The sequence below is a fragment of the Silene latifolia genome, chromosome 7 (assembly GCF_048544455.1).
Source record: "Silene latifolia isolate original U9 population chromosome 7, ASM4854445v1, whole genome shotgun sequence".
Taxonomy (NCBI): Eukaryota; Viridiplantae; Streptophyta; class Magnoliopsida; order Caryophyllales; family Caryophyllaceae; genus Silene; species Silene latifolia.
Genome location: NC_133532.1, coordinates 77,768,240 through 77,912,418, shown reverse-complemented (window position 1 = coordinate 77,912,418; position 144,179 = coordinate 77,768,240). Strand labels below are relative to the sequence as shown.

Sequence of the window (144,179 nt, the reverse complement as noted above, 5' to 3'; positions counted from 1 at the left end):
CGTAGATGACAATTAAGAGGTAGACACAAGAGTTTGAGCGATCACTTGACGATAAACTTAAGAACTGTTCACAAATCATTCCGCGTACTAAACATGCGGCCCAATCATCACCGGGTGGTTTGCGGGGGGTGCAGAAATGAGGTATCTACATGAGTCTCACATGAGTGGACCCATGATGGCAAAGAAAATCACACGTCTAGGGTATTATTGGACCACGATGGAATCTGATTGCATCAAATATGTGAGACATTGCCATAATTGCCAAATCTTTGGGAATGTGCAACATGTTCCTCCTTCATTGCTCTACACTATGACATATCCCTGGCCATTTTCTGCTTGGGGAATTGACATCATCGGCAAGATCACTCTAGCCGGAACAGGAGGTCACTGTTTCATCCTAGTAGCAATCGATTATTTCACCAAATGGGTAGAAACGGCTTCCTACACCAGTCTTACGGCCAAGAACGTGGCAAAGTTCATAACAACCAATATTATCTGTCGATATGGTTGCCCACATGTGTGGACGATGGGCCCACGGGGGCGCTTGGGAGAACAAACGTTTGCATTTGTGAAGTCGCCACCAATTTATTGTGGAAAATTGGAAATCGTTTGAATACCTCGTACCATGTCAAGACACAAGTAGTGACATGAACACCAAGAACTCGTTACCCTTAGCATTCTATGTCTAGAATGACTCTCGTGGATGCCAATGAACACGGATGTTCACAGAGATCTGGAGTAAGGGGTGAGGGTACGTATTAGGAAGCTCTTTTGATCGAACACCTAATCCCGCCCGCCAGCGGCCTCTACTAATGATTAGGGAAATTGTCTATACTCGATATATTGTCGATTATATGCATGCAATGCAACATCCAACGTTTTACTCCTAGCATGTGAGAATTAGACTAAGTCAGTGAACACGTAATTTATCATACAATTGGGTCGAATTGGGATTTAAATTGATTACATGTGAAGCCATACAAGTGATACAATAGAAGGAATACAATAATAATACAATTATGAAAATTACAATAAGTACATAGGGTTAATTGATTTATGTCGAAAATACTCCTAAAACGGATAATTTGAGAAAGAAATAATAAACAAATTAACGAACGGGAATTAAGGGTGATAATACGATTAGTAGTTAATTAGTACGTAATTAATAAACTAGGTCAAAGAAAGAACGGAAGTTCAGAGGCAGAAATCAACCAGAACAAAGCAGCAGTTCGCCGCTTCTTCTGAAGAGGCGCAGCGATTCTTTGCGTCTATTCCTTGGCTCGATTAAGCTGTGAAGCCGGAATTGCAAATCATTAATGTTAATTGGTGATTTTAAGGATTGATTATGCTATTTGACTCGGGTGAAAGTGATTAGCAGGTTATTTATATGTGATTAATGGTCATGAAAGCAATAAACATGGATGAAAACTGATTAATACGAATTAATTACATGATTGAAAAAGGGTTAATTAGTGAATTGAACAAACTAATTAGGTTAAATATGACGAATTAATGATGGACGCGATGATAAACAGGTAAGAATATATCAAAGGTCGAATTCCAGAAACTCAATATGAATGAATCGAATTTCTACAACCTGGTTTGACTTTAATGACGAAAACCCGCAAATATCGGTTATTTGGGATTTGAGTCGGGATTTAATGATAAATTATATGTTAATGATGAAGAACAATATGTTAAATGAAATAAGAACAAACAAAGACGAAAGAAAACAAAAGGACGAAACCAACAGAAGACGAAGGAAGAAGAAGAGAAGCAAGAACGGCGGCAACCTCAGGAAGAGGCGCAGCAAGTGTTGCGTCCTTTCCAAGAGGCGCTGCAGTTGCTGCGTCCCTTATCGACGTCTGTCTCCTGTTAAATCGTAAAAAGGGTTTAAACAAAGGGTTTTAGAAATCGGTTTTAATTGTATTTTCGACATAAATCTTACAATATGATTACAACAATAAAGAACAATAAATAAAAGAGAGATTTACACCCTCAGACTTACATGTTTGACGAAACGAGATGAACTAAGTTTACGATTAGTGATGCTCGACTCGAATGTAGACGAAAGTGCCCTCGTAAGAGGGAAAAGACTAAGATTGATTAAGTTGATTATTGTGGAGTTGGTCAAATTGGTCGGTCATGCAAAACGAGGTTGGTACTCAGAAAGATCTGAGCTTACGTGGTCGAATGTTCAAGCACGTAGACGCCAAAAACTAAGAACGTGGTCTAGAATGCAAAGGGAGAAGAGAAGGGCAGACACTCGCGTGAGAAATATGAGAGACCGAAGGTCTCGATTTATACTAATCACGTGGAGGAAGTAGGGTTTTCGGAGAAATTTTGGAAGTGAATCTCGAAAAGATATGAAAAGATATGAAAAGATACGAAAAATACGCAGAAAGGGACTTGGGAAGAGGCGCAGCAGACACTGCGTCTCTTGGAAGAGGCACAACACTTGCTGCGTCCTTTCCCATGTGGTTTCCCCCTGCGGAAGAAATATTTCCGTGTTTAGTTTATGGAATAACGGAATAATTTGGTTTTCCTTAATATTTTGTGTGAATATTACGGGAAATTGTTTGCCAAAGATTAAAAGATTTATAAAATATAGAATAGAAATATCCGGAACATTCCAGAACATTCCAGAACATTATGACTCGGTAATTTTAACGGTTATCAGAAAATTAAGACAGTTTTAGGCCCGGACTCCAAATGTACTCTAATTACTGCCAAAAACGACCGTATCGGCACGTAGATGACAATTAAGAGGTAGACATAAATGTTTGAGCGATCACTTGACGATAAACTTACGAACTGTCAAAAATCGTTCCGCGTACCAAACATGCGGCCCAATCATCACCGGGTGGTTGGCGGGAGGTGCAGAAATGAGGTATCTACAGAGCCCCCACTTTGACTGAGGCTTGGACAAGGCAAAAGTCAAAGTATAGCCATCAGGTCAATCGAAGATTACAACCTGACGACTATGGCGACGCGAGGCGGCTCAAGGGGTCTGAGCCAAGGACCTGTCGTCGGGAACATTTTAGAGTCTATCGACTATCGGTTAGGGTCGTTTAAATTCCATTAGACTACGTGAGGAGGCTCGCCAACCATAAGAAGAGACCATACCCGAAATTCCTTGAAACTCGAGAGGAAAACAAAACGCGATATTGGGAGAAGACAGCAGGACACAGTCTGGAACTGCTGGGAGAAATCTGCTTGTGTTCAGCTTCAAACAAACTTCGGAAGGATTTGGGGTCGATGTTGATCTCCATGTCTCGAGAGAGAATGACTGTCGGTCGTGAACTCTCGCCGGGGGAACATAATCGGGAACTGATCTCTATGTCTCGAGAGGGAATGTATATCCGTATACTCTCGCTGGGGGAACATAATCGGGAACTGATCTCCATGTCTCGAGAGGGAATGTCTATCCATGTACTCTCGCTGGGGGAACATAATCGGGAACTGATCTCCATGTCTCGAGAGGGAATGTCTATCCATGTACTCTCGCTGGGGGAACATAATCGGGAACTGATCTCCATGTCTCGAGAGGGAATGTCTATCCGTGTACTCTCGCTGGGGGAACATAATAAAGGCGTGTCGAAACACCTGTCAAAGAAGGAATGCTCGTTGTGATAAGCTAGGTCTTGGATAAAAATAAGGCGATAATTTGATGTTGGCTTGGAAAAGGTGGATCCTGGCGAAGAATATACGTCAAACGGACCAAATATGCGATGTAGCATCAAGGAAGAGGCGCACCAAAGATGGGCCCACAAAATAACGAACTCATAACGAATTTTTGAAAATTCGTATGAAGGGAAGCTGAGGCGTAGCAAGAGTTGCGTCCCCTGGAAGAGGCGCAGCACCTGCTGCGTCTATTGCTGGATGTGGCAATTCTGCGTAAAAACCCGATGAAACAGAGGGTTCATTTCATTTGCTCGAAACATAATTCCTCAATTTCTCTCTAGAATTCGAACCATTTCCCTCAGAATTTGATCCAAAATTTTGCATTTGCCATGACTAATCGAGGTATGTGTATCAATCTTGCATTTATCTTCCGTATTTGATCAAATGGGATCGACAAAACTAGGGTTTTCGACCCTAATTAGTCGAAAATTTGGGGCATTTCCCCCAAACGACTTTGCCTTGAGAAATTGACTTTTTAAATGGCCAATTGGTAGTATAAGGATCATAACCATGTATTTGTTTCGAATTTTCGTTAAGTTTTGAGCATTTGAGTGAAATTGAGACGGTTTCACAGCTAAACCGTAAATCGGTTCAAAAATAGCCTTAGGATTGCCCATTTACGACGAAACTTGATATTTGGAATCCTTGTGTTATGGGTAAAATTTCTACCATATCGGAATTTTGGTTGGTGACGGCTTTTTCAAGACACTTTCTAGGGCATAATCGTCGTTATAACAAAATGCTGCCGAAATTCCAACTCGAACCAATGACTAGGCTTCAAATTAGGCTTGACTTGACCTAAATTACCACAGGAGTGGACGGGTTTGTGGGAAAATTGCCAAAGATGGCGAGAAAAGAGCGATTTCAGGGCTCCGAAAACTCGAAAATCCCCTAATCAAGGCTTGTCGTCACTTGACGCGGCCTAAATTTACCTTAATTTTGCAGGTGATAAAGCTTCTACATCTGGGAGAGCTGCCATGGACGTGGACACTTTTGTCGACCCTTCTCAAGTGTTTGAGGAGGCGTTGGAGGAGGCTTTCACTGCTACGGTGATGGCTGCTGAGGACGAGGTCCGGGAGGAGGAGGCTGCTGAGGAAGAGGAGGTCCCGAGACGGGCCAACGTTACACGGGGTGGTTGCCAGCTGAGGGGAGCACCTGCGTGGGCTGAGACCTGGGACAGTAGGCACCTACTTTGGGCTGCGGAGGGTTACTTGTCCTACAGGACGGTGAAGAGCTTGGTAAACAGGATTCATAACTCTTCATTCATCTTCTTTCATTTCTGTTTGTCATTCCTTATCTTCTTCATTTGAGCTAAAGATACTTTTTATTTCAAATCAACATAGAAGGTTGGGAACATCAGGTCGTTCTCGGGCTACACGACGGCGATGAGGTGCTACGAGAGGCTGTCGGCTGAGGAGCGAGCCATGATCGAGCGGGGAGCATTCGGCGCCTTGGTGCAGGCTTGGAGGGATATTGCGAGGAGGAAGCTTCGGGCTAACCTCAGTCTCGTCCGAGCTTTCTTGGACCGGTTCTGGGACACGACCTCGACGTTTCACATGCCTTTTGGTGAGGTGGGGGTCACGTTGGAGGACTACGACATGATTTCTGGTCTGTCGTGTGGGACTGAGATGGTGAGTGGCCGGAGACAGGCATGAGGGTTGACTCGGCGGAGGCTAGGAGGCTGATCGGCTGGAACTTGGCGCCGAAGGCGGCTGCGGTACCAGGCTTGGTGCCTATTTCTTACGTGCGAGACTACTTAGCGGGGAAGACCCCGGCGTCGGTGGAGATCGAGGGGAGGGAGACGGCTCCTCCTCTCTGCACTGCGGAGCAGAGAGTCCGCATGTGGCTCTGGTGGTTCTTGTCACCGATTTACCTCGGAGACAAGGGGGAGAGGCTTTCGACAAAGCTTCTTCCCTTTCTTTCTGACCTGAGCGACCTAGGCCGTTGGGACTAGGTCACTGCTGGTTTTGCGGTCCTCATCCGCTTCATGAGGGCCATGGTTCATCCGGAGTTGATGGAGAAGGGGACTTCTCCTGCTGCTGTCGGTCTTGGACTGCTGTTGGAGGTATGAACCTTCACTTCTTCTCATGAAAGATCATTTCCTTTTCTTATCGAATCACGAAAGATCGTTATTGATTATCTTGTTTACAGGCGTGGGTGTATTCCTACTTTGCAGGCCTCGCGCCCAAGAGGACGGAGCCGGTGGAGAGGGCATATCCCGTTGTGAGGGATTGGGTGATGTGCCGCATGAGGAGTCGGCGTTCCTTCCACGACGTTTGTCGGCGGGAGGTGAACGCTCTTCAGCTGGACGGCGTGAGTATTTCACCTTACATTCGTCTGTTTCCCTTTCTTTACTTTTAGAACTGATCATAAGAATGACCCTTCATTATTTCTTCTAGTGGGTGCCCAGGCCGTGGGAGGAGTACGCTGGCGCTCCTCCTTTCATGGCTGAGGTCCTTCGGCCTAGGAGCTCGAGCCGGCTACTGCTGAGGACGTCGATGGGTCCTGTGTGGTACTTGGGTGAGCGCTTGGCTCGTCAGTGCTCTCGGGACGTCTTGACGGTTCCCATCGATCCTCCTCGGACGATGTTTAGGGAGCCTTCTGAGGTCGAGAGGGAGACTGACTTGGCTGGCGTCGGTGGCGACGCCCTCCTTCTTCCTGGTGAGGACTACTCGGCGTTCCTCTACGGGAGGTTGGCGTACTGGCCGGTTGTGGTAAGTGCCTTATCCTCTATCATTTTTTATTGTTTGAGAATGTGATGAAAGATCATCGGTTAACGGAAGTCATTTGACCTTGCAGGAGGTCGAGGCGGCGGGCATCGAGCCCCCAGAGTACCCCGAGACCCTTGAGTACACCGACACGACGGGGATGACGACGATCTCCGAGCTGCGTGACTTTGACGTGGCGGTGAGAGATGCTGGCCTGGACGAGTGGCAGCATCTCATTCGGAGGGTGAGTCTTCTAACTCGTGTAGTTTGGCGTAAGAATGCATTTGCTCAAGTTTGTCCAATCGCTAAGAATCTTTCTTTTGAAATGTAGGTTGCGCCATCCCGGTTCGTGGCTTTGTGGAGGGTAGCCAACCGGCTACGGGCTACTGCCGTCGAGGCACTTGCTGGTGGCCGAGGACGTCAGGTATGAACCTTCCGTTTACTTCATTTTTGAATTTTCTAATCTTCCTTTATGTTTGGAGTGTTTGACATGAGCCAGTTTTGTTGTTTGCAGAGGGAGCGTGAGCTGGAGCAAGAGCTTGCCCAGTCCCGGGAGGAGACGGCTCGCCTGCTGAGGGAGCTCTGTTGGAGCTTGTGTCCTCCACAAATTAGTGTGATAACATTTGTAAATCTCTTACAGGTTCACAAGGGTATACTTCGTATATTTAATCAGTTGATTAACGTTTACCTAATAACGGTTGGCTTGCTAGAAAGTTTGACGTTATTATCATACAGATGGCGGTGATCAACTGGTCCCTAAAGGTCACATCTATAGGATGTGTTTGAGAGATGTGGTTATAGAAATATGATCGCATTGATGCCTAATATGACTAAACAGTTAGTCAATGTGTTGATGAGACAATTATTTAATGAAGATTAAATAATATTAGTTGAGACGACTTAACTGTCAATTCGTAAATTGAATATAATAAGTTATATTTAATTAAATGTATGTAATGTTAGCTTGGACGAATTAATCTGTTAATTCGTAATTAAATATAATCGGTTATATTTAATATCAACAAGATGAATGTGTCATAGTGGTAATAGTGAGGGTACACAAACCAAGAGGTCATGGGTTCGATCCTCACTAGATGACAATTTAACACATTTTATACATTTTTGGAATAACCAAAATAAGGAAATAATACTCCTTATTTCGGTTATATGGGCCGAAAATAAGGAAGAAAATATCTACCCTATTACTAACCTAATTCACGGTTTAAGTAGGTTAGAGGGAGATTATTTTTAGACCTAATTTTTCTACTCATTCTCTTGCCTCTTCTCATCAGTAAAAACACACAAAAACCTAAATTTTTACAGAAAATTTTAGATCGATTCTAGCATAATCAATAGGGCATATCTCATATCGTCTTGGGTGCAACTGATAGGCGAATATCTATTTTGATATTGTTCTTAGGCCGTATTTGCTAGGACCGAAGGTTATTTCTTAATTCTTTAATTTTGTTTATGTATTTTTATTTTATGACTAGTATCGTCTTCATTAAATTCGTTATAATCCTTAATAATAAGGGAAGTATACAGATTATTTCCCAGAAGTGGTATCAGAGCCAAGGCCACGAATTTTAATTTTGATGATTTTCATAAAATTGTTTGTAAACAATAATTAGGGTTTGCGAAAAAAAATGTAATCGGGGTGGATTGTTTTTTGAGCCGTGGAATTTTTTTTTCGTTTATTCTTGTTCACGAATGAACAGAATTAATTAAAAAAAAAATTCTGTTTTTTTTTTTCCATTCGGTTTTTTTGAAAAACCGAAAACCGAAAAGATTACTGGGCAATCGCTTTTTGTTTCTTTTCGCTTTCTAGAAAAGATAAAAAAAAAAATTTCTGTTTTGTTACTTTCACGACAATTTGTATAAAAAAAAAGTTCTGTTTTTTTTTGGGTTTTGCCGAGACAATAAAAAAAGAAGTCTTGTTTTTGTTTTGTTTTGGCAAATTAATTATTGTGAAGCGGTTCATAATTATAAGATACCTAATTATTTTAAAGCAGTTTAAAATTTTGACGGATTGAATTCATATTACAAGTTTAATGTGAATTAAGATTAAATTTATAGTGATTATTGAGGAATTGTCACTTAATTTGATCAATTAAATAGGTGGTTTGGATAAATTAATCAACATAATTAAGGAATTGTGTCATGTATGTTTAGTTTATTTTTAGTTGATGCATTTTAATTTTGTTGAATGAATCGAATGAATGAATTTTATTTACGTATTTATTTTTGCAATCGGTTGTAAATTGTAATACTTAGTGTGGCCTTAGTCAAATTATGTATTCGTAATGAAGGAAACATGATTTTTTTTTATGTAATTATGAGATCTCGAATCTCCTTTATTTTTAGTTTTTGGTTTTGAAATTAGATTGTAATAAATAGGTTTATTATGTGATCTTAATTATTGTAATTTCAAAGAAGACTAAAGATGGAGATTGGAGCTTACTCCCGCTACATGGATCAAGATGGAACATCAAGACAAGCTTCTCGGGTCCAAGGATGGATTCCAAACTTGTATTTAATATTCATTTTGATAGGATAGGCCACACTAGGACTTTTATTGTTTTTACGTTTTTCATTCTATTGTTTTTCATTCACATGTTAGTTTATGCATCATATTCCGCCTAAAACCAAACCACCTACTACTAAAATGCATGAAAATTGACTCATATAGGTTGTATGTTAGTTTTCATGGACATACAGATGTCACACACTTGTTAAGCCATCACCTTAGTTTATTCATTCTCGCATGCTAGATATTAGTTCACTTAAAATGAATTAAAATATAGTTGATGGGATCTTCCTCTAAAATGGAAATTGAGATTAGTCTTTATAAGAGCAAACAACTATGAATCCCTTCTTCGTCGGTAAGCATAATATGACCCCTTCTACGTTGGGTAAGTAGTTGTGTTGACTTAGTTTACCTCAACATCATAGTCCGAAGAGTTTCTCGTGATTATGATGGACTAAAGATAGAATTTACAGAAATTTATCGACCAAGAATTCTAACGGTAGAATTAGCTAAAAGGTTAGCTTATCAATTTACAGAGAATTGAGTCTTGGGATCATTTATATAATTCTTGAGGGAGGTCAATTGTATAAATGTTTTGAGTCTTCGCGTTATGATATTAATTCATAAGACTTAAAATCAAAACGATGCACATGCTTATTATTTTTATTCTTCTTTCGCAGTGTAGAACACGATTATTTTTGATAATACTGTTACAACAAATGGCTGGAAATAACGCAATCCCAATGCCTAGTGCCATACTTGATCGCGCGTCCTAGCTGAAAATATTCATGGACCAGATGAATCAGTTCACACGTCTGAAAAAAGACGGGTCCAACTTTGCGGACTGGGAGGCGGCACTACGGAATGCTGCCATTGCTGACGGTAAGCTCAAGTACTTGACTGAGCCAATACCGATCAACCCAGGCCCCAATGCAGGAGTCAACGAGTCACTCGCTTATAGTGATTTCGTTATGGAAGCGGGTGCGATAAAGAACGTACTCATCTTTGCAATGGAAACCAATTTGCAGAGACGCTTCATTGCCCAAAGTACAAACAAGATTTTCACTATGCTCACTAACGAGTTCTCAAAAGCACCGAGAATCATTACATATGAGCATACATGTCGCTTCTTTGATGCGAAACTCCAGAAGGGCCAACCGGTTAGCCCACACATTCTTCACATGATTGAGAATGTCGAGAAGCTGGAGGCACTGAATTGTAAAATCAGTGAGAGCATTGTCATTGACCGAATGCTTCATTCTCTTCACGATGGTTTTGCCCTTTTCAGGGCGAACTATTACATGAATGACTTGAAAAAGAGTCCTCATGAGCTACACTCCCTTCTCGTACAGACCGAGAAGGATATGAAATTGAGTGGGAGCATGAAGCAGGATGTTCTCACGATTTACAACAAGGGTAAAGGTAAGGGCAAGGCTCATGGCGACCTAGCTGTAGGTAAGCCAAAGTTTAAGAAGCCAGGAAACGGTAAGAGTGGGCCTGGTGAGACTAGTGGCTCACAGGGCAAGGCAAAGAGCAAGGGAGGTGACATAGAGTGCCACCATTGTCACAAGACTGGACATTGGAGGAGGAATTGTCCCGTCTACCGTGAGGACATCAAAGCAGGCCGCGTCGTTCCTATTGGTATGTCATATTATATTCATATGATTGAGATTAACCATGCAAGTTTCGGAACTTGGGTACTAGATACTGGTTGTGGTTCTCATCTGTGTAATCATTTGCAGGGCCTAAAGAACATCATACCTCTCGAAAAAGGTGATGTGGACCTGCGTGTCGGGAATGGAGCACGAGTTGCTGCTGTCTCGAAGGGAACATATGTAATCCAACTCCCTAGTGGTTTTGAGTTATTTTTAAATAATCACACTATGTACCCAGTTTGTCTAAGAACATTATTTCTGTTTCCGTACTTGCTAAAGACGGTTTTGCATTTTCAATAATGGATAATAGCTGTATTTTCTCTTTCAATGAAATGATTTATGGCAAAGCAGTTTCCATGAATGGAATTTATATCTTAGACCAAACCACAGAAGTATTACACGTGAATAATAAGAAAATAAAGGTTGGTGACAAAGATCAAACCTATCTATGGCATTGTCGAATGGGACACATAAATGAGAAACGCGTGAAGAAACTCGTCGATAATGGGACTATTCCCGCATTCGATTTTTCTACATATGGCACGTGTGAATCATGTCTTATTGGCAAGATGACTCGAATCTCCTTCAAAGGTGTTGGAATGCGCGCTAGTGACCTATTAGGACTCATACATACTGATGTTTGTGGACCTATGTCAATTACCGCTAGAGATGGCTATAGATATTTTATCACTTTCACGGACGATTTGAGTAGATACGGATATGTCTACTAATGAAGCATAAAAGTGAGTCCTTTGAGAAATTCAAGGAATACCAGAACAGGGTACAGAACCAACTGGGTAGAAAGGTTAAAGCACTCCATTTAGATCGGGGTGGCGAATATCTTTCAAATGAGTTTGATCAACACCTGAAAGACTGTGGAATCGTTTTGCAGTTAAATCCACCTGGAACACCTCAATTGAATGGTGTGTCCAAACGGAGAAATCGAACCTTACTTGATATGGTTCGATCCATGATGAGTCACACGGTAGTGCCTGATTCATTATGAGGTTTTGCTCTTTTGTCAGCTGCTCTTATACTTAACCGAATTCCGTCTAAAGCTGTTGACAAGACTCCATATGAAATGTGGAAGGGAACGGTGCCTAACTTGTCCTTTATTCGGGTTTGGGGCTGCGAGGCTTATGTCAAGTGGAGACACGAGGATAAGCTCGGCCCGCGATCGGTCAAGACATACTTTATAGGTTATCCAAAAGGAACATTTGGTCATTACTTCTATTCGCCTACCGAACATCGAGTTTTTGTTACGGCTAGTGCGACGTTCATAGAGAAAGAATTTCTCGAGAACAAGACGTGTAATAGAACCTTCGAGCTGTCGGAGATTCCAGAACCAACAACCGAGGAACGGATGGAGGAAGTTGTTCCTCCAACTGATGATACGGTTAATATTCCTGAGGAACCTAGAGAGTAATGAACCCGTCACCTATAAAGGTGCTATGACCTGTTCCGACTCAAAGCTATGGCTCGAAGCCATGCAATCCGAGATGGACTCCATGTATGAGAATAACGTATGGGATCTAGTTGATTTACCTAATAAGGTAAAACCTCTACAGTGCAAATGGCTTTATAAGATAAAGCGTTCTGTAGACGCGCAACCAGATACCTATAAGGCACGACTTGTGGCAAAAGGTTTCACTCAAGTGCACGGACTGTATTATGATGAGATTTTTGCACCTGTAGTCATGCTATGTTCCATTCAGATAATCTTAGCGATTGCCGCATTTCATGATTATGAAATTTGGCAAATGGATGTGAAAACCGCCTTCTTAAACGGTTATTTGGAGGAAGAGTTGTACATGGTGCAACCCGAAGGTTTCATAGATCCTAAACATCCTAAGAAAGTATGCAAGCTTAAGCGTTCTATTTATGGACTTAAGCAAGCTTCTCGGAGTTGGAATCATCGTTTCGACCAGGTGATAAAAGAGTATGGTTTCACTCGATCGGTCGAGGAACCATGCTTATATATCAAGTCGAGTGGGAGCAAGATTGTTTTCTTGATATTATATGTCGATGACATACTCTTGATTGGGAATGACATTCCTCTCCTATCTTCAGTTAAAGAATGGTTGAAGAACCATTTCCAGATGAAAGATCTGGGTGAGGCACAGCGCATTTTGGGAATCCGTATCTACCGAGATAGATCACGGCGGACGTTATCACTTAGTCAAGAGTCTTATTTGGATAAGATTCTTGAGAAGTTCAGCATGACCAACTCCAAGAAGGGAAACCTTCCAATGACGACTGGGATGCAGTTGAGCAAGTCTCAGTCACCCACGACGCCTGAAGGGATTGAGCGCATGAGTCGTGTTCCTTATGCATCTGCAATAGGATCGATCATGTATGCCATGATATGCACACGTCCAGACGTGGCATATGCATTGAGTATGACGAGTCGGTACCAAAAAACTCCATGTGAAACATACTGGATAGCTGTCAAAAACATCCTCAAGTACCTACGGAGGACTAAGGATTGGGTATTGACTTATGGAGGCGATACTAAGCTATGCGCAATCGGTTACGCAGATGCTAGCTTCCAAACGGATCGAGATGACTCAAAATCTCAGTCCGGGTTCATTTTCACTCTTAATGGTGCTGCGGTCAGCTGGAAGAGTTCCAAACAGAGTGTTGTAGCAGATTCTACTATTGAATCCGAGTACTATGCCGCTTCGGAGGCAGAAAAGGAAGCGATATGGATGCGTCAATTCTTACAAGGACTTACAGTAGTTCCTAGTTTGAATGACCCGATCACCATCTATTGTGACAATAGAGGTGCCATCTTCCAGGCTAAGGAGCCAAAGTCTAGCAACAAATCTAGACATGTACATCGGAAAGCTCACCTGATCCGTGATTACATGGAGCAAGAGGAGATAGTGATAGACAAGATTGCGACGGATGATAACATCGCGGATCCTCTCACTAAACCGTTGAATTTATATAAGCATGTAGGGCACGTTAATTCCATGGGAATTAAACGCGTTCCTGAGTTGTAGTACTTGATTATGGATTTGATACATTATCTTTTTCATATACTATTTATAACTTCATCGTTTTATTATAATATTTTGTTTTTCATGTGGATTGTACTGACAATATTGAACGCCACAAAGTGAACTAAATTACATTATATTTGTTTTGGTCCGTAATCGCCAATGTGAGCTGATAACTCCGGCTATTATATTGTGCAGTCGATTGATGGTGGGTTCAACGAGCCATAAGTCAAACGGTTGACTGATCGATCACAGATGCGAGATTATAACGATACCTCGTAGGACAACTTTTTGTGACAACGTAATGGAGTCCTAAATGTTTAAAAACATTCGGTGCCAGGTCGTGGATAGGACATCCATTGTGTTCCTAGAGTCGATTCTTTTGACTATCGACTGTCTCTTGAGATTAAGGCGCTTTTGGGTGACTTTGGTTTCTTTCTCACGGTCTGTAATCGAGAGCTAAGTAGATTTTTTTGGGTCATTTCATACTGTGCTTACATCTGCAGGATTCGAGTTGAGGAAAATATCCAACCCTTATCAGGTATAGTTATTTCTCAGGGCCACTCGAGGAGTTGTAATTGAAATGCATGGCCATGCTCGAATGTTGATTCGTTTATCAGTTAAGTTACTCTCTAGTCGGGGAAACCACTCTTGATATTGATCGCTTGTAAAATACGACCTTTGTGAATACGGATTTGCAAATTGTTTTACATTGAGTGGGAGAAATTTTAGGATATGATAATCGGTTATCGCACATACACTTGTGAGGACAAGTTGGAGTTTGTTGGAGCTTGTGTCCTCCACAAATTAGTGTGATAACATTTGTAAATCTCTTACAGGTTCACAAGGGTATACTTCGTATATTTAATCAGTTGATTAACGTTTACCTAATAACGGTTGGCTTGCTAGAAAGTTTGACGTTATTATCATACAGATGGCGGTGATCAACTGGTCCCTAAAGGTCACACCTATAGGATGTGTTTGAGAGATGTGGTTATAGAAATATGATCACATTGATGCCTAATATGACTAAACCGTTAGTCAATGTGTTGATGAGATAATTATTTAATGAAGATTAAATAATATTAGTTGAGACGAATTAACTGTCAATTCGTAAATTGAATATAATAAGTTATATTTAATTAAATGTATGTAATGTTAGCTTGGACGAATTAATCTGTTAATTCGTAATTAAATGTAATCGGTTATATTTAATATCAACAAGATGAATGTGTCATAGTGGTAATAGTGAGGGTACACAAACAAAGAGGTCATGGGTTCGATCCTCACTAGATGACAATTTAACACATTTTATACATTTTTGGAATAACCAAAATAAGGAAATAATACTCCTTATTTCGGTTATATGGGCCGAAAATAAGGAAGAAAATATCTACCCTATTACTAACCTAATTCACGGTTTAAGTAGGTTAGAGGGAGATTATTTTTAGACCTAATTTTTCTACTCATTCTCTTGCCTCTTCTCATCAGTAAAAACACAAAAAAACCTAAATTTTTACAGAAAATTTTAGATCGATTCTAGCATAATCAATAGGGCATATCTCATATCGTCTTGGGTGCAACTGATAGGCGAATATCTATTTTGATATTGTTCTTAGGCCGTATTTGCTAGGACCGAAGGTTATTTCTGAATCCTTTAATTTTGTTTATGTATTTTTATTTTATGACTAGTATCGTCTTCATTAAATTCGTTATAATCCTTAATAATAAGGGAAGTATACAAATTATTTCCCACAAGCTCAAGGTCCGTGACGCCGAGGTTGCTGCTCTCGAGGCGAGAGTCGCTGAGCTAGACGGCGACCAGCAGTAGCTTCCGTGTTCCATGTTGTTTTTTGGTTTTATTTATGTACATTTATACATTTAGGACCCACTTTTGGACATTTGGATCTTGTTTTGGGGCTCGAGCCCCCAGTTTGGTGTACATATTCCTTTTTTATCGTATATATGATGGCCTGAGTGCCTTTGCTGCTAGGTTGCCTTGTTTGTACCTGCAGGTTAGCTTTGGACAGATTTGGTAGATAACGGTTTACGCCGTCATGCTGCCGAAATTTACACAGAAATCACATAGAACATATATTTGTACATATGGCCTAAATTAGCGCCAAACAATGACTCGAAAAAGCAAAAAAAAACATCAGAAATGAAAATGCAAAAGTTTGGTCGGAAATGACCGGACGGTAGGGATGGTTACCCCCTAAAAAAGAAAAAAATAAAGACATATAAGTTTGAAATGGAGAGTGAAATGATTCCCCAAAAAGAAAAAGTAAAAAAGAAATGTATAAGTTGGAAAAAATGATATAATTGAATTAACTACAAAAAATGTATGGATTTAAAAAAAGAATAAATTAGATTAAATTGGGGAAATGATTCCCCAAAAAAGAAAATTAAAAGAAATGTACAAGTGTGCTAAAATGACGAAAATGTCGATATCGTCTCGAGATGCGCATCCGCGAAATTAGGAAACACGAAATATGGCAACCTGACGCCTTTACCAAAATAATAACCCGTATGAATAGGAAATTATTCGTTGAGGAATTTAGGAAATATCCAACGCGGAAAATCACAGAAAGGGTGCTGAGGAAGAGGCGCAGCAAGAGCTGCGTCCCTTCGAAGAGGCGCATCACCTGTTGCGCCTGTTCCCCAGTGCGTCCGTTCTGACGGATATTAGGAAACAACTTTTAGTATAAATAGAGACGTCAAGGGAGGTTTTATTCACATAATTCTTCCGTCTTTCTTCGTCTTATTACACAAATTTCCCAAAATAAGCATACATCATGAATACTCTTGAGATTCATCTAAAAGAATGGACAAATAAGTTCTCCAACGTGGAGAAACACGACATGAGTGCTTATAATTTTAGAGCACTTTTGAGCTTGAAATTGATCAAGGTAGTCAAACCGTTCCTAGATGCTTGTCTTGACTATTGGGACCCGAATTATCATGTATTTGCCTTTCCTGGAGGCGACATTTGCCCATTTCCCGAGGAGATTGCTGCGATTGGTGGATGGGATCCGGAACATTTGCCTGCTATTCCCTCCACTTCTCAGGGGTATAAGAATAAGTTTAGAGACTTGCTTGGATTGGCCAGAGTTGATGTTGACCGTCTTGTGACTTCTAAAGGAGTGCGAAAGTTGGATTTCATCGATCGCTTTATCAATAGGGCTGATCCCACTGTCTCTTATGTTGCGAGGCGAAGGGCATTCGGGTTTTGCCTATTACATGTGTATGTCCTTCAAGGGCATGTTGATGAGGATATGAGAGGTGACCCTCGTCTCTTGAGCTTGATCGAGCAAATGGAGCTGCGCAGGAGCCCAGCTTGTCTGTGTTTAGGAGAGATCCTATTGGGCTTGGATAACAGGAAAGCTAATCACGACCTACCTTATCTGGGAAGTCCCATTATTTTGCAGGTAAAAAGAACTCTCTTTTTTTTTTCTTTTTCGTTCGTTTTTTTTCGTTTTTTTCTTGTTTTTTTTTTTTCGTTTTTTTTTCGTAATACCTGCTTTTGGTAGGTCTGGCTTATGGAACGTCTTCGATTGATCGAGCCCCTAGTTCATGGTCCTGCTTATCATGCTCGCTCAATTGCAATGAGGACCAGGTTTTACATGGTGGACTTCACTCGAGTTTGCAATTACTGTTAGAATAAACTGAAGAGCGAAGATGGCCCCTTAATCAGATGGATCGTACCATGGTGGCATCTTAAATCTATCACTGGAGTATCTTCCCTGGATCCTACCCGATCTGTTCACATTCCCGGCTTGGAGTTTGTGGTATGCATTTTCCTGGAGAGGCTGATGAGGCAGTTTGGATTGAAGCAGATGATTCCGAAGCTAGACACTGTCCCGCAGACTGCCATGGCGCTTACTACTGAGAGTCGAAGAGAATGGGCCATCAAATGGGCTCAGGGGAACATTTGGTTCTTGAATTCTTCTGTCAGTGCTCTATGGGTGTCAGATTCCCATCTGCGGTGGAGGAAAGCTGCTACTCCGTAGGAGCGCGAGAGATTGAGGAAGCATGAACCTGTCGACTACAAGGTTCGCAAGGTGGAAAAGGAGAAGGAGAAGCATCGGAATGAAGGAGAGGAAGAAGCCGGGTTTCGAGTTGTTCATCCTTCGAAGAAACCGAAGACTTCTCGTACCGTCGAGATGGTGGTCGACAAGAATGACAAAGCGAGACCACGAGAGAGACCATTGGTGATTAGGTCTGAAGTGACGCAAGAGCGTCCGGCTCGAGGTCGCGACAAGAAGTATGATAAAAATGACAAAGGCAAAGGGAAAATGGAAGAGTAGCCTAAGTCTTTATTATTATTATTATTGCAATAAGAAGGTGGGGTTTTTAGAATCCTAGCCTATTTATTTTTATTATGATTTTATTATGTAGCGTACTATTATTATTAATGAAATAAAAAAGGTTAAATGGTTATGAAACCGTTGCGATTTTCTTTTCATTATTCTTGTCGAATTTCAAGTGCATTTGCAAATGTCCTTCTATTTACATTTAAAATGATGAAATGGGTTGTATCCCGTGAAGGATTGCCTACGTATTCATTTAAAAAAAATGAAATCAAACCATTGCGCGTAGTTCGAGTAAATGTAAAAGAATAATTGTTCTAAGCAAGAGCTTGTAATGAAATTTAGAAAATAAGCATGAGCTTTACTTACTCCTAAAATGCAATTTAGTTTATTTGATGATATGAGAATGAAAAATTGTCAAAGTGCAAGAGCAGGATGACATTAGCTTGATTCAGCTTGGCAAGGGGCCGTTTATTTCGTGCCACAAGAGCGACACATGAGGTCACGCGAGGCGCGTTTTTGCTCCTATTCTAGGCGTAGTAACGTTTTAGTTGGTCAAGGTTTGTTGGTTTGGCAAATTCATTCCCGTCTAGGTCTCTGATCCTAACCGCACCCCCTGGAAGTATGGACTTGACTAGGAAAGGCCCAGCCCAATTGGGTTTGAATTTTCCTCGTGGATCGACAGGTAAAAGAGCCCTAATGGATTTGAGGACCAAGTCTCCTTCCTTGATGTTCCTTGGCTTAACCCTTTTGTTGAAGGCCCGTTTAATACGCGCCTGGTATGTTTGCACATTATGTAATGCGCGTAACCTTCGTTCATCTAGGAGGATGAGTTCTTCATATATATCCCTCTTCCACTCGGCTTCTGGGATTTGACTTTCGAGTAGAATATGCAAGGATGGTATTTCTAGCTCGACTGGTTGTATGGCTTCCATGCCGTAGGTCAAATAGAAAGGAGTAGCCCCAATGGGCGTCCTAACGGATGTACGGTATCCCCATAAAGCAAAGGGTATCTTGCTTGGCCAATCTCTAGAGTTGTCAATCATTTTCTTGAGAATTGTGACAACATTTTTGTTTGTTGCTTCTACCGCGCTATTGGTTTGTGGTCTATATGGCGATCAGTGGTGATGCTCAATTTTGTACTTGGCTAGCAATTGTTCAGTCTCAGCTTGGAAATGTGATCCATTGTCACTGATGATCTCGTGTGGGCAACCATACCGATAGATGATATTGGTTTGTATGTGTTGGGGCTGGTGTCCTCTACAGTTAGTGCAATAACATTTAAATCTCTAAAAGGATCAAAGGGTATACTTTTGTATTATTATCAGTTGGTCCACGTTTATCAATAACGGTTGGCTTGCTAGATAAGTTTGACGTTATTGTCATACAGATGGCGGTGATCAACTGGTCCCTAAAAGTCACACCTATAGGATACGTTTGAGAGATGTGACGGTATGAAAATACAGTCATGTTGATGCCAAAGTTGACTAAGCAGTTAGTCGGAGTCATTGACTAATAATTAGTCAAACGCGATGTTGAGATGTTTTATTTAATACGGATTAAATAATAATGGCTAAGGCGAATTAAGCAGTTAATTCGTAAATTAAATATAAACGATTATATTTAATTGATGTATATTGAATTAATTATACAATATTGTCTTTGTCGGACATGTATTAATATTTCAACTAATCCGTGTTATTAGTTGATGTTTTAATAACCGATAACCGATGACGATTTATAATAAAATCGCGTCATATACATTTAGCATTTTCGAGCCGGACCACGAGTTAAAATTAAGAGGAAGTGGAAGCCCACTTCCCCATGAGGGCTCACGGTTGGCCGAGCAAACAAAAGAGAGGCTCTCTCTCTTTTGTAACCTAATCATTCATTTGAAAAAAAAAATTAGGGTTTTGAGGAGCATTTTTCTCTGAAAACTTAGATCTCACATCTAGCAAAACTCACAACAATTCTCTCAATATTGCAAAGCAATTAGAGAATACATTCTAGCACAAGGGCATAGTCTCAGACGGTCTTGGGTACAACGATTAGGAGGAAATCTACTTTAATTTCTGTTCTTAGGCCGCATCTTAAAGGACCCGAGGTTAATTCTTATGCTTTATCATTTTCTCTTGTAATTTTGTTTTATGACGATAATCACATGTTAAATTTTGCGTTATAGTCCTAAAATTTAAGGGTTTTATACGGATATTACCCTACAGTATGAACTTTGCCACGTTCTTGGCCGTAAGACTGGTATAGGAAGCCGCTTCTACCCATTTGGTGAAATAATCGAGTGCTACTAGGATGAAACATTGACCTCCTGTTCCGGCTGGAGTGATTTTACCGATGATGTCAATTCCCCAAGCAGAAAATGGCCAGGGAGATGTCATGGTGTAAAGCAATGAAGGAGGAACATGTTGCACGTTCCCAAAGATTTGGCAATTATGGCAATGTCTCACATACTTGATGCAATCGAATTCCATCGTGGTCCAATAATATCCTAAACGTGTGATTTTCTTTGCCATCATGGGTCCACTCATGCGAAGGCCATATTCTCCATCATGGACTTCTTCCATCACTTTCCGTGCCTGTGAATGATCAAGACAACGTAGGATTACACCAAGGTTCTTTTGTATAACTCTCCTTGCATGAGGACGTATTGGGAAGCTAGCAAGCGGATGGCGCGTTGTCCCCTTTTGTCCATTTCTGGTGGATAGGTGCCATGGATTTTGAAGTTTAGGATTGCTTGGAACCAAGGCTCCTCTGTAATTTCCTCTTCATCGGTGATTTGGTGCACATAAGCTGGTTCTGACCGTCGTTTGATGCATAGAGGCATTTCTACCATGCTATCCGGCATACTAATCAAAGATGCGAGTTTTGCAAGAGCATCCGCAAATTGATTTTCTTCTCGAGGTAGATGTAAGTAGGTTACTTGATCGAAGAATTGGGCGACTTGGTCTATTCTGGCTTGATAAGGTGCCAGGCTTTCGCTTCGTATTTTCCAAGATTCCGTGATTTGATTGATGATCAAAGAGGAATCCCCATGTACTCGAAGATTCTTGATGCCTAAACTTACTGCCGCTTGCAATCCAATGAGACAAAGCCAGATTCTCGCAATGCGTTATTTGTCACCTCGAAGTCGAGTTTGACAGAGATTGGTGTATGCTCGCCTTCGGGAGAAATGAGCAACACTCCTATTCCAAATCCTCTTAAGTTCGACGCCCCATAAAAATAGAGGTCCCAGGATTCTACATCCGTTTGGAGTATATCCTCATCCGAAAACGACCAGGTGTCTATCGTTTGTGTATCATTGATGGGATTTTCTGCGAAGAATTCGGCAACGGCGCGCCCTTTTATGACTTTCAAAGGTACATACTTGAGATCTAACTCTGAGAGCATCAAGGTCCATCTCGCTAGACGTTCATTGAGAACGGGTTTTTCTCGAAGAGGTATTTGACATGATCTATTTTGGAGAATATTTTGACGGATTAGCTAAGCTTGTAATGGCATAGCTTCTTTGTTGCCCACACAAGAGCGAGGCATGTCTTTTCAAGTGGCGTGTATTTGCACTCGTACTCCAAGAACTTCTTACTAAGGTAGTAGATGGCTCTTTCTTCTTTTCCTACAGTTGGAGCTAGCATGGCGCCCATTGCCGTTTCAGTTACCGTGAGATATAAACCAAGAGGTTGATCTTGTTGGGGTGGCATGAGCACTGGTGGTTTGGCTAGTATTTCCTTGATTCGGTGGAAAGCCTTCTGACAGTCATCATCCCACACGGTATGATCTGTTTTCTTTAACTTCTTGAATATGGGTTCGCAGATCATGGTGAGCTTCGATATGAATCGGCTTATGTATTGTACCTTGCATAGAAATCCCCTAACTTCTTTCTCCGTTTGAGGTTGCGGCATTTCGATTAGAGCTTTGATCTTTGAAGGGTCTATTTCTATACCTCGTTGGCTAACTACGTATCCCAGGAGTTTGCCAGATGTTACTCCGAATGCGCATTTCTGAGGGTTGAGCCTCATGTTGTACTTCCGTAGCCTTGAGAAGAATTTGCGAAGGTTCGCAATATATCCCTCTCTTTCCTTGGACTTGACAATCATGTCGTCTACGTATACCTTAACTTATTTATGCATCATGTCATGTAAGAGTGTAGTTGCGGTGCGTTGGTATGTAGCTCCGGCGTTGATTAACCCAAACGGCATGACCGTGTAGCAATAGGTTCCCCATTGAGTAACGAAGGAAGTCTTATGCATGTCTTCTAAGGCCATATTGATCTGGTTATATCTCGTGTATCCTTCCATGAAGGATAGCAATGCGTGGTCTGCCGTATTGTCTACTAATATGTCGATATGTGGTAGAGGAAAGTCATCTTTAGAACTTGCTTTGTTTAAGTCTCTAAAATCAACACAAACACGGATTCTCCCATCCTTTTTGGGTACGGGTACTATGATAGCTACCCAGTCTGAGTACTCGGAAACTTTGATGAACCCGGCTTTGAATTGTTTATCGACCTCTTCTTTGATCTTGATAGCCCATTATGTCCTCATTCGACGAAGCTTCTGTTTCACGGGTTTAAAACCTGGTTTTATTGGGATTCTATGCTCTGTAATGTCCCTGTCGATCCCTGGCATATCTTTGTAGGACCAAGCAAAAACGTCTTTGAACTCGTGTAGAAGGTCAATGAAATTGGCCCTTTCGGTGGGGCTCAAGGTTGTCCCTATCCTAAGTTCTTGGGGTTCTAGCTCAGTTTCTACGTTGATGGGTTCAGTATTCTCTATCACTGGTCCCCCTTCCCCCTCTTGTAGTATTTCTTTAGCTATGTATGGAGGTATTTCGATTGAGTCAGGGTCTGGGTCATTCTCATTATCATCGTAAACAGAATTGCATTCAAGATAACACGAAGAGTAAGCAGAACCTTATTTATTCATACTAAGATTTGAGAAAAGTTGAAACAAAGAATCCATCTGATCTGTGGTCAGTGGCGGTAAAGGGACAGCGGTTGGGACATTTCCCGAACTATTGTTGCTATTAGACACTAGGCTAGGAGAAACGAGGGGAGTGGGAATGACGACAGGAGGAGACTCTCTAGGAACTTCTCTAGACTCCGACTCTGACTCCAACTCTGACTCTTATTCGAATTCATCGTCTTCTGGTTCTCCTTTGAACATCTCTCCTTCTTCAATAGTGAGCTTGAAGAGTATTCCTTGATTGTTTGTCCACTTGATCGATTTTCTCCATCCTTTATGCTGATTGGTGTTGGTTTCTGTGATTAACGCGGTAGGGTTGAAGTTATCGTCTTGAAGTATCATGGTAATGATCTCATCCTGCGCGGCTCTAACAAATCGATCTTCTCCAAAGAGTAGACTCACGGCTTGTTCGTCTAGGCAAGGTGATTGACGAGTCTTGACGGTAGGAACCGTTTCTGGAGGAATGAAGTAGCAATCGTGAAAGATCTCGATTCCGGCTAGCTTCCTTTCGAGATAGTGCCAAGGCTCGGGAAATCCGTGAAATGGTTCTTGACTTCCTTCCCTAACGAAATATCCATTTAAGGTAGGGAGATAAGGTCGCATTTGGATTCCCACATTCTTGCGGTTTTGAAATTGAGTGAGCATTTCGAGGACTTCCTCTTTGGTGGGTTTGTATCCTAGTCCAAGGGGTATTCTTTGTGAATTGCCCTCTTTGTTGGGTGCAATGGTGTTCCTTTGGATAGGATTCAAAGGCATTCCCGGGAAGTATCCCTGGGTTTTGAGTGTGTGGTTGACCACTAAGTTAGAGTAGTGATTGAAGTATAACGGTGCCAACTCACTCTCTATGTCATTTATGATATGGAAGCCCCCAAGTTCATGTACTGGATCTGTAAGGACTTGATTGCTTGACTTCTTTTCGATTATTGCCTTGATGGGTGACGAAGTGATCGTCACCACCTTACCATTTAGTAGGATTTTGATTTTCTAGTGGAGTGTGGATGTTACCTCTTTGGAAGCGTGAATCCAGGGTCTTCCCAGAAGTATGTTAAAGGATGCCTCAATGTCCACTATTTTAAAGTTGACCTTTCACTCAATCGGCCCTGTGGCTATGGTTTGGTTAACAAGTCCTACCACCTTTCGACGTGTACCATGATATGCGCGAACACCTTGGTTGGTAGGGGTCCAATCTGATTCTTTCATGCCCAACTTGTATGCCATTTTCAAGGGTATGACATTGACTACGGAGCAAATGACAGTGATATAAAGAGCTAAGTTATGACTAGCACCGAAAGGTGGCAAATCCTCATCCGAGAAAGTAATAGGATTACTTAGCTTTGGTGATTCTTGGAAGACCAAGTTGACCACGTCGTCGGGTGTGGAGTTATGTGCCACATTTAGTTTGGCCAAAGCTTGCAGTAAAGCTTGGCGATGTGGGAATGAGCTTGACACTAGTTGCCAGACTGAAAGATCAGCCTTTGTCTTCTGTAATTGCTTTAGAAAATGGTCGGTAGAACTTTCTTCGTTATCATTTGGTACGACTACATTGGTTGGACCGTTTGCTATGGGACCATTTTGAGAGGTGCTTTGGTATGGGCGCCCTGGACGAGTGAGGTGATCTACATCTTGATCTTCACAATTTTGGACTGTCTCCTAACTGACTTTGACTAAGTAGTGTTCAGTAAGATACTCGTCCTCATCATCATCGGCCCATATTCTATTGACAGTAGCAAGCTCTCTCATTCTCATGATTTCAGCCTCTAAATGGATAATTTGGTCGACTAGTTCATCAACCATGGCTATTCTTCTTGCATTGTAGTGTTTTGAGAGAATACTAGTGGTGCACGTTCTTTAGGTGTGGCGTTGGGGCCACGTAAGGTTTTCACTGCACTCTCTAGTTCCATGACTTGCCTATCCACACTCTTTGCCCATGTAATGAAATCAGTGATGGTTGGAGAAATGGTAGATTAGTTCCCTTCACTTTCTATTGTATGAATTTCATCTTTGACTGGAGAAATGAGGTGTGAACAATCTATGGTAGATTCTTCACTTGTGATCATCAGAACTCCAAGAGGATTCTGAGTGTTGTTAGGCTTACCTCCAGGTGGTATTGGTAGGCGACCGTCTTTAATCATATCTTGAAGTACATTTTTCAGTTTGTAACATTTCTCTGTATCATGTCCCTTACCTCTATGGTATTCGCAGTGCGAATTATCATCCCAGAATTTGGATTTCTTTTCTGGTTCGAGTGTAGGGCCTATGGGTTGAAGTTTGCCCAGCTTCATCAACCTTTTCCGAGAGTTGGAATATGTGTCCCCTAGATTTGTGAATTTCCTTGGAGGGGTAAACTTCTTAGATGGCTCAAGGAGGTTAACTTCATCAATTTTGCTAGTAGAGTCGTAAGAACGACTTGTTGAGCCTTAATATCCATGACCTATCGTTTTGGACAAGAGCCCTTTACGAATGTCATCTTCGATCCTTGTTCCTATTACGGTCAAGTCTTTGAAAGTTTTGATGTTTTGATACCTCAAATGATTTGCATAGATGGGCTTTAGGTTGTCCACGAATTTCTCCACGAGGGTGGCTTCATCCGGGCGTTCAACAAGTTGAGTACTAGTCTTCCTCCACTGACTTAGAAAATCGGTGAAACCTTCTTTGTCATTTTGTGTAAGAACCTCTAAAGTGCGCACGTTGACTTGGATTTCAGCATTATCCGCATATTGTTTAGCAAACTCGATTGCGGCATCGTCCCAAGTAGCGATTTTCTTGTGTTCTAGCGAATAGAACCATTGTTTTGGAATGGTGTCAAGAGATGAAGGAAAGATCCTTAAGAACATCTCGGGTTTAATGCCTTCGATAGACATGTAATCCTTAAAGGCTCGGATATGGTTCAAAGGGTTTTCGTGCCCCTTGAATTTCGGGATATCCGTCATGTTGAAATTGGTTGGCAATTTGGAACTCACAGCCTCATATTTGTGATTGTTCTCCCTGTAAATGTCATCCCCTTTGAGATACATCAATTGTTCCTCCAAGTATTGGAGTCGTTTCTCAGCTGTAGTCATACCTATGGGAGGGTTTTCGTCACCGAAGTTGTTCACCAAGTCATCGGCTATTTCACTTTCTCGAGGAGGCATCCTCGTTTCTACGGCATATATTTGGCCCTCAATGGTGTCAAGGCGATCATACACTTGGTCTTGAGTAACTTGGATACGAGCTAGCGCGGCTAGGATTTGATCATTACCATTCTGGAGTTAGTTGAAGTTCACGTCGCTTGTTTCAGGCATCTTGGAAACTGAATAAGAGATCGACGACGAATCAAAACACGATCGACCACTCTAGCACACTTACTTGAAAAGAAATGTTTTGACTTGTGAATTGGTAGTGTGCCACTTGTGTCAGTGAGTTTTGAGGAAATGACAAAGTTTGAAAAATGTTGGTCCTGGTCAACTTTAGTGTAGTTGCAGGAGTGGACTCGAAGTGAGGTTTTGAAATGGGTTTTGAGGCCCGAATTTTGACTTGACAATTGGACAGCGTTTCGGCTTGTTTTGCGGTAATGTTAGGCCCAATTTCGAAATTTTGTATTTTAAAGAAGAATTTCGTTTTTTACAAAAATCGTCATGGTTTCGTTTTGAAAATGGTGATCACAAATGGTACAAACAATATACAAGCATTATAAGGGATGCTGAGTGCATTTAGAAGGGTTTTGGTTTAAATGGTGGGTTGCCATACCGAACAATCAAACCCGAAGTCTGTGGAGAGGCTCGTACCAAACAAGAGTAAGGCCGATTCCTAGTCCATTTCCTCAAGTACTGAAAGTCCTTGATACAAACAAGAGTAAGTACCATGGTATGGATGTCAATCGCTATCCATCCTTAGGCCCAAATAAGAATTAGGACCGTTTAGACGGGACGATTGGTCAAATGGGTTGGGTTGGGCCTAGGAAGGCTGAATGAAACAATCTAGGAAGACCGAGTTATGAAAACTGACAATTGTCTTGTAAAAACTATTCCCTAACCTTGTTCAAGTTTCACCCTTTTGGCTACACGTAAGTGTATTATCCCCAGCGGAGTCGCCAAACTGTGGACAATGGGCCCATGGGGGCGCTTGGGAGAACAAGCGTTTGCATTTGTGGAGTCGCCACCAATTTATTGTGGAAAATTGGAAACCGTTCGAATACCTCGTGCCATGTCAAGACACAAAGTAGTGACATGAACACCAAGAACTCGTTACCCTTAGCATTCTATGTCTAGAATGACTCTCGTGGATGCCAATGAACACAGATGTTCACAGAGATCTGGAGTAAGGGGTGAGGGTACGTATTAGGAAGCTCTTTTGATCGAACACCTAATCCCGCCGCCTCGATAACGGCCTCTACTAATGATTAAGGAAATTGTCTATACTCGATATATTGTCGATTATATGCATGCAATGCAACATCCAACGTTTTAATCCTAGCATGTGAGAATTTGACTAAGTCGGTGAACACGTAATTTATCATACAATTGGGTCGAATTGGGATTTAAATTGATTACATGTGAAGGCATACAAGTGATACAATAGAAGGAATACAATAATAATACAATAATGAAAATTACAATAATTACATAGGGTTAATTGATTTATGTCGAAAATACTCCTAAAACGGATAATTTGAGAAAGAAAGAATAAACAAATTAACGAACAGGAATTAAGGGTGATAATACGATTAGTAGTTAATTAGTACATAATTAATAAAATAGGTCAAAGCAAGAACGGAAGTTTAGAGGTAGGAATCAACCCGGAACAGGCGCAGCAGAGCTGCGCCCTCTGGAAGAGGCGCAGCAGTTGCTGCGTCTGTTCCTTGGCTCAGTTCTGGCTATGAAGCCGGAATTGCAAATCGTTAATGTTAATTGGTGATTTTAAGGCTTGATTATGCTATTTGACTCGGGTGAAAGTGATTAGAAGGTTATTTACATGTGATTAATGGTCATGAAAGCAATAAACATGGATGAAAACTGATTAATACGAATTAATTACATGATTGAAAAAGGGTTATTTAGTGAATTGAACAAACTAATTAGGTTAAATATGACAAATTAATGATGGACGCGATGATAAACAGGTAAGAATATATCAAAGGTCGAATTCCATAAACTCAATATGAATGAATCGAATTTCTACAACCCGGTTTGACTTTAATGACGAAAACCCGCAAATATCGGTTATTTGGGATTTGAGTCGGGATTTAATGGTAAATTATATGTTAATGATGATGAAACATATGTTAAATGAAATAAGAACAAACAAAAACGAAAGAAAAAAAAAAGGACGAAACCAACAGAAGACGAAGGAAGAAGAAGAGAAGCAAGAACGACGGCAACCTCAGGAAGAGGCGCAGCAAGTGCTGCGTCCTTTCCAAGAGGCGCAGTAGTTGTTGTGTCCCTTCTCGACGTCTGTCTCCTGTTAATCCGTAAAAAGGGTTTAAACAAAGGGTTTTAGAAATCGGTTTTAATTGTATTTTCGACAAAAATCTTACAATATGATTACAACAATAAAGAACAATAAATAAAAGAGAGATTTACACCCTCAGACTTACATGTTTGACGAAACGAGATGAACTAAGTTTACGATTAGTGATGCTCGACTCGAATGTAGACGAAAGTGCCCTAGTAAGAGAAAAAAGACTAAGATTGATTAAGTTGATTATTGTGGAGTTGGTCAAATTGGTCGGTCATGCAAAACGAGGTTGGTACTCAGAAAGATCCGAGCTTACGTGGTCGAATGTTCAAGCACGTAGACGCCAAAAAGTAAGAACGTGGTCTAGAATGCAAAGGGAGAAGAGAAGGGCAGACACTCGCGTGAGAAATATGAGAGACCGAAGGTCTCTATTAATACTAATCATGTAACACCCCCTCATACCAAGGTACCTTACCAGGACCACCCAAGTATGAAAGACTGTTACCATCTCGGTTGCCCGAGGTTAGTACATATCAAAAGCGTCTGAACTGAGCACATTTATTAAAGTAATGTAAAATGCAAAGTTTACAATATCCAAAACCAAATACTGTCTAAAGAAATACAACTTCAAAGTCTTAATAATAAAAGAAAACTCGCTAAGACTCGATGGTGATGCTATGACTCGTGGTGGCAATTCTCCCAATGAAATCCCCAAGCTCTCACTAGCAAAACTCGTCAAGCCCGCTCACCATCCCCCGAATGGATCACCGCAGATTACACAAACAACAACGGGGTCAGTGTTATGCAACAACAAGACAAACAAATGCAATACTCGTCCGATCATCGTCAACTCCCAATCACCCCCGTCTCACATAGTAACCGACTACACACTAAAGTGTGTAGCCCCTCGCGGATTACCCATCGCAACAGTAATCCTCGCCGCCGATGGGTGACCGCACCGATCCCACCTAGTCCAGCTCCTCAACGAGCGACAATAATCCCTGTCCCTTAATGTGCACATCCCCTCCCGTGGCGGGTTCCACGGAGGGCGAACTAGGGTGTGAAGCCACTCCCGCAAGTGACTCCACCACAATCACAATCACATGACGTTACTGTCATCTCAATCCCCTCACACCAACATTGTCACAACAATCTCCATATTACGATGATCAATAGACAACGATAAATACAATAATATGTCATGTAAAGCACAAAGAATCGAGTAGGGAAACCCTACCTTAGCAATCACAAAGAATAAGCAACACGGACAATCAAAAAGGCTCCTCTACGAAGTCTTCTCCTATGCAAAGATCATACAACACAATTACACTTTGAACAATTCCCAACATCCCCTTCCACATAAATGTATAGCAACCCGAAACGATGCAATAATTACAAAGATGTACTTACCAACAGTGCACCAAGAACCTTGACGCAAGAATCACCGCAAATTATCGACACAAAGATGCTACGAAATGCTCAAAGGGATGATTAGGGAATGATTTGGGTAGGATTAGGGTACGTAGCAATGTTAACGCTGTGAAAAGTGATATTAGAAACTGACGCGGAATTATAAAATACCCTAATCATTCCTTAATCAAACCGTCGAAATATAACTTCGCCAAACCGGACACTCGGTCGAGTGCAAAGAACACTCGGCCGAAGTGTCCAATACTCGGTCGAGTATTCGCTATACTCGGCCGAGTGTTCCTCGGCAGAACCGAAATAACACGCACTAAGAGCACTACTCGGCCGAGTAGGCTCTACTCGGTCGAGTAGGCTCCAAAGAAGATCCGTATTGTTACAATCTTTCCCCCTAAAAAGAACTTCGTCCCGAAGTTCACACTCTGCTATACACAAGCACAACACCACGACACAAGACTCACAATACCACGACACAAGACTCTAACACTCACATGAGACAACTCCAAGGAACTACACAAAACGCACCTCCCGACACGAATCAAACAAAGCAAAGAAAACACAAAACACTATCGCGACCATCTCCTACCCCCCTAAAAGACAACGGTTACGTCCCCGTAACCAAACATACCTGATCAAAAAGGTTAGGAAAGCGGTCTCGCATAGCTTCCTCGGGTTCCCATGTTGCTTCCTCCACATTATGATTAGACCAAAGGACCTTGAGTAAGACCGTCTCACCATTCCGGGTCTTACGAACCTTGCGATCAAGAATCTCCTTAGGGATCTCGGCGTAGGACAAGGATTCATCAAGTTCGATGTTCTCCATCTCGAGGATGTGCGACGGGTCACTCACATATTTCCGGAGTTGAGACACATGAAAAACATTGTGAACTCTATCCAAAGCTGGTGGTAAAGCTAACCCGTAGGCTACCTCGCCAACACGGTCCAGAATTTCATAAGGACCTATAAACTTTTGGCTTAGCTTACCCTTTTTCCCAAACCTCATAACACCTCGCATAGGTGACACTTTCAAAAGCACCTTGTCACCTACCGCGAACTCAATGTCCCTGCGGTGTAAGTCGGCGTAGCTCTTTTGACGATCTTGAGCTGCTCTCATCTTTTGGCGAATCAACTGGATTTGCTCAACCATATCCTGAACCAATTGTGGCCCTAAAACCACTGTCTCGGAACTATCATCCCAACAAACTGGACTTCGGCATTTCCGGCCATACAAAGCTTCAAATGGTGCCATCCCAATACTTGTATGATAACTATTATTGTATGAAAACTCGATCAAATCAAGTCTGTCTTCCCAACTGCCTCCAAAGTCCATAACACATGCCCTTAGCATGTCTTCTAAGGTCTTGATGGTCCGTTCTGTCTGACCATCGGTTGCCGGATGAAAAGTTGTACTCATCTTCAGCGTTGTGCCCATCAACTCTTGCAGTTCTTGCCAAAACTTTGAGATGAACCTCGCATCACGATCGGAAACAATATCTTTCGGAATACCATGTAACCGAACCACATGCTTTCTGTAACCCAAAGCCAGCTGCATCTTAGACCAAGTATCTTTCATTGGAACAAAATGGGCTGACTTGGTTAGCCGATCAACAATCACCCAAATCATGTTGTTACCTTGTTGTGACCTAGGTAACCCCACAATAAAGTCCATAGAGATCGACTCCCATTTCCACTCGGGCACTGTCAGGGACTGAATCTTACCTTGAGGTCTCCTTTGTTCACCTTTGACCCTTTGGCAAGTCAAACATCTAGCCACAAACTCAGCTACCTCCCTCTTCATGTTCGGCCACCAAAAAGTCTTCTTAAGGTCTCTGTAAAGCTTGTCACCACCCGGGTGAACTGAATAAGGAGTGCAATGAGCCTCAGACAAGATCATTCTCCTTAACTCTGCATCGTCAGGAACACACCATCTCCCATCAAAACGAACACTCCCATCTGGATGTATAGAGAACCTAGATGCTGCTCCGCTCTCTACCGTTGACTTCCACTCCTGGATTTTAGGATCAAGTTCTTGCTTACCTTTGATGTTTTCATACAACTCTGGCTCGATCGTCAAATCCCCGATGGTATTCCCCTCTCGAATCATAAAGATCCCCAATCTAGACATCTCATCTCTCAACTTCAGCAAGGACATAGCTGTACATAGCGAATGAACGCTCTTCCTACTCAAAGCATCTGCGACAACATTAGCTTTACCCTCGTGATAGATGATCTCCATATCATAATCTCCAATCAGCTCCATCCACCGCCTCTGTCGCATGTTAAGCTCCTTTTGAGTGTAGATATACTTTAGACTCTTATGATCAGAGAACACCTTAAAAGTTGCGCCGTAAAGGTAGTGCCTCCAAATCTTAAGTGCGAACACAACTGCACCCAGCTCCAAATCATGAGTAGGGTAGTTCTCCTCATATTGCTTCAGCTGCCTCGAAGCATAGGCTATCACTCTTCCTCCCTGCATCAAGACACAACCCAAACCGTTCTTTGAAGCGTCGGTATAGACCTCAAAGTTCTCACAACCCTCCGCAAGGCTAGGATAGGAGCCGTGGGTCAAGCGTTCTTTTAAGGTCTGAAACGCCGTTTCACAACTCTCATCCCAAACAAATCTGACTTCTTTCCTCATCAAGGATGTCATAGGCCGTGCTATGGTAGAGAAATCCTTCACAAATCTCCTAGAGTAGCCGGCAAGGCCTAAGAAACTCCGAATCTCAGCAACATTCTTCGGCGATTCCCACTTGGTAACGGCCTCAATCTTACTAGGATCCACAGATACCCCCTTCTTGGATATTACATGGCCTAGAAAAGCCACTTCCTCTAACCAGAACTCACACTTGGATAACTTGGCATAGAGCTGATTTGCTCTCAAGGTCTGCAAAACTATCCTCAAGTGCTCTTCGTGCTCTTCTTTAGTCTTGGAATAAACCAGGATATCGTCGATGAAAACAACCACAAACTTATCCAAAAACGGTGTGAAGATCCGGTTCATCAAATCCATAAAAGCTGCTGGCGCATTGGTCAACCCAAAAGGCATCACTACATACTCGTAGTGACCATAGCGAGATCGGAATGCTGTTTTAGGAATATCCTCGTCTGCTATCCTCAGCTGATGATACCCCGACCTCAGATCAATCTTAGAGAACACACCAGCTCCACTTAGCTGATCGAACAAATCATCAATCCTCGGCAACGGATACTTGTTCTTCACTGTAACCCGATTGAGCTCTCTGTAGTCAATGCACAATCTCATACTCCCATCTTTCTTCTTTACAAAAAGAACTGGAGCTCCCCACGGTGACACGCTAGGCCTGATATAACCCTTGTCTAACAACTCATGTAACTGCTTCTTCAACTCAGCCAACTCTTTAGGTGCCATACGATAAGGTGCTTTAGATATAGGACCCGTTCCCGGTTTAAGCTCCACGCTGAAATCGACATCCCTCTTGGGAGGCAAACTTGGTATCTCCTCAGGAAATACATCTTCAAATTCTTTCACCACAGAAATCTCAGAAGTTGTCGGCGGCTCTACTCGGTGATCTCTCACATGACAAAGGATTAAGGGACACTTTTTCCTTAAACATGACTTTAAAGTCATAACCGCTATGAACCTACACTTAGGCTTTACCACAAACCCTCTATAGGACACCTTAACACCCTTGGGGCTCTTTAAAGACACTCTCTTCTGTCTACAATCTATCCTGGCATCATACCTACCTAGCCAATCCATCCCAACGATCACCTCAAACCCATCCTTAGGGAATTCTAACAAGTTTACTGGTAAATCTACCCCTCCAATCACCATGGATATACCCTTATATAACTTGAGACACGACACAGACTCCCCCGAAGGTATGAACACATCATCTTTTACAACCTCAAACTTACCCAAACCCATAGACACAAAGATGACTTTTAGACACAAAAGAATGTGTAGCCCCAATCAAACAAAACAAAGGACGGTACATTATTAACAAGAAAGGTACCCTAACTACATGAGCATCATCCTGTGCTTCCCGCTTATCCATCATGAAGAGCTTTCCACTATTCTTCCGTCCTCCACCCCGAATCAAGCATTGGAGGTACTAGGCTTAGCCGCCGAATCCGGGTGACACTTTATTCCGACGCCGATAAGATCCACCACCACCGCGGTTGTAACCGCCCGCTACCCCCGTCCACCTCTGTTGCCCCACGAACCTCCCGGTCGGCTACTAGCAAAACTCTGAGTCGGCCCCTGAGAGAAATTTCCTGATCGAGCTCCTGAACCATTGCCGCGCTTGTAGCTCGTGCATTCCCGCCTTTTGTGGCCTATACCACCACAGTTGAAGCACGTAAGGTTGGTGTTGTCACTTACAGCCCGACCTCCATTCTTTCCCCAGCCACAAGAACCTCCAGAGAAACCAGCTCCACTAGAGAAAGCTTTAGCATGGTTGAAATTCCCTTTCTTGTTGGTTGGCTGATTGTTGTTCCCACTATCAGCCTTCCTCTTTTCGGTAGCAGTCCTCTCCTCAATCTCCCTTGAGAGATCCACCATTCTCTCGGCTTGACCCGCTCTCGATACACTTCCTTGAGGTCGTAGCAACCCCAGCAAGATACGACTCACGATCTTAGCAGACAAACCCCTCTCAAATCGGAGAGCCAAACCTCTTTGTCCAAGTCCGCAAATCTTCCACATAACGAGAAAGCTCCATAAACCGATGATAGTAATCAGTGACCGTCATCTCCTCGGACATAGTGAAAGATTCAAAGTCGAGATCTCATCTTGTGTCGGATATGCTCCGCACAAACTGTTCCCTCATAGCACTCTTCAACCTGCACTACGGATAGCCCCTTCCTCCCGGTAGTAAGCTCTAGCATCATCCTTGACGTTCGCCACCAAACTCAGCTTCCCCTCTTAGGTAGTATACAACCCGCTCAACAATCATATCCTCGGGGCACTTAACCATTTCCATGAGAGCTTCAATCTCACGGTGCCACTTCTCGAGCGACTTTGGTTCGCCTACCCCGTCATATGTGGGAGGGTGGAAACGAGCGATGTTGATGCTAAGTCGGGTTGCATCCACATTTCTCTCGTTTCCTTTTCCCACATTTTTGAGAGCTTCAAGGAGAGCCTCTTGTTGCTCAATCATGCGAGAAACCTCATCAACCGTACATCTCCGAAGCTTGGATCTGCGCGGGAGTTCTTTTGGGCGGCATTTTGAGCTGGTAAGAATGAAAGAAACGTAAACATATGCTCAAAATATAACATCCCTCCGCCATAAGAACACTCGGCCGAGTATAAATAACACTCGGTCGAGTAAAGATCACTCGGTCGAGTATCCTCTCAGATACTCGATCGAGTATCGACTCCAGAGACAAACATCAAAGCACAAAAAGAAGCACTCGGTCGAGTATAACAACACTCGGCCGAGTGGACTATACTCGGTCGAGTGTACCCCCATGCTCGGTCGAGTTACCATAAACAGTAGCGATTGCTACTTTCCTTCACATAACACTCGGTCGAGTTCCCTTATACTCGGCCGAGTACTCAATACTCGGTCGAGTGCCTATCATGCTCGGCCGAGTAACACTATTTACAGGTTAACACTTTACGATCCCTCTATCATACTCAGTATTCTCTTAACAATACGTAAGAAAGCAAAAGCCATGTTATAAACATATCAACATGCAATGCATATATCAAAATTTTAATGCCACATTGTAAACATATCAGCATACTATTCATGCTTATTCGATTTCTAACATAACAATTATTTACAATCCATTTCTTCTATCATTTCTCCCTTCATCACCTTCACCACTTTAACACATATATACATTCAACTATCAACTTTTACTAGTCTTCATCATCACATACATGTACATACAAAACCTACTCTCACCACTTTTCCCCATGTTACCGGTTTGAGTTAGTGAGGGCCAAGTTGCGACTCCGGACGTCTCCCGAGTCTTTGCGGTAGCTCCGGACAACTCTCCCGGGTTCATTTTATTTAGACTCCCTAGGTTCATTAATTCATTTTGTTTAGGTGCCGGAATCTTCGGCTCGATACCACTTTGTAACACCCCCTCATACCAAGGTACCTTACCAGACCACCCAAGTATGAAAGATCATACCATCTCGGTTGCCCGAGGTTAGTACATATCAAAAGCGTCCCGAACCGAGCACATTTATTAAAGTAATGTAAAATGCAAAGTTTACAATATCCAAAACCAAATACTGTCTAAAGAAATACAACTTCAAAGTCTTAATAATAAAAGAAAACTCGCTAAGACTCGACAAAAGATGCTATGACTCGTGGTGGCAATTCTCCCAATGAAATCCCCAAGCTCTCACTAGCAAAACTCGTCAAGCCCGCTCACCATCCCCGAATGGATCACCGCAGATTACACAAACAACAACGGGCCGGTGTTATGCAACAACAAGACAAACAAATGCAATACTCGTCCGATCATCGTCAACTCCCAATCACCCTGTCTCACATAGTAACCGACTACACACTAAAGTGTGTAGCCCTGCCGGATTACCCATCGCAACAGGTAATCCTCGCCGCCAGTGGGTGACCGCAGCCGATCCCACCTAGTCCAGCTCCTCAACGAGCGACAATAATCCCTGTCCCTTAATGTGCACATCCCCTCCCGTGGCGGGTTCCACGGAGGGCGAACTAGGGTGTGAAGCCACTCCCGCAAGTGACTCCACCACAATCACAATCACATGACGTTACTGTCATCTCAATCCCCTCACACCAACATTGTCACAACAATCTCCATATTACGATGATCAATAGACAACGATAAATACAATAATATGTCATGTAAAGCACAGCAACTGAGTAGGGAAACCCTACCTTAGCAATCACAGCAGTAAGCAACACGGACAATCAAAAAGGCTCCTCTACGAAGTCTTCTCCTATGCAAAGATCATACAACACAATTACACTTTGAACAATTCCCAACATCCCCTTCCACATAAATGTATAGCAACCCGAAACGATGCAATAATTACAAAGATGTACTTACCAACAGTGCACCAAGAACCTTGACGCAAGAATCACCGCAAATTATCGACACAAAGATGCTACGAAATGCTCAAAGGGATGATTAGGGAATGATTTGGGTAGGATTAGGGTACGTAGCAATGTTAACGCTTGTGAAAAGTGATATTAGAAACTCGACGCGAATTATAAAATACCCTAATCATTCCTTAATCAAACCGTCGAAATATAACTTCGCCAAACCGGACACTCGGTCGAGTGCAGCAACACTCGGCCGAGTGTCCAATACTCGGTCGAGTATTCGCTATACTCGGCCGAGTGTTCCTCGGCAGAACCGAAATAACACGCACTAAGAGCACTACTCGGCCGAGTAGGCTCTACTCGGTCGAGTAGGCTCCAAAGAAGATCCGTATTGTTACAAATCACGTGGAGGAAGTAAGGTTTTCGGAGAAACTTTGGAAGTAAATCTCGAAAAGATATAAAAAGATACGAAAAATACGCAGAAAGGGACTTGGGAAGAGGCGCAGCAGACACTGCGTCTCTTGGAAGAGGCGCAGCACTTGCTCCGTCCTTTCCCAAGTGGTTTCCCCCTGCGGAAGAAAGATTTCCGTGTTTAGTTTATGGAATAACGGAATAATTTGGTTTTCCTTAATATTTTGTGTGAATATTACGGGAAATTATTTGCCAAAGATTAAAAGATTTATAAAATATGGAATAGAAATATCCGGAACATTCCAGAACATTCTGACTCGGTATTATAACGGTTATCAGAAAATGAAGACGGTTTTAGGCCCGGACTCCAAATGTACTCTAATTACTGCCAAAACGACCGTATCGGCACGTAGATGACAATTAAGAGGTAGACATAAATGTTTGAGCGATCACTTGATGATAAACTTATGAACTGTCACAAATCGTTCCGCGTACCAAACATGCGGCCCAATCATCACCGGGTGGTTGACGGGAGGTGCAGAAATGAGGTATCTACAACATGAGATCATCAGTGACAATGGATCACATTTCCAAGCTGAGACTGAACAATTGCTAGCCAAGTACAAAATCAAGCATCACCACTCCTCGCCATATAGACCACAAACCAATGGCACGGTAGAGGCAGCAAACAAAAACGTTGTCACGATTCTCAAGAAAATGATTGACAACTATAGAGATTGGCCAAACAAGATACCCTTTGATTTATGGGGATACCGTACGTCTGTTAGGACGCCCACTGGGGCTACTCCTTTCTATTTGATATACGGCATGGAAGCCGTACAACCTGTCGAGCTAGAAATACCATCCTTGCGTATTTTGCTCGAAAGTCAAATCCCAGAAGCCGAGTGGAAGAGGGATAGATATGAAGAACTCATCCTCCTGGATGAACGAAGGTTACGTGCATTACATAATGTGCAAACATACCAGGCGCGTATCAAACGAGCCTTCAACAAAAGGGTTAAGCCAAGGAACATTAAGGAAGGAGACTTGGTCCTCAAATCAATTAGGGCTTTTTTACCTGTCGATCCACGAGGAAAATTCAAACCCAATTGGGCCGGGCCATTCCTAGTTAAGTCCATACTTCCAGGGGGTGCGGTTAGTATCTCAGACCTAGATGAGAACGAATTTGCCAACCTAACAAACCTTGACCAACTGAAACGTTACTATGCCTAGAATAGGAGCAAAAAAATGTGCCTCGCGTAACCTCACGTGTCTCTCTTGTGGCACGAAATAAACGGCCCCTGGCCAAGCTGAATCAAGCTAATGTCATCTTGCTCTTGCACTTTGACAATTTGTCATTCTCATATCATCAAATAAACTAAATTGCATTTTCGGAGTAAGTAAAAGCTCATGCTTATTTTCTAAAGTTCATTACAAGCTCTTGCTTAGAACAATTATTCTTTTACATTTACTCGAACTACGCGCAAAGGTTTGATTTTTATTTTTTTAAATGAATACGTAGGCAATCCTTCACGGGATACAACCCATTTAATTATTCTAACTGTAAATAGAAGGACATTTGCGAATGCATTTGAAACTCGACAAGAATAATGAAAAGAAAATCATAACGGTTTCATAACCAATTAACCTTTTTATTTCATTTCTAATAATATTACGTTACATAATAAAATAATAAATAAAAATAAATAGGCTAGGATTCTAAAAATCCCACCTTCTTATTACAATAATAATAATAGTAAATAATAATAAAGACTTAGGCTACTCTTCCATTTTCCCTTTGCCTTTGTCATTTCTATCATACTTCTTGTCCCGACCTCGAGCCGGACGCTCTTGCGCCACTTCCGACCTAATCACCAAGGGTCTCTCTCGTGGTCTTGCTTTGCCATTCTTGTCAACAACCATCTCGACGGCAGGAGAGGTCTTCGGTTTCTTCGAAGGATGAACAACTCGAAACCCGGCTTCTTCCTCTCCCTCGGTCAGATGCTTCTCCTTCTCCTTTTCCACCTCACGAACCTTGTAGTCAACAGGTTCGCGCTTCCTTAATCTCTCACGATCCTCCGGAGTAGCAGCTTTCCTCCACTGCAGATAGGAATCTGACACCCATAGAGCACAGACAGAAGAATTCAAGAACCAAATGTTCCTCTGAGCCCATTTGATGGCCCATTCTCTTCGACTCTCAGTAGTAAGCGCCACGGCAGTCTGCGGGATAGTGTCAAGCTTCGGGATCATCTGCTTCAATCCAACCTGCCTCATCAACCTCTCCGGGAAAATGCATATCATAAACTCCAAGCCGGGAATGCGAATAGATCGGGTAGGATCCAAAGAAGATACTCCAGTGACAGATTTGAGATGCCACCATGGTACGATCCATCTAATTAAGGGGCCATCTTCACTCTTCAATTTATTTTCCCAGTAATTGCAAACTCGAGTGAAGTCCACTATGTAGAGTCTAGTCCTCTTTGCAATTGAGCGAGCATAATAAGCAGGAACATTAACTGGGGGCTCGATCAATCGAAGACGCTCCATAAGCCAGACCTACCCAAAGCGGGTATTAAAAAAACGAAAAAAAAAACTACAAAAAAAGAAAAGAAAAGAAAAAAGAGAAAAAGAGTTCTTTTACCTGCAAAATAATGGGACTTTCCAAGTAAGGAAGGTCGCAATTGGCTTTCCTGTTATTTAACCCCAATAGGATCTCTCCTAAACACAAGCAAGCTGGGCTCCTGCGCAGCTCCATTTGCTCAATCAAGCTCAAGAGACGAGGGTCGCCCCTCATATCCTCATCAACATGCCCTTGAAGGACATATATATGTAATAGGAAAAATCCGAATGCCCTTCACCTCGCAACATAATAGATAGTGGGATTAGCCCTATTGATGAATCGATCGATGAAATCCAACATTCGCACTCCTTTAGAAGTCACAAGACGGTCAACATCAACTCTTGACAATCCAAGCAAGTCTCTAAACTTATTCTTATACCCTTGAGAAGTAAAGGGAATAGCAGGCAAATGTTCCGGGTCCCAACCACCAATCGCAGCAATCTCCTCGGGAAATGGGCAAATGTAACCTCCAGGGAAGGCAAATACGTGATAATTCGGGTCCCAATAGTCAAGACAAGCATCTAGAAATGGTTTGACTACCTTGATCAACATCAAGCTCAAAAGTGATCCAAAGTTATAAACACCCATGTCGTGTTTCTCCACATTAGAGAACTCATTTGTCCATTCTTTTAGACGAATTTCAAGAGTATTCATGAGGTATGCTTATTTTGGGAACTTTGTGTAATAAGACGAAGAAAGACGGAAGAATTATGTTGCCATATTTCGTGTTTCCTAATTTCACGGACACGCATTTCGAGACGATATCAACATATTCGTCATTTTAGCACACTTCTACATTTCTTTTAAATTTTCTTTTTTGGGGAATCATTTCACCAATTTAATTTAATTTATTTATTTTTCAAATCTATACATTCTTTTACTTTTATTACTTTTTTAATTTAATTTAATCATTTTCCAACTTACACATTTCTTTTTAATTTTATTTTTGGGGAATCATTTCACTCTCCTTCTACATTACATTTCAAACTTATATGTTTTTATTTTTTCTTTTTTGAGGGGGTAACCCTCCCTACCGTCCGGTCATTTCTGGTCAAATTTTTGCATTTTCGAGTCTTTGTTTTGCGCTAATTTAGGCCATGTGTACAAATATATGTTCTATGTGATTTCTGCGTAAATTTCGGCAGCATGACGGCGTAAACCGTCATCTACCAAACCTGTTCAAAGCTAACCTACAGGTACAAACAAAACAACCCAACAGCAAAGGCACTCGGGCCATCATATATACAACCAAGAAAGTACATGTACACCAAACTGGGGGCTCGAGCCCCAAAACAAGATCCAAATGTCCAAAATGTGGGTCCTAAAATGTACAAATGTACAAAAATACAGCCAAAAAAACAAGAAGCAACACAAAAGCTACTGCTGATCGCCGTCTAGCTCAGCAACTCTCTCCTCGAGAGCAGCAACCTCGGCGTCGCAGACCTCGAACTCCCTCAGCAGGCGAGCTGTCTCCTCCCGGGACTGGGCAAGCTCTCGCTCCAGCTCGCGCTCCCTCTACAAATAACAAGAACTGGCTCATGTCAATCATTTCAAACATAAAGGAAGATTAGAAAATTCGAAAATGAAGTAAACGGAAGGTTCATACCTGACGTCCTCGGCCGCCAGCAAGTGCCTCGACGGCAGTAGCCCGCAGCCGGTTGGCTACCCTTCACAAAGCCACAAACCGGGGTGGCGCAACCTGCATTTCAAAAAGAAAATTCTTAGCGATTGGACAAATTCGAGCAAATGTGTTCTTACACAAAATTATACAAGTTAGGAAACTCACCCTCCGAATCAGATGCTGCCACTCGTCCAAGCCAGCATCTCTCACCGCCACGTCAAAGTCACGTAGCTCGGAGATCGTCGTCAGACTTACATGTTTGACGAAAATAAAGAACAATAATATAAGAAGGATTATACACCCTCAGACTTACATGTTTGACGAAACGAGATGAACTAAGTTAACGTTTAGTGATGCTCGACTCGAATGTAGACGAAAGTGCCCTCGTAAGAGGAAAACGAACAAGATTGATTAAATTGATTATGGTGGAGTTGGTCAAATTGGTCGGTCATGCAAAACGAGGCTGGTACTCAGAAGGATCCGAGCATACGTGGTAGAAAGTTCAAGGAGGTAGACGCCAAAAATTAAGAACGTGGTCTAGAATGCAAAGGGAGAAGAGAAGGGCGGACACTCGCGCGAGAAATATGAGAGACCGAAGGTCTCTATTTATACTAATCACGTGGAGGAAGTAGGGTTTTTCGGAGAAACTTTGGAAGTGAATCTCGAAAAGATATGAAAAGATACGAAAAATACGCAGAAAAGGACTTGGGAAGAAGCGCAAAGAGCACTCGTGTCTCTTGGAAGAGGCGCAAAGACTGCCGCGTCCTTTCCCAAGTGGTTTCCTCCTGCGGAAGAAAGATTTTCGTGTTTTGGTTATGGAATAACGGATTAATCTTGTTTTCCTTAATATTTTGTGTGAATATTACGGGAAATTATTTGCCAAAGATTAAAAGATTAAGAAATATGGAATAGAAATATCCGGAACATTCCAGAACATTCTGACTCAGTTTTAGAAAATGAAGACGGTTTTTTTACCCGGACTCCAAATGTACTCTAATTACTGCCAAAACGACCGTATTGGCACGTAGATGACAATTAAGAGGTAGACACAAGTGTTTGAGCGATCACTTGACGATAAACTTACGAACTGTCACAAATCGTTCCGCGTACCAAACATGCGGCCCAATCATCACCGGGTGGTTTGCGGGAGGTGCAGAAATGAGGTATCTACATTGAGTGAGGTTGCTTACCGGTTAGCGTTGCCAGTGGATTTGGATAGAGTACATAATCTATTTCATGTGTCCCAGTTACGGAAGTATGTGAGCGATCCTTCACATGTGTTAGAAGTGGAGAACATAGAGTTGGATGAGTCCTTTTCTTATCTCGAGGTGCCAAAACAGATTCTTGATCGCAAGGTTCGGAAAAATAGACATGGGGAAACGGTGTTGCTTAAGGTTATATGGTCTAACCATGAGGTTGAGGAGGCTACTTGGGAGGCGGAGGAGGCTATGAGGGAACGGTATCCGTCTCTTTTTGATCAGGTATGTGTGGTTACGGGGACGTAGCCATGTTTCTTTTAGGGGGGTAGGAGATGGTCGCATAAGGTTTTTGTATGGTTTATGTTGGTTTTAGTACAATTAGCAGTTGCTTTGAGTCGGTTTGAGTGTTGGTTGGGAGTTTTGCTTTGAGTTTTGTTTTGAGTTTTGGTTACGTTGTGGTGTCGGGGTTGTGATAGGATGTTTTGTTTTTGTGTATGGGTCAAACTTCGGGGACGAAGTTCTTTTTAAGGAGGGAAGACTGTAATACTACGGGTTTCTATGTCTATGGGTACTCTATCGAGTGGGGCTTACTCTGTCGAGTAAGAATCTTTTTACGCAAAACAGTAGCTGCCCTGATAGGTACTCGATCGAGTACGTGTGACACTCGATCGAGTAAGGGGCACTCCATCGAGTAAGTCACTTACTCGATCGAGTAAGTGTGTCTTACGGGTTGTTTTAGCGGGTTTTGTTAATAATGCGAGATTAATATAAAAGGCTTCCGTCGTTGTTCTTAATCACTTTTTAACCTTTCTAAAACCTTTGAAAGAAAAAGAGGAGTTACGTAGTTCGCATTCATCGCATTATTAGCAAATCCCAAGGCTAGGATCGTCGGATTATCTTGTTCTTTATGTCGTTGTGATCGTCGTGTCGAGGGTAAGCTTCTTGTATAATTTTTATAATGTTTTGATAAGTTTGTTTAAAAACCTAATTGGGTAGATTTGGGGGATTTGGGTGTGTTATGATGATTAGGTGGTAATTGTATGTATATGTGTTATAGGAGGAGGATTCGTAGAGGAACGGTACTGATTAGCTGCTGTGACGGTCATGTGATTGCTATTCCAGGTAGGGTTTCCCTACTTAGTATTGTTTACATGGCATTGTTGATAATTGATTGTTGTATATCGTAACGGTATTGGATTTGGAATTGGTGATTGTTGATAGTATAATGTGGTTGTTGTATATCTGTCTGTGGTTTGCGAGGTGCGTCCTCGGCTGAGTGGAGTCACTTGCGGGAGTGGTTTCACGCCCTTGATTCGCCTTCTGTGGAACCCGCCACAGAAGGGATGTGCACATTTAGGAACTTGGGTTTATCGCTCGAATGAGATGAGCGGGGCTTAGGTGGGAACGGCTGCGGTCCCCCACTGGTGGTGTGGAATACTTGTTGCGATGAGTATTCTGGCAGGACTACACACTTTAGTGTGTAGTCAGGTGTGTGGAGTTGTGATAGGAAATGGTGGATTGGGTTGGATTGTATATTGTTGCAGTTATGTTGTTTTGTGTAATCAGTACTGACCCCGTTTAATTGTTTTAAAAACTGTGGTGATCCATTCGCGGATGGTGAGCAGTTATTGAGTAGGTATGAGATGGCTTGCGCGAGGGATAGCTGGGATAGAGTCATCACATGAGTCACTAGAGTCTTCCGCTGTGTCATGAACTTAGTTTATTTCAATTGGTTTGACAGTTTTGAGAATCATTTGTATTTGTTTTATCAGTTTGGGATTTGGACTTGTATCACTTTAAACTTATTTATTTAAGTACGTTTCTTTATTGTCTATTTGATATACATTGCCTCGGGTAATCGAGATGGTAGCACTTCCATGCTTTAAGTGGTCCTGGTAAGGCACTTGGTGTATGGGGGTGTTACACATAAGCTACCGCAACCTTACCTTAGAAGTTTTGAGCTCCTTCCTCTACAATCCAATAGACCACACCGTAAGCTTCCGACTCAAGAACACCTACTTTCACCTATCTAATGATGTCTTTGCGGAACGGTTAGGTGTAGGAAAAAGGATCACCCTTACCCTTGACAAGGTGGGGAAGGAAATGAAAGCCACAAAATACATCGACCTTTACACGGGTAACCGAAATACCGACGTTAGTGCCATGAAAATAAACGATGTGGAACACCCCGTTTTGAAAATTTTCCTTCGCCTAATGACCAACCTAATTTACGGGAGAAAGGACCCTAGTAAACTCAATTCCTCGGAAGTACTATTTCTAAGCTCCTACCTCAATCCATACTATGCGAGGCATTTTTATTTTCGTCTCGTATCTATGGTATGCTTAGCATTCGAAAGGATGATCAAGTCCGACAAGTGCTCCTTTGATTGTGGCGCCCTAGTGACTAGACTAGCCAAGAACCTCTTGGGTTATGAACCGGGGGCTATTGATAGACCCATGAGTACGGAGGTGCAATACTTCGACATTGCCTACATGAAAGGCATGTTTTGGGTTGTGGATGGGAAAGACAAAAAGGGGTACTCATGGAGGGTGAATAAGAACTTACACATAAAGATTCCCACAAATGGGAGATTGCCTGAAATCTCTCATCTACCCTAACTAGCCCCACCTCACCCTCCGGCCCGATCCTACCTCATTCCCGAAAACCTTACTTACACTCTTAATGGTGAAGCGGTGCAAGAAGAACCAACCCCGCAACTCCTTTTCGACCCTCCTAGGACTTCTCCGCATGCCCCATCGGCCTCTTATGTGCCCATGTCCTCGCCACCCTTTGATCGCCCTAGACACTCCACTTACGCCCCGTCCTGTTCTTTCATGCACGAACCTTCACCACACCATGACCCTCCCCGACACTCCATGCACATGCCGTCTTTCACCGGAGGATATAACCAACCACCATCGGCTTATGGCCACCAATATCCCATGTCGGACCTAATTGAGAGAGTGAACAACTCATTGGTCCTACAGGACATGCACAAGTTCACATATAACCAAGGAGTAAGGCCGACCGAATGCCCTAGCTTTTGGTCTAGGGATGGGAACACTTCGGGTATTCAAGGCTTATGGTATTCATCCCTCGGATTGGGTTCATAGGATTCCTCATGGTGACGGACACTTGCGTGGCCCTTGGGCGGGACCGTATTATACCATCGGGAGCTTCTTTAATGACGCGCATCAGGGTGAAGGCTTCCAAGAGAATGTGGGTAATGATTACTAAGGTAATATGGATAGTTCGTACCGAGATGAGGTGGGAGGTGTCTCTCACGAGGGTGGGGCTAATGTTTTCTATGGAAGCGGTTGTGGAGGAGGAGCATCTAGTTGGGCACCGGGACTTATCGAACATCATGGCCGCTATGTCAACGCAATTGTAGAAGATGCGGCGATGGACACCTCGGGCGATATGAGAAGTGAAGATATTAGCACGCGAAGGGAGGAGTCACCGATAACCAACCAAGGAGCCTTGGTTCGGTGGGTGAAGAGGCTTGGCAAGAGGAGGAAGTCATCTTCTTAGTTTTGTTTACTCATATGAAAACTTGTGTGACCTTGTGTCGGTTGGACCTCGAACAATTTGTTTTCTTGTGTTGTAAACTCGGCCATAAGGCCAAAATCTAGTAGATGTTATGTGGTAGGATGGTGCTATGATCACAATTGAGATCCTTTTGCGAGAATACTCGACCATAGGTAAGCTTAAAGACCATAATTGGCCAGATTTTAGAATATCAGGTGACACTCGGCCGAGTGTCGTTATAACTCGCCTGAGTGGTGGACCACTCGACCGAGTGCCCCATCTCACTCGATCGAGTGAGCCGAAAACAGACCCTGGGAACTTTCTGTAAAAAACTCGCACTCGACCGAGTGACATCCCCACTTGATCGAATAAGTCTGCACTCGACCGAGTGGACCGTTTTGATCTTGTTTTGATGGTTTTGAACCAACATGGATTGAGTACTTTCGTTTTATGAGCCTACCAGCCTCCTAATAGTTGTGTAAGCGTAGAAATCATTAATGAATAAATTGAAATAATTTGTTTACGTTAGCATGTGTTGTTTTGTGTGTTGTGATACAAATATGTTTAGTTGATGGATGAAATCTGACGTGTTTAGTAAGATCAATAATGATGCAGTAATTGGTGAATGTATGGAAGGATTCTATGAGTCTTATGTATGATCGAGTCTTGTGGCGACTAGAGTGGGATGATATGATATGAAGATAGATAAGAACACGTGTGTGATCACGTGGTTTATGCACAACATGAGTTAGTCGGGAGTAAGGAATATGGAAGAAAGTGAATCACAGTAGACGAGGTACCCGACCGTGTCATGATTGTTATGTACGGAATCAGGAATTATACATGTATACCTAAAGTCACAAACTATGCATGATACGACTAGACCTTAGCCATGATAATGGGAATAAATGTTGAGCTTGACTGGTACTTGGATCTATGAGCCCAGATCGAGGGAATAAGAGAACCCTTCTGGCGAGAGATCGAGTCGTGAACTTTGGGACGAAGTTCTCTTTTAGGGGGAGTGAATGTAACACTTAGGAATAATAAAGGACATGAGAACACAAAAGAGCGCGTAAGGTAAAACACTAGTGAGAGAGACGAGTGAATGCGTGAGGAAGAGATTTGGGAGTTAGATATGACACAAATGAGACGTAAGAAAGTGTTAAGGAAAAGTGAGGGTGAGACGAACTTCGAGGACGAAGTTCATTTTAAGGAGGGAAAATTGTAATACCCGGCCTTTGTGGGACCCGTACTTAGACCTAAGGACGCGTGAGACGACCTTTAGACCGATAAGAGAGTACTCGGAAGGGAAGGATAGCTCTACACTAGACCTGGATTAGACCGTGTGGTCTTGTAGGGGATCGAGTGGGTCCACTCGGTCGAGTGAAGAGTCCACTCAACCGAGTGGAGTGCTACTCGGCCGAGTGAGTCCACACGACCGAGTGGACTCGGCACTCGGTTGAGTGACGTTGTTTTCATAAACACGGGATTAAACCCCCTTTCTCTCCTAACCCTAAAATCATTTCCACCTTCCTCTTTATCTCTCCAAACTCTCTCCCTTCTCTCTAAACCCTCACAAACACCTCCTACTTGGGATTTAAGCTTGGATTAGAAGATCTACCACCTTCATCTTCATATCCTTCATCTAGTAAGTAAAGGTCTACCCTTTTCTAGTCTCTTAAACCGTAACTTTTTGGGGGAATTCGTTATGAGTAATTAATTAGTGATTAGTATGTATAATAGGGGTAATTAAGGGGTAATAATAAGAGGCTTTGTAGTGTATATTATTATAGGATGTATTGTGATAGTTATTATGTGATTTATATAGGATGAGACGGTTCCTTGAGACGGTTCCGGTCCGGATTCGAGTGGCTTGAGGAGATTCCAAAAAGGTAGGTTAATCCTACTCGGTTTCAATAATGTGATGTTGTTTATATTGATGTAGTAGTTAGTCTTACATAATTAGGGCATTTGCATTATAACATGTTTAGTGGTAATCACATCATTGAGAGGATGATTATAATATGTTGAGTGTGGTTCATGTATTGGTTAGTATTATATATGTTGGAGGATTTTTTGTTGTTGTTGTTGTTTTAGAGACGCAAGATGGTTGGGATACCATCTTACGCTTAAGTCGCCTCTTGGAGCTTCCTACTCCAAGAGGGATGTGCACATTAATAGCTTGAGTTACGGAGGGACTCGTTTGGTTGAGACACGACGTCTGGCAGGGGATTCGGTTGGCTTCTAGACTTGGTACGTCTGGGCGTGTCCTGGTACCTGTTTGTGGTTATCTCTATGTCTAGGCGTGTCCCGGTACCATTGTTGTTGTCGGTATGCCGGGGTGTGTCCCGGTACCGTGGTGGTGGTCATTTCATGTTATGTCATTCATACTAGTTGTCATGTTGCATGTTCACACTTGAGTCATGTCATCCTTTATTTGTTTATTGAAACTGACGTTTGTTGTGTCTGTGTAATTGTCACCTATCTATTTTAGGGTGGCCTGTGTTGATCCATATGATATCTTTTGATCATATGGGGAGCAGGTTAAGTACAGGTTGTTTGGGTAGCACGTGGGAGTTGGGACGAACTTGATGAGTCACGAGATGAGTATATTTAGTTAGATGAGTATTGTGGTCATGAGTTGTATTTTATTCACTAGTTAATGGTTTGGAATCGCTAAACTTATTTATTGTATCTCCGATTCACCGCCTCGGGAAATCGAGAAGGTAACATCTCCCAATTACCTTGGCCGGGTAAGTAGGGGGTGTTACAAATGCAGACCACTCGGTCGAGTGTAGGAAGCCACTCGGCCGAGTAAGCGGCCACTCGGTCGAGTGCATGGTGCACTCAATCGTGTGTCACCTGGGCAGAATGTTTTCATTCTCGACTCGGTTCCAAACTTCCTTATTTCATCACACAATGCTAATAAACTCCGATGATGACTAATACACCATCAAATAACCAAGTTTAAACAAACTCTTGGCCATATAGGCCTTATTACAACCTAACTAAAACAAAACATGTTACAACATGACATTTCCAAATTTATTTCATAAGCATTGCATTCCCCCTATACCCAGTGACGATATCAAGCTACCGTAACCGACAAACGCACAGTAGTGTGAAACACCATAATTGCATCAACACTTATCACATCAATGAAATCTCATGGACATGGTACCAATATCATCTACGACACTAAAAACATTTCAACTCAACGGGTACTATAACAAGCTAACGATGTATACCAAAGGACGATTTCTTGACGATTGGGAGGCAACTTTACCACAACATCTATACTACCACTCACATAAGGGTCGGATTTCCACACAACCACTTTCACACTTATACACACCAACTCAAATTAAATGGTTATACTCTATAACATGAATGATCAACTACCTCAACAATATGATTGAATCCTCAAGCATTATATGCCACACTCCTATTTTCATGACCGCGAAAACCAAACTTGGTATTACTAAATTCACCATCATATATCTAAATTATTAAAACTCAAACTTATCCCTCGTATGTCACGGCTGACAACACGACCTCCTCACACGGGTTCACCCGAAACCTATAGCAAATTCCTCATTGAATGTCGGGTTACAAACTTGTAAAATCTCTAACTCATCTCTCGTTCTGGTGTTCTCTCTCATTTTCCGATTTCATAAACCTTTGTCACCATTTATTCAATTCATATCATTCCTCAAGGCAAATCTCACACCCTCCAAAAACTTTTTATCAACTCATGTCATCACTCTCTTTTACTCTTGGTACCAAATTATTCGCTCATCATTCCATAAATCCCAACTCAAACATATGTTATCCCAAAATACTCGAGTTATACTCAATAAGGTCACTCTCACTTGTCCTTTAAATTCCGTTTGCTAACTATAAGTCCGAATAATCGTTAAATATCCAACCTCGGTCCCACTCCACTCCTTATTTATTGGTTGTCTCTCATGATCGACTCACTCAACTCAAAAATTTGCATAGGCTAGCATACCTTCCTAGGTTTCCCAAATTCTTAAACTCGATGACTATGTCCAATTTCACACATCTAGTCGAAGACATATGCCTAAGGATTAGGGTGAGAAAATCATTATATTAGGCTCACACAAAAACTCTATGCCCCGAGATCCCGGGAGCTTAATCACCGAAGGTACCACCGGCTCTTGACGAACTTCCCTTACATGGTTTCTCCTTGCATTCCTTGATGGCTTCAGCACGCCGCAGAACCATTTCACATGTCAAATTCCTGATAGGAGTGACGAGAATTTAAACAATCCAGAATGGATACGGAGGAGGTAGGAAATCAAATAACTTGGAAGGGATAGAAAATTTTCCCAAAGCTCGAATCAATGACCGACACTTTAAAAATAAACCTTTTACACGAGCTTGTCATTGAGATGAAGTTTACTTAACCCAAACAATGGAATTACAGAAATTACGGCATGTCTTCCTTTGTGTTTAACCAAACCAAAACTTGTCTTAATAGCACACTTGAAATATGATGAACTTTGTAAAATAATGCAACTTTAAAGCTCAACTCTAGCAACTTTAGCAACTTTGTAAAATGCTCTTCCTTATAATGCAAATTTTACTCAAATTTGACTCAAATGTGAATTGTTATATTAAACTTTAACATAACGATCATTTGTCTCGAATTTCTTGAAAATTTTATGATGGAAAATTCCAACATAAGAGGAAACATGCTATTACAAACCAAGTTACATTATTAAGAAGCAATTAAGACGAGATTTGACTTGACAAAATTAAAAATCCGATAAGTATAATAGTCATTTCCAACACTTTAAGGTCTTTAAGACAGAAAAAGTTTCGATGTAAAGCTTCCCCAAGTATCATGGTTTGAGATTCAAGGTAATCATGAGTAAGTGAAACATGTATGGAGCATAAAAATCAAAATTTTGACATGGTCAGTACCAAATTTTTGAAAATTGGTCACATTTTTAAGACGAAAATTTCTTAGTTTACCTCATAGTATAACAATAACCATCAAATTCTTATCTTAACAACATACTTAAACCATTTATAAGACATAAAGTAAAATTTGTCAATGGTATATAGGGATTTCGAAAATTTTACCACGTTTTAAGACGAAATTCGTTTCGTTTTAAGGCAATATACCACATTACTAACAAAGAGGGTAGTCTTATATATAAGGCAATAAACCAAGTTTTACTCATGAAAAATCAAAATTTGGGCATGACTTACCTATATTTCGAAAATTTAAGACGAAATTTTCACATACTAAACAAGATCCATCAATAACAACAAAGGCTAAGCCTTTGTTGTTCAATTAAGCTCAACAACAAGCACCAAAAATCCACATACAAGCTCGCTCTACTAAGCATTTTCATGTTCTTCGCTTTAGGTGGAAAAAAATTGACACAAAATTTTGATATTTAGCAACAATAATGGTGTAGAAAGCTATTTATTACTATAAATTAAGTAAAAACATGAAATTAATTGATAAAACTTGAGCACATTAGTGTAGATCTAACTAATTAAGATGGAGAAAACAAGAGGAAGGATGGTCTCCTTACATTGTTAATTAGGAGAGATTTGAGACGGAAAATTCGAGTAGAAAGCTTAATCCAAGTAACAAATTACAACAATGGAGTTTTGGAATGATTTTTGTAGGAATTTTGGTGGTGAATAAATGAGGTGAAAGTAAGGCATGAAGAAGATAAGAAATGAAATAAAGGAAATTAAACCCGTGTAAATCCCAGCCCAGCTCCACTCGGTAGAGTGGCGAGTTCACTCGGTCGAGTGAATTTTTCCACTCGGTCGAGTGGCCTAGTTCACTCGGTCGAGTGCCCTATTTTCCAGAATATTTCCAGCTTCTGGAAAATGGTCCACTCGATCGAGTGTCAGGGTCCACTCGCTCGAGTGCACTGTACTCGGCCGAGTGTAAACTCGTACTCGGTAGAGTGGTTGCTTATGGTTGAGATTTTCGAGTCGAATTAGAATGATGAAGTCCTTGCAACACAAAGAGAAGGTTCGGGAGTCCACCGACTATCGGTGACTCACCCAAGTTAGTTCATACATCATCCTACTTACCGTCTTTGATACACAACCGTAGGACTAGTAAATACTCTACCAACATGTTTCACCAATCGTACACTATAGAAACACTAACATGCACTTAATTAACACACAATGCAAAATTTAAAAAGTAATATCATTATTCGTATACCAACACATATTAACCGTTTCTAAACATACTACTCATATTAATCTAGCATTCAACTTCCACACACATTCACACATCATGGACAATAACTAATATCATACAAGAACTTAACGCAATTCACATATTCATGCAACCAAACAACTTTCCACATAGCGTTCACCCATACTCTTAACCACCCACGTAGTGACCAACCGAGACAATGGACACTAGTTTTGATATGAGGGCGCCTACTCATCCAAAACCGATATCCCATTAAACTCAAGTCGGGTTCAATTTATTAGACACACCTAGGTTCATTTTGATTCATTGGTTTAGGTTCCAAAATCGTCGCTATGATACCACTACGTAACACCCCCTTCTTACCCGGCCAAGGTAATTGGGAGACGTTACCATCTCCGTTTCCCGAGGTGGTGAAATCAGAGTTGCAATTAAGAAATAATTAATATAAATAAAGTACTTAGTGGATTACATAACCATAAATGAAATAAATAATACCACTCTTGACTACTATACTCTTCTAATAAAATGACACTCGGCTCCAAGTCTAAGGCTCGTCCTGTCTCCCACGTGACACCAACTTAACTTGTACTCAAACTGCTCCCCATATGATCGGAAATATCATATGGATCGATACAGGCCACCCCGAAAATAGGTGACAATTACACAGACACACAACACGCCAGTTTCAATAAATAAATATCAGACACAATATGACGATTGACTGTGCAATATGCCAATGATGTGAATGAGTGATGTGGAGTGTGATGTCGTCGGGTCACATCCAATCAAACACATTTATAATACTCAACATACAACTAGTTAGCGGTAAGTCGAGGTCGATCCATGGGACGGTGTGCTTTGGGTTCTAAGTCTATCTATCTCAATTTATGCTAGTGTCACGATTGATTTGGGTTTGTAGTTGTGTTCTAGACTAATAAAAGCAATAAAGTAAAACAAGCAATAAAAGGAAAGATGTAAACAAATGATAAAAAGTGCTAGGATATCATGGGGTCATAGGGGATTCAAGGTGTTGATCATACAAACATGTTTACAAGGTTGCAAGCAATTAATGTTGTGGAGGAACCGAGTTGGTTTATGTCTTACGGTTCATAGGAAGGGTTGGGTCCCGGAGCCGAATCGATTAGATTGTACAACACCTACAAGTCGACTTACTTTCCTCCTATTCAACTTCTATGCATGATCTAACAAGACTCGAGTTGGTTTATATCTTACAAGTCAAGTTGAATAGATAAGAGATGGTAAAAATACAAGGATTCATAGGCTTAGCATTTCATCAAACATAACATGTGCATAAAGTTGACATCACAACAAGCAAGCAATTTAATCATGAAAACATATTAGATTAAGCATGAATCAATCCCATGTTGACTTCCCTTAATTACCCACTAATCCTAGCTAAGTAACTACTCACTCATCATCATGGGAAACATGTCATTAATGGTGTCAATCATCACAACAAGTATAAACATGATAATAGAATGAAGAAATGAACAATAAAGATTAAAGAGTAAAGGAATTATACCAACTTAAGATGATCCAAACAATAAAGCAAGAATAATAGAAGAAACTTGATTGATTGATGGAAGGTTGTCAATCTCCCAATAATAACCCAATAATCTTCAATTACCCAATAATAAACTTGAATAATAAACTTGAACAATAATTAAGCAGAGATTAATGTGTAATTTGTGGAAAGATTAAAGAGTAATCTATTCTAATCTACTCCTAATCTAATCTAAAGAAGGATTTTCTACTCTAAAAACTTGTGTAATAAAACTTCATCATTTGATTATTACAAATGGGGTATTTATAGTGGAAATTAGGTGGATGCATTAGGGTTAACTAAGGCTAAAATAGTAATTACACTTTTTAGATTGAGCAAGGAGGAGCCGGTATTTTTCGAAGGAAGGGCTTCTTTCTTTGTAGCTTGGAGAAGACGAAATTGTGCTGTGGAGGAATCCGTGCGGATTGGTGTCGGGACGGGCGGATTCAGGTAGGGGAATCCGGGCGGATTGTAGGGAATCCGGGCGGATTGTGGCAGGGGAATCCGGGCGGATTGTAGGGAATCCGGGCGGATTCTCTTCCAGCGAAATTTCTTGTTTTTCCCAGCCAGAAGACGGGCGGATTGTAGCAAGGGAATCCGAGCGGATTTGGAGCAAGACGCTCGGATTGTAGCAAGGGAGGAATCCGAGCGGATTTGGAGCAATCCGAGCGGATTTGGGACAATCCGAGCGTCTTCAGCGCGGGACGCGCGGATTCCTGTACAGCTTCTTTGTTTGAGCTCGGATTGTAAAACGGACGTCATTTTCTCATCCGGACTCCTATTGGAGTGATTCAAAAGCCTAGATCGCTTGGCTTTTCGACGCCGTTCCATCTAGCATATTTTCAGAGCCAAAGGAGCAACCCTTGGTTCGGTTTTCGAGCGATTTCTTCTTGTAATGCCTTCCCTCTCGTCATTCTTACTTTTAACCCTTTGATCCTTCTACATACACTTTATTCCTACATCTTTGGTCATCATTCTTGCCTCCTCTTCATACTAGTCCATCTAATATCATCAATAAGCTTCCAAATATGCACGAAAGACGGGAATTTCCGCTTTATTATCTCCTTTTCTACAAAACATATGAAATGCGATAGAAAAGCAAATAGGAAGGTTTTGACGGATAAAATGGCCATAGAATGTTATAATAGTATGCAAAATAGGCTCAATTAGGGGACTAAATGTGCGCAAATAATGGTCACATCAAATATCCCCAAACCGAACCTTTACTCGTCCCGAGTAAAGAGGTGACTAAAACTAGACCTTTATTTAAACTAACCTAATAACATAGCCGATATGAGACAATTAGCGGGTCTCACTCCACCCCTTCAACTCACAACAAGACAACCATGAGGTAGGATGCCTTCTTGCAAGGCAAGGTGGGTCTTGCCAAAATGGCGACACATCCAATCATTAAGCACACAAAATCAAGTAATGGATGCATCTACAAAAGAATAGCCACTTTCCTCATCTAAGTGGCGGAAATTACCTACAAGGGAAGCAATTCAAGGGTACACAATCCTTCATAGATGCAATTTGTTCAAACTACTAAGCCTAGAAGGATACCAATAAATCACCTCCAAAATGTGTCAAGCTAGGGTACCTTTGTCCTCAATCGTTAAATGCTTTCGTCAAGAATAGACTCCCTATGGTGTTAGAAACACTGGAGGATCGCGGAATTCCCCCTCTTGCCTAGACAAGAAGAAGGGTCGTCCCCTCTCTACCATGCACAAAAATGGATACGGTGGATAAAGGGATCAATAGATATTTGAGTTTAATTTTGGGAGTTTGCTTTCATTGTTGTTTTTCCCCCCAATTTCATGTGGCATTTGACATTTGAGAACACTTTCTTGCCATTTCTTTTTTATTTTTGGCATTTCAAAACTTGACAACTTTTTGCATTTCTTTTGAACATTTTCAAAGTCACCCCAATTAGTAACGAGGGTGCCTTGTATTTGAAGCTTTTGGAGTCTATTTTTGCTCCTCTTTTCATTTGATGCATTTTTGCAAACTTTCTTTTCTTTTCTTTTCATTGAACTCAAATTGATTTCTTTTTGTGCCCATTCCCTTTTGATGACAAAAAATGTGGTAGAACATGGATGATGGATAGATGGATGCATGGTTTCAAGGGTCACCTTGGAATAAACGGTAGCCAAGGAGTTATCACACCACAAGGTACTCTTGACTAGGCCTTAAACCATGGGTCAAAGGATACTAGCATGACAAATCCTAGGGTGTTTTACAAGTATTCTAACAAGCAAAGTCTTAAGAACAAAAAGCATCTACTAGGGCCTATATACATTTGTCAAGTTTCCCAAGTAGACGGTTTCGCAAAATTTTCTATCATGCAAACTACATGCCATGATGCAACTAACATATAAACATCCTAATGCATATGATTCTACCAACTAATATGCCATATAAACTAAATGCAAGTCCTGAATTCACATTGTTATACCGCATCAATCAAAATAAAGCCACATAGTCATTAACATAAAGAGGAAAAAGGAGATTGGAAAGATCATACCATGCGGTCTTCAATATCCTCATGTCTCGGATGTGGCGTAGTCAATCAATGTGAAAAAGGATGAACAAACACAATATATACAAAACAATATATACAAGTCTACAGTACAAAGGAAATGAACTTGTTTTTGGATTTTTCAATTTTTCAAATTTTTATGGTTTTTGTTAAAAGAACATATTTTTGGGATTTTTCGAAATTTTTCAATTTTTATGCATTTTTGGAATATAAATTCCCATCCCCCACTTTATTTTGGACATTGTCCTCAATGTACATGTAGGAGTAGGAATAAAAAGAAAAACATGTTTTTGGATTTTTGATTGATTTTTTTTTTTTTTTTTTTTTGAAATAAAGTACAAATGCAATGATATGGTATGAATGAATGCATGCTCTAACTAAATGCAATTCTATATGACATATAGAACAAGTGAATGCAATCTAAACTATACTATGTGATGCATGATTTAAACTATGGTCACTTATGATCAAACCTCCCCAAACCGATTTAAACACTATTTCTAATGTAGAAATGAATAGGTTTGGCCATTAGTGACTATGCATGAATTCTAATCTATATGCAACTATCTACATGAATCATGTGAGATATATTACAATGCAACTATACTATATGAACTAGCTAATGCAAATGAAATATGATATATAATACAAATGCAAGCTAAATGTATATGTATATAACTAAATGTAAGTGTAAATATAACGCAAAGTCAAGGGAAAGGATATCTTACAAATTGTGGTTTGAGGGAGTACTCCACCAAACTCATTCAAATTCAATTATCCATGGAGCTCAATGCTCTCAATAGTTGATCAAAGGTTTGTGAATGGTCCTCGAGTAAGCATGAATAAGTCTTGAACCATTGAAAAATAGAGTAGGGCCAATCCATGAGGGACCTCCCTTTGAACTCCTTCCCCTTCTTCTTTGCTTTGTGATGATGGCCTTCCCGGCTCTTGAAACTAGCAAGCTTGAGATTGTTGTCATAGGGGGTTTTCCGATTGCTCCCATTTCTTCCATGGTTAATGACGAAAATACTTGGACTAGGCGATCTTCCAAGAATAGAAGGTGAAATTTCTTGGCCTTGATGATGGGGTGTCTTTGGAGTTGGGATTGTGGGTGCCAAACTTCCACATATAGACTCCTTAACCTTTTCTTTGAGCTTCTCCACTAGGTAATTCTTGTATGACGATTTGACTTTCGTGAGAAGGTCCATAATGTCATCTCCAACTATCATGGGCTCTATAGTGGGTGCAAAAAGGTTCTCATGAAGGCATTCCTCCTCTTCATCGAAGCAATCTTCAAACTTCTCAAGGATGGGTTCCTCAAGAAAGCTAATCCCATAACTCCATTCATCATTTGAGTGCATATTTCCCTCATCATCTTCTTCCATAGATGCATCATCATCGCTTTCTCCATATGAATCATAAATAGGGGCTTCACTCTTCTTCACCAACTCATTCTCCAACACCTCAACATCTACATCAAATGATACACCCTCATACTCACAAAGGCTAATAGTATTTGGCTTACTCAACCTCATATCTTTATCATCAAATACCACACTTTCATACTCACAAGAGCTCAAGGAGATTGGCTCTTCCCACTTCATATCTTCTTCATCAAAGCTCATTGCCTCAAATTCACATTCATGGTCAATGTCCAAGGAGTGGTGGGGGTGGTTTCTTGGGATTCTCTCATTTGGGCAATTTGAATCTCCAACTCCTCACTTTGGGCAACAATGCCTTGAAGAACATTATCTTCTTTTTGGCTCTCTTCTAGCATTTGTTTGAAGAAGTTTTGTTGATCTCCCATCATTTGGAGAATCATGTTTTGAATGGGCTCATCTCTTTGTTGTGGGTAGGTGTGAAAGTGGTTGTATTGCGGCAATTGAAGTTCATTGTGAAATGGGTATTGGGTGGGTGGTTGTTGTTGATATTGGGTGTGGTGATTTTGGTGGGAAAAATTGGGGTAGTGGTTAGGATTTTCGTTGTACAAATAATAAGGTAGGTTTGTGTTGACTTGCTTCTCAAACTCCCCATACCCATAGTCATACTCAAAAGATCCACCACATACTCCATAACACATGTCTTGAGTCATCATAACTAAGTCAAGGAGGCAACTACAAACACGGAAACTACACGAAAATGGTAAGAACAATCCTTGAAGAACAAGTTCCTCAAGGTGAAAGCACAATCAAAATAGACAAACAAGTAAGAACTTAATCACATAGCACCATCCCCGGCAACGGCGCCATTTTTGATGTGGAGTGTGATGTCGTCGGATCACATCCAATCAAACACATTTATAATACTCAACATACAACTAGTTAGCGGTAAGTCGAGGTCGATCCATGGGACGGTGTGCTTTGGGTTCTAAGTCTATCTATCTCAATTTATGCTAGTGTCACGATTGATTTGGGTTTGTAGTTGTGTTCTAAACTAATAAAAGCAATAAAGTAAAATAAGCAATAAAAGGAAAGATGTAAACAAATGATAAAAAGTGCTAGGATATCATGGGGTCATAGGGGATTCATGGTGTTGATCATACAAACATGTTTACAAGGTTGCAAGCAATTAATGTTGTGGAGGAACCGAGTTGGTTTATGTCTTACGGTTCATAGGAAGGGTTGGGTCCCGGAGCCGAATCGATTAGATTGTACAACACCTACAAGTCGACTTACTTTCCTCCTATTCAACTTCTATGCATGATCTAACAAGACTCGAGTTGGTTTATATCTTACAAGTCAAGTTGAGTAGATAAGAGATGGTAAAAATGCAAGGATTCATAGGCTTAGCATTTCATCAAACATAACATGTGCATAAAGTTGACATCACAACAAGCAAGCAATTTAATCATGAAAACATATTAGATTAAGCATGAATCAATCCCATGTTGACTTCCCTTAATTACCCACTAATCCTAGCTAAGTAACTACTCACTCATCATCATGGGAAACATGTCATTAATGGTGTCAATCATCACAACAAGTATAAACATGATAATAGAATGAAGAAATGAACAATAAAGATTAAAGAGTAAAGGAATTATACCAACTTAAGATGATCCAAACAATAAAGCAAGAATAATAGAAGAAACTTGATTGATTGATGGAAGGTTGTCAATCTCCCAATAATAACCCAATAATCTTCAATTACCCAATAATAAACTTGAATAATAAACTTGAACAATAATTAAGCAGAGATTAATGTGTAATTTGTGGAAAGATTAAAGAGTAATCTATTCTAATCTACTCCTAATCTAATCTAAAGAAGGATTTTCTACTCTAAAAACTTGTGTAATAAAACTTCATCATTTGATTATTACAAATGGGGTATTTATAGTGGAAATTAGGTGGATGCATTAGGGTTAACTAAGGCTAAAATAGTAATTACACTTTTTAGATTGAGCAAGGAGGAGCCGGTATTTTTCGAAGGAAGGGCTTCTTTCTTTGTAGCTTGGAGAAGACGAAATTGTCTTTGTGGAGGAATCCGTGCGGATTTGTGTCGGGACGGGCGGATTCAGGTAGGGGAATCCGGGCGGATTGTAGGGAATCCGGGCGGATTGTGGCAGGGAATCCGGGCGGATTGTAGGGAATCCGGCGGATTCTCTTCCAGCGAAATTTCTTGTTTTTCCCAGCCAGAAGACGGGCGGATTGTAGCAAGGGAATCCGAGCGGATTTGGAGCAAGACGCTCGGATTGTAGCAAGGGAGGAATCCGAGCGGATTTGGAGCAATCCGAGCGGATTTGGGACAATCCGAGCGTCTTCAGCGCGGGACGCGCGGATTCTGTCAGCTTCTTTGTTTGAGCTCGGATTGTAAAACGGACGTCATTTTCTCATCCGGACTCCTATTGGAGTGATTCAAAAGCCTAGATCGCTTGTTTTTTCGACGCCGTTCCATCTAGCATATTTTCAGAGCCAAAGGAGCAACCCTTGGTTCGGTTTTCGAGCGATTTCTTCTTGTAATGCCTTCCCTCTCGTCATTCTTACTTTTAACCCTTTGATCCTTCTACATACACTTTATTCCTACATCTTTGGTCATCATTCTTGCCTCCTCTTCATACTAGTCCATCTAATATCATCAATAAGCTTCCAAATATGCACGAAAGACGGGAATTTCCGCCTTATTATCTCCTTTTCTACAAAACATATGAAATGCGATAGAAAAGCAAATAGGAAGGTTTTGACGGATAAAATGGCCATAGAATGTTATAATAGTATGCAAAATAGGCTCAATTAGGGGACTAAATGTGCGCAAATAATGGTCACATCAATGAGATACTATCAAACAACCCTACCATTGTACTGGGTCACGCCCAGACATACTGACAACCACACTGGTACCGGGACACGCCCAGACATACCAACAACCACAAATAGTTACCGAGACACGACGAGACATACCGGGTTTGGAAGCCGACCGGATCCCCTGCCAAACATCATGTCTCAACTCTCAACCACACGAGTCCCTCTGTGACTCAAGCCATTAATGTGCACATGCCTCTTGAAGTGGGAAGTTCCAAGAGGCGATTCAAGCATAAGACGGTCTCCCAACCGTCTTACGTCTCCTCATTAACAATCCATCCTCCGCATACACAATAATAACAATTACATGAAATACAACTCAGCATATCATAATCACCTTCTTAATGATATGATTAACCACTAAACATGTTATAATGCAAATGCCCTAATTATGTGAAACTAATTGCAACATCAACCTAAACAATATCACATCATTGAAACCGAGTTGGATTAACCTACCTTTTAGCTTTCTTCATGAGTTACCCGAATCTCATACGATTCCGTCTCGCAAGACCGTCTTAATTCTATAAAAATTATGTAATACCATCACAAATACTTCCTATTCTATTATATAATATAAAACCCCTTATTATTATCCACTTATTATCCATATTACATATACTAATTGCTAATTAATTACCTAACCCAAAACCCCCAAAATTTAGGGTTTAAACTAATTAAAGAAGGGTAGATCTAAGGGCTATTTCCACTTTGGGTGCCCAAGGTTTCGTAAAATTCCAGTTTAGGTACCTCACATTTACAAAATTCAACTTTGGGTGCCCAAGTTTATAACCAAATGTATTTTAGGTGCCCAAAATTTGAGTAACCCAGTTTTAGGTGCCAAATTATCCTGCTTGTGTGATTTTGCTAAGCTAACATGCCCAATTAATTACACTAATAATATAGAGCAAAATTAGGAGCCAATAAATAACAGTACTACACTAATAATAGAAATGCAGTTACAAAATGGAATTCGTCTGTTTGCCCCAAAGTCAAAGGAAATGTGTGAGCGGGCGTGGGACGACGGATACTATTGCATGTTAGCTATATATTTATTGGCTCCTAATTTTGCTATATATTATTAGTGTAATTAGTTAATTTGGCATAATAGCTTAGCAAAATCAAATAAGCAGGATAATAAGGCACCTAAAATAGAGTTACTCAAATTTTGGGTACCTAAAATACATTTGCTTATAAACTTGGGCACCCAAAGCGGAATTTTATAAATGTGAGGTACCCAAACTAGAATTTTGTGAAACATTGGGCACCCAAAGTGAAAATAACCCTAGATCTTAACTTACAAAGATTGAGGAAGGTAGTAAAAGGATGAACAATCCATGAAAGTAAGCTTGAATTCCATGTAAAAGTGTTTGTGGAGGTTTTAGAGAGAAGGGAGAGCATTTGGAGTGAGAAGGAAGAACATACAATGAATGAGGATAAAGGGATAAGATTTCCTTATCCTGTGTTCTTATTCAGCGCCACTCGGATAAGTGGCGAGCCCACTCGGTCGAGTTTCAGTCACTCGATCGAGTGCCGAGTCCACTCGGTCGAGTGAACCTCACTCGGTCGAGTGCGACGCAGTTCTCAATAATGACCAGTTTTCTTAAAACAGTCATATCTCACTCGTTTCTTGGTCATTTTGGGCGTGTGACCTACCGTTGGAATCGTAAGAGGACAATATATCACCTCCAGTTGTAATGACATAAATATATATTCTAGTCTAAGGTCCTCTCACGCATCCCAAGGTTCCTTTTCGTGTCCCACAATATCCGGGTATTACAAGGATAAGGGTTTGGATAAGATGAAATCCCGAAATATCATTTCTCGGGTACAACATAGTGTCACTTGACCGAGTAACCGATTCACTCGACCGAGTGGCACTCACTCAATCGAGTATACTCCTTACTCGACTGAGTGCCAGTCACTTGGTCCGCGAGGGATTCTACTCGGTCCACTGAAAGTCTACTAGGTCTAGTTTAGCTCTTACTTGGTCTAGTGGAAGGGTTATCCTTTATTTTCGAGTATGCGTGGGTCCCCTCACGTGTCCCTAGGTCCTTTTTTAGTCCCAAATTTTCCAGGTATTACAGTGTCCCTATTCATGTCCCTTCCAGAACCGGCCTTGTTCTTGTGTGCGAGTGTGCGAGTGAAGGTCCAAAAGTAAACCAACCCCTTGGACTACTGCAAAAAACCGAGGCTTCGAGAAAACTTGTGTTCTCTGAATTATATCAAGCCAGTAGCTGCATGAATCAAAGCGGATACTGGAGTGGGTGTAATACTACGGTTTTATGAGCCTCTGGGTACTCTATTGAGTGGGCCTTACTCTGTCGAGTAAGGGTTTTTTGCATTTTAAAATAGTTTCTGACCTGTAGGGTACTCGATCGAGTAGCCTTGGTACTCGATCGAGTAGGCGGCACTCGATCGAGTATGTCAGTTACTCGATCGAGTAGCCCGATTTACGGGTAATATTTTGTCGGGTTTTGTTAATAATGCGAATTAGTATTTAAACCTTTATGTCACTTTCTTAAAACGCTTTTACAAACCTAATTACATTGAAAAGAGATTGCAACCTACGTACTTCGCATCCTTCGCATTATTGACAAATCCCGGAGCTTGGGAGGTCGGAATTCATCATTCTTTACATCTTTGTGATCCTTGCTTAGAGGATAAGATCTACGTACTAATTTTATGATATTTCGTTAAGGTTGTTTAAACCCTAATTTGGGGGTTTGGGAGTTTTGTTGTCTTTTATGATTGTTAGTAATTGTATGATTATATGTTAGGAGGAGGATTCGTAGAGGAGGCCTTTTGATAACAGCTGTTGAGACCGTCTGATTGTATTACATTCTAGGTAGGGTTTCCCTACTCAGTATTAGTCACATGATGTGTTGGTTGTGTTTTGTGATTGTTGAATATTATCATACGAGTATTGTGACGGTTGTTGGTTTTGATTGTTGATAGTAGTTGTGGTTGATTGTATCTGTCTGTGTTCTTCGGGGTGCGTCCCTGGCTGAGTGGAGTCACTTGTAGGAGTGGTTACACGCCCATTATTCGCCTTCTGTGGAGCCCGCCACAGAAGGGATGTGCACATTAATGGATTTGGGTTTATCGCTCGACGGAGATGAACGGGGCTTAGGTGGGAACGGTTGCGGTCCCCCACTGGCGGCGAGGAGTAACCTGTTGCGATGGGTACTCTGGCAGGGCTACACACATTAGTGTGTAGTCAGTATTGTGGAGTTGATGATGGAGTTCGGAGTATGTCTGTGATGATTGAGCTGTGTTGTTTGTCATATTGTTGAGTTATATAAATTGTGTGATTAGTACTGACCCCGTTTATTGTTTTAAAAACTGTGGTGATCCATTCAGGGATGGTGAGCAGTTGTTGAGCAGGTATGAGTCGAGATACATGGGATAGCTGGGATGTGTCACCTTCATATGATAGAGTCTTCCGCTGTAGCTTGAGTAGTTTACCAGACATTTCTTTTAGTTGATTAGACAGTTGTTTTGAGAACATGTAACCCGTATTTTGGGCATTTGGTTTTGGATTGTATTCGTTCACTAAACTCATACTATTTAAATGATGTTTCGTTATTGTCTTATGATTATCATTGCCTCGGGAAACTGAGATGGTGACATCTTTATACCTGAGTGGTCCTGGTAAGGCACTTGGAGTATGGGGGTGTTACAAAGTGGTATCAGAGCGACGATCCTGAAACCTGTAACTAATGAATATAATTAACATAGGGAGTCAATTAAAATGAACCCGAGGTAAAGGTTGTAGGAGCTAATTTAAAGGCTTGGGAGACGTCCTAAAGTCGCGAACTCGCCCTACAATTTTGAACCGATCACATGGGGAGATATATGTCAAGATCGTATGTGGTGTCTGTCAGTTTATATGTGAAAGTAACGGTATATGTTGTGAGTTTTTGGATGTTGGGAGTGGAGGATTGAAATTGTGATTGAAGAGTTGGAAGTTGGTGGGGTGTGTCTATATGTTGGTTTTCATAAAGAAGCATGATGGTTGTTTATTATGTGGCATTTAATAACATGAAGTAGATTCTTTTGTTGATGGTATGAGGAATTGTGTATAATTGCATGCGTAGTTATATTATAATGTCGAGATTATGAAGTTGCATATTATGTTGGGTATGTGAGATAACATGCGGGTAGTATGTACGAGTCAGCATGACTCGATCGAGTGGGGGGCACTCGATCGAGTAGGTGAGGTACTCGATCGAGTGGGTCTAACTCGATCGAGTGGGTATTTTGATTTTTCATGATCAGAACCGTGTTTTTGGGTACTCGATCGAGTACATAGAGGCACTCGATCGAGTGGGGGGTCACTCGATCGAGTGGCTAGTCTTCTCGGTCGAGTATGTTAGAGATCAGAAGGTCTGTTTTGGGTCTGGAGTCGGGGCACTCGATCGAGTACGTTGGGCACTCGATTGAGTAGCCTCTACTCGATCGAGTAGGTTTAGGCACTCGATCGAGTGAGTTCTGGGCAGGTTGTTTTCGTGTGTTGGGTTATGGTATGTATGTTTATATCTACCTTTTCTTATATAGTTTCAAGATGCCGCCAAAGAAAACCGCTTTGTATGCGAGAGCCGAGAGCATGAACATTGACGATATAGTTAAGATGTTGGAGCATCAAGATGCTCTTACGGAGGCCCTAAAGAGAGTGGAAAAGGATAAGGAGGTTGATCACTCTAAGATTAGTCTTTATATAGCGAGGTTCAACCCAAAAGAGTATAAGGAGACCGGGGAGCCAATTCTTCTAGACAATTGGCATCGTGAGATAGAGAACATTATGGATCTGGTACATTGTCCTGATGAGATGAAAGTAGAACAAGCTGCGTTCTACTTGAGGGAAGCGGCTGGTGAGTGGTGGGACAAGGTGAAAGCGAGTGCTAGAGAGATGTATACGAAGCAGGGCCTGCCTGCTATACCTTGGGAAGAGTTCCGGAGGGCTATGAGGAGAGAGTTTGTACCTGAGCATGTGAGGAGTAAGCTGAGGGAGGAGTTTGATGGGTTTAGGATGACATCTGATATGTCGGTAGAAATGAGTACTACAAGCGCTTTAATGAGAGGTTTAGATATGCTGAGGACATGGATTTGAGTGAGGAGAACCTAGCGCTGAGATTTGAGAGGGGGTTGACCCCCAGGATTATGGACAAGTTACCCGTGGGAGTCCTTACTGATGTTAAGGAAGCTTATGAGAGGGCTGGGAGAGCTGAGAGGTTGGTGGAGATGGCCCGGGAGAGAGGAGGTGAGAAAAGAAAGGCGGAGAGTGAGGGTGGTGGCCAATCTAACTACAAGAAAGGCAGCCACAATTAGGCTAGAACGTTTTCTTCTGGCTCGGGGTTCCGTGCTGGGCCTTCCTTTAGGCATGGCCGTGGGAGCGGTAATGGTAGTTGGGGGATGACCTGCTTTGGTTGTGGCGGTGTAGGCCACAAGAGACATAAGTGCACGAGTGTGCAGGGAGCTTTTCAAAGATCGGCTCAGGGGAGCTATTCTCAGAGGCCGGCATAGAGTTATGCGAGCAACAGACCGGCTGGGCCATGGTCTAACCGGGGAGGTCAGGGCAACCAGGGTGGAGGTAACCGTAATGGCGGTAATTCTTATCAGAAACCAGCTACGAACAACAACAACAATCAGGGGTCGGGTGCTAAGCCGACCACTTCAGCCAGTACTGTCCAGGGAGGTGGACAGAAGACCAGTGGAAAGTTGTATATGATGGACAAGAAAGCATCTGAGGACGACGCACGTGTTATCACTGGTACCTTTCTTGTTAATGGTATCCATACCTTTGTTTTGTTTGATTCGGGGGCGTCTCAGTCGTTTGTATCTTCGAGTCATGTTAAGCGGTTGGGTCTGATGGTATATGAGTCTGTAAGTGAGAAAGTTTTTATACCTTCGGGTGAGTCTGTAATATGTGGGAGGTTGTATAGGGATGTATCTATGATAGTTGGGCAAGTTGATCTACCTGTGGACTTGCTAGAGTTTCCTTTAGACGATTTTGAGATGATAGTCGGGATGAATTGGTTGGGAAAGTATAAAGCTAAGATAGACTGTCATCAAAAGAAAGTGTCTTTGAGAGGTCCTAAGGGCGTTAGTGTGTCTTATCGTGGGTTTGTGGTCAAACCCAAAGTTAAGTTGATTGCAGTTGTGACCTTGAAGTCCTATCTGAGGAAGGGATGTCCTTTGATCTTGTGCCATGTGAGAGATGACCGGATAGAGTGTCCGAAAGTTGATCAGATACCAGTGGTGGATGCATTTGCAGATAACTTTCCAGAGGAGATTCTGGGGTTGCCCCTGAAGAGGGAGATAGATTTCATGGTTGAGTTGAAACCGGGGACGGGGCCAATCTCTAAGGCACCGTACCGGATGGGTCCTAAAGAGTTGGAGGAGCTCAGGAAGCAGTTAGATGATCTGATAGAGAAGGGATACATTAGACCTAGTGTATCACCGTGGGGAGCACCAGTTCTTTTTGTGAAGAAGAAAGATGGGAGCTTGAGGTTGTGTATAGATTACAGGGAGCTGAACCGAGTGACATTGAAGAACAAGTATCCTTTGCCAAGGATAGACGACCTGTTTGATCAGTTGAGTGGTGCATCAGTCTTTTCCAAGATTTATTTGAGGTCGGGGTACCATCAGGTGAAGATTAGAGTGGTGGACATACCGAAGACAGCTTTCACGTCAAGGTATGGCCATTATGAGTATGTGGTAATGCCTTTTGGGTTATCTAATGCACCGGCTGTATTTATGGATTTGATGAACAGAATATTTAGTCGGTTTTTGGATAAGTTTGTGGTGGTGTTTATCGATGACATCTTGGTCTATTCCAAGACTTAGGAGGAGCATCTGAGGATTGTGTTGCAGACCTTGAGGGAGCATGAGTTATATGCTAAGCTGTCCAAGTTTGAGTTCTGGTTAGAGAGAGTTGTTTTTCTGGGGCATGTGATCTCTAAGGATGGGGTAGTTGTGGATCCGACAAAGATTGAGGCAGTGACCAAGTGGGAAGCACCAAAGAATGTTGCTGAGATCAGGAGTTTCTTGGGTTTATCTGGATATTACAGACGGTTCGTGAAGGATTTCTCCAAAATTGCTAGACCTATGACAGCTTTGATGAGGAAAGAGAACAGGTTTCGTTGGGAAGAGAGTTGTGAGACGGCGTTCCAAACATTAAAGGAGCGTTTGACCACAGCTCCTATCTTAGCATTGCCTGAAGGGAGTGAGAACTTTGAGGTTTATACAGATGCCTCAAAGAATGGGTTGGGATGTGTGTTGATGCAGAACGGTAAAGTGATTGCCTATGCTTCTAGGCAATTGAAGCCTTATGAGGAGAATTACCCAACACACGATCTAGAGTTAGGTGCAGTGGTGTTTGCTCTTAAGATTTGGAGACATTACCTTTATGGGGCGACCTTTAAGGTATTTTCTGATCACAAGAGTCTCAAGTACATCTTCACTCAAAAGGAGTTGAACATGAGACAGAGGAGGTGGATGGAGTTGATTGGCGATTATGACATGGATATTATCTACCATGAAGGGAAAGCCAATGTTGTTGCAGATGCTTTGAGCAGGAAGAGTGTACATTCTTTGTGTACAGCTTTATCTTTGATGAGGTTGAGAGATGAAGTGGGGAAGTTTGGGATACATATGATGCAGAGAGGGGATGTCATGGGAGATTTGACAGTAAAGCCTGATCTTTATGATGATATTCGAGGTAAACAGGCGTTGGATCCTAAGATGGTAGAATGGAGAGCTGGAGTAGAGAAATGGACAGTGTCTAGATTCTCTATTCATTCAGATGGTAGTTTGAGGTTCGATGGGAGGTGGTGTGTCCCTAATGATGAGGAGATGAAAAAGACAATCATGACAGAGGCACATTGTACACCATATTCAGTACATCCAGGTAGTGACAAGCTATACAAGGATTTAAAGAACACGTTCTGGTGGCCTGGGATGAAGAAAGAGACAGCTGAGTTTGTGGCCCGTTGTTTGACATGCCAGAGAGTTAAAGGGGAACAGCGACGACCACAAGTTAAGATTCAGTCTTTAGAGGTACCTGAGTGGAAGTGGGAATCCATTTCTATGGATTTTATCGTAGGTTTTCCGAAGAGTCAACAGGGTAACAACATGATATAGGTAATAGTGGATCGACTGACCAAGTCAGCTCATTTTGTGCCAATGAAAGATATATGGACTAAGGTACAATTAGCTATGGCTTATCGGAAGAATGTGCTAAAGTTGCATGGGGTCCCTAAGGACATAGTATCTGACAGAGATGCGAGATTTATCTCAAGGTTTTGGAAAGAGTTGCAGGAATATTTGGGAACAACTTTGAAGATGAGTACAGCATTTCATCCTGCGACAGATGGTCAGACAGAGAGAACAATCAAGACTCTTGAGGATATGTTACGAGCTTGTGTGATGGACTTTGGTGGTAGCTGGGAACAGAGGTTGGACTTGATAGAGTTTTCTTACAACAACGGCTATCACACTAGTATTGGCATGGCACCGTTTGAGACCTTATATGGGAGAAGATGTAGGAGTCCGATTTGTTGGGACGATAGTGCTGAGGCAGTGGTTCTAGGACCAGAGATGGTACATGAGATGGTTGAGCAGATTAAGATGATCAGGGAAAGGATGAGAGCGGCTCAGGATAGGCAAAAGAGTTATGCAAATCTACATCGCCGGGATATAGAGTTTCAGGTTGGGGACAAGGTTCTTCTGAAAGTGTCTCCTATGCGTGGGGTTATGAGATTTGGGAAGAAAGGCAAGTTAAGTCAGAAGTTCATAAGACCTTATGAGATCCTAGATCGGGTTGGAGAGGTTGCTTATCGTTTAGCTTTACCAGCTGCGTTGGAGAGAGTGCATAATGTGTTTCATGTATCTCAGTTGCGCAAGTATGTGAGCGATCCGTCACATGTGTTAGAGGAAGAGAGCATAGAGTTAGATGAGTCCTTGTCCTATCTTGAGGTGCCTAAACAGATTCTTGACCGGAAGGTTAGGAAGGCTAGGAGTGGTGAGACAGTTTTGCTTAAGATCCTTTGGTCTAATCATGAGGTCGAGGAAGCTACGTGGGAGGCAGAGGAGGCCATGAGAGAGCGTTACCCTTTCCTTTTTTATCAGGTATGTATGGTTACGGGGACGTAACCTTGTTTCTTTAAGGGGGGTAGGAGATGATCGCAAAGAGTTTTTAAGAGATTTTACACCCTTTTTGTGCTGTGTCGGTATGTTTTGTTGTGGTTGAGTCGGGTTGAGTTTGGTTAATAGCATGCTTTTATGTTGAGTTTTGTTTTGGTTGTTGTGTCGGGAGAGTAGTAGTATGTCTTTGTTTTGTTGTGGTTTGAACTTCGGGGACGAAGTTCTTTTTAAGGAGGGAAGACTGTAATACTATGGTTTTATGAGCCTCTGGGTACTCTATCGAGTGGGCCTTACTCTGTCGAGTAAGGGTATTTTGTATTTTAAAATAGTTTCTGGCCTGTAGGGTACTCGATCGAGTAGCCTTGGTACTCGATCGAGTAGGCGGCACTCGATCGAGTACGTCAGTTACTCGATCGAGTAGCCCGGTTTACAGATAATGTTTTGTCGGGTTTTGTTAATAATGCGAATTAGTATTTAAACCTTTTCGTCACTTTCATAAAACGCTTTTACAAACCTAATTACATTGAAAAGAGATTGCAACCTACGTACTTCGCATCCTTCGCATTATTGACAAATCCCAGAGCTTGGGAGGTCGGAATTCATCATTCTTTACATCCTTGTGATCCTTGCGTCGAGGGTAAGATCTACGTACTGATTTTATGATATTTCGTTAAGGTTGTTTAAACTCTAATTTGGGGTTTTGGGGGTTTTGTTGTCTTTTATGATTGTTAGTAATTGTATGATTATATGTTAGGAGGAGGATTCGTAGAGGAGGCCTTTTGATAACAGTTGTTGAGACCGTCTGATTGTATTGCATTTCAGGTAGGGTTTCCCTACTCAGTATTAGTCACATGATGTGTTGGTTGTGTTTTGTGATTGTTGAATATTATCATACGAGTATTGTGACGGTTGTTGGTTTTGATTGTTGATAGTAGTTGTGGTTGATTGTATCTGTCTGTGTTCTTCGGGGTGCGTCCCTGGCTGAGTGGAGTCACTTGCGGGAGTGGCTTCACGCCCATTATTCGCCTTCTATAGAACCAGCCACAGAAGGAATGTGTACATTAATGGATTTGGGTTTATCGCTCGATGGAGATGAGCGGGGCTTAGGTGGGAACGGCTGCGGTCCCCCACTGGCGGCGAGGAGTAACCTATTGTGATGGGTACTCTGGCAGGGCTACAAAATTTACTGTGTAGTCAGTAATGTGGAGTTGATGATGGAGTTCGGAGTATGTCTGTGATGATTGAGCTGTGTTGTTTGTCGTATTGTTGAGTTATATAAATTGTGTGATTAGTACTGACCCCGTTTATTGTTTTAAAAACTGTGGTGCTCCATTCGGGGATGGTGAGCAGTTGTTGAGCAGGTATGAGTCGAGATACATGGGATAGCTGGGATGTGTCACCTTCAGATGATAGAGTCTTCCGTTGTAGCTTGAGTAGTTTACCAGACATTTCTTTTAGTTGATTAGACAGTTGTTTTGAGAACATGTAACCCGTATTTTGGGCATTTGGTTTTGGATTGTATTCGTTCACTAAACTCATACTATTTAAATGATGTTTCGTTATTGTCTTATGATTATCATTGCCTCGGAAAACCGAGATGGTGACATCTTTATACCTGAGTGGTCCTGGTAAGGCACTTGGAGTATGGGGGTGTCACAGTGGGATCCTCGCGCGCGGCCACCAACTTTCCATAAATAAGGGGATATTTGCTGCTTACTGCTCACAAAAACACAGAACGAGTAGAACATATGAAGCGAGCCTAGAGAAAATGCAGGATTCATTTTTCCTTCCCTTGATGTTCAAGCGAGATTGTACTTTATTCTAAGACTTGGGATGCAATCACTTCTTCCAGTAAGAGGGTAGGCAAAAAGAGAGATATCGTGAAGTTCCATGATGATGGTATAAATGTTATCAGGGGGCTCTCCTGTAAATGGCACGACAGTGGGAGGTACGTTTTGATTACCTCCGTGAACTGGAATGACATTGTTACTTAATTCTGTGGGTTTGATTGCTAATTGATCAATAATAGTTATTTTGGTAGGGATATTAGTTGTGGCTTTTACGCTTGATACTAAATTTGTAATGTTACGAAAAATAGAGGAGGTTCGGGTTTGATTATTTTTGGTAGTAGATTTTTTTTGAAAAGAATTATTATTGGCTTTAATATGGGAAGATTTATTATTTTTTTTATTATGATTTTGTGGAATAGATGTAGGGATTATACCATTATTCTGGGTGAAGGATTTTTCAATTGAATTTGAGTTTAGAATATCAAACCTTGATCCAAAATTATTGTTTCCGAAATTGAAGATTCCGGTATTACCACTAGGATTTGTAGTGATATCATTTCCTGGTTTATCGGCCTTGGGAGCAGTCCTTTTACGCGGTGGTTTTTTAACGATCATCCAGTCCCCAAACTTATCCGTGACTGCTGGTAATTCACTACGGTTTTCCACCAAATTTATTTGACAAGCGGCACTTGTCTCTGTATTGCCTTTTACTGGACCATTGATAGCATGCACGTTGATAGCTAAGGAACCCGGGCAATTCTCCACTACGTGTCTAATCTTACCACATTTGAACATATGGAGTTTATGGACTTAAGACCTTCATACTGAATATGATAAATTTTTCCGTTGAGACAAAATTTGGATAAGAGGCGCTTGCCAATGTCCACTTCAACACTCATACCTGTGAATTGGCCTCGTTCCGCGGATGCGGTATTTTTGTCAATTCTGATAACTTTACCAATTTTCGAACCTACCCGTTTGAGAAAGCCCTCATTTAAATTTTCCACTGGTTGATTAGGTATGCGTACCCAAGTTGTAGTGAACTTAATATTATCCTCTGATGGGATAAAATTTGGAACCCATTTTCGGATGGTAATATAGTGACCATCGATCATCCAAGAACCTTGAGTGAGTACATGTTCATTGTCCTGCAAAGACGTAAATCGAGCCACATAATAGGAATCGGTAATGTCAACAAGGGTAAGCTTACCCTTAATTGGTCATTTAGTGTCCAGTTTCCGCATTAGCGATAAGTAGCCAAGCTTTTTGTCAAACTATTTTATAATTAGCGCATGCCTCCAAGGTTTGCGTAATATGATTTTTTTCCTTTTTCGATACAAGAATTTTAGCACATGACATGATTGATAGGGTATCTTCTACTTCTTCACCACTTTCAACATCCGAATTAATGTCTATATCATAATCCTCATATAGTTGATCCACTAAAATTGAATTGACATTCTGATATCCTTGAAGTTTGTCATGGATGCAGAGGCCTCCTTCGAGTTCAGAGTTCAGGGGGTCAGTTGGAGAAATGGGAATTGCTGCATTAATACCCATGGAAGATGGTTGTTCCAAGTTTAGAAAATCGCAAATATGGATAGATTTACACTTTGAGTTTTTTGGTAAGGGTGGGAAATGGTTGTCATTTGTTTCCGTGTTGGTACCTATTGGGACGTGAGTCTTGATGTTGTTTGTCGTTCTTCGGCCGATGACATGAGATTGGGTCGGGATCTTGTATTGGAGAGATTTTAGAGAGAGATATAATAGATCATTTAGAAACTAGTTTTAAATAAAGGTTAATTTGTAAAAAGATAAACTGAATAAAACAAAATTGAATTAAAATGAGTTGAAATTAAGTTCAAAATAAGCGTCTCCAATGAGAATGGTAAGGAAAAATGATGGAGGCAGTGGTATTTAACATAAGCCCAGCCCAATGTAATTTTGATCGAGAATGACAACCCTAACCTGAAAACCCTAAACACAATAACACTTGGTAGTTGCTCCTCTACGGTCGTCCCTCAGTGTCGTCACAGCGCAGTCGCATCTTTTCTCCAGAAAATGGGTCGCGTACGGACGAAAACAGTGAAGAAATCATCAAGACAAGTAATAGAAAAGTACTACTCAAAAATGACACTGGACTTCCACACGAACAAGAAAGTGCTTGAAGAAGTAGCAATAATTCCTTCAAAGAGACTCCGTAACAAGATAGCTGGATTCTCAACCCATTTAATGAGGCGAATCCAAAAGGGTCCTGTTCGTGGGATCTCACTCAAGCTTCAGGAGGAAGAGCGTGAAAGGCGTATGGATTTCGTTCCTGATGTTTCTGCCATCCGTACTGATCATATTGAGGTTGATCGTGAGACTCTTGATATGTTGGCTGCACTTGGTATGTCTGATCTTCCTGGTCTCTCTGAGGTTGCACCTGAGTCTGTTGCTCTTAACCTTCCTCCTGGTGGCTTTGGTCGTGGTGCTGCTGGTCCCAGGAGGTACTGAGATTGTCGCTCTTTGTGTTTCAATTTGGATTTATATATTTAGTTTTCAGATATGCTATGTTTTTAAGGATCTATCTATGATACTACTCTTTTTAAATATTTAGGTATTTTCATTTGACTACTCGTATGTGATTAAAGAAGTTCGTATAACATGTAAGCCAATCTCATACGGAGTATATAAGATTTCTGTGTCATTTTTCTCAGGCTTTTACTAACTGTTGGACATTTCGTACTGGTTTGTTTATCGGAACTGACTACTGCATTAGTTTGTTAAGTTTCCTTCGCTTTGTAGTTAATTAAAATTCCTAATTTTTCTCATTGTGTTCATTCCTTTATTGGTTTTGTTGGTCATAGATCCGAGAAGTCTGTTTGTTGGTATCAGTGAAACATATTTTCATATTTATTTTAATGCCTTTCTGTTCTAAATTGAATCGAACTGTAGTTTATATTTGACTTTTGTGAAACCCAGTTCCATTACTCCCTTTGCCCATTCACTTGTTTTCCTTTGATAAAATACCCGCCGTAAAAATAAATATAAAGACAGACAGACAGACATACCAATGATTAGTATAGACTATAGAGTAATACTCCACTAGTTAAGGTTTCAAATATGCAACCTCCCTCAACAGAATGCATCACTTATGCTCGCGCGTGTCCTTCACCACTGTTGAATATATCCGAAATATTGTGATTTGAGTAATTTTTGTTCATCTGGGCCGCATTGATTTTAGCTCAGTTAGTCAAACCTGAAGAGCGTAGTAGGTAATCAAATTCAAAGGATTGGGATTGGAGATTGAGTTTGAGATTGTATGCGCATCATTGTTGTTAATCTCAAAGCTACATTAACTTTGTACGTAAGTTTTGCCCATTTTTCCTTTTATTGGCTGTGGTGTTCATACATCCCAAAGACCAAGTTTGTTGGTTGTAAATATAGTCCCTATTCGCTCCAAGAGCAGAAATGACTAATTAAGGCTACAAATATAGTCCCTATTCTCTCGGACGTTTGTTAATATATTCGAAAAATTGTGATCAGACTTCTGTTCGTTGGTCTGGCAGCGGTGACATAATTTCAGCCCAGCTCAATAGACTAAAATAGGAAATGATTTTGAGCTTCTAATTCGTATGCATCATTGTTGGTATCTCTCACTGCGGCACAGCTCTCATACAGTCCTGCTTAACTGTTTGCTGCTGATTGCCAAGAGGGGAATGAAATCGTCAACTGATCACTGTTCAATGACGATTCTCTTTTGATCAAAGCAACAGAAAAAACATGTACGATACTGTTTCAATTATTTAGTACCGTGGTTGTCGGATAAAAGAGGTTACATTAACAAGTTTCTAGCTCTCTAATGCCTTGTTCTTTTGGACTTAAAGTCACTTAATTTAAGTTCACTTTAGATCTTAGAAGTTAAGTTCAGTTCAGTTCAGATCCTATAAGTTCAGTTCAGATTCAATCAGTTTAGATCCTATAAGTTCAGTTCAGATCATATAAGTTCAGATCCTATAAATTCAATTCAACAAAATTATATACTGAGTATTATTTTTAAAAACCGATGCAAAAATATTTGACATTAATTATTCGATACATATATACATTATTATTTTTAGTACAAAATTATCACTCATCTCATTATTTTTTATCGTAATGTAATCGTAGTATAATGTATGAACAAACCAATGTATATAAAGCGGAAAAATATTATTATCTTACCTTGTGCTTTAAACTATATTTTCTTATCAATGTTCTATCTTGGCTACCCACTAATTTCTTTTAAAAAACTTATTTCATCTCTATTAAAATTTGCGTTTTTTAATAATACAATAAGTCTCTCTTGTGACAGGTATATTCATCACAAGCTTGTGACGGGTCAAATATCACCGACTTGGGTAGATAAGACAAAAGTAATAGTGCATAAGGAATCACAAAAACCTTGTCTTCATCTACCTAAATGAATTTTATTTAACCCGTCATAAGCTTGTGACGGATAATATCCGTCACAAATGAGAATTTGTGTTTATAATAACAACAACAACAATAGCAACGATAATTACGTTAAATTAAATTAAGTTAAATTAAATTTGGATCTTATAAGTTCAGTTCAGATCTTATAAGTTCAGTTCAATTCAGATCCTATAAGTTCAGTTCAGATCCTATTAGTTCGATTGATTCGATTGATTCGAGATCTTATAAGTTCGATTCGATCTTATAAGTTCGAATCCTATAAGTTCGATTGATTCGAATCCTATAAGTTGATTCGATTCGAATCCTATAAGTTCGATTCGATTAAATCAATCCGTTTCAGTCCAAAAGAACAAGGCCTAAACATGAAAGAAATCTGTGATATTTCTACTAAAATTTGTTTTTGAAATGCAAAATAAATGGCCGAGGGAGTGAAGGGCCCTTTGGCTTAATTTTATGTTTTCATAATCCGATGTTGGCAAAGAAAAGGTCAGTCAATGTTGAGTAATAGTAAGACTCTTTTAGCATGGTTGATTAGTTGTCAAATAAGAATCATTACATCAAAATGTCATAAACTTAAATCAACAAAACAGGGAGCATTTGAAATAAATTATGTAGATTGGCACATGTTATCTTCGAAACTAGGCTTGTATTTAAGCTGCCTCACTAAGGGATCAAAATCTACGTGACTTCCGATTCTTAGGAACGGCCTCATTATTGCAGATAATCCTCACAAATCTTATAAAGTGGGGGCAATACCAAAGAACCGAATGTAGTATTTACCCGAGGTTAAGTATCATTACATTTCAACATTCCCCTTTAAAAGCATTTTAGAGTCACATATCCATTATTATTTAAAAAGGAAAAAAAAAAAGTTGAATTTTTTTTATAGCATTTAACACAAAAAAGAGTGCACAACAAACGTTAAATTTGGTATTTTATTCTCAAAAAGTAAAAATTTGGCATTTTATTCTCAAAAAGTAAAAACAAGAGCTATTAAATGAATTGTGTACCCAAGTTTTTCTGATATATGACAAGCATCCCCATGAAAATGGAGTCGCTAAGTCATAATTTGTCGGTGTGTTATTTGCATACTGAGTTAAAGAATTATTATTAGAGGTAGTTTTAGTGAGATAATATGGGTTCCTACTTGGGTATTCCTACTTATGTGGGTCTCTCAGGGTGTAATAAAAGTAAAAGAGAAATTTTTGAGTTTATCATTGACAAGGTTAGGAAGCGATTATCATCATGGAATTGTGTTCTTCTATCGTCGGCTGATAGATTGGCTTTGATTTCTTCTGTCTTGTCTTCCCTTTCTGTTTACTTTCTATCGGTATTTAAAATACCGATAAGTGTGACAAAAGGATTAGATGCTATATTGTCACATTTTTGGTGCGCGGGTCAAAGAAATCTCTTTCTATTAGTTGGTGTAGTAGGCTATTCCTAAGCCAACTAACCTAAAGGGAATGGTGGTCTGCGTATTAGACGTATGAAAGAGTTCAATTAAGCTCTCTTAGCAAAGATTGGATGGAGAATGATCACCCACCCATATTCTATTCTTAGTAAGTCTATTGGTGCTAAATATGGCCTAAGGTGGCGAGATGGCGATCTGTTTTTTAATAATGGTAAGAGTAATTCTTCTTGGGGATGGAAAGGTATTGCTTGGGGCCTTCAACTCATTAAACCTCTTCTAGCTTGGAACATCTCCCCACTTTCCGATCTTAGTGTTTGGAACACTAAATGGGTTAATGGAAAGGTGCCGAAACCACGATGTTTAGAGCTTCTTACCGATCCCCCCAATTTGAGTAACTTGAGAATCAAAAACATTATTTGTAACAATAGCTGTTGGGACCGTAGATTAGTGTCTATGTTTTTTGATGAAACCTCTGTGAAAGACATTCTTGCTATTCCGATTCGATGCTCTGAAGGCAGTGATAACTTCTTTTGGTCGGCTTCTTTGTCTGGAAATTACTCAGTTAAGATTGGCTACCGCATTACACTAAAAAACTCATGGAATACTTCAGCTACCCCGAAGGACCTTTCAAGAGTTCCAACTGCGTGTATGGGTGTCTTTCAGAAAATTCTATGGAACCTACCAGGGCCGAAAAGTTGGATCATTCTTATTTGGAAAACTCTCACTGAATCATTGCCCTGTGGGGAAGGCTTCTTAAAGAGGGGTTTTGATGGGCCATTTACTTGCATGCTTTGTGATTCACAAGAAACGGAAACGCCTGATCATCTTTTCCGTGATTGTTCATTTGCTAGTAGAGTTTGGGCTGGAAGTGTTTTGGGGATCTGAGCTCAATCAGGGGATAATTTGAACCTCCAGTCTTGGATTTGCAATTGGCTTTCTGTTCTTTTTAAGGTTGATAATAAACAAGAGGCTTGTCTTTTCTTTTTGTGTACTATTTGGACTATCTGGGTAGTAAGGTGCAGAAAGGTCTTTGATAATTTTGAGTGTTCCCCTACTGGTGCTATCTTACTATACCAAGATTCTCTTAAATGGGCTCTTTTGGCTGAGGATAAGAAATCAGGGTCCATAACTTTCCAAACACCTTTGGAGGAAGACTTGACTAACCTTAGGAATGGAGTTCTCTTTCCTTTGATCCAGGGTTCTCTTAACTCCTCACAGTCTCATATTTATGTGAATGCTGTATGGTCAAAAGAGCTTGTTGCTGGTTTGGGTGAGTGTATCATGTTTGATAATGAGGTTGTGTCTGAATTCTGTATCAAAGGAAGTGCTGAGAATGCTGAGCAAGTAGAAGCTTTGGCAATTAGGGAGGCCTTGAAGTGGGCGCTCTCTCACAATATCTTTCATGTTACCATTTTCTCTGATTGTCTATAGGTTCTTGCTCAAGTACTAAAGTATTCTCAACTCAAACATTGGACTAGGAATCACTACAAGAAAACAAGACAAAGGCGATAGACATGCTACAGTCGCCAATTTGGCGACAGAAAAAAAAACTCGGGCGACCAATACCCGTCGCCAATTTGGCGACTATAGCTTTTTATCCAAAAATCCGTATGAAATCCAAGGGCGACCGAATATTATCCAATTTGGCGACCGAAAACAGTCGCCAAATTTGGCGACCAATACCCGTCGCCAATTTGGCGACCAAAAACGGTCGCTAATAGCCTGTTAATTTTTTTTTGCCAGTTTTTTCACCCCGTCCCTCATTCATTCTATCATCAACCAAAAAAAAAATCGCCAAAAAACCCGACGCCACCACCAACTACAACGACCACCGGACGCCACCACTCGCCGCCGCCATCCGCACACCACATCACCACATCACTACCGACCCTTTGTTTTTCTTTTTAATAAAGGTTTGTTTTCGACTCAAATTGATTTAATTACTCCAATCCTTCATATTTTGTTTAAGTTGTGATGCTTATTTAGTATCTAGTTGTAATTTATACATTAGTGATGCTTATTAATGTATGTAGTTGTAATTTAATTAGCATTTTTGTTAATTAATTTGAGTTAGGGTTAGAAATTGGGGTTTTGTTAAATTAGTAATGTGATTTGATTAGGGGATGTAATTGAAGGTTATCTTGATAATATTAGTATTATTGAAGGTAGTAACTTAGTTTTAGTAATATTGAAGTAGTATTGTTGAAGGTAGTATAGTTTTATGAAGGTAGTATAATGTTAGGATTGTATAAATTTGCCTTATAATTAACGAAATTAAGTTAGAATGAGCATGATGTATAAATTTGTTAAATTAGTAATGTCATTTGATTAGGGGATTGTATAAATTTGCCTTATAATTTTGACAACTTGTTTAATATATAATGACCTAGTACCCGTTCAAGAATTACTCCTTAGGAGCAATTCTTGAATAGTCCCCATTTTGGGACTGTCTTTGTACGTTTCAAGTCACTTAGGTAGTAAACACATAGTTGTGATTTTATTAATGAGAAAAGAATTTGGTTGCAATTTTCTCCAATGTTCTCTGAATACATATGTGGAATATGTATCTTTTCCACATTGTGTATTTGGAGAACTAAGGGGAATTGATGCCGAATTTTTTTCTCATTAATAATTCACAAATGTGTGTTTGCTAGTGACTTGAAACGTACATTGATGGGTTTAGGTTGGAGTGATAAAGACCCAATTGAAATCTTGAAATTAGCATAAAATGGAGGATGAGATAACCATTGCTTTTTTTGTTGAAATTAAATATTATTATTTAAAATGGTTAGTTTGCTATATATTGCTTATAGATTAAAATGAAGAGATCTGAACGTAGCTGGATGTACGAAGAAAGAGTAGATAAGAAGAAACGTCCTATCGCTAGATTTGTAAAGGGAGTTCGTGGATTTATTAAATTTGTTAGATGTCAAGATTCATATGATTTGGAACAACATAAACTTAGGTGTCCTTGTACTAAATGTAAAAACTTAAAATATTTATTTGACATTGAAGTAGAAGAGCATCTTGTTACAAATGGTTTTTTTCCAAACTATTACAATTGGATCTCCCATGGAGAAAAATATTATCCCGAAGAGCCTCAAATCCAACAAAATGAGAACCCATATAGAGAAATGGTACTTGACGCCTTTCAGTCTAATGATTTCATTAATGACGACCGTGTACTACTGATTGATGAAGAACAACCAAACCCAAGAGCAAAAGCCTTTTTTGACATGCTAAGTGCTTCCGAAAAAACCTTGTATGAGGGGAGTAGAATGACATTGTTACAAGTTGCATCCAGGATAGTTTCTTTAAAATGTGAGTATAATATGCCATTTAAAGCCGTTGATAGTATTGCTACGTTGGTTGAGGATGTTATACCCGATAATAATGTTATGACCCGAAATTTCTATAATACCAAGAAAGTGGTCAAAGGTCTTCAACTTCCACATGAAAAGATTGATGCATGTCCTAAAGGATGTATGCTTTTTTGGAAAGATGATGCTTTGCTTGACAAATGTAAGAAATGTCAAAGGGATAGATATGAGACAAGTGAAGGAAATATTGTTTTGAAGGGAAAGAAGGGTAATAAAAGGAGTGAAAAGAGAAAGAAACCAATATCAGAAAACACATTAATTTATTTTCCATTAGCTCCTAGACTTCAAAGAATGTATGCCACGAAAAATCTTGCCAACCAAATGAGATGGCACAAAGAAAATCCTCGTACACCAGGAAAGATGTGTCATCCGAGTGACGGGGAGGAGTGGAAGCGTTTTGATAGGTTATATCCCGATTTTGCCGAGGAACCTCGCAATGTGAGACTTGGCTTGTGTACGGATGGGTTTGACCCTTTTGGTCGATTTGGTAGAAACTACTCGTGTTGGCCCGTAATGACCACGCCGTACAACTTACCTCCTTGGCTTTGTCTGAAAAGACAATTTATTTTCCTCTCTTTACTTATTCCCGGTCCTGATAACCCAAAAAACCATCTGAATGTTTATTTACAATCGTTGGTGGAGGAACCGAAGTATTTGTGGGAAGTTGGTGTAGAAACATTTGATGTGTCGAAGAAGAAAAATTTCCAACTAAGAGCTTCATTGTTATGGACTATAAATGATTTTCCCGCATATGGTATGCTATCAGGATGGGCAACCGCCGGGCGAAAGGCATGTCCTTATTGCATGGATAGGAGTAAAGCATTTTATCTTCCTAATTCCAAAAAATTAGTTGGTTTGATTGTCATAGATGTTTCTTACCGGATGGACATATTCATAGAGAGAACAAGAAATCTTTCTTAAAAGGTAAGGAGGTGCGTGACAATGCTCCTTGTTCGACTCAAGGGATGAGATATGGGAGGTCAGTCGTGATTTGCCATCAACTCGTCGATGGGACCAAGAAGAGTTTAAAGAGTTGAAAAAGAAAAAAATGGTTGGTTTAAAAGAAGTATTTTTGGGAGCTTCCCTCTTTGGAAAACAATGTTGATCAGACACAATTTGGATGTGATGCACATAAAGAAGAACTTCTTTGAGTTACTTATTCATACGATTATGGATGTAAAAGGAAAGACACGTGATGATATTAATTCAAGAATAGAATTGAAGAAATTTTGTGATCGTCCTAAACTTCATATTCGTAAGGATGGGGCTAAACCAAAAGCCATATTTACTCTTGACAAAGCTCAAAGAAAGGTATTGTGCGATTGGATAGGAAACTTGAAGTTTCCCGATGGATATGCATCCGATTTAAGCCGTTGTGTTGATTTGAAGGAACTGAAGTTGAAAGGGTTGAAAAGTCATGATTGTCATGTTTTCATGGAGCGCTTATTACCCGTGGCTTTTAAAAATTTACTCCCGATTACGATTTGGAATGCGATTCTGAGAAATAAGTCAATTTTTTAGAGATTTATGTTCCTCCACGATATCAGTTGAGGACATGAGTCGTTTAGAAGATCAAATACCAGAAATTTTGTGTAAACTTGAGATGATATTTCCGCCTTCTTTTTTCAATTCGATGGAGCATCTACCTATCCATTTGCCATATGAAGCTAAATTTGGTGGACCCGTCCAATATAGGTGGATGTATCCTTTCGAAAGGTTTCTTAATCATTTGAAGAAAAAATTGGTAATAAAGCTCGTGTGGAAGGTTCTATATGCAATGCCTACCTAACGGAAGAGATTGCCATTTTTTGCTCTCTTTATTTTGAAAAACATATTGAGACCAAAGCAAAATACTTGAATATTGATGAAGCGGATGAACTAGACACAAGTATACCCAAGTGTTTCCAAATGCGGGATGAAATAGGGTGTTCATCACCGGGGAACAAGATTTATGGATGACAAGGAGTATAACCGTGCCCACCTTTATGTGCTATCTAATTGTGAGGTTTTGGAGCCATATGAAGCTCAATTTGTGATAGATTTCATTAAAGAACACCCAAATGTGAACAGAGAGGATGTTTGGCATAAGTATGAGGATCAATTTCCAGCCTGGTTTCGGAAGCATGTATGTAAGCTAAATATTCAAGATGATGTGATAAGAAGCTTGGCTTTGGGTCCTTCTCGAAAGGTTGTGACGTGGAATCGATATTCAATTAATGGGTTTAAGTTTCAAACATTTGACTATGGCAAAAGTAAGGCTAAATGCAACTACGGCGTTACTATTTCTTCTCTTGATGGCAATGAATATTATGGCATATTAGAGGATATCTTTGAGTTGTGCTACAATGGCCGGGATCGGAGTTATAAAACCGTCTTATTCAAGATTCAATGGAGGGATAATTCCGGAGTGAACGAGAGTCCATGATCGTTACAAACTCGTGGAAGTGAATCATACTCGAACCTACTCTCAATATGACCCATTTATACTTGCACAATAAGCTCATCAAGTTTATTTTGCATCTCTTCCGAGCACAAGTAATGATAGACAACAAAAGCAATGGTGGGCCGTTTTTAAAACAAAGGCACGATCGAAGTTGATACATCTTTTTTCTAAGAAGAGGTTGTATCGAAAAGCAGTTTTGTCCCCGATTGATCATGATGAAATTATTTATGCAAATGAGATAGAAGCGGAGGAGGAGTTAGAAGAGGAAGAAGAAGAGAATGATAAGGAGAGGGATGGGATAGAAGAGGGGGAAGAAGAAGAAGAGGAGAAGGAAGAGGAAGAAGAAGAAGAAGAAGAAGAAGAAGAAGAAGAAGAAGAAGAAGAAGAAGAAGAAGAAGAAGAAGAAGAAGAAGAAGAAGATGAGGATGATGATGATGATGAGTAAGAGAAGGTATTGAAAGTATACATATCAAAATTTGGAAACAATTATTAGCGTTTTATTTTTTCTTTTATACCTGTTTATTAGGTTTTATTTTTTTGTATCTTATAATAATTATCCTGTAATATTTGCTAACACTTTTTATTCAATTGTAGTACACATGGCTCGTGGAGGAGGTAGGCAGCGCGGAGGCTATAGTGAGGGAGGTAGTAGCTCCCGAGAGCAGGAGGAGGACGTTGACCGTTCTACTACGGAGGTGAGTGAGGAGGAGGAGGAGGAGGTTGCTATACCCCGACATACTGACGGCAGGATGATCCTTGATCCGAATGGTCTTTGGTAATTTTTTATTCATTCTAGTTTGTAATTTTTTTATTTAGTAATAAATGACTTTTTTTAGACATATGTTAATTATACATTATTTTTTTTTCCTATATAATTATGTTTTTAACATGTTTGATTTCAGGTTTAGAAGTCAAACAGTTGTTCGTGGTGTGACTAATAGCACCCAAGAGAACATGACACACGGCGTTACTTGTTGGAGTAACGCTAGTGATGAAGATAAGGAGATGTGGTTCAACAACTTCCGGGTATCTATTTATAAAATATATATTATTAAATATAATTTATTTATTCTAATTACCTTATTATTAATTTGTTTCTCATCTATGTGTTTACTTTTTGTAGCGTGTGTTCTATTGGCCAACCGACCTTGAGCGCCTAGTTTGGCAAAGGTATAATGACATTGGCAAGAAGAGGCTAAGGGACAACATGTATAAGGTGTCTAAGAGGAAGAAGGCGCCATCTTTCATGAAAGGTATTTAGTTTCTTTTAATACCCGTAATTAGTTAAAATTCATTACATATTTTGAAACTATATTAATTAATAATTGTTATTTTATTGATTAGGTTCGTCATATGAGAAATATACCAAATACCGGAAGTCCCCGAGTTCAAGGAAGCATCGGCCCGAACAAGATCAACAGAAAGGAGGAGATAAGGACGCGAAGTTGAGCCTACTCATTATGGAGGGTCTCAATCTTTTCATGATCGTGTGGTGTTAGATGTAAGTTATTTGTCTTAGCTTTTAATTTAATAGTCTTCTAATTTAATTAGTCTCATTAATTATCATGTTTGAGTAACAATTTCCTTGTTTTTTTTTTCCTAAGACCAAGAAGAATAAGGGCAAGGTACCCACGATTGTTGATCTCTTTGTTGACACTCACGCAAAGAAGACAAGCAAGGGCAAGTTGATCTTCGCGAAGGAAAAAGATCAACAGTTATATGTAAGTGTCAAAAAATAAAAATTTCTTAGCTTTTTAAAGTATATGTTTTATCAATTTTTAGATAAGTAACCTCTAACCATTAATGTTTTATCAAATTTTTAGGAACAATTCCTTGTCCGTAGGAAGAACAACCCGGAAATTGATGACAATGAGCTATGGTTTGATCTTGTTGAGGGGTTCCAAAGAGGAGATGTGTATGGAGCCGGGTCGGCAAAGGAGATTTTCTACCCTCCTACAAGAAGAAGAGGGTCAATTTCCTCCCAACAACAACCTTATACCCCAAGTGTCGTAAGTGTGCTCCAAGCTCAATTAGCCGCCGAGGAGAGGCGGGATGCCGAGAGGGAGAGGCGGGATGCCGAGAGAGATGAAGAAATTCGGAGGATGAAGGAGGAAATGGACCGGATGAACTCCTTCTTCGCCAATTGCAACACTGGGTGGCGCCCGCAACCAAAGGATCCTAGAGATCCTAATTATGGAGGTGGTAGTGGAGCGGGAGCAAGTTTCCCTGTTATGTAGTTTTTTAGAGAACATGTTATTCCCGGATAATGTTAGATGACCAAAACTCGTAGTTGTGTGTATGGAACATGATTTTCTTTATCAAGTTTGGTTGTGTTGGCTTCCCATGTGTTCTCTGCTGGAAGTGTTGGTTTATTTGCAAGTTTTTACGTATTTGGCTAGGTCAAAAACGATTTTTAGGCTAAAAAAATGTAAATTTGGCGACGGATATCGGGCAATTGGCGACGGGAAACCGTCGCTAAGTTTCGATCATGAATTAATTTTAGGGTCATTGGCGACGGAAAGCAATGCAATTGGCGACGGAAATCGATCGCCAAAATGGCGACCAAAAATAAGATCGCCAAAATGGCGACCAAAAACCGTCGCCAATCCTGAAGATTTGGAGGTGACGTGGCTTGAAAAAAGGCGACTGATGACAGTCGCTAAATTGGCGACCCAACACAGTCGCCAATTTTGGCGACGAGTTTCTGTCGCCCGCTTTAAAAAAATTCAGTCGCCAAAATTGGCGACGAAGTCCTGTCGCCAAAAGCGACTAAACCTAGCTACGAAGTGCGGACGACGGGCCTTAGTCGCTTTATTCTTAATGGCGACTGTTCTCAGTCGCCTTATATGGTCGCCAATTACCTTATTTGTTGTAGTGAATACTGTTGAAGATATCATTGAATTAGCGGCAAACTTTCACTGTGTTTCTTTTGCTTATGTTCCTAGAATTTGTAATAAAGCCGCTGATAGGTTAGCTAAGCGTGCTACTAAATTGTATAACTCGTTAACCCGATTGTCAAAAAAAAAAAAAAAAAAAAAAAACAAGTTATCAATATATGAAGTTTTTGAGGATTAAATTCAAAATTCAGTCTGAAAAAAACATAAAAACTCATTAAATAAATTTTTCGGAGAAAGTAAATTCAAACTCTCTGATAACTGCATATTTTATATACTTTCATCCCCTATATTAGCTCCATTTTATTTGTTATTTAGCACTTATCATAGTGTCATAAGCTAATATTTGTTGTTCTAGTGTATTTGCTTGTCTTAACATGTTTTTGTAGGAATCTAAGCATTTAGAGGCTTTTTCCTATCATTTTGTACACTAAGTCCACTAAGCTAAACAAGACCTAATATTGGACTAGCATGGAAGTGTTTGAATGGGTGTTTGCATGAAGATTTGTTGGATTAAAGTGAGAATTACAATTGAAGTCTAATGCAAAAGTCAAAGCCCAATGTTCAAGTCCAAGTCAAGGTGGAAAGCATAAGATTCCAACATGCTTAGGATACTTTTTGGGAGCTCTAAACATGATAGATGAAGCATTTACCCGGGTGCATTAAGGATAATTTATCGCAAACATTGGATTCCTTCAAGCATTAAACAAGAATTTAAGCCAAAATACCCGGATAACCACGACCCCGATCGGGGCCGCATGCTCTTTGGATTTTTACGTTTCTTCTTCCTCTCCTATAAATAGGAGAGGTATTCCAAGGCTTTAGGCATCTCATTTTTCACGTCTAAGTTTACTTACAATAGTCTCAAGCATTATATTTTCTCTCATTAGTTTTCTCATTTTAATTTACAAGTTGTTAAGCATTCCATTAGTTTTTTTTTTTTTTTTTTTTTTTTTTTGAGGTGAAAGCCCGAAGGCTTTACTGTATTAATCTGGAATAAAAAATAACAGCATTGTTCGCGATCGGAGGTAGGATATCCGACCACACTACTCTACCAACAGTTCTAGGAAATAAATGAGCTAAAGAATGAGCAACCATGTTGTTGTCTCGACCCGTATGCGACCATAAAACAGACTCGAAAGAATTACATAAATTGGAAATATCATCTAGCAATAACGAAAATATGCTCCTGCCCTTTGCTTTCCTCTTCAGCGCGTCAATCACCGTCAGACAATCACTTTCCACGACGATCTTTGTGTGCCCTCTTCTCGCAGCTTCGCTTATGCCTTCGAAAACCGCATTTACTTCCGCTATATGAGCCTCCCACGTAACATCCTGCACCACCGAAAGCCCCCAAAGCACCTTGCCTCTGTCATTTCGACTAACCACCCCCACACTCACCCCTTCACCCTCCTTTACTCCCGCATCAACATTGATTTTCACAAAGCCCACCGAGGGAGCCACCCAACCTCTCTTCCCAGCCTCCCTTTCACCTTGAGCACCCTCCTTACCACGGCTCAACCTTAGAAAACCGCCCCCTTCCATCTCCTCCACCACGTCCAAAACCCTCTTAACAATCGAAGTCGGGTTCTCTAGCATCAAACACCACTTTGTTACGATGCTCCCACATAGCCCAACAACCCACCATGAAAAGAACCTGCTCCCGGTGCCCAAACTCCCTCCACCTCACCTCCACCCAATCCCGTATACCCATCCCCTCCCTCTCACCGGCACCCAAATCGAGGCCCTCCCAAACCCGTATAGCTACAGCACAATCCCTGAACAGATGACAGCTCGTCTCATTAAAAGAATTACAAAAAGAACAGAAAGCAGACTCACCTCGCACTCGGTTAGCTATGTTTGCTCTTGTTTCCAAAGCTTCGCTGCACAGTTGCCAGAAGAAGAGCTTCACTCGGGGCCAAACCGGGACTTTCCACAGCCTATTCCATAGCCATTTCTCTCGCTCCCAATCCGACACCCCTCCTAATTCAAGATCCATTCCTTCGCCTGCTGATATATGAATTATTTGCACCTTATTTCCCTCTTTCTTTGGCGCATTCCGGCTCATAACGAGTCGATTTCGTGTGCTTTTCCTTGCATTTGTGCCCGATCCCCGTACTTGTCATTTTGTGTGTCCTTTTGTAGGAACCGAGTCGAGTATGAAGGAATTGGGGCAAGAAAAGGCGTTCTAATGCCTTTACATGAAGAAAGGGGAGATGAAGGATTTTTGAAGAAGAAATCCTCTGCCGGGCGGCGGCCAAACCCCACCGGGAGGTATGGCTACGAGGAGAAAATGGAAGAAACAAGTCGAAGAGATGTTCTCTGCAGGCGGCGGCAATGCCCACCGGGGAACACTATCCCATACTTAGTCAAATTTTGAAGAAGTTTTTGGCCAAAGTTAATTCAACGCGCTACCGGCACAGTGGCCGGCGGCCCGCCGCGAGAAGGCACCCGGCATGAAGAATTGGAAGAAAATCCCAAGAAGAGAAATTCTCTCGCGGCAGGGCCTCAGCCCTGCCCACCGGCAGGGATTACCCAACCTTCATTTTTCTCGATTTTTTTTGAAAGAACGCGCTGCCGAGAGGAGGCCGGCCAAGAGCGGCCCGCCCGCCGGACAGAGCACTTTACACGAGTTGGGCTTTTTCATTCTTTCTTCCCTTAATCCAATGATAGCCTATAAATACCCCCTCCTTAAACCCTTTTGCACACAACCCTAGATCTGAAAAACATTCCATATTTATTGTAATATCTCCTTAATCAAGTTCTAATCTTTCAATAATTATTATTAATATTTAGCAAGAATTAGTTAGTTCTAGTAATAGTCAATTGTTTACACTTGTTTGTTGAAGTTTGTATTGGGGATTTTGAAGGGTTTTCCTTCCTATTAATCAATCAAGCTTCCATCTTTTCTTTTGTTGGTATAATTTCTCTCCTATCTTTTACTTGTTTATCATTTGTTTACATTTTCCTTGTCTTTTGATTTTGTTACAACCTTCATTATGTCTCCTCCTTGTGTTGTTTGCTTTTCTTCTCTATTTAGCATAATTTCCCTTAACATGAGTGAGTAGATCCCTTCTAGGGTTTAGGGTGATTCTTTATGGGATTTATGGGCATGATTCTTTGAATATTTTGGTCTTTGGTGAAATTGTTTAACTTTCCTATTCATTGCACTCAAGGTGTTTGTTGATTTGCTCAAGTGAAAGCTTTTGCCTTTCTTCATTTTTTGCTTAATTCTCCCTTAGAATGAAAGTTTTTGGGAGTCTTGATGTATGTTAGGAGAGGAGGGATACTTAATGAAAATTAGTAGCCACCCTTAAGATACCCAAGACATTGGTTCTTCATCTTAGGTTAATCTCTCACCATTGACCCTTTTTGATCTTCATGTTTGCCCCTAGACCATATTGATGACCCCGAAAGCCCTAGCTTTTAATTAACCGTATTCATTATCATCATCTTGTTTGTCTTTTGCTCTAGTGATTATAACCAAAACCTTTACTTTTAATTTTGATTAAACTTGACTCTTAATAGAACTTTGTAGCAACCCCCGCCGTCCTTGAGTTCGACCCCGAATAAATACTACGCTTTTTTGGGTTTTACAAATAGTTTTTGGTATAGGAAGTAGACGACGAATTTCCTACTATCAAATGGCGCCGTTGCCGGGGATGGCGTTAGGTTATGCTTAGTTTCATTTAGAGTCTTTGCTTTAATCTTGTCTCAATTGTCATTTTGCTTTAGTAGTTGATTGTTGTTTGTAGAGTGTGTGTGATTTTTGCCTTTCCCTAGTGTGTAAAAACACTAGGAGACTTACGATTTGCCAAGTGTATGCCTAGGAGGAATCATCAAGCTCTCCTATTCAACTCCGACCCCGAGAGGCTTTTTAGGACCTTGAGGACTAGGACCCTTGAAAGAGTGAGGAACAATTCCACCCAAGCAAACATTGATCAACCAAACTCACACATCCCACAAAATTTTGATACAACAACTACGGTTCAACCAAATACCACAATTGAGACTTTAGTAGAGAACCCCTTTCATAACTTCCTTAATTACAATAGTCCACCTCAAACACCACCACATCAAGAACCAAACCACCCACCACAAATGGCTCTTAGAGATCACAACCTACCTAACCATAATGATTCATGTAATCCCATCAACTTTGGCACCTTGGCCCCAAACAACTTTGAAATGCATCCCGCCCAAGTCGGGTTAGTTGAGAAGGACTTGTTTGGAGGTCATATTGAGGAAGATGCCCATGCCCATCTCCGGAAATTTAAAAGGAAAGTTTCAATGATGAAGAAGAATGGGGTGTCCGAAGACACCTTGAGAATGATGTTGTTTCCGTTTTCATTGACGGGCAAAGCGGACCGGTGGTTGAACATTCACCCACCGGATACTTTCACTACTTGGGATGACTTGGCTCAAGCGTTTATGGCCAAGTACTACCCTTCCTCAAAGACCGCGATGCTCATGCGAGATCCATACGTTCCAACAAGAGGATGGGGAGTCCTTAGGTGAGGCTTGGGACCGTTATCAAGATTTGATAGCAAGTTGCCCCCACCATGGAATACCGGAATGGTACATTACTCAAACATTCTTCCAAACTCTACTACCAAGAACTAAGGAGATGGTAAATGCCTCCGCGGGGTGAGGTTTTGACCACTTGAATGATGAAGAGGGCACGGCATTGATAAAAAAATGGTAGACTCGGAGGCAAACTATGGTTCTAGAGGGAACATGCTACGAAGAAACGGGAAATTCCCTAAGGAAAATGCCTCCAACTCCGATACAAATGCCAAGCTCGACTTGCTTACAAAGCAATTTGAGAAGTTTTCAAGGAATCAAGTGAACCAAGCCGGGACCTCATTTGGGCCACCCATGGAAGAAGTTGCTCAAGTCGCGAGTTGTGAACTTTGTGGAGGAAGTGGTCATACATATGACTTGTGTGGCAACAATTACAATGGTGCCTATGAAGAGAATGCTCAAGAGGTGAACGCTTTTCAAAGCTACAACAACAATCCTAGGCCACCAAGGCCTCCTTACAACAACCCAAACACCTACAATCCAAATACCAATTTCTACCACCCCGGGTTAAGGAACCACCCCAACTTTAGTTACAAAAGCACCAATGTTCAAAACCCCCAACATCTCCAACCACAAACCCAAACCAATCCACCCGGTTTTGCTCAACCAAGGGGAATTCTCCCAAACCCAAGAAGTAACTTTGGAAATCAAAACCAATGGTCAAGCAACAACCCACCCCAAAACTATGGCAACCAACAACAAGGGCACCAAGAGTTTGGTGGAAACCAAAGCAACCAAGGGTTTTACCAAGGGAATCAAGTAAATCAAGCAAATCAAGGATTTGGGCAAGGGTATGTTCAAGGGTCTCAAGAACAAGGTCAAGGATCAAACTTCAACAACTATGGTCCGAGAGGTAACTTTCAAGTGGGGCAAAACAACAACCAAGGTCCCAATGCTAGATATGACTATGGGTTCCCTTTACCCATAGCCAACCAACCTCATCAAGAACCCCAAGGTGAGCTCTCTCAAGTGGAGCTTTTTAAGATGATTAAGAACATGCAACTTCAACATAGCCAAGAGATAGCTAATTTTGCAAAAGCTACTCAACAAGAACAAGCAAACTTGAGAGCTACATTTCTTAAGGACATGAGGGAAATGGAATCTAGGATGGCTTCTCATGCTATGGCTAACCCTCAAAGGCCACCCGGTGGTTTGTTGGCTCAAGGACAAAGCTCCAAAGATGCCTCAAATAGCCACCATGCTCATGCGGTAGTGCTAAGGAGTGGTTTAGAGCTTGAGGACCCTTACAAAGACCCTGAGTTGGAAGTTGATGAAGATCCCAAGGGGAATGAGGTAGAAGTGGATGATGAAGAGGAAAGCTCACCCATTGAGGCTTCGGGTAAAGCTAATGAAGACAAGAAAGGAAAGAAAGCTTGTGAAGATTTGACTAGAAGAGGAATTCAAGTGGGCAAGGATGTTGATGGATATGTGGAAGACCTCCCTTATGAGGAGGAAGCTATTGAAGAAATACCTTTGCAACATTCTAAAAAGGTAACAAAAAGTTCGGCTCCTCCAAAGGTATCTTCCAATTCCCAACTTGTTTCTAAAATTCCTTACCCTTCAAGAGCCATAAAGAGTAGGGAAAACCTCAAGTATGCCAAATTTTGTGATATGCTTGAGAAACTTGAGGTTACCCTACCCTTTACGGAGGTGATAATGAACATGCCAACCTACTCAAAATTTTTAAAAGACATTTTGACAAAGAAAAGAGTCTTGGGTGACCAAGAAATAGTGGCTATGGAAGAAGCATGTAGTGCTCATATCCTTAACAAATTGCCCACTAAACTTGGTGACCCGGGAAGCTTTTCCATTCCTTGCGTAGTTGGCGGTGTTCCTATCTCTAGAGCTCTTTGTGACTTGGGAGCAAGTGTTAGTGTTATTCCTTTGAAAGTTGCAAGAAGGATTGGCATTCAAAACTTGGCTCCCACTACCATGACTCTCCAATTGGCGGATAGGTCCGTCAAACGCCCTATGGGGGTGCTTGAGGACGTGCCCGTCAAGGTTGGAAAGTTTTTGATTCCCACCGATTTTGTTGTCCTTGATATTCCGGAGGATAGCCACACTCCCATCATCCTAGGTAGGCCATTTTTGGCTACCGGAGGAGTTCTCATTGATGTGAAGAATGGGCGGCTAACCTTCCGTTTGAGGGCAACAAAATCGAATTTAACTTGCCAAATTTGATGAAAGGTCCAAGTGTAGAAAGATTGAGCACAATCGAGGTAATTGATGAAGTAGTGAACGAAGTAGCCCGTGAAGAGGCGGAGATGGAAGAGGTTTTCAAATCTCTTTGCATGATGAGGCAATGAAAGAGGATCATGAGGTCGATGAAGAGCTATTAAAGAAAGTGGAGGGCTTTCTCCCTCCAAAGGTACAACTCAAACCCTTGCCTCCCTCACTCAAGTATGCTTTCCTTGATGAGGGAGAGGCCTACCCGGTGATCGTTAATGCTAACCTAAGTGAGTCCCAAGAAAAGAAGCTTTTGGAAATTTTGAAAACTCATAGAGGGGCACTTGGGTATAGCATTGATGACATCAAGGGCTTAAGTCCGAGTTTGTGCATGCATAGGATAGTTTTGGAGGAGGGGAGTCAACCCAAGGTTGACGGTCTTAGAAGGATTAACCCAAAGATGGCCGAGGTGGTGAAAAACGAAGTGTTGAAACTCCTAGAGGCCGGTATTATATACCAAATTACCGATAGCAAATGGGTTAGTCCGGTTCATGTGGTACCCAAAAAGAGGGGGATACAAATGGTTGAACAAGAGGATGGCACCACCCTACCCACTAGACCCGTGACTGGGTGGCGAATGTGTATTGACTACCGCAAGCTCAATGCCGCCACCCTCAAAGACCACTTCCCAATTCCCTTCATTGACCAAATGCTAGAAAGGCTCGCGGGCCATGCATATTATTGCTTCTTAGACGGTTATTCCGGGTTTTTCCAAATTCCCATCCACCCGGATGACCAAGAGAAGACGACCTTCACTTGCCCAATAGGAGTCTATGCTTACCGTAGGATGCCATTCGGGCTTTGTAATGCGCCCGGCACCTTCCAAAGGTGCATGATGGCAATATTTTCAGATTTCCTTGAAAAAAGCATGGAAGTCTTCATGGACGACTTTAGTGTCCATGGGGACTCGTTTGAGCTTGGTCTTGAGAACTTGGCTAGTGTGTTGAGACGGTGTGAGGAGCATAACCTCGTCCTTAATTGGGAAAAGTGCCATTTCATGGTGGAGGAGGGGGTTGTACTCGGTCACATCGTTTCAAGGAGGGGTATTGAGGTCGATGGGGCCAAAGTTGCGGTCATAGAGAACTTGTCACCCCCTTCCAATGTTAAGGGAGTGAGAAGTTTTCTAGGCCATGCCGGGTTTTATCGGCGTTTTATCAAGGATTTTTCAAAAATAGCAAAGCCCCTAACCTCTTTACTCCTCAAGGATTCCCCCTTTGTGTTTGATGATTCTTGTCTTGAAGCTTTCAATAGGTTGAAGAGAGCATTGGTCACGGCACCGATAATCCGATCTCCGGATTGGAATCTTCCCTTTGAGATAATGTGTGATGCTTCGGACTTCGCGGTTGGTGCGGTACTTGGGCAAGTTGTGGATAAGAAGCATCATGTGATATATTACACAAGCAAGACTCTTGATCAAACTCAATGTGGATATGCTACTACCGAAAAGGAAATGTTGGCAATTGTTCATGCCGTGGAGAAATTTCGGCAATACCTTGTTGGGTCTAAGGTGGTGGTTTACTCCGATCACACCGCCTTGAGACAATTGATGGTGAAGAAAGATGCAAAGCCCCGACTCTTGAGATGGGTCCTTCTTCTCCAAGAATTTGATTTAGAGATTAAGGATAAGGCCGGTTCGGAAAACGTTGTAGCCGACCACTTATCTAGATTGACCGTTGAAGACCATGGGATAGAAGACAAGAGTGGACCCATTAATGAGTGGTTGCGGGATGATGGACTCATGGAAGTTACCGCCAAGACCCCTTGGTTTGCGGATCTTGCAAACTACATTGTGAGTGGTTTCTTACCGGATGAAATGGAACCTAGAGAAAAGAGGAAGTTGAGAAATGATGCTAGGAGATATTTTTGGAATGACCCACATTTGTTTCGCAAGTGTGGGGATGGAATGTTCCGAAGATGTGTTTCAAGAGAGGAGGGCTTAGAAATTGTGGACCGGGTTCACAATTCCGCCTATGGAGGACACTTGGCCACCTCTAGAACAATTGCCAAGATCCTCCAAGGTGGGTTTTATTGGCCCTCCATGTTCAAAGACATTCACTACTTGGTTAAATCTTGTGATGCTTGCCAAAGGGTTGGGAACATTGGGAAGAGAAGTGAGATGCCCTTGACTAACATATTGGAGATTGAGCTCTTTGATTGTTGGGGCATAGACTTCATGGGACCCTTTCCCAACTTTTGTGGAAATGAATACATCTTGGTTGCGGTGGACTATGTATCCAAATGGATTGAAGCGGTTGCCTCCCCCACCAATGATAGCAAGGTTGTAATGAAGCTTTTTAAAGGCACGATTTTCCCAAGATTCGGAACGCCAAGGGTAGTTATAAGTGATGGTGGATCTCATTTCCGCAAGAGTACCTTCAAGGCTCTACTTGAATCACATGGTGTGCGGCACAAAACCGCACTTGCCTACCACCCTCAAACTAGTGGGCAAGTGGAGGTCTCTAACCGCCAAATTAAAGCTATTTTGGAGAAGGTCACCAACAAGAGCCGGAAAGATTGGTCTCAAAAACTCCCGGATGTCTTGTGGGCATTGAGAACCGCCTTCAAGACACCACTTGGCACCACCCCGTATAAGCTTGTGTACGGAAAAGCTTGCCATTTGCCCGTGGAATTGGAGCACAAGGCTTGGTGGGCTCTCAAAGAAATGAATTTTGACTTTGATGCCGCCGGAGAAGTACGCTTCCTCCAAATGAATGAGCTTGAGGAGTTGAGATTGGAGGCTTATGAGAGCTCCAAAATCTACAAAGATCAAACGAAGAAATGGCATGATGCCAAGATCATGAAAAAAGAGGTAAGTGTTGGAGACCTCGTTCTCCTTTTCAATTCCAAGATAAAGGTGTTCCCGGGCAAGCTCAAGTCAAGGTGGTCCGGACCCTTCAAAGTGATGAAGGTATTCCCCTATGGCGCCTTTGAGCTTTGGAGCGAGGAGGGAGGTACCTTTCGGGTGAATGGTCAAAGAGTAAAGCGTTACTACGACGGCGACAACAAAGGTCCAATTGAAGTACTCTATCTCGGGGAACCCCTCCCCGAGGAGAGGGAAAGTTGAAACTCTTGAAAATGAATTGGTTTGGTGGAGTTCCACAAGAACCACCATTTGTAAATAGCATGCATGTAGATAGCATTTGAGATAGTTTGGATTGAACATTCTTGACGAACTTGAATTTGGAGGTGGGACCCCTAGCCTTGCCCGAGATCCCGACACGAACCGTCGGATTGTAAGGAGGCCTGCCAAACGTCGATATGCCGATTTAACAGTGAAAATCCCATCTTTCTCCGCCACCCAATACCACTCATCCACCGGTCTATTAGAGCTCAAACGTATATTTCTAATTCGCTCTCGCTCGAAAGGTAGGAACATTGTGTCAATCAAATCGTCATTCCAGCCATTACCATCCACCTCCATGAGTTCCGCCACAGTCATAGCCTCTCGGCCAGGCACAAGTGGTGAAAGGATGCACCCCGTCTGTGTACCTGGCAACCACGCTTCCCCCCATACCCTGGTCGACAAACCATCCCCGATACGACGCCGCCATCCCCCTCGTAACATATCACGCGCCTCAAGAATTACCCTCCATGTGTAGCTCGGATTAGAGCTCAAACCAGCCGACATTATGCTGCCCGTAGGGTAATATTTGGCCCTCATTAACCTCGCCCACAACCCATCAGTGCCCGTCAATAAACGCCAAACCTGCTTACCCAACAGAGCCATGTTGAAGCAGTGGAAATTGCGGAATCCCATACCACCTAGACTCTTCGATTGACATAATTTCCTCCACGCAACCCAGCTAATACCCCTCTTCCCCTCCTCGAAGCCCCACCAAAACCGGGATATCAAGACACGAAGATCATCACAAAAGCTAGCAGGAATTTTGAAAATGCTCATAACATAGGCAGGGAGTGAATTTGCCACAGCCTTTATAAGAACCTCCTTACCAGCCCTAGACAAGATTTTCCCGCGCCACCCAAACAGTCTTTTGCTAAGCTTGTCTCGCAAAATATCCGCGAGAGCTTTTTTGGACCTTCCCACCACCGTCGGTAAACCCAAATATCTGTCATGCTCCGCCACTTCCGTTATCCCCAACCTTGTAGCCAAATTGTTTCTCTTCTGTAGCGGAATCCCCTTACTAAACGAGACCGTAATCTTGTCTAAGCTCACTAGCTGCCCTGAGGCATTTTCATAGCTTCGAAGAATGTTCTTTACTACCTCGGCCTCCTGCTCATTCGCTCTCATAAAAAATATACTATCATCCGCAAATAGGAGGTGTGAAATAGAAGGTGCACAGCTCGACACTCGCACGCCATGTAAGCTGTTCATCTCGACAGCTCGTCGCATAAGGCTCGATAGGACTTCAGCACACAGAATAAACAAGTAGGGAGAGAGCGGATCACCTTGTCTTAACCCTCGCGAAGGAACAAAAGTCTCTGATGGGTGCCCATTAATAAGTACCGAAAAGGAGACAGTCGAGACACAGTCCATCACCCTCGCCACCCATGCTCGGTCAAAGCCCATAATTCTCAAAACCCGTTCCAGGAAACACCATTCAACCCGGTCATAAGCCTTAGCCATGTCAAGTTTAATGGCCATATAACCACCTGTACTCTTCGAATTTTTCATATAATGGAAAATCTCGAAAGCAATAAGAACATTGTCTGATATGGCTCTACCTGGCGTGAAAGCACTCTGATTTTCAGAAACAATATCATTAAGGAAAACTTTCAGACGGTTTGCAAGCACTTTCGAGACTAGCTTATACGCCACATTACACAAGCTGATTGGCCTAAAGTCTCGAATTTTGTCCGGGGCCTTCTTCTTTGGTATTAAAACAATATTTGTTTTATTAAGCTCTCTCGCTGAAACTTCGCCACGTAAAATAGCAAGAACTGCGCTGATAACCTCCGACCCAATCGAACCCCGGTAAGTTTGATAAAATAGTCCATTCATACCGTCAGGTCCCGGGGCTTTTAGCGGATGCATTTGATGTAAGGCGTCTATCACTTCTTCCTCTTCATAAGCACGGTGCAAAGTAGCATTCATATCGTCTGTTACCCTATTTGCAACTCCCTGAATCGTCTCACATGGGATAACGGGATTAGAAGATGAAAAAAGTTCTTGGAAGTAAGCGTTGGCCACATTAGCCACGACTGCATCCCCACATCTCGCGACACCCTCATCGTCAACAAGCTTGGCAATAAAAATTTTCCTCTTCCGCTTACCTGCCCTAGTATGAAATTTTTTTGTGTTTTTATCGCCATCTTTTAACCACAAAGCCCTCGATCGCTGTCGCCAGTATTGTTCCTCTTGACGTCTCAGACCCGCTAATTCAGCTATGAGCTTACGCCTTTTGAACACATTCGCTTCCGTTCTCTCGCTGTCATTCAAACGGCCCAACTGTTGTTGCTTTAAACCAATGCTCCTGTTAAGCTGTTTGATATTGGTACCCTTCCACTTACGTAGCTCCACCGCACACTCCTCCAAAACTTGAACCAGATCCCCCCTTCCCCTCTGCACCCCACGTTCCACCGCCTCAGCACACCCCTCCTCCCCTACCCACATCTGCTCAAATTTGAACCCCTTCTACCGATAAGTCTCACGCCTCCTATGGTCGAGCACTAATTTGATTGGTGCATGATCCGACCATTCTCTCTCCAAATAAATTAATCGCGCATAAGGGAACATGTCCGTCCATGATGACGAACTCATCGCTCTATCCAACATACATTGACGATTAGCCTCACCACTTTGCTCATTATCCCAAGAAAAATGGTACCCTTCCCGAGAGATGTCTTTAAGCCCACACTCATCGACAGCTGCCCAAAAGTTATTCATTTGCCATTGTGGCCGACTTCCACCCTTCATCTCTGTTGAGAAAAGAATTTCATTATAATCCCCAATACAAACCCAAGGCAAAAGGGATTGCCTACTTAACAGTCGAAGTAATTCCCAAGAAAGATGACGATCTGACGCACCTGGCCATCCGTATAAACCTGTAAGTCTCCACTCTCCTTCATCCCCTTTGATATTAATGTCGATATGATGAACCGAAGACGAGACAAAAGCACAATCCAGCTCCATTAGTTAATCTTTCAACATTTTGTACTACAAACTATTGTTCAAGCATTTGGTTATTGTTATTTGTTCTTCCATATAAGTTCTGTTCCATTAAGGTATTTCTAATTCTAAGTTTGCAATTTCACATTACTAATTTAGTTACCACATAGTTTACAATTAAGTACTTCGTTTTACATTAGCATTATTCCTTTTACATGTCATGTTATCTAATCCATATAAATCATACAACCATGTTTAGCATTTCTTATAATTTAGTTTGCAATTTACATTTTAGTATGAGTAGCTAAATTTCCTAGTCTAAGGGCTAGGGGAGTCATGCAAATCAAGTATATAACATGATAAATGATAATAATATTGTTTAAATTGTTCTATCACATGCTTGTGCCATAACGTTTAATCTTTGTTTAAGGCCTTATTCAATTGATTAAGTTTGTTCATTCGTTCTATAAATCGAGAGGAACGGAATCGAATTAGACTAAGCATGTATAGTAGGACGACCTAGTCATGGACGAGAGTTTCTCTAGGACCCGGTCTATGGTTGACACTAATATCGTAAGATGGGTGTCTCTAAGCCTAAGCAATTGACAATGTTATTAGTACCGAATTTATCATGATCTTATTTTTACCCTTGCATGTGTGACCCGAACCCCTTAGACTCTCCTTTTAATTATATAACTTACATCATAGTTTTTATTAATCATCAAACAAATAAACCAAATCAAAATCGAAATCGACCTTGATAAGAATCTACCCATAGCAATTCACGACGTAATTCCCGTTTTCTTGTGGTTCGACCCCTATTACTACATTAATTTGTGTCTAAGGTATAAATATTATTTTTGCATAGGTACGCGATAAGCCTATCACTCTCATATACATTTGAATCAAGTATTAAAATGAGAAAAATAGAAGGCTAACTTCACGTAGTTTCGATCAATTTGTAGTCTCGAATTACGCTTTTATCATGGATATGAAATACAAAGACTGCATTCAAAATTCAAATGATGGTTATGATACTCAAATCATATAAAAAATCACAAATAAACAAATTAGGAAGGTAAGTAGTCAAATTAAGGCAAAATATAGTAACCCTACATTTTATACATTACAGAATATAAAGTGAGAATGATATTATATTTTTATAAATGATGAGAATAATAACAATAATAGGTTGAGCGAGTAGGAAGCATGGAGATGAAATATATCATTGCTAATTTGATCACGGAAAAGAAATCTTTTGAAAATATATTAGACAAATATAATCTAGGGTTTTAAGTTTTGGGCGGGAAATTTTTTAATGTGAAGCCGACACGTATCGATCTGATGTGGAGTGGTTCTTTTATCGCACGTGACCAGTCTGATATGGAGTGGTTCTTTTATAGTTTTAATATAGACTAGTATTGGTGCTCGGCTCCGTCCGGGCTACCTCTATTTAGCATTAAAATTTATTTACAATTAAATAAAACTACTTTAAAGTTGCATAACTCATAAATTTATCATTAATATATTTTTCTATGACATTTTAAATTGCGATGAAATATGAGACAAATTCACTAATGTCGTTATTAATATTTTACTTAAATCGATTGATTAACTAATTGTTTCTATATCTGTACTTTCTTTTGTTGTTTTTTTTTTTGAGGAATACTTTCTTTTGTTGTTAGTATTGTTACTTTTATCACATCCGTTATTACTACTGTTACTTTCACTCTCCCGCCGTTTATTGTTACTTTCACTACTGCCGCATTAATATTGATAATTTCACTACTTTCGCTGTTACTTCTATTACTCTCACTACTCACGTTCGCTGCTAATATGTTACTTTGACTATTCAAATGAGTGATTATTATCATATTATTATATCAAATGTTACTACAATTATTTTCACTACTAATAGGATTACTTTTACTATTTAGACATACAATTTTAAAAGGCTTATATATTTTTATAAATATATTACATATATGCATTAAATCAAATCGAAATAATTATGGAGTATTATATTTTTTTGGAAATATAGCTTGATTTATTACCTTTTAATAGTTTCCAAAATATAACATTCTTTTATTTTACTCCCTCCTAGTCAATCACTAGTTTGAATGCCCGTGCGTTGCAACGGGGTAATTAACTTATTTATAATGCAAAAAAAAAACATTATAAGGGTTTAATGTTTACATTCTATGTCTAATGATTTGTTTACATATTATTAAAATATCTCTTTCAAAAAAAAAAAAAAAAGATTAATATATATACGTGGGTTAACTCTTATTTATAATCATATAATCACCCCACCTTATATTAATCTTTCGATGTGGGACAATTCTACTATTTATAAGTAATATATTCACCAAACTTGGATTTTTTTTCTGATGTGGGACAATTCTACTATTTATACGTAATATATATTCATCAAACCTGCATTGTTTTTCAATGTGGGACAAATAGCATACTCAAAATTACACCATCTTTTTTGTACTTAGTTCGACATCCAACCAGATCTCGAATACCGAATACAACAATTGCTACTCATTATATCTAATAGTTACATTTAAATTTAATAATATGATCAAATACTCTCCATTAATATTTGTACGTTGTTTTTCTTCAAAAAAATTTTAACATAATTAAGATACGGAAATTTCCCGTGGTACCCCTTAATTTTGTCAGATTTTCTATGTTACCCCTACTTTTAAGAATCTGCCTATGATACCCTTGAGGTTCCATTTTTTTGCCCATGATACCCCCTAATGTAAAGGATGTTAAATGGACGTTAAGTTTGATGGCCTGACAATAAAATAACAATCATTTATTCCCCCTTCTGCACAAAAAATAAGAAAATGATTTTGGATCACACGAAACACTCTACCTCACATGCAAATGAATTTGGACCACACAAAACTTACCAAAAAAAAAAGGAAAGAAAATTCGACTAGCATGAAAAAGGAAAGAGGGAAGAAATGATTAACTAAAAGGGAATATTTGTGTATGTTCCTTCTACTAATTAATACTATAAGGGATTTGCTAAATCCAACACAAGTTTTTACTACATCCAACACATATTTCCGTCTTATTCCGACTCTATCCCTCTCACTTTTCCACACAATAGAGAGCAAAACTGAAGAAAAACTAAAATACACCACATATAAGTAATATAACCCATCAATGAGAGGTATCGTAACCGTCTCTCTCCACCTAACCACCCCTCCCCAGGGCTGGGCTACAATTTTCCGGTGACCCTATCAACGCCGACCACGGCCTCCCATCTCTGTCACCCCAATTCACGGCTACACAAACTCTCCGCCTGAATGGAATAAGCGTGACACACAACCGCCGCACATGACTCCTACAGCGTCAACTCCCACAGCGTCAAGGCCGTCAACTCCCACCGCGTCGAGTCCATAGGGCCGACCACTTCTCCCCAGCCACCCTATTCCGGCGAACGAAAACTAACAACCATCCTCTTCAAACCCAATTTCTAAACCCTAATTACAAAATAATTTTTTACAAAAAAAATTAATTCAATCGATCAAAAGACACATGTATTAATAAAATTGTTGACGGAGAAATTGCATATGATATGTGTAAATTAATTGGTTCCATAGTTGTGGAATTATTGAGGAGTTAGATTAGTTTTTGAGAGAGAAAGAGAGATCAATTTTTTTTTCAATTTTTTTAATGAAGGGTAGTTTTGGAATAATGTGGGAAAATGTGGGGAATATAAGTAAACTTATGTGTGGGATATAAGTAATTACGTACTATAAATGGTGCATGCTTATTAAGAAAAATCATCATATTCTGGTACTATCTGAATTTATACTTTAACCAAAATTGTATAATATTTACATTAAAGTCCCTTGGCCAAGTCTATCACACTACACTATCAATTAAAACTATATAATATAATATAATTAATTTGTATAGATTTATATGATTATATATATAGTATTGATATAGATATAGATCAAGTGATTATGCCTTTTTCCCTGATCATTACCATAGATCATGTGATTACGCCTTTACATAACGCATGACTGAGCCTGTGACGGTCTATGTTTCCTATTTTCTTTACTAATTTGAGCGATTTCACATTGGTTTGTGATCTTTGGTATGTGAGATCGTTTCTCATTCAGGGACTAGCTATTTTAATTTCAGTCTACAAGCCTACCTAACAGTAATATCCTTTTTTTGAGAAACATGCGCTTACATTGTTGTTGACTATTGACACAATTCTATGCAGATCAAGCGTGCAGTTATCATTTACAAAATCAGCATTTGTAAATAGTTGGAATAGAACATGGTATACAGCCATACAGATGAATACTTGCAGAGAGCCGGAGACAGAATGTCACCTGAGAAGAACCAAAGGTGACAGATTGAAGCTTCCGCGATGACGGTCGACTTTTTGAACCAATGATCATACTCCTCCATCCATCGCAGCCAATTGATCCACAACAGGCTGTGGGAGACTAGCCGTTGGGTGTCCTCCAGGAGTTTCAGAAAGAATTCACAACATTGCATGTAGATAATGTTTCATCTTTCAGCAGATTCCTCAACATTATCCTTAAGCCTGGCATCACCACTTTCTGTCTGTTTCATTATCTCCAGCTGCCTTAGAAGCTGAAGCCTTTCTGACCCATACGTCGACGGTATCTGCATCAGCTCATTGTTTAGTCCATGAGGGTTTATGTGACACTAATCAATTTAATAGGATTGAACATACCAAGGCCGGAACATATCTTTGGATGGCGGCCAACATAGCTGCATGCCCAACTGCAGTCACCTGCCCAGAATAAGGACCACTAACTCAATGAATAAAATCTCCGCGTGTCTCCCAAATTATTTATAATCTTGTCAAAACAATTTATGGAATTGTTTTCATTTATGTTTGAAAGAACATTTGAGTTGCCCCACATCAATTTCACAACCTGCGGATTTTAAAGTATGTAATCCCAAGTCCCAACATATTCATATTCAAGCATGTAAAATCAGGAAAAATTGCCACTACAAGGTTTATTTTGCAAGCATGTTAACTGACTAAAAGCAATAGTGTGCGAATTATTTTGCAAAATCAGGAAAAATTGCCACTACAAGGTTAACTACAAATATTCAAGCATGTAATCCCAATATCCATATTCGTTAACAAAATTTTGATTATCCTATCAGTTGGCAAAAAAGCAACTCACCGGAAGGAGCATAAGAACTCCAATAGGAACAACTGATGCTAGGTCAGTAAGAGTTCTGCGGAAAAACTTCTTTTCCTTGTCAGTTAACTCATCACCAATTATTGCCCTCCTGAGGAGCCCTGAAGCAGCAGCAGTATCAATAGCTAGAAGTTGAGTGCCTTGCCAAACATCCTGCAAATAAACAATCGGCATAAAAAAATATAGATGAAGTAAAATGTGAGGGTTGAACATAAACCAAACCCAAACTTCAACCCAGAAAGCGGGTACCACAATTGACAAAATGACCTGATTCGCATTAAAGGTCAACTTTTTTGCATTAAGATACCCTAAACCACACCTGATTCAAGGAACTTTTGCCATTTTTTGTTGGAAGTACCACTGTAAATATTAAAAAGACATTCAAGAGCTTACACATTTAAACATTTTCAACTAATTATACAAGAAATGGTATCAATTCTCAACACACCTAGAAAATCTGGCTGCCTATTGGAATTTTGAAGGAAAACAGGTACCCATTACCTGAACCGAAACGAAAATTATGGTTCAGGTAAGGATCGTATTTTTTGGGAATGTCAGTTCAGGTAACTATTTAGTGAGCACCCTTTAACAAGCAGATCATCCCTACTCCAAAGATTTAGTGAGGCTAATGTCTATGGTGGTGCGTTTTGAAAACTCAGAACTCCTGAAATACTGAATAAAATTCTGAGGTCTAAGACAAAAGGTAGGAGATATATTATACATCCACAATACCACTAAGGCAAAATTTTGCTTTGGGATATAATTCGAGTTTATTACAAACGAGAACCCAGCAGAACTAGCAACAAATGCAAGACTCCATATCTGGTGTTCAAAAGCATCTCAAAATAGTCAAGTTTGTCAGGAGTAGAACATAAACACACAATTATAACCATTGTTCACTGAAACGTAATTTCAGTGTGGTGCAAGGAAATGTAAAAAATTGTTAACCAACTTCACGAAACAACTTAAATTACTTTTAATATCCAGAAAATGATTTCTCTTTGCATCTTTTTGACAACATAAATGCATTTTAATTCATATACTTTTATTCCACAATTTTCTTAGAGCCAAAGACTCAATATTCTCTGGAATATTACAAAATAAAATGACTCACACAATTGCGTGCACTTCTTATAAACATGACAAAACAAACCTGAACGCAAAAGCAAAAAAAAAATTGAAGACCCAAATGGAGTAACTTGAATTGAATCAAAAACCTTATATAACATAAATTGAATCGAAATTGAACCAAATCCGGCACATGCCCAAATAAAAACCCAAACGCGAATTGAACCTGAACCTAAGGACCCGAATCAAAAAACTTATTTTTCTTATTAACACCCACTTATTGTATGATTTGGGTAATTATGGCTTGATTCAACCATAATACTTCTAATTTTGAAATATTATAACGTAATGAAAATAGTATGGGAATCGACATAATTCGTTCACATCCGACCTAATAATGATTCACTTTTAATCTAACCTAATCCGACAAAATCGAAACTAAGGCCCGCTCAAGTGAGATCGATTAGATTTAGCCCGATCTAAAACCAAACCGAATGACCCGTGTGTCAAATCTTAGCTTCTTATATGACAGCGGTTAGTCTTCTTCCACCTGTTGGTGCAAATTTCATTTGGGTCATTCAAGAATGCCTTGCGTGGATTCAACATCGATGAATTTTGGAGGGGGTTACATCCCACTATCCCACCCTCTACCCCTCCATATGTTTGAGGTATCCTCAATCTTTTCATACTTTAGAGACTGTAAACTCAGCCACAGCATATATCACTCATGCATACAACTCTGATGGAAGGTATACATACCGTGCTTGTCTCTTTAAGCTTTTCAAGTGATTTTTCAATTAAGCTCTCATTCTTTTGCCCTAGCACAAGTTCAGAGCCTCTAGCGATACTAACACACTGAATATCCTGAAATGATTGAAACAAAGCTTCATTAGTAGTCTCATAAATTCCTACCAAAAAGTTTACAGCATGTTATTTAAGTGAGTCATCTGAAATACAAGTATATAACAACCCAACTGCAGTCGCCAGCACTAAAAAATTCAGATCCCTTCCACGACATCATTACACAACTCTTTATAATATAGTTGTGCCAGTTACACCAGACAGCTTCGCAAAATCTTACATCCACCGATGCTGCAAAACATATTGTTTTCTGTCTGAGTATACGCTTGGCCCTTGTATGGATACCAAAATAGGAGAAAAAGGGAAGAGAGGGGGAACCCGGGAAGGATGAAAAGAAAAGGGAGGGAGAAGGTTTCTCTCCAAATCTCTCCTTTGTTGGAGAGAATTTAATATGCCTTGGAGGAGGGAAATGAAGGGATCCATTTTCCCTCCCCTCCAAATCCCCCCAACTTCATTTTGCTATCGAAACAAAAGATTTCAACTCTCCATTTCCCTCCGCTTCCTTTCCCTCCAAATCTCTCTATCCAAACACGCCTATAGGCATTGTTTGGTTACGAAAATAGAAGGGAAAGGGAGAGGAGCGGAGGGAGAATGGAGGAGCTGATTTTCCCTCCGAATCCCTTCCCTCCCTTTCCCACCAAATCGCCCCATCCAAACACACCCTTAGGGTTTATTTGAATTAAAGCAGGAAAGGGAGCAAGAGTAAAAAAAGTAAGCTCTCCGAATATTTCTTATGGTGGAGGGAGTTTTGTGTCGTAGGAGGGAATTAGAAGGAAATTGCCTTCAAATTTGTCCAACCCCATTTTGCTCACCGGCAGAAGGAAATTGCCTCCCTCCCTTCCACTCCCTTCCTTTCGCTCCATATTCTTTCATACAAACAAAGGGTTAATATTCTTTTCAACAATAAGCAATACCATTATCAACATATCATAGCGCTCGTTCACTAAATTCAATCACGAAAACAAGATCTCTTGGGCATGGGATATTCAAATTCGGAACCCGATAGCAACCCATTTACACTAACTCTATATAATAAAACGGCAGAACAAATATGCGAACTTCTTAGAGAAAGCATAAGCCTAAAGTCACCTCTCTTTGACAGCCAGGAGTAACATCCGCAATATTCTGGAAATATTTTTTTGAAAGATTCCGTCGCACAAACTTTTCCACAAAATACAGGACCCAACATATTTTATTTACATATAAAAATCACAGAAGGAAAGCCAGAGTAGTAGTGGAGTAGAAAATAGAAAATTTCCACCAAAGAAATGTCACAGTGAAAGAGTCACAAGGACAAGCAAGCAACAAAAAGAACATTCCATTACATAGAAAGAAATCTTAGTAACCTTCAAGGAAAAGGTGGATGACAATGCTATGTGAGAGAATTCTGTTTTTGACTTCCACCAGGTTGGTTTCGCAATTCAGTATGTACATAAGTCTCAATAGCAGGGCATACAGCAGAAATGAGCAAAACTTAAGAAATCTTGTTAAGAGTATCGTAGTCCAACTTTATTTAACATCAGTTTCGGAATTGGATCCCTCCATAATAAGAAAATGGACAAAGATAATCAGGAATTTATCAGTAAAGTAAAAAGAACAGAGAACCTCAACGAGAAAATAGATAACGGAGATCATTCAACCATTTAAACTATTTACAAGGATAAGCAACAACAACAGAATAACTCAGCATAGAGTAGGAAAAAGGCATAAATTACAACTTGTGACACTACAATGATGACAACTTTTCACCTAGAGTAGCAAAGATGTGTTTCGTTTTATTTATTTATAAATGATTTTATAGAAAGCTAATATCCACTCATCAGTTCATCAGATCATCATTCAATGCATTTTCAATCGGAAGCCCCAGATAAAAAGAAAGAAAAGGGGACCAAAAAGATGAAACACACTTACGCGGATAACGATTCAGGAAGAAGGATTATCATGCAAAAATATAAAGTAATTCCAAGAATTATAGGATTAACAAGACTGCCTCCCATCACTTCTTCAAAACATAATCGCTGCCATTTTGTAAAGGCATTGGTCAATAGACAGTCTAGAGACTATGCATATTCGGAAACTGTTACATCACATCAAGGTATTGCTGAACTATCAGCTATGTCAAACACTAGGTTTAGGCAAATGATTGGAACATCAAGTCAGCCAAGAATGCATGTCAAAGAAAATAGCTTAGCCAGCCAATAGGTACCTCTTCACTTTCAGACTGATTTGTGCTTTTTTGAACTCGTTTTTCAAGCTCTATGAGCTCACTCCTCAATAGTTCAAAACGGTGAATTTCGAATATCGACGTTTGAATTTGCACTCGACAAATTAGACAAGGATGTATCTTCCTGCATTACAAGAAAGCAAAACTCAAAATCACATTTCCTGTAAATAAAGCTGGCACATCAAAGTTAGATCCCATGTTCAGCTACTCGGATTAAAAAACAAAAATACGGAACTAGACAAGCCCACATGAGAAACATTGGGACTAGGGCGATACACCCTGTAAGGAGCAGAGAGGTGAACAAGTGGATGAAAAGGGATGCCTATCAAACATTTTTACAACCGAGAAACACCCTTATCTTGGGGTGTCACAGCAAGTCAGAAAGTATCACCACATTTTGGGGAAAAAAAAAGTAGCTTGCATACATGATAGAAAGTTGCATTACAGTCTTCTATATATCTGAGGTTTCTCTTTCCCACACAATATGTTGCCTCATAGTCTTAAGACATTAAGTCCCTTGTAAAAACAGCATGTCAGGAATCAACTACTCGACCAAAACATTGCACACCTACCCCAATTAGCACATGATTCAATATTCAACGAAGTGAAAAGAAAACATCAAAGTAGCTCATCCATGTCAGGACCTTAAGCAACATTCAGAGATCTAATAATAGCATATATTAAGACAGCCGACTGATAGAAAACAGTTAACCACTCCACAACACCAAGCCCCGTCACGTAAACCAATCCAAATATAGACAACTTGTCACGGAGATCTCTCAAAACCCAACTAGAAAAAAAAAAAAAAAAAAAAAAAAAAAAAAAAAAAAAAAAAAAACTGGGGAACAGGACACGATCACCACCTTCTCAAGTAAAAATAACAAATAACGTCAATCCAACAAGAGAAGTGTTGGAGAATATTGAATCAAATCACGGGTTAAAGCTTGCATACAGCAATCATTAAACTTCATCTTAACCCCTCTTCCACCAAGTTAAGCTTACTGATGACAGTGGGATTCATGCTTTAGACTAAGATTATGAAAGAAAACTTGTCCAAAATACAAGCTCATCAAAGAATTGAAACACAAAATTTAGGTTAACAGGACAGCAAGCCAAAACTTACCGTTCTTTCAATCTACTTTTTTTTGTCCATATGCTCTCAAACTTATCCAATACTGATTCCTTGACACGAGAGAGAAGTCTGGTCTTAAGAGGCTTTCAACTAAGAGTTGCCTTCCTCTGTTATTTACTATCAAGTTACAGGTTGGAGGAAAGAAACACCCCATAGCAGCTGGCTATAAAATTTTTTGTACTATGTAGAAAACCCTTCTCAGACGTCCCCCTTAATCGAAAGGAGAGTTCTGCACAATTTCAGCACTCAAACAGGTACCAATCACTCTCTTTCTAAGACCAAATATCATCTCTGTACAACAGAATGTCAACCTTCCCTCCCTAAATCGAAATGTAGCCAGAAACCAACAATTTTAGACTGGAGTAACTAACGATCATGTTTTTACCCATCAGAGAATCATAGGACGGAAGTACATTTGAGAATCAAGGGATTTTTGTATTTTAAAAAGCTTATAAATGCTTGGAAGCATCAACCAATCAAAGAATATAATGAGATGATACACATACATTAATATTTCCAGCCTTCAAAGATTCACTGGAAGACTTCTTCATCGGAGGACGGACAAGAAAGGCCCACAAGCCACGAGGACTACTGAACTCCAAAGACAAAGTTTCATGTGTTAAGTCTCATGTCAAAAAATGGAAAGGCTTTATGTCATATTTACTATTAAGGTATAAGAACCAATTATTGGGCTTCAACCATCAGCTTAAGCTTTTGGTTAAAGCCCAATAATTGGTTATATGGTATCAGAGCATTAGGTCCCAAGTTCAAATTTTGGTGGACTCCTATTCTCACCTCTGGAATTTCAGCACAAGGTAGGTGGGCCTGTGCATTAACCACGCTTCAAGCCCACAGGCTTTGCGTAGCCTACAGGCTTTTGCATGAGAGGATGTATTAATGTATAAGAACCAATTATTGGGCTCCAACCATCAGTTTAAGAGCTTTTGGTTGAGATGGTTCTCTAATATTTATGATTATCATTAATATTGTCCTCATGAAACTTTGATTGCTGATTGCATACCTGTTGTTTTTTTCTGCATCAAGTACACCCTGGCCTCTATCTATGTCATTTGTAAATTTGTCTCCTTCATTATTAGCAATCGATTCAACATCATCATTTTCCTAGTTCATCAATACAGCATGTAAGTGCAAAACTAAAATGATATCAAGGACAAGAAATAACACATCCATGATCACATGTATATTTTGCATGATTGTATCTAATTTTTAGTCAAAGTAAGTCGATTGGTTCAAACCCTCATCCAAACCTACGTGTCAAGATTGGGCCGAATCAGTTCTCATGCTGGTCTGATTGATAATTCATGAACATGATACAGGGACACAGAGAAGTGCATACAGAAACATAAGCACCTAAGCACACACATAAAACATTCATTACCTCCTGAAGACAAGCTGCCTTAGCTCTAAAAGATGCTTCAAGAAACTCTGCTTCTTTCTTAAGTTTCCTGATTTTCTCAAGATCAGAGCAAGCAGCTTTCAATTGTTCTTTTCCAGAACCAGAACTGGACACATGCATCTCCTGGAGCAACTTCTCCAATTTAACCAAAGCTTCTTCTACATTTTCTAGTGCCTAATATGGAGGCATAGTCATCAAAAGCTAAGATTGTTCTGATTTCTTCACTAGCAGGCGTAGGAAAAAAAAACATTGTGAAGACTTGAGGGAATCTTAGTTCAACAGACAACATCATAAACAATAAATTGGGGTGGTATACAGTTACTATCACCAAGAAGCTTGCTAACGAGGGTGCCTGTATGAAAATTAGATAAGTAGGCAAGAAAACAATATACCTTGTTAAAAGAATCAGGCTCCCCCCTAGAGTTAAAGCTAGAAACCGGTCCGGCTCTCTGAACAGAATTGTTCGACTTACTCCTGCCAAAATAAGCCAATTCAAGTTTGACAAACAATTGACAATAACTAGCTCATTTAATGGGAATAAAATAAAACTATAAGCGGGTTGCATGCAACATTAGTTTATTACTACAATGCACACCTTCAAGGCTTAGTTTGACAAGGCACGAGACGCACTGAATCGATGGGTTCCCAAGGCGGAAGGGCTAAGACACGTGCCTTATGGGTTACGAGGTGCACTGATTTATCAAACGAACATATATACTTTACAGTAAAATTCTGTGCAACAATAGTCCCTTTATTTGTTTCAAAGAGGGCTAACAGTTTGTAAGTGAAAATTATGGATGAGGGGGAGAAGAGAAAATTGAAACAAAAGAATTAGGAAAAACAATGGAATTGCATGATAATGCGAATAGAGTGTGCATTGGTGCGCCTCGTGCACCTTAGCTGCGCCTTTTGAAACCCATGTGCCTTAAGCACCCTGAGGCGATGACTGGTGCCTTAGTGCGCCTTGCGCCTAGGCGTGCCTCAGGCCCGCTTTTTTAAACTCAGCTTCAAAGTTAAATTAAAGTCCACGCCAGTTTTATTGGATACAGCATAGACATTCACTAAAACTAAATTTGTATCTGATGTAATTTGGCTGTTAATAATTTTTTTTGTAGTTGTTATAGTTGAAGATGTTGGTGTTATTACATCAGTGATCACCCTAAGTGTCACACAAATAAAACTAATATGTACTATAATTAACCCATAACCCTAAGATGGAGTCATTGATACAAAATTACAGGTTGGTTCAAATCCATAGAAGTGTATTTTAGACATCCTTGGTTGTAACCCACAGTCAAACTTGGTATACTATCCACTTATGGAAATAGCCCGTGGCTGGATGTGTACAAAATCAATGGGAAATTCCTCTCTTCTATTTATGCAGGAACACCTCTAGAATAGACAACTCAAGGCAGTTTCCTCCCTTACTTGCTTCTACCCAAACCCATATTTCTGCAAACCCACTGCTTGAAGCCAACCAGCCTGAGAATGAATATGCCAGCCTTTGTAGGGGAAACATACGGGACTTACGCTTACTACTTTTCTAACATATAGCAAACATCTAGGCTTAAGCAATATCGGGGAATTGAATGTCTTACATTATGTGATATAACTCCGCCCAAGGCTAATTGCACCCGAATTAGAACATGAGACTAGGATTCTTCGGTTCAATTAGGTTGATTTCAATAGTACATCTTCCAAATTGTCCATTACCCATTCCAAGCCCTCACAGCACGCACATAGTGGCAAAGTTTCCCCAATTCCTCATTTTCTATTAACTTTATATTATCTCTGGTTTAAAACACTAATATGATCCAGTGTTACATTTTTTTTAAACAAAAAAAAGCGGACTAAACCAAATTTAGAAAGATTCACTCTAAAGCTAACGTTGTCGAGTATATTGTCAGAGAAAGCATAAAATGATATTGCAAGCATCTTGAGATGAATGGTGAACCATGTAAGAATATTTTCAGCTGCTTGCTGACTAGCTTTTTCTGTCATTCAGCCATTCCTGTCATCATTTACACACTATGTACACATATAAGAAGAACATTAACTCACTTCAGCAGGCCTAGTTCCTCCATGGAACTACCGAGTGTGTTCAATCTATGACAGAAAAAAGAGCACAGCATTAAGGAATGTACAAGTCTAAAGGCGCTAGCAGAAAATAAAAATAAATAAATAAAGGATATGAGTTCAATTAAGAACATATATTACCCTTTTGAAAGAAAACGTGCTGCCTTCACATTTGAAGGGTTTTCCACCCATTTACTATGTTTAATGAAGACCCGGGTCCATCTCGAGCAAACATCTAATGCCTTTTGAACAGCTTCTGAATTTGGAGGACCATCAGACTTCTTTTCATGCCCGTGCGTGTTTTTGAGGGTGTTACTGTAGCCTGGATAGAAAGGAAGCCAATCGAGCTCTTCACAAACTACCTGCAGAATCAGATTACAAATTTACATGTTTTAACCACTATATGATGGCGTCATTTTTTAATCAAAGCAAAGCTTGAACACAGTGAAGCATGCTTACTTCAACATACAGTTCATACGAACTGATCGAAGAGAGCTGCGGATAATACAGCACACACCCACTGACAAAATATCTGATAAATAGCACGCAGTAATGAAGGTCAGCTAGCAATGAAAAAAATTGAAAGAGCTTTAATAAAATATACTATAAGACAGACCTAATAAAGCATTCAACCGGTTCGTCAATTTTATCATAACCATTAGCAGCTAGGAAAGACCGTGTACTTCTGCCAAGAGCAACAAAAAATCCAAATATTGCCAGATCCTTCTCCAATACCTGTATTGTCATAAGATAACATTCCTCCAAAATATTTAAAACATAACAATTTATGAAAACTGCTTTTGTCAACGTACACTATTATGAAAAGTATTTATAAAATAAAATAAAACTTAACCAATTTCAGACAAAGTTAAGCCTAAAGACCAAACATCTCTACTACAACCAACAACTAATCCATCTGTAAAGCAAGTCAATTGCTCTTGTCCTCGCATTTGCCCAACTTTAGGGGAGTCATATTTCACGGGAAACGTTACTATTCTCCGGGAATTACAAATGCTCTACCTAAATAGCCCCTCCCTCAACTTAATAGTTCACTGTCACTTTCGCCACTTCAGCTCTTTTTATTTTTGTCAATCCTCTCAGTAATTTGAAACTTGCTTCATTGCCAATATGCCATTATTGTTTTTGAATTGATCCAACAAAAGCACTCCAATTTGAACATGCATGCCACACCAATGACAACTAAATCAACTGCCTCTGCCCATCACTTATACTTGCTCAGCGTCCACAATCTTGTTATGTTTTCCCAGCTATGAGCTATTTGATGAATCAAAAAAAAGAAGACCCACAATTTCTTTGCTTCTTTCCTCCACCCATCTGGCCATCTCACTCCAATATGAGCTATCTACTTGTATTAGTATTTCTATACCGTATATTTTCCAACACGAATATAATGAAGTTTGTTTTAATTTTTGATGTCAATATCAGACAACAATCACAGCTTTAATGGAAGATCTAGTTAGACAGCATTTTAGGCCTATAGCTAAATGGGAGTCAATGTATCTTCTATGAGGTGAAGACGATGAATTGAAAGAGGAAGAGAGAAAGAGTGTGTAAAATGGAGATTTGCCAAATGAGTGATTTGGATTCTTTATGTTGACTTTTCTGTAGTTAATGGGGAGGGAAATCTAGGTAGAGTTTCTAATTCCCGTGGATTTAGGCCTACCCTAACTTTACTACACCAAAATATCAATTTCAACAGATACTGCACCAATCATGAACGACTTTTGTAACTTCACAATATCTTGCGAAGCTTCCTTCCTTTTCACGAATGAGAAAATAGTAGAAAACTGTTAAGAGTGAGAAGAAGGTTGACATGTTAAAATCGTATGTCCTGTAAGAAGAAGAATAAAGGCTGCTTTTAGTAATTTATTAACCTACGAGGACTAAGAGTACTGAATGACCATACTTAAAAAAGCTTTCTAGTCACTCACCGGAAGTAGTGCGTTGGATGAAAGAGGGTTCCATAACCGAAGGAAGAGAATTTTTTGTTTAGTACTTTGTTTAGTAAAAGGGTAGGGTACGGAACGGAAATGTTATGAAAAAAGTGTACATGATTAAGTAAAATGTGTGCTTGAAAGAGCAATACACAGAAAATTGGACCATAGGTCTTAGCAGTACTGCTAAGTCTGCTATTACATTTGAATAATGGCCCAAAACATTTTCTTACAAAGTCTAGCAAAACATTTAATTAAAAAATGTTATACAGCAACATCAAAGCCTTAACCCCAGAATGATTTGGAGTTGGCTGACATTAATCATCCTTTGAAACTGTCAATGATCGACTGCAGACATAAAATAAAATAAAATAAAAGGGGAAAGGGGAAAGGGGAAAGGGGAAAGGGGAACATGATAAATAGTCATTCTAAACATATAGCTATGAAAGTCAGAAAATGAGAAGAACTCCTTTTTTCTTTTACTTTTCAAAAAATTAAAATGTTACAAAGGCGAAATTTCTCCAAACTCCAAAAACTCTCTTCAACAAGACCTAGACCATATTTTGGATGTTAACGTTGTGCAAATATATATCATCGGGAAAAGAAAGGACATAACGAGATTACATTCTTGGTCCGCCCACACCCTTGATATGCGCCCAGCAACTCGATCTCCTTTAGTGCCCCCAACACAAAGTTACATATTGGTGTATATTCGCAGTTTAATTGGTATCAGACAGCCCATTATGCAAACAAGAAATAAACCATTCAGGCATTCAGCTAACCCTTAACTTAAACAAATATAAAAGTTACTCGGGTTGTTACTCACTTCAATACTTTCTGATGTGGTGAGTTTTGACCATATTTTTTCTCGATCAATAGCTCTTTGCAGCTGCTTCTGCACAAGATCAACCCAAAATATCATCTCATCGACCGAGCAATCATCAGCTACCCCACAAGCTGCAGCTCTAGGTCCAAAATGAACCAAGAATTCTCTCTGTAGACCAATTTCCTTTGCAGTATGATAAGCTTCATGTATAGGAACAAGACCAACAAGAACGTCCATCAAACTACCAGTTACATCAGGGATAATGGAGAAGAACTGTGAACAAGAAACCTTTGCTGATCCAAGCTTCGTTATCACTGAAGAACAGACCAAAGCCAGCACAATGAGTGACATATCTCCGGCATTACCTGATCCAGAAGGTGTTCTTTTCCCAAACCTGATACACAGTCATCTAGTTTTATTACACATTACAGGTTTAAGAGCAGACCAACAAACTATCAACAGTGTGCATAATTTAAACAGAAGGTGATCACACACATTGTGGCAGCCTTGAAACGAGGATCCCTTTCAAAGTGATTGACAAATGTTGTTACAACAACTGGTATTTGTTCAGACCAAAACCAGTCAAAAAGTTGAGGTTGTTTGCCAGATAATTTCTCCCTGATTATAGTTTCCAAAGGGGCAGACAGCCGTAATAAGCTGCATCATCATAAAGCAAAACGTCAGTACATATGAAAATTCGAACACCAGGAAATGTGCAAATTAAAAATGAAAGAAAACTACACAGGATTTATCATAAGAAAATAATGATAAAAGAAAAGTAGCCAGCGTACATAATATTTAAGAAACCACAGATAAGGAGCAGGCCTTAGTATCACCCACCCACCTACCTTAGTTAGCTGAGCCCGCCAAAAATACTCCAGCATTAAAAATTGTTTTCAATGGCAAAAGAGAGGTAATGCAAGTACCAAGGATTGCTTCACTATCAAAGACCTAGGATTCCAAGAAAATCTAGAAGCATGTGAGCCGCTCTGTCACTTAATTTCTTTCCACTGTGTAGTTAGTTAGGCAGAAGGTCAATTAGAGATTCGCTTGAGTTAGTTGAGTACATCCAAACAATGAAGGAGTCCAATGGCATGAAACAGATACCAGCCATTCTAAATTCTTATAATCATTCACTCATGATCAACAAAATTGAGTAACTTTCATATCAGTAAATTAGACCAGATATCCCAAAATTTCACCATTCAGATGAAGAATACTTTTTACTTCGGTGTTTTATGAAGTTAGTAAAAACCTTCCAATGATATCCTCTAAACCTCCTTCTATACATCTATAACTCAATGTTAATTTCCTAGAAAAAGAACTTAAAAGTGTAATAGTTAGCTGACTTAGCACCATTGGTCATTTACACAATTCTCCACTTTTAAGAGTCAATAAACAGGGCAAATAACTCCTACATTATTAATAAAAATATTGTATACTGCACAACTTAAAAGACAAATGAATTATTCAAAATCTCCAATATAAAATTCCTTATTAATTGCATAAAAAATAGAAGTAACTTATCACAGTTCTATGCATGGAGTAAAAAAGTAGTACACGCGACTTCAAGCAGGGAAGAAGAGAAAGATATGATTTTGTTGAGGCAGGGTAGGGTATGGAACTTTCTCAGATTGGGCAGGTTTTGAATTTCAGCTTTAAATTTTGAATTTCAACTCAAATACCAATATTACAAGTACACGCCAGATATTTGAAACATGTCCTTACATGTGACGTGACCTGCTCGCTTCACCACAATCCCCTCCTCCCACACCAAATAAAATAAAAGGAAAAAAGGTCTCCGTCATGTTCAAACCCTACCAGTGTCTCTATGACAATTATTGCTACAAACTTGATTGAGAGATTTGATCACGACAGAAGATACCGCTTAGTACCACTTACAAAGTGAAAGCACATATAAAAGAGGAACAACAACCTTCTTTGGACAACAACATTTACTTCTTTATCTCCTCCATCCCTGCGTGATGCAACCTCATGTGCAGCTTGCAATAACGCATAAACAGATGCCTGAAAAAAGTAAAATGTACAAACCTAATAAATGGTTCCGTGCCAATTGAAACTAAACAGCAACAAACGTAGTAGGAGCACATAACTTTAATATTTAATGCAGCTATAGCCTACAGGTTCTTCTGTTTGTCGTACTAACGCAACTTTCATATGTATCTGAAACAATTTTATTGGCAGCAATGGAACAAAAAGGGGTTCAAAAATAATTGGCCAGAGCAAAACATATAGGAACTGTAAGGCCATCACGGAACACCATACACTCAATTAGAGACGGCCTATGATAGTCTGATTTGGGTACGAGTGTCGGGTACAAATCCGAGTGTCGGATTCGGCATAACTAAAACTTTGAGACACGGGGACCCTGTTGTAAAATGAGGACACGAGGACACGGGTGAGGGGACACATCTTCAATGCACTACTACACTTCTATATTTGTAATATTAAAAAAAAATAGTATAATTGAAGGAAGGAACAACCATAAGACTTAAAATCGTTAAATATAGTACTAAATGTCATATAAACCCCTCTTCCCCTACTTTTGTGGTGAGAGCCTCACTAGTTAAATCCTCTTAGGAGAACTGTCGGACTAACAAGTGTCGGGTACAAAATCCGTACTCATATCCATGTCGTGTCGACAGAGGTACCGTCCGAAGAATAAAGAGTTGAAGTAACATAAGAGATGGCAATGGGTAGGGTTTCGGTAGGGTCCTATAGGATCCATATCCAGACCCATACTATATATATTGGACCCAAATCCGAGTTCCGACTCATATCTGCAAGGTCCAAAATTTCGGGTAGGGTCTAGGTCCCCGATTTTTTTCAATTTGTTTTATTAATTTCTTCATCTTTTTATGTAATTTTGCTATTAAAATTACATACAACGCATTAGTAAGTTCAACAAGATTATAGATATAAAATAAGTCAAAACTTATCATGACTAAGTTATTATTTGAACGATGAAAAGTTATATGTTGTTTCTCGAATATTTAATTTATGTTGTAAATTCGTTAATAGCCTATGAAATAAGTAAAATGACATGAGAGTTAAAAAAAGGATAAGAAAACAGACTTTTTTAGACTTTAGTTATTCTTATATATTTAAAAATAAAATAAAAATTGAAAAATATGGGTCCATGGGTAGGGTCTAGGTCTTAACCACCCAGATCCGCATAATTTTTTCTAGACCCATATCCGGCCCAAATCCATTGGGTACATAAAAATGAGATCCATATCTGGCCCCTCAAGGTCCAATCCGAGGATCTAGGCAGGATCCTGGACCCATTGCCATCCCTAACTCAATGGGAAGTTTCCTCTTCGAATGATTTGAGTTAGTATAGTGATGATGGACATAGGGAATAATAAGAACATAATGGACAGCCGTTCCTACTTCTTAGTTACTACATGTAACAGGCTATGTTACTTCGACACTTCATATGAGCTAGCATACCCGTGCCCAACACTTGACACTCTGACACTTCATTTTAGACCAAAAACTTGACAATTTTTCATAAAATAGCCGAGTCAGACACTTGGGTTACACACCCATGTCCGACGCTTCGAACCAAGTCTGCATAACATAGAACATAGGTCCAAGAACTAGTTTACTCATTTCCTTTGGGTTATATAATATCGCTTCACACAAATATTAAACTACGACAAAAACAGACAAGCCGCCGACATTTCATGTATGATTTCACGACAAGACTTAGCTTGTGATATCACCCAAAATTAACTAAAAATCATTTGCAAGACTATAAGTAATACTCTCAACATGAAACCTACCCTTTGGTACACGAATGGATAACAAACAAGAAAAATAAAACTATTGCTAAAAAGTTGAAGACTGCAATGATCCAACTTACATTGATTGACCTGCTATCGCGTAAAATAGAAAGCATATTCTTATATAGATGCGCAGAATGCAGAATATAGTAAACAACCTAAATTTTATAAAATTAAGTCAACATTCAAAGAACCTTTCAAGGCAACCTGATATGATAGTGCCTTTGCCCATGCATTTTTGTCAACGCCCAGCCATGCTGCTGAAAACCAGGGTATTTTCCAAAGTGAACTTTTTTCTTTTATTGACAGCTCAAAAACTCTGGCTGCGTCATATAACGATTGAACAAGCCCGTCATTATAGTCTTCATTTTTCAGTGCTTGATCAAGTCGCATTCTCATTGCTTCAACATCTCTGCTCATGTTAGCTTCTGGATTGCCGTTGACCTTTAAACCGTCGTCAGCAGAAGCAAACTGAATGATGCTCCCAGCTCTTTTTATTTTGTTAGAAAACAGTGTTTGTTTCCGAACCCTTAAATACCTACAACTAAATATATAACTTCTGTTCTCAAGTTCTGTACATTTCAAGAAAGTCTTTCCAATAACAGCGCAATCTGTCTGATCCAGATCACCCACTTTGTACAAAATATGGACTTCATTTGATTTGCGAACAGATAATCGGGTAGAGGTGCTGGCAATATGAAACAAGTCAGAAAATAGTAAGCAAATCTTTTAGAGTTCTAAGAAACAATTAATGCTCATGAATAATGAAAGAGATTTTAAATTTAAGTAACCAACTATGACAATTGTAATAATACGTTGACGGCCCATCTGTAAGATAATGTAGTAACATTTTTCGGGAAGAGCTAGTTATACCATCATGTCCATAATCAAAGGCAGTAACTTCCTTATCTTTTTCACTGTAGCAATACTCTTGGCTACTAGGGCATACAAAGGAGTAGACCCACAAGCCAAATCCTACAATATTTCAGTCAATAAAATTTTTTTTCTAGGCAGTAACACACACATCTAGTAGCGAAGTACATTATAGGGAATAGTTTTTCTTGTCAGGAATGATGTTCTGGGTTACCTATGAAGTTTACGGCACCAAGAAACACAAGATATTGGTGCAAATATTAGTACCGGTCAGAGCAAGACCAGAAGGACCACCTCATGAAAGGAACAGCCCATGATGCCTATAACAGAATGGAGCACAAACATCCTCCCTTTTCAAGTGTCCTAACAAGTAGCACCCATTCATTTTCTTCATAATTCGAAATTTCGTATCAAACTATCCTTGTCTATATATTATGGTTGGATGGATAATGAACAGGGGCAGACCCACTCTTGTGAAAGGTGTAGCACTTGCCACACCATAATGTGGAAAACTTGTCAGAGAAATGAAAATTGGACATACAATTCCCCTTTTATTTTGCTTTATTGTACTTCAACACACAATCACGTGTCTCTACCAACTGTTACTGACTGATTATTTCCAATACTTCTTACGCAATCTACTAATTCTTATTTCGAAATTTAACCCTCTATCTCCTACTTTATTTTCTTATTTACTCCTTTAAAGCCCCCAATCACCTCTCTCATTTCCTCTAACCATCTCTTATTATACGGAGTCATTACACTTATCATCTCCCTCATTTCTCAGTTCATCCTTATTTTATCTCATTCTCATAATTTTATCTTCCTCATTTTCTCAACAACTTTCTTATAACACCCTGAGTAATATTTTTGAGACAACGATTAATTTGTCACATACCATTTGACAATTACTATTGATGCAATCTGTTATGTTTAGAGTTATTGTTTGATCGATCAGTTGTTTTCTGGTTGAAATCGAGTTTAATTAGTATTTGACATTTTCTATGAACTACGAAATGTTTGGCTAGTGTATTAATGTTTTCCTTTTTTCTGGAAATTCTAAATCAATTCGGATGCATACTTCTGATTAAGTCACCAGTGTTTTGATTGCCTTTTAATCAATCCTCCAACGTAAAAACCTAATTTAGGGCAATTTTTATAGTTTTCAAAGGGACTGGCTACTTTGCACCATTTTAAAGAAGTAACTCTTGAGTTTTTGATCTTGTGAACTTAGATGTTCAATAGTAAAAAAAACGGCAATTCTGGAGTAATTAGAGTAGTCATTTTCTTGAGGGAGTTGATAATGGTAATGGTTTTTTTTTTCACAGTTTGACAATCTTGCTACATCATAAAAATAATCCTGGGTCCGCTCCTGATCATGAGTAATTTAAATGACATTTTCCTGCTACAAGCATGCTTTGGCTCAATGCAACTAATAAAAAGCCTAAACTTGTAGTACTCGGTAATTCTTATCACCAACCTCAAAAATCGTCTCATTAACTATGGACTACAAACACCTCTCAGTAAACAAAAGTACAACTCCAAAATTCATTTGAGTAAACTAGAAGAAAATTCAGATTAACTCTGATAAATTGGATCAAAAATAATACTCCAAATTCTAACTCAAAAAATGACTATCTTAACTCCTACATACATAGATGATACATCAAATTAAACGGAGCAACACAAGATAATGAAGAAATGCAATAATATAAGGTAAGATACATAAGTAGGAGTAAAATCGGACAAAATAAAAAAGGAATTGAGTACAAGTGGTGGACTAAAAACCCTAAGTTGAATTATTAACAGCGCAAAATGGATGAAGAGGGAGGAAAACACAGACCTTGGAGATAAGAAGCAATGGTGATGAAGTTTAGCTGACATTTGGGTAAGATGGATAGATGAATTCCGCGGGGAAAATTAGATGAAAGATAAGAGGACACAATGTGTAGAAACTAGAAACCTTGTTACTTTTGGCAAGGGGGTGAGAGAACGACTACGTGGATTTTACGCCTTCACATAACGCTTTTTCCTTCCCCTTCTCCGCTTGAGCCTACTCTTGGGACTGAGCAAAACCGTATGCCTGATGGTCGATACAGTTTTAGAAACCGTATCGTATTGTTTATACGGTTTTTAGATTCACAAAATTGTCGACCAGGCACCGACCCGATTTAACCGTATACTCGGTTTTGGCAGAGTTGATGGGGACTACATTGAAGATGAGTACAGCTTTTCACCCTTCAACTGATGGGCAAACTGAGAGAACCATTAAGACCTTGGAGGATATGTTACGAGCCTGTGTGCTGGAATTTGGCGGTAGCTGGGAAGATCGGTTAGACTTGATTAAGTTTTCTTATAACAACAACTATCACACGAGTATAAGGATGGCCCCTTTCGAGGCATTGTATGGGAGGAAGTGTAGAAGCCCAGTGTGTTGGGATGATAGCTCGGAAGCTGTGGATTTGGGACCGCAGATGGTACAACATATGATTGAACAAGTTCACTTGATTCGGCAAAAGCTGAAGGCGACGCATGATCGACAAAAGAGATATGCGGACGTGCATCGCTATGACATTGAGTTTCAGGTGGGTGACAAAGTTCTTTTAAAGGTGTCACCTATGCGTGGTGTGGAGATTTGGCAAGCGAGGGAAATTGAGCTTAAATTTTATAGGCCCTTATGAGATATTGGATAGAATTGGTGAAGTGGCTTATAGACTAGCTTTACCACCAGCTCTTAATCGAGTTCACAATGTATTTCATGAATCACAACTTCGGAAGATTATGAGTGACCCGTCTCATGTGCTAGAGCTTGAGACAATTGAGCTAGATGAAGCACTCACTTATGTTGAGGTGCCAAAGGAAATCCTGGATCGCAAGGCGCGAAAGACGAGGAATGGTGAGACTACGCTACTCAAGGTGTTATGGTCTAACCATAACGGGGAAGAGACCACGTGGGAACCGGAAGAGGCGATGAAAGAGCGATATCCACATCTTTTTGCACAGTTATGTTTGGTTACGGGGTCGTAACCTTATTCTTTAATGGGGGCAGGAGATGATCGCATACGTTTTGAGTCGGTTATGTGTTGGAGTTGGTTTTGGGGTGTTTTGTCCATCTTTTGTCAAGTTTTGGGACTTGTTCGGGGTGCTTTGAGTTGTAATGGGTGGTGGAATTGGTAGGTATGCTTGTTATACAGGTATGAGTATGAACTTCAAGGGCGAAGTTCGTTTTTACGGAGAGAAGATTGTAATACTACGCATTTCTGGGTTTTGGTTACTTAGTCGAGTGGGTTGTACTCGACCAAGTATGATTGGCCGAGTGATTAGTGTGTTCCTGTCAGGCTTCTGCCTAGGTGTCACTCGATAGAGTTGGTGAGACACTCCGTCGAGTAGTGCGTACTCGGTCGAGTGGTACTCGGCCGAGTGCCCGGTCTGGAGTTGTATTTTTGTGCGGTCTGATTAAAGTGATTAGGGGATTATATAAACACTTCTTCAGTTTTTGTAAATCACTTTTAAGCCTTAAATCATTTCTAAAACTCCCCCTAATACCCTAATCATCATCCAAGCAAAGATCTAGCATTTGTTGTCGGATTTCATCGTTGCTTGCGTCAATCAGATTGTAAGTATTAGTTCTCATCTTTTATTCAGTTTATATTCGTCTTAAACCCTAATTTAGGTTTTATGGGGGTAAATGATTATGTAGTTGTAGATTTTGATTAGTATTTGCATGTATATCATTGTTTAAGTGGGGAATTCGTAGAGGCGCAATTCTAGACCGTTGTTGCGCTATTTTCTTGGAGTTTGCGAAATAAGATGAGGTTTTCCCTACACAGTATGATTATACAGTTAATTGCATCAGGGCTGTTGTGATTGTTTGATCATAGTATTTGTGGACATAGGCCACCTACCAGTCTGTGGATACGGGCCACCTATCAGTTTGTAGACATAGGCCACCTATACGTCAAGCCAATATGTGGACATGCAGCGGTCGAAAAGCCACGTTTAGAGGCGCAGAAATGCTTTCGACCGGATCGCTTTAGATCGGTCGGTTTCGTCTCGGTGAAGGTCTTGAAACGATGCAGAGATGTTCGGAGTCGCCACCCAGCAATTATGGGATGCTTGGAAACCGTTCGAATTCACTTTATACCTCGGTCAATCAAGGCAAAAAGCGGCGCTTGACATAGGTACTAAAGATAAGAACTCATCCCCCTTTAGCATCCTATCGCTAGAATGACTCTCGTACGCCCTGGATAAGGCCATCCACTATCCAAAGGTTCTGAGTAAGAGGTGAAGGTACGTATTGGGAAGTTCTTTATATAATACTACGATTTTATGTGCTGTTGGGTACTCTATCGAGTAAGGCTTACTTTGTCGAGTAAGTGTGTGTTGGCGTTCTGGACATTGTTCTGTCTGTTGGGTACTCGATCGAGTAGGGGAAACTTGATCGAGTGCGTGGGTTTTTCCGGGCTTTTGGCCGGGTTTTGATAGCAATGCGAGATTGGTATATAAAGGATTTTTACCAGTTTCTTTTTACTTTTACATCATTCTAAGTTTCACAAAAGAGAAAACAAATTTACGTAGCTCTCCTCTCTCACATTGCTATCAAATCCAAGGGCTTGAGTTGTCGGAATCCAGGGTTCTTTACACCGTTAAGACCGTCGCATTGTGGGTAAGATTCTAGTACAGTTTTTGTATTGTTTCGTTGATTTTGGTTTAAACCCTAATTGGGTAATTTGGGGGTTTTGGGAGTATTTTGGTATAAGATAGTGATTGTATGATTGTATGATTGATATGAGGTGATTTCGTAGAGGAACATTTCTAATCTGCTGTTGTGACGATTGTGGTGATTTCATTTCCAGGTAGGGTTTCCTACTCAGTTATTATTTACATGATCATGAGATAGTTGTTGGTTTGATTGATTGGTTAATGGCATTTGTCTATATCGTAATTGAATTGGTAATGTTGATATTGTAATTGGTTGTGGTTGTTTGTCTGTGGTTCGCGAGGTGCGCCCTCGGCTAAGTGGAGTCACTTGCGGGAGTGGCTTCATGCCCTTGATTCGCTCCTTGTGGAACCCGCCACAAGAGGGGATGTGCACATTAAGGAACATGAATTTGCGCTCGGAAAGATGAACGGGGCTTAGGTGGGAACGGCTGCGGTCCTCCACTGACTGTGTGGATTACTGATTGTAGGCTAGTTAGGTTATTGGTGATGTGACGGTGTTGGAGAATTGTGTTGTGTATTGTTGTTGTTTAATCTTATATTGTGTAATCAGTAACTGACCCCGTTTAATTATTTTAAAAACTGTGGTGATCCAATCGGGGACGTTGAGCAGGTATTGAGCAGGTATGATATGGATGCGCGAGGGATAGCTGAGCTTGGGTCATCACGAGTCGTTTAGAAGTCTTCCGCTGTATTATCGAACTTTACATTTACTTTAGTTTGTTTTTGGATTTGGAACGGTCGTATCACATTTTGCAGTTTTGGATTTTGTTATGTAATCACTATAAACTTATCTATTTAAAGTACGTTCTTGGATGGTCAATTTGATATACATTGCGTCGGGTAACCGAGATGGTAGAACTTTCATGCATTAGGTGGTCTTGGTAAAGCACCTTGGAGTATGGGGGTGTTACAAAGTGGTATCAGAGCGACGATTTTGGAACCTGTAACTAATGAACCTAATGAACTTAGAGAGTCAAACTAAAATGAACCCGGGTAGGAGTTGTTAGGAGCTAATGCAAAGACTTGGGAGACGTCCTAAAGTCGCAAACTCGCCCTACAACTTTGAACCGGTCACTATGGGGTGTCATGGGATCGCTATGTGTTTACTAATGTTTATATGAATATGTTAGATGGATGATGTGTGGTGAATGGAGGATGTAGTGGAAAAGGGTGAAGGTGGATGTAAATGATAATACGATTTTTGGCTTAACATGTTGCATGATGAATTGATTTATAATGTGGCCATATTAGTAACATATGAATAGGAGATGTTTTGTTGTATATCATGTTTTAGGTTTGTTGCGAAAAGTTGTAAAGTTAAAGGCATGCAGGTAGCTAGAAATGTTAGCATGACTCGATCGAGTGGGGGTAACTCGATCGAGTAGGGTGGACTCGATCGAGTGGGCTGAGCTCGATCGAGTGGGTATATGACAACGTTGTGCAGTAGCTGCTGTTTTGTGCAACTCGATCGAGTAAGAGGAGTACTCGATCGAGTGTGAGCTACTCGATCGAGTGCGAGCTACTCGATCGAGTGCGAGCTACTCGATCGAGTACGTATGTGACTCGATCAAGTGGGTTTTGTGTCAGCCGTAAGCTATGTGCTTACGTTTATCTCTCCTTTTATAGCTCAAAGATATGCCGCCAAAGAGGTCTGCCATGTATGCTAGGGCTCAGGAGATGAGTGTGGACGAGATTGCCAAGATGCTTGAGTATCAAGAGGCGCTTACCGAGGCTCTTAAGAGGTTTGGGAAAGACAAAGATGTTGGGGTAGACTTTGCCAAGATGAGCATTACGATATCCCGCTTCAACCCAAAAGAATATATGGGTACTGGTGCGCCAATTTTGCTCGACAATTGGCATAGGGAGATGGAGAATATCTTGGGGGTGGTTCATTGTCCCAAGGATTTTAAGGTGGAACAAGCTGCGTTCTACCTAAGAGATACCGTGGGGGAATGGTGGGACAAGGTGAGGGAGAGTGCCCTAGATCTTTATCTGAAGTAGGGTAAGTCAGTTATACCATGAGTTGAGTTCAAGAGAGCTATGCGCAGGGAGTTCGTTCCGGAACCTGTTCGCAGTAAGCTGAGGGAGGAGTTTGATTCTTTCAAGATGACCTCGGATATGACGGTGGCTGAGTATTACCACAAGTTTAATGAGAAATCGAGATATGTTGTGGACATGGGGTTGAGTCAGGAGACCTTGGCACTTCGGTTTGAGAAGGGGTTGACCTATGAGATCATGAAGAATCTACCGGTTGGGGTCCTTACTGATGTTAAGGAAGTGTATAAGAGGGCAGGACGAGCTGAGCGGTTGGTCGAGATGGCCAAAGAGAACAAAGAGAGGGGTCCAGAAAAGAGGTTGGCCGAGAGTGAGGGTGGTGGTCAGTCTAGCTACAAGAGGGGTAATCATAACCAGGCAAGGGCTTACTCATCGGGATCAGGTTTCAGTGGTGGAGCTTCTTATGGGCGTGGTCGTGGTAGTAGCAGCAGATGAAGTGTCTCTTGTTTCAATTGTGGCGGTATGGGCCATAAAAGGCATGAGTGTATGAGTGCCGGGGGAAGGAGTTTTCAGAGGCCATCACACGGGAGCTTTTCGCAGGGTCCGACTCAGAGCTATGCTAGCAACTGACCAGCTGGGTCATGGAATAATCAAGGAGGACATGGTAACAGAAACGGTGGGTCCAACCGCAATGGCGGTAATTCTTATCAGAAACCGACGGCTAACAACAATCAGGGGTCAGCTAACAAGCCATCTACTTCAGCTAGTACAGTTCAAGGAGGTGAACAAAAGACCAGTGGCAAGCTGTTTATAATGGACAAGAAAGCTGCTGAGGATGATGCGCACGTGATCACCGGTACCTTTCTTGTTAATGATGTTTCTACCTTTGTTTTATTTGATTCGAGGGCGTCACACTCTTTTGTATCATCGGGTCATGTTAAGTCTATGGGTTTGAGTGTAATACCCGTCCTTTTAGAGACTCGTTGACCATCATTGACTGACCTTAGACACTTATCTAGACCTTTGGAAACCTTACGAGCCAACCTTGTAACGTCATAACCCTTTGAGTTCTGGTAACTCGATTTAGCGGGGGCTACTTGATCGAGTAGCTTAGTCGCTCGATCGAGTAGAGGCCACTCGATCGAGTAAGTTGCATACTCGATCGAGTAACGGGAGTTCAGCGGGGAAATATAAATTGTGATATCGTGAAACCCAAATCATTTCTTTACCTCTTCTCCCAAACCTAGATGTCGTCATATCCTTTCTCCTTCACCATGATTCATCTTGTTGGAGCCTTGGAGAGTGGAGACACTATGGGGATGGGAAGCATGAGTCGGGTAGCTGTCTTATCAACGGAATGTTATGTATAGGTATGTTGTCATCATCGTCTTCCTTAGTTTCGTTTGGGATTGTGGTAGTAGTAATAGATGGTTGTAATGTTTGTTATAGGTGGTTATGGTGGTTGCTTGTTGTCTTATGGTCGTGTGAGAAATCGCCACGGTTTGCTAGAGGTAGGTTTTCCTTGTCAGTCTTGTTGGTTGTTTAGTATGTCGATTGTATTGTCGAATTGGTTTTGGTATCGTTGTTGGTAGTATGGATTGGTTGTAGTTGGTCTTTGTTGTTTGTTTGTCTCTGGTTCGCGAGGTGCGCCCTCGGCTGAGTGGGGTCACTTGCGGGAGTGGCTTTACGCCCTTGATTCGCCCTTTATGGAACCCGCCACAATAGGGGATGTGCACATTAAGGAACATGAGTTATCGCTCGGATTAGATGAGCGGGGATTAGGTGGGTACGGCTGCGGTCCCCCACTGGCGGCATGGATTACTGATTGCGTTTGGTAATCTGGCAAGACTGGACCTTCGGGCAGTCAGAGGTGTATGGGTGATTGGAGGAGGTGGTGTGTGTATGTTGCTGTGTGTTGTTGTGTCTGATTCTCTATGTTTCTTTAGTTTCTTACCTTGTATGGTTTTGTTGTGTTGTCTTCTTGTGTTGTGTCTGCCGTGATCCACTATGGTGAGCAGTCGGTCTTAGCAGGTTGATGTCTGGATCATAGCTGGGTGCTTGGAGGGACGGGTCTATCACGAGTCACGGCAGAGAGAGTTTCACATAGTCGAAAGATGTCACGAGTTGTATCTTTTGTTTGTCTAATCACTTGTAATTTAATATAATTGTTCTTTTATCGACATTTGATTATTACTGTTCCTCGAGCAACCGAGATGGTAACGACCTTATCTGCCAGGGAAGGTCTTGTTAAGGCTCCTTGGTAGATGGGGGTGTTACATTGAGAGAGTTTGAGTCTTTAAAAGATGAGGTTTTTATACCGTCGGTTGAGTCAGTGTCTTGTGGGAGGTTGTATAAGGGTGTATCTATGATAGTTGGTGTTGGGCCTAGAATTGTCCTGCCTGACGGGACAACAGTTAAGAAAATAAGCACCAGACCTAGCCTGAACAAAAGAAAACCAATACAAGGCATACAACACCTGAGCAGGTACCACCCAGAAGGGAAAGACAGGTCAAGCCATCTACTAGGCCAGGCCTGAAGAGATATGATAAGTCCATTTTATATAGACTTTGTCTCCTTATTTTAGCTCTAATATATTTGATTATTGCACTATCTTAGTGATTTTATGAGCTAATATTGTATTCTAGTTGTCTTTGCATGATTTGTCACATTTTGTAGGAATTTGAGCTTTTAGGAGCTTATTTCTAACAAATTTGCAAGTAACTAGAATCAAGGCTAAGTGTGGAAGAAAGATGGACCATGGTAGGATATTATGGAAATGACAAGTCCAAGTATGAAGAATTGTGAAGTGGGTTGATGCACAAATCAAATCACAAATAAAGCCCAAATTAAGAAGTCCACACAAACTCAACATGGGATGCTCAACTTTGGATGCTCATGGGATGCTAAATTGTGTGATAACCGGAGGCTTAAAGATGGGATTAATGGCTCACATTGGATCCCCTTGACAATTACTCAAGAATTGAAGGAAAATTAAGAGTGTGCTTAGGATGCAATTTTGGATTCCTTTGCAAATTTTACTCCCGTAGTCTTATATAAAGGGTGTTGATCAACACACTTCTTATACATCTCTCTCACACACATTTTTCCACATAGAATTTTCTCTAAACTTCAGTAGTTAGCTGAGTGTAGTTTAGTTTTCATTAGTTTGTTATCATTTCCTTAAGTATTACAAATTACAATTTCATTTACAAGTTATTTCCTTTTGCATTGTTCTTCAATTCCAATTCCATTTCCATTGTTGAGGTAATTTATTTCTAGTATTATTTATTTATCAATATGTTTATCATTTTGTTCATCATTAGCTTAATTTACATAATGCAAGAGTAGTATATCTTGTCTAGGGGATAAAGGGAGTCATGCATAAAAAAGTATTTGTAACATGATAAATTAGGATGCTTAGTGATCACATAATAGTTTCTATAACATGCCTGTACCTTATTGTTAATCTTTGATTCTTGATCACAATCTTTGATTAAATTTGTTAATTCATTTTTATAAGTCGAGAGGCATGAAAATGAATTAGACTAAGCATGTGTAGTAGGACGACCTAGTCATAAATGAGAGTTTCTCTAGGACCCGGTCTATGGTTGACACTAATATCGATAGGTGGGTGTCTTTAAGCCTAAACAATTATCATTACTATCTAATCCGAGTTTGACATAAAGCATTTACATATATTTGCATGTGTGACCCGACTTCCCTAAACTCTTTCTTTATTATTGTTTTTACATCAACATAAATCAAATCAATCAATCAACCTCTTCGACTCAAGATAAAACTCACTCCATAATAACTAGTTTACAACTACCATCTCTCTGTGGATTTGACCCCTACGTACTACATTCATTTGTGTCTAGGGTATTTATTTTTGCATAGGTGTATGATAGCCTATCAAGATATCTCACCAGCCGTATGCTGAACACTCCCAGAACGCGTCAGGCAACAACTAAAGCCTAGAAATGTAGTTCCTACTTACACGGAAGACTTATTCAACAAAACCTACAACGAGTATAGAGCAGTCAACCAAGCATAGATAAAGGCAGGCAGTTTTAAGAGTCAAATACCTACCTCCGGGTAAATAGGGCACGAGGCCTATTACCTAGGAGCATCCTAAACAAGCGTTGAGAGAGCCGTTCCAAAGAGAATGAAGCTACTATAAATAGCAAAGGGAAGAAAGAAGAAAGATCATCACTTACTCACTCTCACTTACTCTCATTTTGTAATTGTAAACTGCCAAAGTATAGTTATTAAACGTTCATACTCTATTCCTAGCCTGACATACACATTCCCTGTCAGCATACTCTAAAACATAGTAACAATCCCTCCTGACTTGGTGCCCGTGGTTTTTTCCCTTATTTCCAGGGTTTTTCCACGTATAAATCTTTGTGTCTCACTTTGTTATTTGTTCTTTAATTAGTCAGTCATACTAGCCAGGCCTAGTTATTTTGAGTTAGATTGCCCTGCAATTAAATCCCTGGTAGGACTTTGTTCTTGTGTGAATTCCTGCTAAAACAATTGGCGCCCACCGTGGGGCATCTAGCTCAAAAATAATCAAAACCTAATTCCAAACAACACAAAAACCTTTCCAAAAAATGACCGGAGACAGCATAGAACAACAACTGGCTGCCGCCAAACAACAACTACCGGAAATGGAACAACTAAAGCAAATGATGGCCCAGGCTGAAGCTGAAGTCCAGAAACTGAAAGAATCAGAGTCCAATTTGAAACAAAAGCTAGGAGATAAAGCTTCAGGCTCAAAATTGAAAATCTAGCCTGGAACACCTTTCTCTTCAATCATCGGGAATATTGATTTCTCCAACTTTGGTACTTCATCAAAATCCAAAGCAGGAGATCTTGATTCAGAGTCAGAAGAAATCCTAAATGAAGATGCCATCCCAGATCAAACTAACGCAGCCATAATGATGGCCATGCTCCAGGAAATCCAGAAACTCCATGAGAAATTTGAGAAGATCCCTGGAGTGCTTGCAACCATTGAGGAAGTCAACCCTGAAAGTTATGCTAACTCTCCCTTCGTGGATGAGATAACTAAGATAGATCTACCTAAAAAGTTTTTGGTACCATAAATGAGAATCTATGATGGAACTACAGATCCTCAGAACCATGTAGCCTACTACAAACAAAGAATGTTGGCAGCCTCCATACCCAGTGAGCTGCGACAAGTATGTATGTGCAAGGGTTTTGGAACAACCCTGACTGGACCTGCCCTTCAATGGTACATAAACCTGCCAAATGGAAGCATCAAGTCCTTTGTAGATTTGATAAAATCGTTCAACCATCTGTGGACATAGCCACCTACACGCCAAGCCAATCTGTGGATGTATAACGGTCTTTTGAAAGCCACGCTCGGTGGCGTAAAAATGCTTTCGACCAGATCGTTTTAGATCGGTCAGTTTCGTCTCGGCAAGGGTCTCGAAACGATGCAAGAGATGTTCGGAGTCACCACCAAGCATTTGTGGGATGCTTGGAACCCGTTCGAATCCACTTTATACCTAGGTCAATCAAGGCAAAAAGCGGTGTTTAACATAGGCACTAAACATAAGGAGTCATCCCTCTATAGCATCCTATCTCTAGAATGACTCTCGTACGCCCTGGATAAGGTCGTCCACTATCCAAAATTTCTGAGTAAGAGGTGAAGGTACATATTAGGAGGCCCTTTAATCAGACACCCAATCCCGTCCGCGGTAGCGGCCTCTACTGATCGATCTTGGTTGGTTAAATGCGAAAGTTGATAAAATGGGTAAATGCATGAATGTGCGCAGGTTTGGAACCCGGGCCTTTTCTTTCAAATGACAACTGCCTCTTACTGCTGTGAGGGCTTTGCACGAAACCAAACCGCCCTCCGCCCGATTAAGTACCAGTTGCTTCGCTGGTAGGCACACTTAGGTTAGGAGGAAAAACCCTCCGTTCTTACCAACCTCCGGGTTGGTAATCGACATGTTGCTAGCTTCAACTCGGTCTAAAATCAATGATTTCCTCTGCTGTCCATTTCTTATTCATTCAGGGCGCTCTGCCGGTGCTCCTTTTCTCAAACTAGAACAACTTGGGCTTCGTGCCTACTGATTCACCTCGCGAAAGGAGAGTAAGCTAGGTGCTTTCTTGGTAGGCCTTTAGACTGAGGTCAGATATTTAAATTTCTTTTTAGGCTGAGGTATACCCGAAAGCCGGGGAAGAAGGCCCTAGATGGTGCAGTATAAGCACGCATTCTCAAGCTTTTCGTAGTCTAAAACAGGTATATGGATCCACAAGTTTGAACCTAACATGTGAGCTTTCTATGTCGGTTGTTTAATCCAAGTATCAAGTATTTGATGTTAAGTTGGATTTAATGTTGATTTACATGCAAGATGGAAATTAGACATCCATTTACTGAGTTAGGTTTATGGTGCATAACGTGATCCATTTGTCTTAGTAAGGCATTTTGCAAATACGGTGTAAAAGAGCAGATTTGTCATCTGATCCGCCCCGTATTCGGGTTATCCGAAGTCGGGATCGTCCTAGACAAGTGCTGGAAGAAAACAGGGTCTGCATCAGGCAGCCTATATAGGCGCGAGCCATCAGGCGATACAAACAGGCCTGATGTGAATATTATTTGTGCACATTTAGTCCCCTAATTAAGCCTATTTTGCATACTATTATAACATTTCATGACCGTTTTATCCCTCAATTCCTTCCTATTTCGTTTTCCTAGTGCATTATGTTTGTTTTGTAGGAAAGAAGACAATTAGGCGGAAATTCTTGTCTCCCGTGCATATTTGGAAGATTATTGACGATATTGGTTGAACGAGTATGGAAGGAGAGGCAAGAACTAAGATCAACGATGCAAGTATAAGAAGCATGCGAAAGGAAGAAGCAAAGCACCCTGAGGAACAATCCGAGCGTCCTAGCTTCAAGACGCTCGTCGCCACCTCAAGCAATCCAAGCGTCCCGACTGCCAAGCCGCTCGTCCCCCCTGCCCACGATCCGAGCGTCTTCCCCCTTTGTACGAACAGACCCGTGACGTTTTCAGCAAATATGCTCATCTCTTCGAAATACTTGCATTTCCCTACTTAGAACTTAGAATTGTTAATTAGTAATTTAGCCTTATTTAACCTAATGATGCACTACTATATATACCCCATTTGATGATAATCAAAGGGGGGCTCTCTTAGGAGGAAATTCTCTTAGATTAGATTAGGAGTAGATTAGAATAGATTAATCTCAATCTTTCCACAAAATTACACATTAATCTTTCCTTAATTATTGTTCAAGTTTATTATTATTGGATAATTGAAGATTATTGGGTTATTATTGGAGGATTGACAACCCTTCATCAATCAATCAACTAAAGCTCTTATCGTGTTTACACTTGTTGTGATGATTGACACCATTAATGACATGTTTTCCATGATAATGGGTGAGTAGTTCCCTTAACTAGGATTAGTGGGTAATTAAGGGAAGTAAATATGGGGAATAATCATGATTAATCCAATATGTTTCCATAATTAATTTGCTTGCTTGTTGTGATGTCAACTTATGCACATGTTATGTTTGATGAAATGCTAAGCCTATGAATCCTTGCATTTACAACCATCTCTTATCTATTCAACTTGACTTGTAAGATATAAACCAACTCGAGTCTAGTTAGACCATGCATAGAAGTGATTAGGAGGAAAGTAATTTGACTTGTAGGTCTTGTACAATCTAATCGATTCGGCTCCGGGACCCAACTCTTCCTAAGAACCGTAAGACATACACTAACTCGGTTCCTTTACAACATTAATTGCTTGCAACTTTGTGAACATGTTTGTATGGTTAACTCCCATGAATCCCATATGAACCCATGATATCCTAGTACTTTTAATCATTTGTTTACATCCTTCCTTTTATTGCTTGTTTTACTTTATTGCTTGCATTAGTCTAGAATACAACTACAAACTCCATTAATTGTGACACTAGCATAAATTGAGATAGATAGACTTAGAAGCCAAAGCACACCGTCCCATGGATCGACCTCGACTTAACCACTAACTAGTTGTTTTGTTGAGAATATAAATGTGTTTGATTGGATGTGTGACGACCAACTCTTGTCCCGATCAAAATGGCGCCGTTGCCGGGGACGGTGTTATGTGATTAAGTTCTTACTTGTTTGTCTATTTTTATTTGTGCTTTAACCTTGAGGAACTTGTTCCTCAAGGTTCTTTTTTACCATTTTTATTGTAGTTTCATGTTTTTAGTTCTATCTTTATCTTGGTTATGATGATGACCCAAGACTTGACATATGGAGTATGTGGTGGATCTTTTGAGTATGACTATGGGTATGGGGAGTTTGAGGAGCAAGTCAACACAAACCTACCTTACTACTCATACAATGAAAAACCTAACTACTACCCCAAATTTTCCCACCAAAATCACCACATCCAATATCCACAACAACCACCCACCCAATACCCACTTCATAATGAATTTCAATTGCCACAATACAACCACTTTCACACCCACCCACAACAAAAAAATGAACCCATTCAAAATGTGATTCTCCAAATGATGGGAGATAAACAAAACTTCTTCAAACAAATGCTAGAGGAAAGCCAAAAGAGGGACAATTTTCTTCAAGGCATTGTTACCCAAGGCGAGGAATTGGAGATTCAAATTTCCTAAATGAAAGAATCCCAAACAATCACTCCCCACCATTCCTTGGACATTGATCATGAATGCGAGTTTGAAGGAGTTACCTTTGATGAGAAGTGGGAAGAGCCAATCTCTTTGAGCTCTTGTGAGTATGAAAGCGTGGTATTTAATGAGGAAGATATGAGGTTGAGTAAGCCAAATGCTCTTAGCCTTTGTGAGTATGAGGGTGTGACTTTTGATGTGAACATTGAGATGGTGGAGGAAGAATTGTTGAGGAATGAAGCCCCCATTTATGATTCATATGAAGATAGTAATGATGACAAGACTATAAAAGAGGCTTATGAAGAATACGTGTCTTACAAGGACCTTTGGAATAGGGGAGAAGAATGGACTTGTGATATCACCTTGCTTGAGGAGCCTATCCTTGAGAAGTTTGAGGTATGCTTCCGTGAGGAAGATGAATGTCTCTTCCCTATTGACCATGAATACCTTTTAGCACCCACCTGTGGACATCGGGGGGCCCACGGGGGTGCTTAGGAGAGAGAGAACAAGCGTTTGCATTTTTGTTGGAGTCGCCACCAATTTTTATGGGAAATTGGAACCGTTCGAATACCTCGTGTCATGTCAAGACACAAAGTAGTGACATGAACACTAAGCAATCGTTACCCTTAGCATTCTATGTCTAGAATGACTCTCGTGGATGCCAATGAACACGGATGTTCACAGAGATCTGGAGTAAGGGGTGAGGGTACGTATTAGGAAGCTCTTTTGATCGAACACCTAATCCCGCCCGCCTCGATAGCGGCCTCTACTTTTGATTAGGGAAATCGTCTATACTTGATATATCGTCGATTATATGCATGCAATGCAACGTCCAACGTTTTAATCCTAACATGTGAAAATTAGGCTAAGTCGGTGTGACACATAATTAGCAAACAATTGGGTCAAAGTAGGAACTTAATGCTCAATTACATGTGAAAACATACAAATGATACAAAACTCAATGATAAGTACAATAGGAAAATTACGATAATGAAAATTACAATAGTTACAATGGATTAGGCGATTTATGTCGAAAATACCTTTAAAACGGATAGTTTGAGAAAAAGAATAAAAAGAATGAATTAACGAACAAATCAGAAGGCGATAATACGTATAATAGTCAATTATACGTAAGCTAATTAAACTAGGTTAAGCAACAACGGAGTTCAGAGAGAGAACTCAACCTGGAACAGGCGCAGCAAGACTGCGCCCTCTGGAAGAGGTGCAGCAGATGCTGCGTCTGTTCCAAGGGTGAGTTCTGGCTGTGAAGCCGGAACTGCAAATCGTTAATGTAAATAAGTGATTTTAATGGTTAATAATATTTACTCGGATGAAAGTGATTAACAAGTTATTTACATGTGATGGAAGGTCATAAAAGCAATAAAACATGGATGAGACGGATTAAACGGATTATTTACATGAAAGAATGATTGATTAGTGACATGGGTGAATGAAATAAACTAAACATGCCGAATTAATGACGAATATGCGATGAATATGACAATAAACAGATGAAAATATGTCAAAGGAGTGAATTCCAGAAACCCGATATGAACAAATCGAATTCCTACAACCCGGATTGAATTTAATGACGAAAACCCGCAAATATCGGATTATAAGGGTTTTAAGTCGAATTTAATGATGAATTAAACACGTGAATGATGATGAATAATATACATGTGAGATGATAAGTGATCGTTCCGTTTCGTGTTCACAATTTAATAGATGTTGTCGTTGGGTCACGTCCGAATCAAAACACAATTTATAGCTTCACAAACAACTCTACAATTAGTAAAGAGGCAAGTAAAGGTCGGATCCCAAGGGACGGGAATTAAGATGAGATTTCTATTGAAACTAGTGGTGTCTTAGGGGTGTCACAATTTGGGTTGATGTAGAAGGTCACTAACTAAATAGCAATGAAAGTAAATAAGCAAGATGAATTAAAAGGGTTGTAAACAATTGATAAAAAGCACTAGGGTGTCATGAGGTCATAGGGGTATCATGGGAATTGATCATACAAACATGTTCTCAAATTATAAGCAAGCAATTATTGTTGTGATGGATTGAGTTGGGTTATATCTTACAATCCTAGGAAAGTTTGGGTCCCGGAGCCGAATCGATTAGATTGTACAACACCTACAAGTCGACTTAGTCTTCCCTACTCAACAACATGCATGGTCTAATGAGACTCGAGTTGGTTTATGTCTTACAAGTCCCATTGAAAAGATAGGTGATGGGTAAAAAATGCAAGGATTCATAGGCTCACATTTCATCAAACATAATATGTGCATGAGTTGAGATCAAAACAAGCAAGCAAATAAACCATGAAAGCATATTAATTTAAGCATGAATCATTCCCCATGTTGGTTTCCCCTAATTACCCATTAACCCTAGCTAGGTCACTACTCACTCATTATCATGTTGATCATGCTAGCAAGGTTGTCAATCATACCAACAAAAGGAAACATGATGAATAAATGAAAGTAATTAACAATAATTAAAAAAAGATTAAGAGAATTATACCTACTAATGATTCCAATAATAAAGCAAAGAATAAAAGAAGTACTTGATGCTTGATTGAGAGATTGTCAATCTCCCAATAATAACCCAAATAATCTTCAATTACCCAAAATAAAGGATGAACAAAAGAGAGATTTAAGGAAATAAAACTTGTATTAAAACTTGATTAATTGTTGATTACAATACTAAAGAGAGATTTCATTGATATTAACTACTCTAATAATTGATAAGAAGAACATGCTCTTCTAATTAGACTAATGGGGTATTTATAGGGGAAATTAGGTGGATGCATTAGGGTTAACTAAGGGCTAAACTAGTAATTACACTTTTTAGATTGAGCAGGGAGAAGCCGGTATTTTTCGAAGGAAGGGCTTCTTTCTTTGATGCATGAAGAGACGAATTCGTGCTGGGCTGGAATCCGGACGTATTGGTGTCGGGACGGGCGGATTGTGGCAGGGGAAGACGGGCGTCTTCAAGGGAATCCGGGCGGATTCTGGTGGTTGCTAACCCGGGTGTCTTTGGCAAAAGGCGCACGGATTGTGCTGTGGAGGACAGGCGGATTGTAGGCAATCCGCTCGGATTATAGCTCAGCATTGTTTCTTCTTCTTTTCTTCCCTTTTCTTCATAAAATCCTTGGGGATTTCCTCGGGGATGCAAGGATCCTTTCTCAACATTGCTCATCTACTATCATATGTACAAAGGCATTCTAATCTTGTCTCTCCTTGATGCTTGGTCATTGAATTTAATCAATTTAGTCTCGTTTTGCCATGAAAATGCAAGATTTGCACTCCTTTCCTACCAAGGGATCAAAATCTCAAAGAATATGCAAAACAAAGAACTAAAGGCAATAAATGACCCAAATATGCACTAAAAAGCATGGGAACAAGGCTAATTCGGGGGCTAAATATGCGCTAATTATGGTCACATCAAATATCCCCAAACCGAACCTTTGCTCGTCCCGAGTAAAGAGGTGACAAAGACTAGGACCATTATTTAAACTAACCTAATAACATAGCCGATATGAGACAATTAAAGGGTCTTACCCCGCCCCTTCAACTCACAACAAGACAACCATGAGGTAGGATGCCTTCTTGCAAGGCAAGGTGGGTCTTGCCAAAATGGCGACACATCCAAACATTAAGCACACAAAATCAAATAATGGATGCATCTACAAAAGTAATAGCCACTTCCTCATCAAGTGGCGGAGGCAACCAAGAGAGAACAAATTTAAGAGCATATAATCCTTCACAAATACTAGTTCAACAAATTACTAGGACTAAGAGGATGGCACTAAATCACCTCCAAATGGTGTTAAACTAGATTACTTTCGTCCTCAATTTCCAAATGCTTTCGTCAAGAGCGATCGGATGGTGGTGGAATGATGATCCCTATGATGCTAGTAGCATATGACATGACAAGTCTCGAATTCTCTACAAAAGTAAAGGTCATGGATCGTCCCAAGCTCGACAAAGTGGTTTGACAAAAAGGATTTTTGGGAATGAAATGCTCAAATCTTTATAAACAAGAGTGGATATGACTAGTATTCAAAATTGTCCTCATTTAACTTTTACATTTCAAAAATTTAAGATGGGGTTTGTCCCTTCCGGGCTAGTGTCCTTTGCTTTCGCCAATCGCTTATTAAGCAACCGGTTAACCTCTAAACAATAGCTTTTCGGGGTGATAGTCACTCTGTCTCTGGGCGGTTGAATTCACAACCGTGTGGGGGCCCAATTCAATGGATCCCTCTCCAAAGCACATCGAAGTGATACGCCTCCATCAAAATAACTAAATTTCTCAACATTTCAACATTTCATAACATTTGAGGTTTCATTGGCAATAAATTACTTCCATATAATAAAATTTTCGAAATGAGCACTTCAAACTTATTGATAGAAAGTATTTTTGGGTTGCCTTACCACAAGGTCAAACAAGGTCACCTAGACAAGTTAACCAAGTCCACATCGCATCACGGGGTTGGATAGGTGACTCACATGCAAACCCTTGACTAGGCTTTGGGTCATGGGTCAAAAGACACTAGTATGACACTATCTAGGGTGTTTTACAACCATTCTAGTAGGCAAAGTCTTAAGTTGAAAAAGTATTTGTAATGGCGTAGTTGCTCTTGTCAAAGTTCTCAATAAGCAGTTTTCAAAATGTTTTATCTAAATGCAACTAAATGCCATGATGCAACTATTATATACATCCTAATACAAGTGATTCTATCAACTAATATGACATATAAACTAAATGCAAGTCCTAAGTTCACATTGTTATACCGCATCAATCAAAATAGAGCCACATAGTCATTAACATAAAGAGGAAAAAGGAGATTGGAAAGATCATACCATGCGGTCTTCATGATCCTCATGTCTCGGATGTGGCGTAGTCAATCAATGTGAACAAGGATAGAACAAACAATATATACAATATGTACAACAATATACATGACTACACTACAAAAGAAATAAACATGTTTTTGGGTTTTTCAATTTTCAAATTTTTATGGTTTTTCGAAATTTTTCAATTTTTTTGGATTTTTGAATAAAAGTTAAGTTAGAATTCCCCATCCCCACACTAATATGGGCATTGTCCTCAATGGCCAAAATGATGGGAAATTATGCAAACATGATGCATGATTTCTACACTAAATGCAAGCTACACTAATCTATACTACATAATGCATGGTTTTTGTTTATGACGGAGAGGATAATTTAGATTACCTCCCGTTGTGTATGCATTAACTTCCCCAAACCGATCTAGACATTATTGCTAATGTCCAAGGATGGGTGTAGTTCATGCACCCACTATGCAATGCATGAAACTAATTTTGTCATTTTGGATTTTGAAAGGTGGGAACAATAAAATGAGAACACCTCAATGGGGCCGAGGTGTTAGTCCTCAATGGTGCTAGGAATACTCCAACAATGATCAAGAAAAATAAATAAATAGAACAAAGAGAGAAATAGACAAACCTCAAGAGGGTAGGAGCCTCTAAAGCTTGCTAATCTTCCATCATATCAGCATTATCATCACCTTCCTCACTAGAAATGGTCTTATCACCACTTTCTTCTTCACTTTCTTCTTCACCTTGCTCATCATCCTCTTCTCCTTCTTCACTAGCTTCTTCATCAATGTTATCATCAACATCTTCATTACCAACAACCTCATTATCACCCGGAACAACCCTAGATGCACTCGGAAATAGGACTTCCCTATCCGCCCAACTAGGCAAAGGACATGATGGGTCAAGTAGTCCTTGCCTAGCTAAATGTAGGAGGGGTGGATATTGGGCTAAGTAAGCATTTTTCCGATCCTCGAAAGCTTGCTTGTGCATCTTTTGCATGAGAAGAGTCAAATAATCATTTCTTGCTTCAATACCTTCCGGCTTGAACTCTTGGTACTCGAAAGGGTAGGGTGGTGTGACAATGGAAGAGGAGGGCATTTCAATTTCACCCTTTTGTTGTTGGATAATATACTCGGCCTCTTTTGATAGGGGAAGTAGATAGTTGGTCCGGTGGACACTCAATCGACAAATATTTGAAGGCAAAGTGAAAGATATAGCCTCACTAGTGAGCCATCCATACTTGGTGTCAAGAGGGTTATGGGTAACCCACTTGTACTTGTATATCATAGTATTAATATCAATAAGATGACCACCTTCTTTCGCCTCATACTTGTTATCTTTGTTGAAGTTTGGATCAAAGTATTTGGCTAGGATAGTGACTAGGCCTTCATTCACAATAACGGTGGTGTCTTTCTTCCCACAATCAATATTTAACCATCTATCCACCAAAAGCCTTAGAAAGTTAAAAGGCTTGGTGAATTCCCTACCAACGTTCAAAGCCGACTCAAGAAGAACAAAATCGAGTTTGGTGAAATGGTTGGTGTCTTTTCTTGCATTGATGGTGTTACCTATGACCTTGTGCCACACTCTAATGCCCGGATGGTGGACTAATAGAGCGCGACTAGCATGAAAGTCTTCAAATTTCCTTCCGGAAATCGCCTCCCAAAGAGGGTCGGGGTCATATTTGCCAACATTCTTAAAATAACTCGGAGAATCACTAAGACCCAAAGCATTACCCATTTCCTCAAAGGAGATGCGCCTACTAACATTAGCTAGACGAAACTCGATGGTCTCCATGGTCTCAACCTTGTTAACTTTCAAAGAACTCAAAAATTCTAAGGTAAGGGAGGGGTATGTCAATTCTTTTGATTCAAACAATTTCTCCAACCCTATGGCTTTGAAAAAGGCTCTAGTTTGCTCAAGGACACCCAATTTTTCTAAGGTATCTTCACAAATAAACTTGGTGGATAGAAATGATTTCCTAGCAAACTTGGCAAAAGTGTCCCTATGGGATTTGGAAATGAAAATTACCTCCGGATAGTTCGAAAGTTGAGCAATTTCCGGAGTAGAAGATGTTGTTGCTTCCATGGGAGGTTGTTGTTGTTGCACTTCCAAGTTTGGGTTAGATACCACCATAGCCAATGCTTTCTTTGCTTGAAGAGTCTTTTGCCTTGATGAGAGTGCCTTTGCCTTTGGTGCCTTTGCCTTTGTTGCCTTTGTTGCTCCCTTAGTTCTTGCCATTGATGAATTAACCAAGAAAAGAGTGAAAATCTTCAATTTCTAGTGCACCCAAATCGATTTAAAGATGAAAGGCTTTGCCTTTATGAATTCAAAAATCGACTCAAAGGTTGAAGATTTTGTGCTTGGTTTTGATTTTTGTTGAAAGAGGAGTGATTGATTTGTTGTTAAAAGGATGTTTTGATTTGATTTTGGTGAATGTTGTTGAGGAATCTTGTTTTTGTGATGGAGAGGATGAGGGTTTTGAGGTTTATGAGTAGTGTTATGAATGAAGGAATGAAGAAATGAATGTGGGAGGGGGTTTATAAAACCCGAAAAATTCAAACTGCAGGGGCAAGACAGGCGGATTCTGCTGGGGACGCCCGGATTTGGTCTGTTATGGGTTGGGAAATCCTCGCCTAAAGACGGGCGTCTTTCAGTGAAGACGCTCAGATTTGCAAACACGGGACGGGCGTCTTCTACAGAAGACGGGCGGATTCCTTCACAGGGAATTTTCTTGTTTTCTTCAGCCAAGAAGACGGGCGTCTTCCTTTCAGGACAGGCGGATTTTTAAAGACGGGCGGATTCGGATGCAGGACGCCCGGATCTGTTGACAGTCAAAAATATTTAAAAATTTCAGCTCAAAGGGATGGGCATCTTCTACCCAATATGCCCGGATTGCCTGAAGACGGGCGGATTCTCCTGAATCCGCTCGGATTCGACCCCTTTGTACCCGGATTCAGTTCCATCCGTGTACTTTGCCAATCCCTTGTCATTTTTTCATTCTTCTTCATATCTCGTGTTCTTCATTGTGGGGGCACTACTAAGGCATGGATAGCCTAGGCAATTGCCATCCCCACACTAAGCTAAAGCACTACACATTAATTGAAATTATTAGTCCCTCCCTCACTTCTCTCAAACATGATAATTATCTTGATCAAAGTATAAAAATCCAAAAATAACAAAAATGCAATACAAGAACTGAAATGCAAGTTAGGGAGTTAGAAATATTTACAAATGGTGGTTTAGGGAGGACTCCACCAAACTCTCATTCTTGATGAGATGTCAAGGGGGCATGTTCAAGGTG

The 144,179-nt window shown here is 40.4% G+C and overlaps 4 protein-coding genes, 1 long non-coding RNA gene, 1 other non-coding gene and 1 pseudogene across 6 annotated transcripts; 4 read left to right on the top strand and 3 right to left on the bottom strand.

Moving 5' to 3' along the window:
• Nucleotides 1-73,622: 73,622 nt before the first annotated feature.
• LOC141592309 (small ribosomal subunit protein eS17w-like) lies at nt 73,623-74,398 on the top strand. Its single transcript, XM_074412919.1, has one exon. The coding sequence runs from the start codon at nt 73,742-73,744 to the stop codon at nt 74,174-74,176; it is 435 nt and encodes a 144-aa protein (XP_074269020.1). The 5' UTR covers nt 73,623-73,741; the 3' UTR covers nt 74,177-74,398.
• A 3,271-nt stretch (nt 74,399-77,669) lies between these two features.
• On the top strand, nt 77,670-78,980 carry LOC141590262 (uncharacterized). The gene is made up of 2 exons (XM_074410867.1): nt 77,670-78,419; nt 78,501-78,980. Exons 1-2 carry the CDS (start codon nt 77,670-77,672, stop codon nt 78,978-78,980), a joined length of 1,230 nt encoding a protein of 409 aa, XP_074266968.1.
• A 374-nt stretch (nt 78,981-79,354) lies between these two features.
• On the top strand, nt 79,355-84,633 carry LOC141590261 (uncharacterized). Its single transcript, XM_074410866.1, has 4 exons — nt 79,355-79,462; nt 83,967-84,147; nt 84,275-84,398; nt 84,496-84,633. Exons 2-4 carry the CDS (start codon nt 83,972-83,974, stop codon nt 84,631-84,633), a joined length of 438 nt encoding a protein of 145 aa, XP_074266967.1. The 5' UTR covers nt 79,355-79,462; nt 83,967-83,971.
• A 180-nt stretch (nt 84,634-84,813) lies between these two features.
• On the top strand, nt 84,814-85,404 carry LOC141591149 (uncharacterized). The gene is made up of 3 exons (XR_012520689.1): nt 84,814-84,873; nt 84,977-85,093; nt 85,196-85,404. It is a non-coding gene; the product is annotated as an uncharacterized LOC141591149 (long non-coding RNA).
• A 5,326-nt stretch (nt 85,405-90,730) lies between these two features.
• On the bottom strand, nt 90,731-90,835 carry LOC141593215 (small nucleolar RNA R71). The gene has a single exon (XR_012521318.1). It is a non-coding gene; the product is annotated as a small nucleolar RNA R71 (small nucleolar RNA).
• Nucleotides 90,836-98,669: 7,834 nt separating this feature from the next.
• On the bottom strand, nt 98,670-99,167 carry LOC141590260 (uncharacterized). The gene has a single exon (XM_074410865.1). The coding sequence runs from the start codon at nt 99,165-99,167 to the stop codon at nt 98,670-98,672; it is 498 nt and encodes a 165-aa protein (XP_074266966.1).
• A 4,163-nt stretch (nt 99,168-103,330) lies between these two features.
• On the bottom strand, nt 103,331-122,601 carry LOC141592308 (uncharacterized; annotated as a pseudogene).
• Between the last annotated feature and the right edge of the window lie 21,578 nt (nt 122,602-144,179).

Coding starts and splice junctions, on each gene's coding strand:
- LOC141590261 (XM_074410866.1), top strand. CDS start 83,972: ATGGCTCGTGGAGGAGGTAGGCAGCGCGGAGGCTATAGTGAGGGAGGT. Junction 84,148..84,274: donor CTTGATCCGAATGGTCTTTG/GTAATTTTTTAT, acceptor GTTTGATTTCAG/GTTTAGAAGTCAAACAGTTG. Junction 84,399..84,495: donor TGTGGTTCAACAACTTCCGG/GTATCTATTTAT, acceptor TACTTTTTGTAG/CGTGTGTTCTATTGGCCAAC.
- LOC141590260 (XM_074410865.1), bottom strand. CDS start 99,167: ATGGAGCTGGATTGTGCTTTTGTCTCGTCTTCGGTTCATCATATCGAC.
- LOC141590262 (XM_074410867.1), top strand. CDS start 77,670: ATGATCACCCACCCATATTCTATTCTTAGTAAGTCTATTGGTGCTAAA. Junction 78,420..78,500: donor GTAGAGTTTGGGCTGGAAGT/GTTTTGGGGATC, acceptor GTTCTTTTTAAG/GTTGATAATAAACAAGAGGC.
- LOC141592309 (XM_074412919.1), top strand. CDS start 73,742: ATGGGTCGCGTACGGACGAAAACAGTGAAGAAATCATCAAGACAAGTA.